A 122492-nucleotide genomic window follows, 5' to 3' on the forward strand; every position below is an offset into this window, starting at 1 on the left:
GGACCAATTTGCAATACATTAATAAAGGCGCTGTGTAATGTCATAGGCAGTAATAGAAGTAAAGTCTTTTCAACAACTATTAGAGCTCACATGGACACACCCACCCATTTGGGCCCTGTGTGTCTGTGTGCCAAATGCACGCCCTGTGTGTCTCTGTGCCAAATGCCCGCCTAGACTAGACACTCTTTGGAGGACATTCCTACTGCTGAGAGTGAAAATCAAATGTTGAACTTGACCAGAGAGAATAGGACAGGAAAAGTAGAATGTAGATGGGCACTAACTTTCATCGAACATCTTGATTCATTGATTCATTTTGCTTTTAAATGAGGTAATTCTCTGTTATTTAATATTGTATGCAAGCAAATTATACTAAATGTAACCTGCAGCCCTGTGTGTGCTGTTGAACTGGCCTACTATTTAGCCTGGCACACTGCTTAGCTTGCCGGTTGTCTCCTCTGTCCTCCAAATCCCTTCTCTCTTTTTTCCAATCCTGTACTTGCCCACCCTCATCTCGGCTCCTTTTGCCAGTCATCTCCCATCTCCTTCCTACCCATTTCCCTCCCCCTCCAAAGTCTGCATCTCCAAATCCCACTCTTCTCCCTAGGGATGCACGATGTCAAAAATGTCGTCCGATATTGCGGTTTTGGCTGATAACCGATATTAACCGATGCCGATGTTTTTCTTTTTTTTTTTAAAGAGATGACAATGATGCAAATAAATAGAACTTTTGAATGTCCTCTTATTTCCAAAAGCACTTTTTAACTCCCTGTGATAAAATTAGATAAAAAATAGAGACAAATTAGAAGACAAGCAATGAAAGTCACCGTCAAGTCCAATCTTTTAAAACCGTAACATATTAAAAAAAAAACATCAGCGTTAACATCGGCCCAGTTTTACCCATCGGACCGATGTCCGATGTGTTGAGAAATGTCAAATATCGGCCGATACCGATACATCTGGCCGATACATTGTGCATCCCTACTTCTCCCAATGCCTCACCTGCAGTCCCATCACTCTCAACAACAAACAAATCCTCCCTCTGCCTTTCAGGGCCTACACAATTATTACCAACATCAATTCAGTGATAAAGCTAGCTTGCTCTGGTGGCTTTAGTGTGATTAGCATATTTCTGCAGCAATTATTCCAGATATTCTGCAAATTCTTTCAGGTCTCCCAGTATGGCAGATGGCAATCCAGAATAAACCATCCAACTGTGTTTGGCGAGGACCGTCAGCCTGGATGGATGTGACTAAAAGATCTAAGAAGCCGTCAGGAAGCTCGCAAACAATCTGAAAGACTGTTGTACAACAGTAACTTTGGTGACACACTTTACAATAATGTTGCATGGAGGATCATGGAATCATTTTGAAAGTAATGTATTGCATATGGATAATTGACAGATTAAATATCCAACTGTTAGAGAGGACTGCAACTTGTTTTTAGTCATATTACCTTGAACTGTCATGGGATTTCGAGAGTAGTACACAAAAGCCATTATGGAAAAAGACGAGTTTTCAACCTTGGTGTGTTCTGATAATTCACGTACATACCAGCATTGAGACTTCACATCGACACGAAAACTTGCAGACGGCAGCTTAAAGTTTGATTAGTAGCGTATATTATTCAAACTAAAATGCCACCCTGAACATAACACACTCTGATGTTACGTGTGTAATGTAATTCAACCTTGCGAGTGATGATGGTGAAGAGGTTTATTTGAAGAGGGAAAAATAAGAAAATGATCAGATGACTCACTGTTTTTCCCCATGTTCATGAATTATCCAAACATAATCTGAAGTGTTTCACTCGCAGGCTTTCAGATCAAGGACTGCAATATATTGACCAAACATCCATTTGCATGCACAACATGAGAGTTTTTTTTTCTGCAGTGAGGCAAATGGGTGATCGAGTGTTGCAGCTTGAGTGAAGTTGGTGTTTTTCAGCTGTCTGTTCTAGACGAAGACAAGAAGATGGCTGGAGCTTTCAAGCAGACATGACCTTGAACCAGCGCCCAGCAGTTGGCACCTTTTCCTGTCTGGGTATTGATTACAACCTGCATGCACCAGAGGGGATGAGACATAGGGAAGGTGTGTGTGTGTGTGTGTGTGTGTGTGTGTGTGTGTGTGTGTGTGTGTGTCTGTCTGTCTGTCTGTCTGTCTGTCTGTCTGTCTGTCGGTCTGTCGGTCTGTCTGTCTGTCTGTCTGTCTGTCTGTCTGTCTGTATCTGTCTGTGTTGTGTTGTGTTGTGTTGTGCACACACACACACACACACACACACACACACACACACACACACACACACACACACACACACACACACACACACACACACACACACACACACACACACACACCTTGAGTTTAGCCAAGGCATATGGTATTATGTTGTGTTATATCTAAACATGCTGCGGGTCAAACATGAGAGGCTGCAGGTCTTGAGGGCAGCTCTCCCCGAGGCCCGAGGCTGCCACAGTGCAGTGGGGAGCGCTCTGCTTCACAGCTCCAGGGCCACGACCGCAGAGTTTGCCTCAAGTGCTGCACTTGAAAGGCCACATCTTTCTTTTTTCTCTCTCTTTATCTTTCTGTTTCTGTCTCTCTGTGTCTGTCTGTCTGTCTATCTGTCTGTCGGTCTGTATGTCTGTCTGTCTGTCTGTCTGTCTGTCTGTCTGCATTTCTCTCTCTCTCACCCTTGAGGGGGTCAAGGATGTGTGTGTGTGTGTGTGTGTGTGTGTGTGTGTGTGTGTGTGTGTGTGTGTGTGCGTGCGTGCGTGCGTGCCTGCCTGCCTGCCTGCCTGCCTGCCTGCCTGCGTGCGTGCGTGCGTGCGTGTGTGTGTGTGTGTGTAGGGGCGGGGGTGTCATCCTTGAATGCATTTTTCCTTCCTTTCCTTTCATGTGTAAAAGCATGTGCTCATGGCCTTCGGCCTCTCAAAAATTGGCTGTGTCAGGTGGAGGTCATGGAAAAGAGTCCCAGAATGCTTTATGTAGCCTGATAAACACTATAGCATACATTTGCAAAATGAAGTCATTTCTTCCTTCCACACGCACAAGCTCTTGGGCAACGCAGAAGGGGGGGGTGTAGTGTCAAGTGGAGTTGAAGGCAAAGTAAGGGGGAGAGGTGTTCTCTAACACGTTTATGTAGCCAGGTAAGCAAGCACTCACTGCTTTGGCATGAAAAGTATTTTGCCATTTTTACAGTTTTCTTCCACTCTCATTTCTAAGTAGTCATTCATCACGGCCCAGTTCCAAACAGTCTCAGTTCATCGCTGAGACAGAGTTGTACAACGGTCTACAATTTGTGGTTTTCAAAGTGGGGGCCAGGGACCCCTGTGGGTGCGATGGGGGGGGGGGGGGGGGGGAGTTGGGGGCGCAGCAAGTTGGCAGGAAAAGCGTAGCAAAACAAAATAAATGGATAAATAAAATAATAAAGTAAAGCAAAGTAAACCAAAAATAAGCTTACCGGTAACAATGTTTCTGTTAAGGACTGTATTATACTGAACAATTGAGTCTCTGATGGAGAATACTGTGACTGTGTTTATTTATTATGTTTTCTGTTGTCTTTGGATGGGTTTTAGGGATGCACCAACTCCATTGAGGGTAGTGTTGTGTCACACACACACACACACACACACACACACACACACACACACACACACACACACACACACACACACACACACACACACACACACACACACACACACACACACACACACACACACACACACACACACACACACACACACACAAATGCAGCCTGAGTGTGATGCTAAGTGGTCTCATCGAGGACGACACACACTCAAATCGGAGGGAGGGAAGGATCATATTTTAAGAAAGAGAACAGGCCACCTGCAGCTCTCTGTGAGATTGCAATTAACTAGATGCACACTCGAGGCTAAATTGAAGCATAATCATTTTATTAATAGAGGAGAAACAATCAGGCTGCATAATATGAAAAAGGCTTGTATTATGCCACACACCAAAAAACTTGTCTTGTACGGGGAAAAGAATAAATTAAACCACCACCACCAGCACACAACACCATTCCAAGCACAACTGCTGTGCAAATATATTGTTGGAGAGATGGGGTCTGAATCAGAATGTGTGTGGCGCCCAAGGATCTATGCTAATGCAGTTTGTCGTGAGGTTTAAAATGGATTAATTACTATGAGGTGGTGGAAGTGAAGAGGGTGGGCGGGTTGAATCCATTACCATCCCCTCCCCCAAGTAGTGTAGTGTTTTACCTCAACTCTTGTTTTGGCTCATCTACAGGCCGAGTTTAGTGTGTGTGTAGGTGTGTGTGTGTAGTGTGTGTGTAGTGCGTGTGCGTGCGTGTGCGTGCGAGCGTGCGCGTGTGTGTGTGTAGTGTGTGTGTAGTGCATGTGCGTGTGCTTGTGCGCGTGCGTGCGTGTGTGTGCGTCGTGCGTGCGTGCATGTGTGTGTGTGTGTGGTGTGTGTTGGAGAGTGTGTTTGCAGGGGATGCCATAAAATGTGTTGGGGCCCATCTCAGTGGTGAGGATAGCACTGGCAGCACCATCAGTACTCTGTGGCTGTTCCCCCATCAGGCTAACCTGCATGATAAGCATGCGGTTGCTATGACACTATCTAGTAGTAAGCACCATCACACTGGCCTAGCCTGGAATGCTCATATTCAGTGAGGAGACACCAGTTGGGAGGGAAAAAGTCTTTCATTCCATGATCCCCTTTTATGAAAACATGTCATTTCCGAGCTTTGATTTCCATCTTTGAATGCGGAGCCCTGTGAAAAAAAAGTGTTTTTACATTCAGAATATGTCCTTGGTCTGGGATTCAACACATTGCATACATACACACAGGGCCGCTGACAGCTTTTGCTGGGCCCAGGACAAAGTCATCTGAAAGGGCCCCCTACCAAATACATACAATGTAATGGGGACCCAATTCTAGGCCTCCTGTATCCCTGGGCCCGGGGCAACGTAACCGTTTGTCCCCCTCTATCGGCGGGCCTGCTTACACAACGAAAAGCACGGCTGGTTGTGCAATGTTGGGGCGAGTTCATCTGAAATAGCTCCAAATGGTCTGAATTCAAAATGGCAGACCTGCTAACACCATTTAGCCTACGTAACATCAGTGCCCAGCGGTGTGAGATGAATTTACAGAGTGCAATGTTGGTCTGATGTGATATTCCTTTGTCCCGTTTGTAAAAGTGTTCATTAATTGAATTTTGAATGTATCAGATATCAAGGCATTTCTCTTATAAAAATAAATAAATAAATCAGTCGTTGCGAAGTGAACAATCCTATATGAAATATATCCTAATTTGTCCAAATGTATAAATTGCAGACTTACCTCTGTAGAGCAGTGTTTTGTGAAATAAAAATACAAATAACAAAAAAGGCTGTGCTTACAGTGTGCAGTGTTTTGAACAGCATTGCAAAACGTTGTGGGTTTTTTTATTCATAAGGGGCAGATAGCTATAATAAATGTATCAATTGCACAGCAGTAAACAAATTGATGACACTAACAAGGCAGGGTTGCATTTCACAAAAGCGTAGTTGCTAACTACCGTAGCTACTTTGTTGGTTCCAATGCAATTTCCCATTGGCAACTACCAAAGTTGCTAACTGCTAACAACTATGCTTCCGAGAAATGCACCCCAGTGCTGTAGTAGTAGCAGCATGACTGAGCCTGTGTCACTGCCTACCGAGCCACTGCTACCTGCTTGCTATTTTTACCCATCCACCCTGAAAGAGGATGTTTTTCCATCACGGCCTCTGCCACGAGATTTGCTGTAATCATGGGCAATTTCCGCACAGCGGCAGAATTCAGAAAGCTCACAGGAGGGAAAAAATATATATGAGATAAATAAAATGGAATACAACGGAAAAGCCATTACTCTCCAACCTTAGCCATCTGAACTCTTCTAGAGGTCAGCAATTGAGAATCATTTGCGGTGCTCTGCTGTTACCGTGTATCGTCTGCAGTAAAGCTTCCTGTATTCTCTCTCTTGTCTTCTCCGGGTTCGGACTTTCGGCTTGCATTTGGCCACACAAGCTCCATACTTCTAATTACTCCTGGCTTGTTATCACAAACACAGCTGTAGCTGGATCTCTCTCTGTCTCTCTCTCTGTCTCTCTCTCTGTCTCTCTCTCTCTCTCTCTCTGTCTCTCTCTCTGTCTCTCTCTCTCTCTCTCTCTCTCTTCCCTTTTCCTACATCTCGCTCTTCATTCCTATTTCTCTCTCTGGTCTCTCTTGTTTGTTTGCTTTACCTTTCTCTTCTTCCTGCCTCTCCTGATCATTTGCCTCTCTCTCTCTCTCTCTCTCTCTCTCTCTCTCTCTCTCTCTCTCTCTCTCTCTCTCTCTCTCTCTCTCTCTCTCTCTCTCTCTCTCTCTCTCTCTCTCCCTCTCTCCCATTCTCATATTTATGCAAATCCATGACCGTTTGCCTGTGTGCGCCCAAGAATGCCCGCATGTGTGAGATGACGACTGAATGCTGAATGAGATGAGTAAATCTGAGGAGAAGCAATTGGCCGCATGATACAGCTCACATCTCTTATGTATTTTTTTCTCTTTGTCTACTCAGCCACAGCCAGGAGAGATGGACCAGGAATTAGGGATAGGAATAGGGATTTAACGATTAGGGTAAAGGGAGGAAGAAATGGTTTGTTTTTTCATGTGGTATGCCACTTTGGGCAGCATTGATGTAGACCTCATTTGCTGAGTACAATGGGTGAGAAGAAATGTTCAATTTTCTCTCTCGTTGCCCCTGGCGAGCAGGATGGTCTTCCTGGACATAGAGAGAAGGGGGAACACCAACCACAGATTCCAGTAGGATTGGATCACTCAGCGTTTCGCAGTCCTGTAATCAACCGCTTTGGGCATTCAAAAATGCAACAGGCTTAACGGGTATGTGTCAGTCTCTCTCTCTCTCTCTCTCTCTCTCTAATCTATTTGCTGATTATATGTATTGCTTGACCCTGGCTATCTGCCATGGGGTGATTGTAAAACAACCTTATTGTGAATAAAGAACTCAATCTCTCTCTCTCTCTCTCTCTCTCTCTCTCTCTCTCTCTCTCTCTCTCTCTCTCTCTCTCTCTCTCTCTCTCTCTCTCTCTCTCTCTCTCGCTCTCTCTCAGCACAGCAGATTGGGAAACTTCTAATTCAGGTCATAACACACCTGACCTGAGTCCCCCATACACACATACGTTTGCCATATTCTGTGTATATAGATGCAACAAGCTGCCAGGCTATGGCTCTACACTTCCCATCCGCCTTGTGCTAACTCTACCAGGTCTTTCAGATTAGCTACTTCGTGCCAGGACTCACTGCTGATGGCTGGACGATGAAGGCTGCTGGCTTCTGAATCGCCCATTAGCTTTGATGAGCAGCATGACTTGCTCCAGCCTGCTCCAGCCACATCCAACCTCCCACCTGCTCGAGTCCCCCAGTCTCCTCCAGCGTTCGTATTGCTTGAAAGCCATCAGCTAGTGGGCAGACAGGCGCTCCGTCATGCCAAGACTCTCCCAGGCTGAAGGCTGGCAGCTCCCGAGTCCCCCATTAGCTTTGATGGGTAGCATGGCCTCCAGCCTCCTCCAGCCTCCCCCAGCCAGTCTCTCATGGCTTCATTAACGCTGCCAGCACAGCACAGGGGGACTCTCATTAGCAACTTCAGGATGGAATTGTTACAGATGTCGGATGCAGCGCCATCCAAAAGAAAACTCAGTGTGACTCAACACGGCGCAGGTTGGTTTTGGTGAGTGTTTGTTGTGGTGCTGCTTAACTGATTTCACAGGGGCCTTCTCAGAGTCACGAGGAGCCTCCACAATACACGAATGACTAAACATTACACAAAGATATATCGCTTCATATAGTTTCAAAGAATAAGTTCCAGGGGTACAACTGGCTATACACTTCTGTTAAATACTGAATTAATTTCTCACCCAGGTGACACACAACTTTGTCAGTAGCCTAAATGTATGAATCGTTCAGTAGGCTATATGATTGTCAACTTTGTGGCCAGATTTGTTTTTGTTACATTTGTTTTTTGATTTTTTTTATTACAGGTGGCCAGGTTTGTAATCGTTTGTATTTTGAGAGTTCACCACGCCATAAGAAATCAATTGCCATAGTAAGATAAATGACATTGTAAGAACTATGAATGGATGTGTGTCGGCTTGTGAAAAATAAAATTAAAAAATAAAATAATTAATGAAAAGGGTTATGTAAAAGCTGCTGCAGATCAGAAACATCGTGAAGCACTCAGCTAGCAATAAATGCGTCCAGTGTCCTTAGCAAAGCTGCAGGCATCACTGAACAATGACATGAACAATGGCATGCTAATTTGGGATAATAGCAATTCATTAATCAATTATACATGCTGACTCTGTTCCAAGCTTATATTTTTGTCTTCACCCAGGCAAATCTTAATGAATTGCGATATGATGGGTGGGGAAACTAATTTATTTCCAATGAAACACGGATCACAAGGGAAACCACAAATTATGTGCAGGGGCACGACACATGACTGCTGCTTTCAGAGGCCTGTGATTTATTGTGAAACATTTTTTCATTAGCATCAATTTGCAATAAATTTTCTGAAATACCGATTTCATACACATTGGGCTGTAGCAAACAGTCAGTGGTGGACCTGATGATTGTGGAGGTAGGTAAAGGACCTGAACTGTCCCCTGAGGTTTATAAGTTTGAATCCCCACCTTCCATAAATATCACTGCATTAGCAACACACTCATCCTTGGATACTGTTTTCATGGCTTCACCCTGTACTGGTCTGCTCCATGGGGACTGTGATAGTTGAAATGCAGAGGTCATATTTCTTTGAGTGCAATTGAGAACTTGGCCAATAAATCTGATTTTCCAATTCCATTTTTTTCATCCAATTACCTGACCCACAACCTGACTCCTCCACCCTGCGCACTTTTAGACTCCTAGCCATTGACTTGAATATTAGGGGACACCGTGGTTCTCAATTCAACAGTTGTGAAGCAACCATGACTGATCTGCGAGGATTCTTCCGCCCTAGGTTAAATGTTCGCATTTGTTCCTTAGCAACACTGAGAACCAGCACTGCTAGGACGGTGGTTGAGTTTGACTGTCAATCAAGATAATTCTAAAATAATTCTAACTGACTCGTCTGACGGGACGGGAAACTACCATACCAATACCATACCAATAGAGTAGGCTCAGAAAGAATTAGCAAGGAGATGCATTGGCTCAAGTCTCCCATAGAGATAGGTATCTGCGATTTCCCTACGGTTTCCGGGTCTAGTCCCCGCTGTTGCTTCACTACAGAATAGAGCCCACAGTGTCTCCTTTATTTAGTGTCAACGCTCCTAGTTTTCTTGTCTCTCTGCGCTAATTTGTGTTAACACTTTGCTAATGGGATGGATGTGTTAAGGAATGCACTCTCCTCAGGCTTGGTCAATAGCAACAGGCCTATATTTACATCATGAGGGGGTGTAGGCTATACCAAGTCCAAGAGGACACATGGCTCACAGTACCCAGTGCTAATGGTCTTGCGTTAATGGATGGTGGTCTCGCGCCACAGCGCACAGACATGATTAACACTGAGCACTCATGCCGCTAACAAGCTATTCCAAAGCAGATCAATGAAATGGCTTTTGCCACCCTGCTCGATAATGAGGTTCGATGCTGATTTCATCACTCTCTCTCTCTCTCTCTCTTGCTGTCTGTCTCTATTGCTCTATTTCTCTCTCTCTCTCTCTCTCTCTCTCTCTCTCTCTCTCTCTCTCTCTCTCTCTCTCTCTCTCTCTCTCTCTCTCTCTCTCTCTCTCTCTCTCTCTCTCTCTCTCTTTCTCTCCGTTCATATATGTATGGTGGTATGTCTGTGCCTGCCTATGTCTGATCTTCTTTTCGTTTTTGTTTATGTGTAATAGTGGATTTATGCGTGTGCCTTTGTGCTTTTTATGCTTGTTTGCATGGTAGCAGTGTGTGTGTGTGTGTATGTGTGTGTTCGTGTGTGTGTGTGTGTGTGTGTGTGTGTGTGTGTGTGTGTGTGTGTGTGTGTGTGTGTGTGTGTGTGTGTGTGTGTGTGTGTGTGTGTGTGTGTGTGTGTGTGTGTGTGTGTGTGTGTGCGTGTTTGTTATGTGAAATGCCTGAGGTAGAGGAGGAGGGGGATTATCATAAGGCTACAGAGCCAATCCCTATACACAAACACAATGCCCCCCCCCCTCTCTCTCTCTCTCGCTCTCCACATTTCCCCTATAATGAGGGTCAGAGTGTCAAGGCCGTACTGATCATTTCCTATTGACTGTGCAGCGTGGGAAAAGCTCTCCTCAGCCCCGGCTACGCTGCTGCTACACAAACACCATTCTCCAGGCTCCTTGCATCTCCGCACCTGTGGCTGTACTGAGTACACTGTGCGGCAGCATCACATGCCATCCTCGATCTCCTATTCAATTCAATATTCACATGACTGATACAAATAGTGGTGCCAAAGCTCATAGGAATATACTGTATACGTTTTTTTTTTCAATTAAGTAGACAGCAGCCATTTGTCAACTGCTATTCCTCTGTGGTTGCATACAGTGGTGTAGTCTACGTAGAACGCGGGTATACGGAGTATACCCACTTCTAAAATTCAGGGATTTCAGTATACCCACTTAAAATTGATTGATCCATTGTTTTGATTAGCACAAATATATACAGTATACCCACTTCAAAAAAATCTCAAATATACAGTATACCCACCATAAAAAAGTAGACTACACCACTGGTTGCATACATCACATAACCTAGTGAACAGAATGGAACAAACAGACTCTGGTGAATGGCCACAATAGTCTTTACTGGAGCCTCTTTGTACCGATGGGTCCGTTCACTCTTTGCTGAAAAGACTCAACTACATCATAGCAGCATTACTATGTCATTACATGGAGCCTTAGAGGTGCAACAGAGGTAGGTACTGCAACTATAAACCTGAAACTTGGAGAGTGGTGTGCATCGAACAACCTGGCCCTGAATATCTCCAAGACGAAGGAGCTCATCCTGAACTTCCGGCGGATCAAAGATGTTCCTGCCCCCCTGTACATCAATGGTGAACATGTGGAGAAAGTGAGCTCATTTAAATTCCTAGGTACATCTCCGCTGATCTCTCCTGGTTGACTAACACCTCGGCTCTGGTATAAAGAAAAAGGCCCAGCAGCGATTGCACTTCCTGAGAGTACTAAAGGAAGAACAGTTAGACTCAAGCTTGCTGGTGACCTTTTACCGTTCCACCATAGAGAGCCTGCTGACCTACCTAGTGTCAGTGTGGCACTCAAGCTGCACTGAGGCTGACAGGAAGAGACTGCAGAGGGTGACCAAAACAGCGCAAAAAATCATAGGCTGCCACCTGCCTCCCATACCCACCATTTACAACTTCCGGTGCCTAAGTAGAGCCATGAGTATCATTTAAGATCCCTCACATCCCGGCTTTCATCTCTTCACACTGTTGCCCTCTGGCAGGCGCTACAAGGCATTACCAGCCAGAACCAAGAGGATGAAGAACAGCTTCTTCCCCAAAGCTGTTACGGCAATGAACGCACACTTACTGGACTATGTTCATCTGTAAAGGACTGTGCACCTTGTAGGGAAGTTCAAATCTCAGTATACTTTGTATAATGACAATAAAGGCTTTCTATTCTATTCTATTTCTATTCTATAATAGGCCTACTGCTCATTGACAATGTGCTGCATATTGCCAAATTTTTATAATTTCATGAAAAACAATATTTACTAGTATGACCAAAAACAGTAAGTTTTGCTGCTAAAAATGCCTATTTCTGGAAATTAAAAATGGCGGACCATGGAGAAGATCCCCCTTTTCATGTAGCCTATGTAAAATGCAATTTTCCCAGTCATAATGAATACTTGGTGGTGGTAAGTATTTGTTAAAAAGGGTAACATTTATGAATGGACAGCGTTAGGTCTGGAAATTAAGTAGCCTAAGGGTTAACGTTCGGCGAGAAGGTCGCTACCGTGGAATAGCAGCACGACAGAGAGAATCTTTAGACCCCGACGCGGAGACCGCTAGGCAACAGCTAGGTAGCCAGGACAACAGGTGTTGTCTATCACGGCAGCTGATTAGAGTCTTGTTGAAAAGTCGCTTTAGCAGTGAAAAGTCTTGTTGCCATTGACAGCGGTCTGTTATAGACCAACCCGTCCGTTATCGAAAAAATAACAGACGTGCGAACGTTGGGGAGCCCCGTTGAAATGAATGGAGCATTCGACCGATGACGTCACACCATATAATAACTAAAAATATTAAACAGTGCACCTTTAAGTAACAGATTAAATAATTTGGAGACAATTACGTTATAACAAAGGCTCCTCAGACCACCACTTATTGTATCACATAACAATCTTTCCGTTTCTCAAATGTCTGTATCTTCTTTCGAACAAAAATGAGAGCTGTTTTTGCCTAGCTTTGGGAATATATTTCCTGAACTGCCTTGGCCCTAAAAGGTTATCTAATCACATTTGGAATAATGTGCTGAATTATGCATGTGAACCCATTTATGCACTCGCTGGACAGAGAGACCTCGGTGTCAAGAGATGTCCGTCGACTGACTGAATTCATTGTGTGCCTTTGTCAAAAACCATCAATATTTAACCGGACTTAATGGTTTTATTCCCTGTTCATAAGATTTCATGGCAGACAGTACAGTATGTCATTTTAAGCCTGTTCCTTGTTTGATCTCAACCCTTGGTCAATATGCAACCTTGAGAGATTAAAACAGTAACCAAGCACAGCACTGGAATAACCTTTTAGTATCTGTTAAGGCACATCTCAGAAGGTTTCTTGAGGTTCAAAATGATCCTCGTAGCCCGTACAATGTTTTCTTTTTTCCGTTGCAGTTTCTCCTCCTCCAAACAACATTGTGGTTTGTTCATCTTTATTTATTTGTTTCATAAAAATACATTAGGCATACATTTGTTAACTATAAAAGAGCAAAAGTATAGATTATCCATGTTGGAAGTGAAGCCCTGATCCTGGAGCTCTTGTCACATTCCCACTGGCATTGTTTATTTGCAACACTGTGGAGAAATGACAAGATGAATAAAATACCTGTTAGTCGCATTAAAGGGCTACTGATCTCTATGTAAGAATAGATGTTCCTTGATACCTTAGTCAGCCCCCCCGCACCTCTCTCACGCTCTCTCTCTCTTTCTCTCTCTCTCTCTCTCTCTCTCTCTCTCTCTCTCACACACACACACACTCACACACACACACACACACACACACACACACACACACACACACACACACACACACACACACACACACACACACACACACACACACACACTTTCTCAATCGCTTCTTCTGTCTCTGTTCCACTCCCTTACCTTTTTGACTTTATCCCACCTTGACACGAATGCCAGTGCTGCAGTTAAAAGTGTGACGACGCACCCAGCAATCACGGGCCCCTCTGGGAAAGGCGTTTTCTTATCTACAGTGCAAGAGGAAAACATGTCACAATGAACCTTTTCATGTCGTAAAAGTGCACCATAGCAAATCGTAACATTTTTACTGTCATCATGGAGTCATCTTTTTTTTACTGACACTGTGTATATGATTGGATTATACACCATAAAAGTCCTACATTACATTCAGATTTCCGATTCACACATAACGTTTTGCCTGAATCACACACCATTAGACGTCAGTGAACCATGTCTCCAATTCAACACACACAGCAGGTGACATTTCCTGTGATACAATAGTGTCAGCTACACAGCCATTGCCGGAAACGGGATTCTGCAACAGCTTGTTAGCATGTGCAATAGACTGATCTGGCATATAACCTCAGACTTATGCTAACCGTTACCAATAAAAGGCACTGTTGTGGTGCTGAACACTTCGTTTTTTATTGAAAATCTGTGCCATCTACCTAAACATACAGTAGTTATACGTAATTGCTTTAAAAAGTAGTAAAGCTGTCAGTTAACAAAGCTGAGCGATGCCTAGCCCCAGCTTGTTTAATGTGCTATAATCTTAAATCATCATTATGGCATTTAAACATTATACTGCTTTCCAGATCTTTCATGTATGACATGTCAAGCAATCTTCAAACAGAGTTAAGCCAAGTAATCACCTTAAAATCTCATAATGCACTGATCCTTCAGTTGAACGCTGCACTAGTTGTTGCAAAGTCTTTACTACCGCTACATTAAGTTCAAGTTCAAGTTCAAGTTTCAATTTTATTGTCCACATGGCAATTAATAAGATATTACACCTTAGTAACACATGATGACATTGCGACCATTCTGCCAACAGCGAATTTACAACAGGGGCCATGTCTTTCACAGCTTACAGTAACTAACTATTCCCTACATTTCCACAAACACTTTGAAGTGTACTGGTGTAGTTATTCAAAGCTGTCACTATGACCTCTTTCTAAATCATTTATTTCTTTTGATGGGCAAGCTTTCGGTCAAGTGACCTTCCTCAGGGCTCAGACCTTCTCTCATTTACCTTCTATAATCAGCTGGATGGTCTTGCTCCTATTCCCAAACTCTGGGGAGTTGGCTACGCAGGTGTAGCAGGCCTGGTGCTTGTCCCTCTGGACGCGGGTGAGGGTGAGCCGTGCTTCCCAGCTGTCCTGGTAGAGGGTGAAGCCGTTGCCCACCATGGCAGGGGGCCCGTCGTCCTTGGTCCAGGTGACGGACACCTGTGGGTAGGCCCACACCGGGCATATCAGCACCGCATCATCACCCTCCTCCACCAAGAGTGTTTCCCTGCCTGAGAGGTCTGGAGGGACTGAGGAGTAGATAGAGTAGAGTAGAAGGAGGGAGTAGTTAGTTTATTTGTTTATATGAGATAGGGACCGTGTACAAGATTCTTCTATTTTCAGAATCAGAATATTTGACCAAAAGCCCATGACTTCCCGCTTCCTCCAATTCTTGTTGCGTTTGCCCATCACTTCACGTAAGGACATGCTAATCAAACTCGGCCTACTATAATTCAAGTTTCCTTTGATTCGACTACAATCACCAGAATAGACCACGACTACAAGACTAGCAAACTGGCAGACTGTCTGTCGGTCTGCTATAAGAACCAATCCTCTCCGAGAACTTTTTGACTCTCTGAAGAAGACATGATTGGCATTCTGTTTTTATTGTGACAAAATCGAGGTGATTTGGTAGAAAGCTATAAATGAACGTGTCCAGGGGTTCTTTTTCTTTCAATCAAAATTTCACCATTCAACGATCACCTCAAACAATATTTTTCTGATTTTCTTGGCACAGGAAGTGCTCCTATAGACAGGTCACTCACAGCGCACTTTGACAGTGACGTGTGTGGTGATGGTGAAGTTCCTCTTCAGGTGACAGGTGAAGGTGACCAGGTGGTCCTGCCTGGTGACGTTCTGCACACACAGCCTGCTGGGCGTGTAGCGGTTGTGGTCGTCCAGCTTGACCAGGGCCCCCTCTCGATGCCACTCCAGCTCTTCCTCCTCTGGAGACGAGCCGCCCTCCGCTGAGCAGGTCAGGGCCACCGAATCCCCCAGCAGGACTTTGGGTTCCAGGGGAGTCAGGACCACCGACACACCTGGGCACAGGTAGGCACAGTCAGTACAGTCAGTCAGAGACAGAGGTGTCAATCTTGGGGTGGTGTGGTAATTTGCCCTTTCTTTTCTTTTATTATGTATTTCTATTTCCAAAATGAAATGCGCTATTCTTTTTCTCAAAAGAAAACAATTATGTGCCAATGACATGGCCATTTTTTAGATGCATTAGGTTGTATATAGGAATCTTTAAAGAGAAATAAGTAAAGGTGTGAATGCTAAAAAAAAGTGAAAAAAAAAAGTATTTTGCTCTCTTAGCTCTTTGGCAACCACGGTCCAACTAAACATTTTTAAAGGCCTCTATTTTTCTAACCAGTCTATTCCCAATCTCACTCAATTTCACCAAGTCCTCAGAGATGAGATCTCATTTTCTAGTTAGCTTTGTCTTATGAAGACCTGCTCTGATGTGGTTCACACACACACAGGTGCACACACGTATAAACTCTGATCTGACTTGGTTCATCCGCACGTACACACTCACACACGCACGCACGCACGCACGCATGCACGCACGCACGCACGCACACACACACACACACACAGTCTATGCCAAGATGACCACGTTTGCTCTTGCCACAGAAATAGAAAATCCCCTTGTGTCTGTTCCTCAGAGGATACAACATGACTTGTTGAGGAAATTGGTGAACAGTATGAGATAGTAGACAAGCTGACTCGAGTGCCCTTTCATCGCCCTCTATACACCCCATCCTGTCCCCCAATGCTGTTTAAAAAGCAGAGCTCAGAGCGGCAGGCATGTTGAGTTCAGACTCAGGGAGGAGATTTACCTGCGTCCAGCTGACAGGCAGAGCACAGGAGGAGAAGACAGGGCAGGGTAGCCTTCATGATTTGATTTGTTTTCCTCTTCTGCAAGACCTGAAACCCACACGCAACAATACACCGAGACCATATGACAAGAATCGTCAACAGCAGGGGCAGCAACGTGCGTCTTCTCTCAGAATGCTGCTCCCAGGCTGATATAAAAATAGCGCGAGCTAGAAAATATATAAATTATTATGAAAGAAACAAAAAACACAAGTGGCAAAGCAAGACATCTGCAGCAGTGACATGTCTGTGGCAGCTGTACTTTGTGACAGCAAGGAAAGATTCTTCTCTCACCATACAAACATGGGACTTCATTGAAAAAGCATTGTATACTGAATATTGAAGTAGGCCTATGTAAGTGTTAGTATTAAATCCAGATGTCTGATTCAGTAGTAAGGTAGAATGTTTTTTTTAAATAAATAAATACATTTTACATTATATATAAATACATTTTAGTGTAATATCAGTGAATATCAGTGAACAGTAAGCACCCAAAATAATATTTATACACACTGTAAAATACATGTATAATAGATTAATTAAACATACAGAGATGTGCCAACCTTCAACTCCCAGTTACACTCTGTCCTCTCTTCACAATCCTTGCTGAATAGAAGATGGTAGTCTTTATTGATCTGCAAAAGGACCTTGATCTTTTATATGCACATGTCTTTTATTGCATTTACAATTGAATTTATGGTGCTTAAGGTCTGTCACGTACAAAAATGGGCATGATTCAGCACCGTGAAGGGAATGTGGTAGACTACTACGGTATAACACACCCAACACCATTTTCAAACAACACGCATCCAAAGATGGGGGGGGGGGGGACTCAGCATTTAACCCATTGATGCTGGATGTTGCGTTGCACAACATTGGCCCTGGCGCCTGGAGTTGCATGATACATTCAGGCTCATGAGATTTAAGACATTAAAAAAAATCTTAGTATGTTAAAGCTGAATGAACACATTATAATGCAAGATGAGGGTCTTAGCATTTAAATGCAACTTGCATGTTTTTATGTGCTTCAGAGGCTGAGATATTTCGGTTTGTATAGGCTGAACAACTTTTATGAAATAGGGCTTAGGCATTCAGCAGCATTTTTGCAAGTGCTTTAAGCATCAATGGGTTAAATCAACCTGTCAAATCCTCTACACAGAGAGGCTCTTAGTAGAGCCAAGACAACAGGTACTCTGTTTATTGGTTTTGAGTAAGATGGAGAAAAGTATTGGAGTAGAAACTGGGATTTTGATTGGAACAGAGTGAGCATTTACTTACTTAGGGACTGTTCGTTATTTATTTTCGGGGTCGTCGGAAGATGACCACCTTTGATCGTCAAATTTTGCATGACCCTCCCCTAGCGAGATTCAAAACTTTGATGACCCTCCCCGCGACGCCGTCAAAAAATGCATGACCCTCCCCTAGGGAGAATTAAGAAATAGCCTTATCCTGCCTTATTTTTGACGTTGATTGACCAACGCTGCTTAGCGAAAGGGCCGTTTCTGAGGCTATGTTACATTGAAACATACAACAAACAAGGCTACTTTGAAATGCTTTTTCTAATAAATGTGCCAAACATTTTTGGATGACCCTCCCCTAGCCAGCTTAAAAAACTTTGATGACCTTCCCCGCAGCAATGAAAAAACTGACACGACCCTCCCCTATTTTCTTCCGGTGACCCCAAAAATAAATAACGAACGGTCCCTTACCTTACGCCTTTTGCTTCTCTTGGGTGCATAGGCCATTGATGAACAACATTTCACTGTATTGGTGGCTTTCTGTTCAAGCTTTTCCCAGTTCAGAGTCAGACTACTCTCAGACATTTCTGCATTTCTGTCAGATCCACTCTAGTCAAAAATGAGACGAGAAACAGAGATACATTTCAGAAGCTTTATTTCTGATTGCATATTTGTGTTTGGCGGTATGGCTCTGTTCGGAAGAAGCTCCCCGGCTTCTCCATGAGCTCCATGGAAGCCAAGACAGGGAACAGCAGCATCCTCAGGTGGAGTGCCTTCCATTTAGCTGGAAAGGCAACATACCCCCTAGAACAGAGCAAGCAACAGTGACAACAGTATGACATTGTTTGGCAATGATGAGTCTGGTGGAGCAGGGGAGGTGGTGGGTGCAAAACAAGCAGCAAAAGCAATGACAGGAAAACAAATTCGGTAGTTTAAATAAAGCGCGCCAAAAGCCAGCATCCAATTGCGAGCAGCAGCTGATTAACTAAAGCGCAGCTGATTAGAGGACTGCTGTAGGGGTTAGGTCGGCGTCAGCCAATAGGCAAAGGGAGCGTTGACTACGTGGTCTGCCAGAACTAACGCTAACGCTCGATTTATACCAGAGCTGCCCAATTTGGCCCTCTGAGCATTTTTTTGGCCCTCCACCTTTGTTCTATTCATCTCGTTTTTATCTATTAGTTGGGTATTTCTACTATTAGTACTACCTGCTCAGACACTGCACTGCACGTACAACCTCAGACACAGCAGAGCGGACAGCTTCTACCCAGCTACAGTCAGACTAATGGTAAAGAAGAACATGACATAAAACATTTTTTATTCTTTTAATTCCTTTGATTTTGAAATCACTTTTTAAAATGTCTTTTGTCTTTTCCTTTTTCTATTTAACAGTATTTTTTACTCATAGGGCCTGCCCAAGAGTTCCTATGTCCCTGGGCTAAATGGCTAATAAAGAACTTTGAACGGTAACACTTCCAAATAAGGGGCCATAATTAACCGTATACTAGCTATAACCTAACCCTTTAGTAAGGGTTAATAATCACATTAGACACATATTAATTGTTAGTAATACTATGTTAAACATTAGTAAGCAGTTACCTAACTATTAGATAACTATTACCATCTGTCACAAGTTCATAGCATATAGTTATTTAACTAATAGATAAATAAGGGTACAGTTAATAGTTAAGTAGCTATTAGGTCATGCTTAACTAAGGATCTAAATTAACACTTATTTAATACAAAAGCAAGGCATATCTAATTAATAAATAATACCGAAATATTGTTGTCTGTAGATTGCGTACCCATCATGTACTGCACTTCTTGGAACTAATATTCTCAAACCTTAACTTAATTATCACAAAGGAATGGTTTAGTTTCGCTTCAAAACTATATCTCTTCATAATGTTCTGCATGTATTGTAGGGTTTTTACCATTTAAACTAATAAGTGGTATGTGAAAAAAATACATCTCATCACCCCACCATCATTGAGAAGTGTACGTCCAATCCTTGCTATATAATGGCTCCTGTTGCCACTATTGTCACTATCACTAGTGATTTAAACGAGTGAAAACTAGATGTCACAGTGGACTAATTACTTAACTATTAGGTAGGATCAGCCAACTCTATTATAAGGGTCCCAAACGCCAATATCTAACAATTAACCATTAGTTATCCGCAGCCAACTCCAAACACCAATATCTATCTATTAATTAACCATGAGTTATCCTCAGCCAACTCTAATATAAGGGTCCCAAACCCCAATATTTATGTATTATTTATCCATTAGTTATGCCTTACTTTTGTATTAAGTAATTGTTAATTTTGGTCCTTAGTTAAGTATGACCTGATAGCTACTTAACTATTAACTGTGCCCTTATTTATCTATGAGTTAAATAATAATACGCTATTAACTTGTAACACAAGATAATAGTTATCTAATAGTTAAGTAACTGCTTACTAATGCATTAATAACAATTATTATATGGTGTGACGTCATCGGTCGAATGCTCCATTCATTTCAACGGGGCTCCCCAACGTTCGCACGTCTGTTATTTTTCGATAACGGACGGGTTGGTCTATAACAGACCGCTGTCAATGGCAACAAGACTTTTCACTGCTAAAGCGACTTTTCAACAAGACTCTAATCAGCTGCTGTGATAGACAACACCTGTTGTCCTGGCTACCTAGCTGTTGCCTAGCGGTGTTCCACAACGGCACTGTTTTGTTTTGCGCAGCAACAATCTTTTGACATTAAAAAATAAAACAGACTTAACATTAAATAGGCCTAAAGAAATGTCCCCGCCATGTGTGAATCATTTAAGTATATCCATATAATAAGCGGGTTAACTTTCGGCGAGTCGGTCGCTTTTTGGAATAGCAGCACTTCAGAGAGAACAAGACCCCTCCGCTCCGCGTCGGGGTCTAAAGATTCTCTCTGTCGTGCTGCTATTCCACGGTAGCGACCTTCTCGCCGAACTTTAACCCTTACTTAAAATGTGTCTAATGTGGCATTAAGTAATGATTATTAACCCTTACTTAGGTATTAGGTTGTAGCTACTTTACTGTTAATTATGGCCCCTTATTTGGAAGTGTTACCCTTTGAACTTTTTTTGTATCCTTTCAAGAAATACGGCACATCTGAATATCTAATGCTTCATAAAATATGGCACATTTTCATCAGGTCTAAGCTGTGCTCCATGTTGCGTAACACGTGTGTTTTCGGCATCCACCCTTCTTACTACAGTATATTCACTTTCGTCCCACCGTGAGAAACACATTGGCCACCGCTGCTCTCTGCTTCCCCTCTAGCTGTTTCTGTCTCTGTCTTCCTTGGGGGTTCCATCTCAGGGCTTTTCAGGTGATGTCTTTGGCAGGTTTGCTGAGAGTGTGACCAATCCGACTCCCTTTTCATGTCCAGATTAGATATAATGGACTGGCCACTGGACCATTTCAGATCACCCGACTGTGCCCACCAAGTTTATGCCAGCCAGGCCCAGGGCTGTGAGCTTAGCGTTCCACTACAGCCTACAATACCCCTTGTGGGTTTGGACGGTAGACATCATAGATCATAGACATCCCCGAAGCTTGGCCACCCTCTTCTGCCAGGTGAGTGGTTTGGTTATGCTTCATCAGCGTTTCCGTAACGGGATTGTGTTCCATAAATGGGTTGAGTAGTTTGTTAATCCGACGCCCAACCCCCATCCTGGAGGGCCAGGTGTTGCTTTTCGTCTGGTCTCTAGAAACCTGTCCGGCATGGTTGGACCTACTGGGGACATGAGCCCAGCCCCACCCCACTGATACTGAGTTACAGTTACAGAGGCTCGCAAGCAACCCCACCCCCATGCATGACCAGGGTAGCAGCACAGGGAAGGATAGCAGCACACCACTGTAAACATGCCAAATATTGTCCTGTTATGATTGTTTTAGGCTGGATGACTGCTATAAAACCACAAGAGCCTTCCAACAGTCATTGGAGTATAGAGTATCATTTATTGATACCAGGGGGAGTGACAGCAAATGTCCACAATTTCCTTGTCTGAAAGATTTCAAACTAACACTTGACAATAACGTCCTATCACAGCGTTATAAACACTTTATTAACATTTAATAACAATTAACATTTAACAAAGTATTTACAAATATTTGTAAATTGGTAATAACCAAACTATGACAGCAAGGTGGAGTGGGAATTAACTTCTACTGAGTGAGTTTTATGTGGTTTCATGCCCTCTGGTCTTTGGAGGAGAAACTTCCAGGACCGCTGCGTCTGCTGTGTTAGCATAGTATTTCTTGCCCATTTATAAACATCTGTAAACATTTTGTTGATAATTAGTTCATTATTTATTAAGTGTTTATAAAGCTGTGAATAGGACGTTATTGTAAAGTGTTACCGATCAGACTTGTCACAGCAGCTTTTTCTGCAACTAAATTGTCATACCTCTTACCTTTTAATGACTTTGGCTGATTCAAATGACACCTTTTCTTTTTAACATTTAATAGTAATTCTCTACAATCATTCAACAGTATTTAGTGGACATCAGATAAAATTGCCGCAGGCAGACATGCCTCTTTTTTGGCATCTGAGTACGGCGTCCACTTGGCTGTGAAGCTCTACTGCCCTCCTCTGTTCAGGAAGGAGACGAGCAAGAGCAGCAGAGTCAATGTTCCAAACAGAAGGGTGTGACTGACCACTGACATTCTCATACACAGACTCACAGATGAGTGCACCGGTACGCCAGCACACACACACACACACACACACACACACACACACACACACACACACACACACACACACACGCACGCACGCACGCACGCACGCACGCGCGCGCGCGCACGCACGCACGCACGCACGCACGCACGCACGCACGCACGCACGCACACACACACACACACACACACACACACACACATGCATGGGGAGGAATGGGTGGAGAGAAAAATGTCATGATGTGGAGAAAGGAAGAAATTGTTTTCGTTTTGTTGAAACTGGACGCATATCATGGCAAAGTAAAAATAAAGTTGTAAAAAAAAACCCCAACTCATTGATATTCTTCCGAAATAGTTACCATACATCAGTTTTTGTGAACAATGTATGGTACAGTGCCCTGTTATGGCACTGATGCACACAAGAACAAAAGCCTTTCCTTTTGTCCTCTGACTGACAAATTCAGGGCCCTTGTGATTGTGGTTCTCCTGTGTCTGTGAGGGGGAGGGGGAAAGACATTAGTGCTTTGGAATTGGCTGTGTTTTTGTATTATTAGCGCCAGGGCCGCTGTGAGTTTTTGCCGGGCCCAGGACAAAGTCATCCGAAGGGTCCCCCAGACCATTATATACAATGTAATGATGACCGAATTCTATGCATGGGCCTGGGACAACTGTTCCCTTTGTCCACTCCCTGCCATCACCCCTGATTTGCCCAGTGGGGACAAAGTCGGTTTCCTTTGTGAGGAATGGACTCTGGCTCTTGATTAACTTTGAGCAATACTGATGCCGAAGGTAGCTTAGCAAACAGTGTGTGAGAGGGGGTAATAGTCAAATGTGTCATTTTTGATTCACAGGGCCGTAAATATAATACGGACAGAAGACATGCTTTTGTGTTCTCACAGAAGGTGAGAGAGAGAGAGAGAGAGAGAGAGAGAGAGAGAGAGAGAGAGAGAGAGAGAGACAGCGAGACAGAGACAGAGAGAGAGAGAGGGGGGGAGTGGGAGTGAGAGTGAGAGGGGGGAGTGGGAGTGAGAGTGACAGTGAGAATGAGAAAACACAAGAGTTTTTTGGAACTGCCCTTTTCAACCATGCAAAGTTAGTGGGGGTGGGGGGTGTATAAAGTACAGAGAAGGGCGGCGTGCTGTTTAATCAGTGAACTCTTTCCAGATAACAGCAACTGGTGAACCTGCAGCCCCAGACAGAGAAATATCCATTGACAGAGCAGAGCTGACCTGATCAGAGAGGGCTTCCTATAACACTTAGAGGTCAGGGGCGAGGAGAAGATAGTTGAGCATGGCTGGGTCTGATGGCAGGGCTAAAGCGGGGTCTTCACTGCCAGAGGAGCCTGCTTCTTCCCGGCTGTTTTGCTGCAGCTGTGTGAGGCGATGGATCCCTCTGGCCCTCAGGGAAGAGATTTACCACATCCTGCTAATAGCAGCACCCCTGGTAAGACATGACACCCATGGCACTTCACTCTGGTGCTGTATACTTAGTTCATTCATTAATTCTTTCATTATGTGTATGGACTGCACAAATACAAAGTATTTGATATAACAAGTACACATGTGTTCCACAAGGGTACAAGGGTATTCTATTATCTTGGCTGCTAAACCTATTTTGTTGTTGTTCTTAATTCACAATTAATTAACTGAATTACTTAATTAACTGTTTTTAATTCATCTTGTTTGTTATTGTTCTTATTTCAACTGTTTTTAATCTGTCTTCTTCTTAATCAATCTATTTTAGTGATTTTCTTGCTTTTTAATCTGTTAAAGCACTTTGAGCTATATGTTGTGTATGGATATGTGCTATACAAATAAAATTATTATCATTATTATTATTATTATTATTATTATTATTATTGCCATGGGCACATTCTTGGTCAAATTCTGCAGCCTTCATTTCAGTATAACATTTTACTTGACTTTTGCTTTTTGAAAACGTTCATGCATTAATTATTTTCATGCATGAATGATTAGATTTCAAATCTCCTGCACCCCCCCCCCCCCCCCTCCCTTGATCTGATATGTCTTGACAGCTCCTGTACCGCGTTCTGAATTTCTGCACTCCGCTTATTGTGACCGGCTTCTCTGGTAACCTGGGGAAGACCGTGCTAGCTGGCTACGCCATGTCATCCGTGGTGAGTCTCCCTCACAGATAACATGCAGCCCATTGCAAAGCAAGTTTTGCGTAACAAGTTTTGAACTGACACAGCAAATAGATACTGTACAGGCTGGCTGTAACAGCATGCTTGTGTAGTTCACAGTATAGCATAAACCAGACGTGGGCAAACTCAGGCCCGGGGGCCACATGCGGCCCGCTCGGCCATTTCATGCGGCCCTCAGAGCCTTTCCCAGAAAAAAATGCAGACTCGCATGGTCACTCATTCTTCAATGCGCTACCTAAAACAAGGGTCTTGGAAACCTAAGATTACTAAAGTCTACATCTAGATACAATTAGCAGGAATGGCATAACTGACAATGGTGTAATTATGCTGCCGTACACCAATTCTTATTATTGGCACGGGCAAGTTGCCTACGACATCCGGCCCTTTGGTCAACTTTCTAAACCCAATGTGGCCCTTGAGCCAAAATAATTGCCCACCCCTGGCATAAACACTTTACTTCTAATAGAATACCAATAGAATAAGATTTTTTAAGACAGCTGGTTGAGTGGATGGTGAGTGGGCTATTTTTGCAGTCAATCCATTTCTCAATATTCTAGCAAGCACAATTGGAGTGTGTCAGCCTAATTAGTCGTGATTGCATACTCTTTGGTGAACTCTGGAGTATCCAATCACTGGGCGTGACTAATTAGGCTGACACACCCTCAAGTGTGCTTACTAGAACATTGAGAAATGGTCAATGTGCGTGCTGTCACCTTGTCTATTTGCTTCCTTTATTATCTCTTAATTGATATCTGAGTGTACTCGTGTTTATATTCCTCTTCAGATTTTGAATGTCACTGCATTTGCAACAGGAGGGGGGCTGATCTTAGCATGCAACACGCTGGTATCTCAGGTACGCTGCACGTGTCCTCCTCTTGTCTTTCATTGACTACATTTACGACTGTGACACAACACAATTGTGTTTGTGCACCTGGCTGACCTGCACCATCAGAAGCAAGGTTCCCAGGCCTAGCCTAACACAGTTTTTTCTCCACCCCCATGTGGGGGTCGCCTGAATAGTCTAGATGTGAAAAAAATCATACATTTTCAGAAATATCAATAATTGGCTACAACATAGCTCAGTCTTTTTTTCTATGTGTGGAAAAAAAGTGTATGGGGTCCCCCGAAATTTGGGACGTCAAAATGGGATGCGACCAGGCCAACAAAAAGGTTGGGAACCACTGGCCTACCACATGTGTTCCTACTCCATCCAGCACCATGTATGCCTAGTAAAAGGTCAAATATACAGTTCATGTCATCAAACTACTTCTATAATAATGTTAATAATAATTCAAATTCCGGTATTTTTTATATCATGCAGTATTTATTTATAATACTAAAGTCTATTAGTTAAAGAGACAAAATATCTTCAAGCAATAGAAAGAAATCCAATTATCTACATCTAAAACTCTTTTGACTAAGAATCTTCACAGACGCACTCTTTTTTGTGATAACTGATTTTGAGGTATACATAGGGCATGCAACAGTATGCCATGCTCGCTCGCAGCAATACATGTCTCCAGAACCGCCTGACATAAATGTCTCCCCTGCTGCTGAGCCGTGTGTCTTTGCTCTTTCCCCCATGTCATGTGTAGACGTTTGGTGCGAGGAACCTGCTGCGTGTGGGGGTGATCCTGCAGAGAAGCATCCTCATCCTGCTCCTCTTCTGCCTGCCATGCTGGGCGCTGCTGGTCAACACAAGGGCCATCCTGCTGGTGCTGGGACAGGAGCCCGAGGTGGCCAGGTAAATTGGGATTAGGTGTGGGGGGGATGGATGGGTGTGGTGGCCCTGGGCTAATGCAGCTGTGACCTGTACCATCACTGGCAACCTGTACCATCAACTGGTTCGAATCCAGCCTGGCTTGGTGATAAACCAAATCTCTCTCCTACTAATTTCCTATCAACTCTGCACAAAAGAACCAAAAAATGTTCACCCAAATTTTAGAATGTATAAGGACTGAATAGAAAAATTAAATGAAAAATGGATGAGAAAAAAGGCAAGCCCTTGAGTATTTGGTCACTCAAATGTCTGTAAAACTTGCTACAGTTGAGGACATTTTCAGCATGAGTTAGGATTTTAGTAGTTCATAGACCCGAGAATTGACCCTCCTGTCTGAAACACAGCCGTAAGATTCATACGTTTATGAAATGTGTGAAATGCTGCGTGCAGTGCTTAACATCGGCAATAATGCACATGTAGGCTAACCAACAAAATCCTGTATGAAGGAATACTTAGGGTGAGTGTGAAAATTGCTGTAAGGAGAATGGGACTTGCAGGACATTGCCAAAGGCACCCAGAACTGCCAGCCAACAAACTGGTGCTGTGGGAACTATCACATGGGCGACGGTTAAGAGGACATCCCACACTTACATACTTTGTATGTGGACATACTCAAGAAGGACGCAGGAGCCCTGACTACCAGCGAACTGAAAAGATGTATGGAGAATCGAGATGACCGGGAGCAACGATGGAAAGCTTGTCTGAGGACGACCTAGAGAGAGAGAGAAATGTGCAGTGTTTGCTGATTTTGTGGCAGAATTGCATCCAAAAACAATCAAGCAAGTTCCAGTGTCCCCAGCTGCATCAACAGGGACTGTGTTTGAAGATGGACATCTGGCATTAGGAAAGATAAACAAAAGTCAATTTGGCGGGGACAGCACACAGAGTGGATTATCTCTTCAAATCCATTTCAAAGTTATTGAAAATTATGTATGGTATATGTGTATTAAAATTATGTATTGTGGACAATAATATTCAAATATACCGGACAGTACAAAATGTCAGCATGTACAGTAAAGGCATCCCTTTATTATTTAATATTTAGGAATCCTTGTGATGGTCATTGAATCTTAAGAAAAATGGCTATAGGCTACCAGGGGCGTAAAGTAAACCCCCGCAGCCCCCGTGAGGCAAGGGGGCCCATACGAGGTGGGGGGCCCACATGGGCCCTTTACTCGAAGAAATGGGCCCCCTCCACATGATATTAGGCCCTTTTAGGGCCCATTTTTGGTAGCTTGCAGGGGGGCCTGAAGTACTTGCATTACGCCAGTGGGCTGTACAGATTTTTCACAACAGGCTGCACTAACTGTCAACATACCCTGTTTTGTCTTTTGTAGAATAGCTCAGATGTACGTCATGGCAATGTTACCCGCTATTCCGGTAAGCATGCAATACAATTACAAATCCTATTTTTCAAATGACAACATGTGCTATTTGTTTACTGATCTTTTCCTTTTCAAACGGCAGGCGCACTTCCTCCACCTCATACTTGTGGCATATCTTCAGAATCAGGTACGTAGGCTATGCTTTATGGCAAGCACTATATTCATAAAACATTTCATTTGAAATCTGAGAAATGGAAGGTACGGTATAGAGTACAATTAATGTTTAAATATCCACCTTTTTATGTATGAAAAAACGTCATTATCCCAGTCATAATGAATACTCATGATGAAGGCATTGAATAGGCTGCATGAATTCTGGAAGCATCTTTTTGGTATCAAAATGTAGAGGTGTGTTTACCTGAATCATGTCATGCATGTTGCCTCACTGTATGATGTGACATGGATTTGTGCACATGCCCGCACATAGAGTTGTGTTGTGGGCAGCCATGGCTCAGTGGTTAGAGTGCTGGTCTTTAGATCAGAAGGTTACCAGTTCAAAAACCCACCCTTACCAGAACCTTCATCCATGGCTGAAGTGTCCTTGAGCAAGGCATCTAACCCCACATTGCTTCAGGAACTGTAACCAATACCCTGTATCTAAAAGTCGCTTTGGATACAAAAGCGTCAGCTAAGTGTAATGTAATGTAATGTAATATATAGCCTCTCTTCCTCTGAGGTCGCAAGGTGTTATCCATGAGCCATCGATAGCCTATAGTTTACATGCAGTATGTATGCAATTACACAGCACGATGTCAACAGTGAGTTTTGTGTGTGGTGGCATGCAGGGTGTGATCCTGCCCCAGGTCTACATGAGTGCCGTGACGGCAGCGACCACCTTGCTGATGAACTACACCTTTGTCACATGGCTAGACTTCGGCATCCCGCAAGTACACACCTCATTCATAATAACACAACTCATTTCTATTCTGTTCATGACACAAATGGGTCAGTAATGTTTTACGGAGTAACACACATGTCAAGGCGGCGCAGTGACAGCCAGTGCCACTATTGTATGGATTTTTTGTTTGTTTGTTTTTAGTGGACTATCTAAGAAGCATATTCATTGCAGCATATCAACCACCAATTACTAATTAATTTATGGGCATTAAATGCCGTTGCGCCACCTGACGTCTGAGCCCAAAAAATATCTTTGACCATACGTTTTATGTTGAATGTTTAGATTCCTTTGTTTTTGATGACACCCTCCCTTCTCCCTTCGCTCTCTCTCTCTCTCCTCCATCTGAAACGTTGTGTTTCCCTCTCTCATACTCTTATTTCTCCCTCTCTCCTTCTCTTATCATTCCTTTCATCCATCTGATTTCATATTTCAGAGGTTCAATTGCTGCCAACTCACTCGCTCAGTTTGTCAACTTCTTCCTGCTCTTGGGCTTCATAGTGTGGAGGAAGCTGCATATCAAGACATGGGATGGTAATTAAGAAGACGCACACTTCACCAATGCACTAAAGGCAGAACATACATGTCTGTACTTAACTCCTTTGCACAGAGTCTATGTTATAACCTTGCTGTCATCAAAATTGTAATGGCTAAAGTATGTCTTAATATGGGCTCTCAATAATTTCATAGCAATGCTGTTACGATCAAGTAGGCCTATTTTCAGCAAATAATGAATCGGCCCGTCGGCGACCCCAACTACACTAAGAGGCTATAATGCCATAAAAACTGACTCAGCACAGTTACATCATCATTTGAATCATATTATTGCAACATCGACACATTTTCTGAATCCATAACATTTCCAAAATCCTGTTAGTGGTTCATGAACTTCTAACATGGTGAAAGGTGGTGAGAGGGTCTTCTGAATTATCTATAAGATATATAGGCTATATCTTGAACAAGACACACTTCCAACATGTAGGGTGACCAAACAGGATAATAATGAATATTCATATCCCACATATTCATTTAAAGGACTATTTACAGCACCTACAAAACACTTTGCTATACAAGCTATTTATGAAATATCAATTCCACCATCTTTCAAGGCATATTAGTGAATAAGGTAGCTTTTTTAAATGTGCAGACTCCTGAGTGAAATGCAAAAGCAACAGGAGGCATCACACGCTGCGTCATTAGGCTGCCATGTCAACACCAGTTAAAATCATTTTGCTGTCTTTGACAAGATTCGCCATGTCTGGCCTCGAAAGTTAACGGGCTGCCAGGAGGTTAAAAGGAGTTTTCTGAGCTGGAGATGTCTAAACCCTCATCTTCAATCTCCACATGACAGCCCCCTCCCTCTCTTATCATCTCCAACAGACATCCTGTCAGACAGTTCCCTGACAAGGTCTGACAGGTGTTTGAAGATGAGATCACATTTATGCAAGGGAGACAAAGAATTCAAATTGTAGTTCACCAGAATAGTTAATGTAGTTCACTAGAACAGTGTTTCCCAACCTTTTTTGTCATGTGTACCCCCAAGCATTTTTGTTGTGCCATGAGTACCCCCTAAGTCAAGTTCTATATCGCTTTCTCCATCCCAAAGTAACTAAGCTCCATATATTTGTTAAAATTTCATTTTTCTAAGTACCCCCTGCAGTGTGCTTGCGTACCCCTAGTGGTACACGTACCCCTGGTTGGGAAACACTGCACTAGAACTACTAGCGTCATTGATCCACATGACCTGCTTTGTATCACCACTTCGTTGCTTGCTATGCAAACTACCGATATTACTGGGGATAGCTTTACATCTGTTGTATTACACGTCAATGCATGGTGTCTACACACTAATGTTTCCATTGTGGCCATGCGTCTATGTTTTTCCACTATTTCTAGTGGAAGGATGCTACAATAGCTCCACTATTTCTTGAAGAAGGATGTTACAATAACTTTACAGATTTGCAGGTAGCCTTGTCATCAGAGACATTGCCAAACAGATGACAATGACAGCTACAATGGGCCCCCAAGCTGCAAAACTCGGCCATAATCATGATGCCATTTTAATTTAAAGTGGTGCAGTGGGTCAAGAATTCACCATATAGGTGTACAAAGAAGAGTTTTGTAACCTCAGCTCTAGACCGTAATGAAAGCCAAGGAAACTGAGAGCACCTTTGGTTCTCGTACCGTACAAATTGTGAATCTTATCTGGTTCTCCACACTTAAGCATGGAGGGCATCCTTGGTTCTATTGCTAGTTGTGAGTCTCGTCTGGTGTCCTAGCAGGAGATTGAGAGTATCCTTGCTGTTATTGCTCATTTGAAGTCTTATCTCATGTTCCAGGCTGGAGCATGGAGAGTCTGCAGGAGTGGGGCTCCTTCATGAAGCTGGCTGTACCCAGCACCGTCATGTTCAGTTTAGAGTGGTGGGTCTATGAATTTGGAGCATTCTTTGCAGGTGAGTGATTCACTGAGGTCAAAGGTCTCTATAGCAGCAAGTATACCAAAAATATTTACTTATCTCTTCAGTTAGCAGTAGGACATCATTATGTTTTGAAGTGAAAGGTTAAAGGTGGACTGTCCTTGAGTGTAGTGTGGCACGCAATTGGATTTTCAATGTTCTTTTTTCTTCAGTTCTAGTTGCACATATCTTATTTCCTCTAAAGCAATACATGGCCATTGACCTTACTTAAACACTTGGTATTTTTTTTTATTCCACAGGTATGTTGGGTGAAGATGACTTGGCCGCACAACACATCGTCATGATGCTGGCATTTCTGAATTACATGGTAGAGCTCTACACTATAATTGTTTTTCCATAGTCTGTGGTCACTGAATTCACTCTGGCCGTACCCAGTTAATGATTGACACACTGTAGTATACGGTAGGCTACTGTGACTTCTCACCCACAGACCTTTTGTTCGCCCATTTATTCATTATGGTTTAGCTGAAAATTAAACCCAACATATGAGAAACATTACATTAGACTTTGCTAATGGTTGCAGTATGTTACATCCATCCATCAGTATACTATCTAACCTAGAAAAAAAGATCATCATCAGTTTAAGTCAGTATGCATGCAGTATGCAACATTTTTGCAAAACATTCTGAACAATACACTCAGACTCTGGCAGGATATTGCTCACCAGCAAACAAATATGCAAATGACACCCTGGAGTAACCTAACCATAACCTCCTAGGTGGAGGTAACAACAGTAATATTTAAACTTCTCAGAATTGCATGTTTCTCTCTACTGAATTCACAGAATCAAAGATTGTTTTTCTGTATTCTTTTTTACTATTTAGGTCCCTCTAAGTGTCCAAGGTGCCACCTGTGTGCGAGTGGGCAATGCGCTGGGTGCAGGAGATACGGCAGGTGCCATCAGAGCCAGCAGGGTTGGGATTGGCATTGCAGGTCTGTCCGTGCACCATCAAGACCTTTCCATGCATTCAAGTTTTATGCATATATATACAGTAGGCCTATATTGAGTGTGTGTATTTTATGCGGTGTGTACTGTAATTCACAGCTGTATGCTGTTCCACTGAGTGCTCTCTTTCTCTGGTCTTCCTCTCTAGCCGTGCTAGCTGTTTTTCAGGGTGCTATCCTGGCCTCTGCCAAGACCGTCATTGCCTATATTTTCACTTCAGAAGAGTAAGTTATCATTCCCATTGCATACTGAAATGTCTCTGCCAGTTCAAATATATAAAAATAACTCACGATCCTTGGTTTTAACTCAGGAAAATTGCCCTGCTGGTCTCTGGAGTCTTCACCATCTACTGCCTTTCACAGTTCTTTGATGGTCTTGTGGTGAGTGGCCCTTCTGAACAAAAGTTCTATTTGTACAAACGCTAAATTTCAGGAACAACTACTTTAGAAACCTGCCTTCTGCAGTATGGGCCTTACAGTTGAGCTCTGTAAACGATATGTAATGATGGACCAACATAAATGTTTACACTCTGTTTACTTATTTCCCCATGGTTGACAAATTTAGGATTAGAGTTAGAACATTTTATATGTCCATGACCTTTCATTATAGTATACTGTATAGACTAGACTTAGGCAAACTGAGGTTAAGTGGGTTAGGGTTAGCATGTTGGATTAGCTTTGGAAACAGGCATTAGGCATGGTCCACCAGGTTTAAGCACTCTGGAACATCTAAGTTAAGGGTTGGTTAGTTTTGGGGCAATGAATTGAACATGGTCTTTGATTCAAACCAGAGGCAATTCTAGGGTCAGGTGGGCCCCCAAGCGAAAATGCAAGAGAGTGAGCATTTGAACCAAAATCACCACTACTGTAGTGGGCTGTTATTCACTCCAGGGGCTTGGGGGCCCCAAGCGGCTCCCTGCCTTGCCTGGTGGCAAGATGCGCCTCTGATTCAAACCCATACCATCAGGCTTGAGCACCCCTTATATCCACCTAACGTTTTCATCTTAAAAGGTATTATGGATCTGATATTAATATTTGTTTGCCTACCTCTCCCCAGTGTGTGAGTATGGGAGTTCTGCTGGGTGCGGGCAGGCAGAGGATAGCCGCTGTGGCTAACCTGTTTGGCTATTACTGCATTGGCCTACCTTCAGGCATCGGCCTGATGTTTGCTGCAGGACTACACGTAGCTGGTATGCACCATTCCCTGAGATCTGTCATTCTAGATATTTAAAACCATTGTTGCATATTTATTTCACATGTCAACAGCAGGCAGATAAACAGAACACTAATGAAAAGTTGAAGTCCACTTTATCGTCAATTTCTTCATCTCTGCTTGACACACAGAGGCATTGAAATGTTTCTCACTATGCCATACATTACAAGTCAGGACAGGATAACATTTAAGTACACAAACAGAAAAAATAATGACGTATTCCAACCACCCACTAACTATTGTAATAAGTAAACTACCGGTAAATAGATCAATAAAATCTAACCTGTAAGAGAGTAAAAACTGCAAGACACGTCCATTATACTGTATTGTACTGTATACTGTATTATTGTATGATGATCCCTTTCTTTGTACTTGGTAGGTTTTTGGCTTGGCCTACTGATCAGTGTGTGTGTGCAAGTGACCTTTTTCTTCATCGTCATCTCCAAAATGAACTGGAAAACGATAACCAAAGAGGTAAGCCTAACTCCTGGTAGCCTGTCATGTCAGACAACAGGAAAAACAAAGTCAACAATTGACAGACTTTAGCTGTAGTTGATATGCAACCTCAAAAGCCGATATTCAGGCTGGTCCGCTTCTAAGAGACTCAGCCTGAGATGGCTAGAGTACTTGAAACACTGCTTTAAAACCTTTTTAATTGTGGTTCAAACATACAGTTTGACTCAGACAAACAGAATTAAAACGTGGAAACTTCACGTTTGTGTTACAATAAAAAAAAAACGTGTTTTCAAGCACTCCAATCATTTCTGGCCTAAGATGTATAAGTGTTTCTTTATTGTTAAGAACTGTTGCCATCTCTCACGCTTGAGTGTTTGATTCTTCAGTGCTGGACTGTGAGCATCACAAAGGCTTAGAGCACAAGCGCCATCCTCATTCCAAGTTCACTGAGGCTGTTTTGTTGACATTGCAGGCTGTTGCACGTGCAGGGAAGAACGCTTCCACGGCCCTCATGGCGGACCCAGACCACGGCACCCTGGGGGGAGACAAAGAGGTCTGTGTTTGTCTCTGATGTAACATATATTGATGTAACATCACTTCTGAACTTAATAGGGGGTGAGAACAGATTAGAGGGACAAAAATGTAAGGTCAAAGGTTAAAGTTCAAGCCTAAGTCACCCAAAAATGTGGCCACAGTACATAAACACAAACTACAGAATTCCTGTTGCTGTGTATTTTGAACTGCTGCATGATCTACATGTCTGGTACATGCAGTTCCACTGTTAATGGTGGACTGCACAATAATTATTAATTTAACTTTTATTCTAACAACAAACACAACACAAACTGCACCTCAAACTCTGAATTCCACCTATTTTACAGTACACTTTGTCTATTCCTCGCCTCTTTATAAAGTGTTTTATAAGCAGTACAAAATGTTCATTCAACACTTAGAATCTATGCATTTGGTCCAAGAGTATTCTCTAGATGTTCGAATGAACACTTATTTGGAAAAAACAAATGTGCAGCAACATGAATGTCTTGTTTTCAATTTTAAGAACCAGGCTGAGAATGGCCACGGGTCCTCCAACCTCTCCACGCAGGAAGTACTGAAGCCTCCCGTCTCAGAAATCCAGCAGCAGCAGCAGCCTGCAGCTCTGTTCTCCTCCTCCCAGCTGCTCCTGAGGAGAGGACTCACCACTCTGGCTGCCCTCCTCATCCTCGCAGTGGGAATCAGCGTTCACCTCCTCATGCCCCTTCCAGAGTCGTCATGGAGCTCAGGTGGCAACGCCACCATGGATGATGGAAACTGGACCACCACAGCCTCACCACTAGAACAGAGTACCCTTGCAATATAAAATAAATCCCTGACAAGGCTGGACAGAGGAGGTTCGGTGTATATAATATACCCGTGGCTGGGCCACAGACCTTTTAAGTCCTTTTACAGACTGTTAATGTATTTTGCTTTGTTTTCTTTTCTTTTGATTTTTCAGAAAAGTTTTAGTAGTTTTTTTATATATATAAAGAGGAGACACATGGTTAACCTGACTCATGGTTTGCCTTTGTCTTCACGATACCATCTGGGTATCCCTTACAAATGACATGTTTTCGAATGATGCTCCTTATTAAAAATCCTTGCATGTGATTGGATTAACAAACTGTCCCTATCATTTGTATTAAGTTCATTATGTCTAACTGTTTAACTTAAACACTTAGTGGTTTCTTTTGCCTTAAGACATGTAAAAGTTTTTATCTTTTCACTCATCAACATCACAGTAACCCTCTGATGAAGACGGAAGTAACACCGTCGAAACATGTCAGGTAAAAGATAAAAACTTTTACATGTCTTAAGGAAAAAGAAACCACTAAGTGTTTAAATGTCCCTATCATTTACTGATGTGCCATTTTGGCAAATCACATTGAACTCGATTACAGCTGAGAACGACAAGTGGAAGAAGAGCATAACGCTGGCCATGTGGAAAATCCAAAGAACCCGGCGATCCTGATTGGCTCATTCGTCTAGAAATTGTGATTTTCCTGGTCCTCAGATTGTTGTGTGAGGAAACCAGACCGCCGTCGCGTGTAGTTTGGCGAAACGCTACCAGATGGCGTAAGTCAGGTTAACACTTGGTAGGAATGTACAGAATTAAGTCACATTAATGCAAACTTCACCAGCAGCTACTGTGTGTGTGCGTGTGTGTGCGACTGTGTGAGTTTGTGTGTGTCTGTGTGTGCGCGCGTGTGTGTGCATGCGTATCTGTGTTTAAAGTGAAATAGAATTTTGCATATTATTATTATCATATGTACTGTATATATCGTATTTTATTCTGAGGGTAGTCTAAAAAAGAAAATGACAATTGAGTATGCTACAGTATATGTTAGGATGAAACTAAATAAAATATGCTATCATACAAATGAAGGAGGCATTGCTTTCATGTGTTTTGTTGATGACGTAGTAAAGGCAGAGCAATCACAACAATATAGAACTCAACCCAGTCATGTATCTAGAGGAAGGGGGGGTATCTTTTGCTTGGATAGCCCACAGACAAATAAATGTAGACCTCTTGTGCCTCTTTTCCACTTCTGGTTTTCTGGTAGGCCTACAGCTCGACACAGTGCGACTCGGCTGCCACGTTCTACTTTTCAATTGGGCATGGCACAGCTCAATCGAAGTGCAAATAGTGGCGGCCGAGTCACGCTGTGTCAAGCTGTAGACTTACCAGAAAACTGGCAGTGGAAAAGACTTAATGCATTTTTTATTTGATTCAGGTGGCCAACGGGGCTCTCATTGATAATTTGCTTTTCCATCAATGTTTGATTCTACGTCCAGGACTTAGAGAGACCTCTGGGACCAAACACACTCTAGGAGCTGTTAAAATCAACTCTTCTAGTGTTGAACTAACACTGCAATCTTTTTTTACAGTGTAACAATGATTTTTTTGACCTGCAGGTGAACACACAGTAATGCATGGCCTCCCTCAGTGAGAGTATCGACACTTCCTCTTCGTGTTAAACTTCTCCTTTAATCCGTGATCCTTTAGGGGCTTTGGCATTCCCTTACCCTCTGAAGGACAAGAGCAGGGCTGGACTGGCCATCTGGCATACCGGGCATTTCCAGGTGGGCCCCGCACCCCGCATTTTTTGTGTACATTTCTGAAAATAGGGGCCCACAAACGTACGGGGCGCAACGGAGAGTCATTTCCGCATTGCTAATTGGGGGGTGGGGGGGGGCTTTGATACAAAAGTGCCCGGTCCCTATGTCCTCCCCAGTCCAGCCCTGGACAAGAGTAGTCTAGCCACAGCCAGGGTGTAACTAAGTAACGCAGGGCATTGCCACTCCTCCTCCTACAGGGCCCTTGAAGGCTGCCGGATCATGAATAACGCCAGTGACAGTATAGTAGTTGCACAACCTTTTTTTGGGGCTTGGGTTCCCAATAGACAACAAAACTCTTTTCAGGGCCAGACGGTGAGCACGGCAACATGGCTGAGCCTGATCGGGGGACTGAAGGGGCCTTGTCACAGGAGAAGTCCCTCTCCAACCGGCTCTTCTGCTGTAGCTTTGCAAGGAGATGGATCCCTCTAGCTGTCAGAGAGGAGGTCTATATAATCCTGCGAATGGTCGTACCCTTGGTAAGAAAGAGATGGGGTGTCTGTAGACTACTGATGTCAAAAATAGAACATTTGTCAGTGTGGCTTTCTGTGTCATCATATTAGGTTAAGTTATTGAGGAAACATGATGTGGCAAATTCCACTTAAACTTAAGTTAAATAAGTACAGAATTGCGTGCAGTTGTAAGATAGTGTCATGATTTTTGGTATTACATGGCACATCATAGTGCATGCAACAAAATGGAATGTGCATATAATTGATAACATGTTATGCAAGTAATGACAAAGTCGATCTAGAGTTTGACATGGGACAACTTGCTATAGTAATCCTTCCTAGTTTAATTACCACCGCCAAGGAGTTTGTTTTTTGGTCGCATTGGTTTGCCTGTCTGTCTGTCTGTTTGTTTGTTTGTTTGTCAGCAGGATAACTCAAAATGTTCTGAACATATTTGGATGAAATTTTATGGAGTTGTTGGAAATGACAAAGGAACAAGTGATTGAATTTGTGATTTGTATCACAAACCAGGACTTTTTGAAAGATTCTTCACCATAGATGGATTTTTTTTGTTTCTAACTCCACAAAAAGAAGACAGATAGACTTGAAAAATAGGGTGTACTATAGTCAAATGTTCTATCAAACAGCTTCCTAGGTCTGCACTCTGTGAGAGCATTTCTAGTTGCCAGAGTGAAATGAAATTGAGCAGAGGCACTTGGTGGTCAATGCAGATCGTGGGCTCTCAGTCAGAAGCCTTTCATCATCTTTTAAACTTTGCTTTCATAATTTATAGATTTTTTAAATTAATGGCACAATCTGTGATATTTGTCTTTTTTTGAAGTCTAATACATTAGGCCACTGCTGGCTCAAGCTTCATTGCTCTGTCACTGGAAACAGCATGTTTCAGCTTTTTGTTTAGTTTTACAAATTATGTGGTGGGAAGCGTTGATTTCCACACAAGTCATCCTTTATATTACATACTGCCCCCACTGGTGAGAATTGGAATAGGAAATCATCATGGATTCTGCCTTTAACCATCTTGATAATAGGCCTACATATTTCCTTGTGCTGCGCTACTTGACTATTACAATTCCACTGGTCCAAAAATGTGAGAAAATGTATGTTAATTTTGTTCGTTGTTATCTCTAACAGCTGGGATGTCGTACCCTGACTTACCTCCTGCCTGTGGTCGTGACGATGTTCGTAGGTCGCCTCGGGACCAGCGCACTGGCAGGTTATGCCATGGCCTGTGCTGTAAGCCTAAAGTATCCACGTGTTTACCGTACATTACTGTATTACGTGCCTCATCAGTGGTGGTAGATGTTCTGTAACTCATTACGTAAGACTTTCAGGTCATTTCTATTGACCCAGACCAAATGTACTTGTTGTTCTGCAGATTTCTAATGTGACAAGTAGAGATGATATAAAACCCGGAGGATCCGGTTGGAGAGCCGGGTCAAGACCTCATCCGAACAGACCGGATGGCTGTCGTGCATTGATCCGCCAAAGGCGGGTCAGACGGCATTTCATTAATATGTCAACAACATGGCAGTTACAGCGCGAGAAATTGTGAAACCGGAATATATCCTCTTTAGTTGACTACAACAGCCATTCTCTAATCTCCCTAGTATGCTGTTCAGTCACGAACACTCACTGAGTAAAACTGAACCAACTCCCGCCTCGTCATCGAGCCTTTTAGATCCGTCCAGCCTGTTGTGGCCAATTGAGTCGCGGATCCCCGTGTGTGTGCTTCTGACTGTTAGGGTCTACATTCCTAAATGTTAACAGTGCTCTGCCAACGCTTTAACATCTCAGTCTGTAGGCTACTCTTAGGGAAATTATAGTCTACAGACGTGACTCTACTATCACTCACTGCGTTACAGCGTACAGTCTTTAAAGCCACTGCTGTCACTCCCCTCGTCCGAGTCACTCAGCAGCGGCGCCATCAGCGACTCGGTGAGACGAATCCTGACTGAGTTGTTGGTAGCAGCGAATCGCCTACGGATCGGATCAACGCTTAAGTTTCGTTTTTGCCACGAGTGTGCGAGTCGCAAGGCAACTCGGCAGCGGAAGCGAGTGCTCATCTGCTGCTCGCCTCCTGACTGTCCCTGCTTAACTAGACTTCTGCTCCCAAATATTTGACTTTTAGTCTTCTTAAATACAAACACACATATTATTTATTGCAAAATCAGTTTCACTGCTGCCAAAGGCTGTTCGAGTTGTGGATGCATGTTTAGTGAGGAGACCCAGGTGGGTCGGCTCGCAGCATGAGTTTAGGAACTGTGACATTCATAAAGTGAGTTTTGTTGATCAAACTGTCTTACTCTTTGATTTATCCACGTGAATTGATAAATGGAACAACAAAGGCGAGGCCCATAGCTACTTAACCGCAGAAACGTTTTAAAAAATACATTATTATTATTTATTTTAAATAAGTGATCCGAATTATCCGAGTGATCCGTCTAATCCGGGTACCCTCCTTGGAATGATCCAATCAATCCGGACGCCTCAAAGATTCGAGTTAAGCACCTCTAGTCACAAGTATAGCAACAGGAATTGGATTATGTCTAGCCTGTGACACACTCATATCCCAGGTAAGATTTGGTGCGATATTTTGCCGATGTGAATTTTCTTGACTGTAATAGTAGAATTGGTGTTCTTGAAAGTTTACGTGTGTGTGTGCATGATTTTGTGGTCAGTCCCTTAGCTGTGTGTGTGTGTCTGATCTACCTGCTCAGACGTTTGGTGCGAGGAACCTGCTGCGTGTGGGGGTGATCCTGCAGAGATGCATCATCATCCTGTTGATCCACACTCTGCTCTGCTGGGCGCTGCTGGTCAACACAAGGGCCATCCTGCTAGTGCTGGGACAGGAGCCCGAGGTGGCCAGGTAAATTGTAGCCTCACTGTGTGTGTGTACACCAGAAACAAGAAGCAGAGTTCGCTGAAGATATTTTGCCATAAATTAGTTATTTTCGCTCTGGACGCGACACTGACATGTTTGATTTAGTTAATCGTATAAGGGGTCTGGCTTGATAGCCTGCGACATTCAGAAATATGAGCTTTCCAATAGTTTTCGCCGAACCAAGTCATAACTCATTACCATAATATTAGCTTGACTTTAGGGGCCAGGAGGAAATCTACGGGGGCCCTGGCCCACCCTGGCCCCTGTCTAGAACCTCCTATGATCAGGTCGTCTAGAATCTTCAGTCTTCAGTTGCTTACGTCTTTCCTCCTTTGGGTGAATGGAATGCGTTTATATAATGCATTCTCATACTCTCAGACTACGAAACATGACATTATTAGGCAATCAGAACTGCACAACAGGAGCAGAGTTGGGTTTGCTCTAATTGTATGCTACTGTATACTTAAATGACTTTCTTTCCCTGACCTGAAGTGTCCCAAAATGTAACTCGGGTGGCAATTATAGTGTGCAGTGTGATCCCCCTTCTCCTTATAGGATAGCTGAAATCTATGTGATGGCCTATCTGCCAGCCATTCCGGTGAGACAGCACGAACAATAGGCCACATCAAATCGCATTTTACACTAGTTAATTGTTTTCAATACCGTATTCTAATCTCTACCTTGCAGGCTGTTTTTGTGCACCAACTGCTGGCGTCCTATCTACAAAATTAGGTGTGACGCACACCGTGCAACCTCCCATTCCATTTGTTTTTCTTTTTATTGACTGTTTTTTGTGTGCAAACATCTGTGAACATATTCTTTGCATGTCTATCATCTTGTTTGTTGACTGTGTGCAGAGAATTCTCCCTCCAATGGCCTATGCTGCTGTAATGTCCAATATTGCAAATGTGTTGACCAACTACGCCCTGGTGTCTTGGCTGGATCTTGGAATCGTGTAAGTCGTTGGTCATTACTGCTTTCAAGTGCATAGTCACTGTATTCATTGAATACACTCAACTACATCATAACAACAATATGTCATTACTGTTGTGGTCATATTTGGTATAATTGAGGTGACAATAGCTGAGGGGTTGACGTGCCTAACATAGACCAACTGCAGTGACATCTCGGAATTAACCGTTTTGTTGATGTGAAGTCACGTTTTCGTGAAAGCAACTGTTTGCTTTTAAAAGCATGACAGCAAACACACAACAAAGCAATTCAATTCAATTCACCAACAAAAAGGATCATTACCATTCCATTAGGAAAGAAACAAAAATGGAGGAAAATCTCCCAATTTCTTTGTAAAAACTTGTCCTGTTTTTACATGGCAGAGGTTCTGCGGCAGCTAACTCCCTCTCTATGATCTACCACATGCTGTTCCTGTTCCTCTACATCTGGCTGAGGAAACTGCATGTCAACACCTGGGGAGGTGAGAACAAACTGTCACGTTACTCTCCTCTCCTTCCACAATATGATATCCACTGATGTCAGTGTTCGCTGAGCAAGACTCATTTAACAAAAGACAGGACCTACACGTAGCATCACAGACTTGTGATCATAAAGAAGCACGCATTGTGGAGCATAAAGGACCATTGCACAAACATAGGGCTCCATATAAGCAGGAGCGTCCATATAAGTAGGAACTATTTCAGAACACTATGCTTTATTCATCATCTTTCATGATGTCTTGTGTGATGTTCCAGGCTGGAGCACGGACAGTCTGCAGGAGTGGGGCTCCTTCATGAAGCTGGCCATCCCCAGTCTCTTCATGTGCTGTTTTGAGTGGTGGATCTACGAGGTCGGGGGATTTCTAGCAGGTTTTACATTTCAAACATCATCTTTGTTGCTCTGCCCTTTAGTAATCTTATCTAACTGTGGCCCTCAGCGAGGATATCATGAAAAGAAAAGGCACGCAGGAAAAACACAGTACAAATAGTTATTTTTATTGAAAGTAGGTTCTTAATATCAGCTTATAAAATGTTTTGTCTTTACTTTCATAAAAAGAGAAAAAAGAATATTAAAGTGCACTTTGTTGGACACATTCAGTTCAATAGGTGAGAGAGGGCACACCACATTAGCTTACATCATGGAGCATAGAATATAAATTGGTTAGGGGGCTCTCACTCACTGGCAGGTTTACTCAAGTTCCTCAGTTCACACCAAAATGTTTCACCACTGCAAGCTGTTAGATTCTGGCCTCAGACACTCTCTGCATGTTTGTTTTGGAGGCAATAAGACGGAGAGACTGTTATAAAATATAACAGATTTGAATGGTTTATTTTTAAAGTTTGTAATGTACAATCTCAAGAGTTTTAATTAATGATAAGAAATGGAAGCATGCAGACCTCTGGAGTTCTCTCTTTGCTTTCCCTGACTTATAAAAATGTTGTCAGTTCGGGATCAGAACTGATCTGTCTTTCTCTGTGCTGCAACATTCATATCATCTGTGTATGTGAGGAGGGGGTCATACCTGTGTGTGCGCTAAGGGCCGTGTGGGTGTGCTAAGGGGCCGTGCGTGCGTGCGTGCGTGTGTGCGTGCGTGCGTGCGTGTGTGTGTGTGAATGTGTAGTAGGCCTACAGGGGCAGGGTATGTGTATGTGTGTGTCATCCCGATCCTGGTTTGCGTTGGTGACCTTGGTGTTACTGTAGGCTACCATTTTCTCCCGGTCTTGGCCAAATCCATCACGGCCTGTTGTGTGTGTTGGGGTCTGGATGTAGGCTATGTAACACTCTGAACATTTGGTGAAACGAAAAGGCCAAGGAGAACACAGAAGATACATAGTTAAAAAGGACAAGTGTATCCCTCAACGTCTTTAAAGCGTTCCCGACGAATACACTATTGTCCTTTTTAACTATGTATCTTCTGCGTTCTCCTTGGATTTTTTTTTGAGAGATGCAAAAGTTTCCGAAACACAGCTCACGTGACGGCTCACATGACAGATCAACAGCGAGTGTAGTCCTAATTCTAGATAATAGCAATATGATTATTTGCTATGAATATTTATCATGAATATATCATTACATAGAACTAGAGATGTACAGGATCCAAGATCCGGTTCGGGATCCGGCAGGATAATAGGGTTTTTCACAGGATCCGGATCCGGTTCCAGGATCCGGTAGCATACCTGTCAACCATCCCTAATTTCCCGGGAAACTCCCTAATTTTGACTCATTTCCCGATTTCTTCCCGATTTGAATTTTTTCCCGGAAATATCCCGGATTTTTCACATTATCAAAAAACACAGTCGGTCCAGTAGGCTATTTATAGGCTACCCACGGCCCTGTCCGACGAGCCACACCCCCTCTTGAAGAGAGAGACAGAGGGTCTTGCTCATCAAGCTACCTGCCAGAAGACGGTATGCCAGATACCACCAAGAATTGAAGTTCCTTGAAAATACAAGCTGTCAACCTCGAGCTCCGAAGCGCTTGTGCGCCCACTCTTTTCCTCAGAAACCATCAGTTCATGCAACGCATAAGACAGACTCGGAACAGCGAATCATGCGATTAACCTAATCACAACCTGTACCAGCACGAAGTTTTGCACGAACAGACAACTTGTGCGACAAAACAACAAGAAGAAACTCATTGCGCTCATTTCATTGTTTTGTTTTCATTGCATTGTTTCTCCACGCTGTAAAACGTGTGCTGAGGGATTTTAGACAGGATCTGTCTTTGCACGCGCGCTGTTGTGAAAAGCAGAGTAGAACGCACCGTCCGATCTGTCTGTCATCCCGTTGACTGTCAAAATTTGGCCTTTAGAAAATGTCCCGGATTTTGGCTTAAAATATGGGAATTTTCCCGGATTTTGGGAGCTCAAAGTTGACAGGTATGTCCGGTAGCCAGTGTTGCCAAAAGAAAATCAGCCTAAGTCGCTATGGGCTTGCTGAAAAGTCGCTAGAAGTCGCTAGATTACGTCATGACGTTACGTATGACGTCACAATGTCACGCACGGCGCGCTGATCTACAGAAAACGTGCCCACCTGCCTTCGTCCACAGTACAAACGGGCGGTGCTAGCTACTTTTTGGAGATCAGAGCTTATCTGCAGCCCCGCTTAACCGTGGGAAACGCTTCTGACGGCGGCGCAGAGTCAGAATTATGTGGAAAAACGATTCATTTGTCACTGAAAATGCACGTTTTAAAAAGTCGCCACATGCACCAAAAAGTCGCTAAAGGCGCTAGATGAGTTTTTTGTCGCCATGTGCCCGAGATTCACTGCGGTCGGTGCGGCCAGCCTGCTAGTGCTCATTTAAATTTGTCATATGCTTGTAGGGTAGACCGAGTAAAGTTAAGTACAGGGTACAGTTTAGGTAAATCAAATATACCTGTGTAACAACAAGACTGATCTAATTCCAAAGTGTAGGCATAACATAAATGACAGTCCCAAAACATTTGGTGACCATATCGAAGATTGTGTAATCTCGGTTTATGTTGACATTCGGTTCCTGCCATATCTTTGTCCCATATCGCTTGCCGTAGTCTCATACAAGCAGATGTACGTGCATGAGAATTACTGTGCGTATCACAAAAGCTGCCACACCGTGGTGCATCATGTGTCACGTATGTCTCTACCCGCCACTGGAAATGCATTGTGTGGTGTCTTGGGGAGTGACCAGTGTTGCCAGATGTGTCTGACCAAATCCCGCCCAAAATGCTCTCAAAAACCGCCAAAATGCGCTAAATTCCGCCCAAATTCAACAAATTACATTGACTTCTATGGGCCCAAAACGGCTTAAAAAACCGCCAAATGGCCAATTTTTCCCGTTTTTGCCCGCCGACGCTCATCCCAAGAAGCCCAATTGGGCGGGCACCCGCCCAATCTGGCAACACTGGGAGGGAGACTGATTTGCCTCTCACAAGACAAGCGAAATAGTCGCTAAGTCGCAAGATTATTTTTTTTGTCGCCAGGTGGCCAAAAGTCACTAAATATAGCGACAAAGTCGCTAAATTGGCAACACTGCCGGTAGCCCAGGCTTTTCAGTCAAAATAGTTTGAGCCAACGTGATAAAAAGGGCCCACGTGTGCGAGTAGGCTATGTGTTTCAACCCTTTCGTAGGATCCGGTATCTGGTTCCGGATCCGGCAGGATCTTAACCCTATCCAGACTGGGGCGGGGCTAAAAGTGCCCGCACCAACTTTGATGTTGTATAATTCCTTAACGACTTAAGCTATGACTACGAAACTTTGTGACTTTTCCTAACATTTAGTTGGCTACAGTTAGGTACCGAAAGATTAGGTTTATCATTTTTGTCGTTGCCATGGCAACGGTTTTCTGACAGGTATGTCTGACCGAAAATCACTTTACCATATCTATGACGCCATATATTTTCATATTTTTTTGTTATTTCCATTAGCATCAGACAACTTTGTGAGCATTTAAGTGGTTTAAAGCATAAAATCATAAAAATGTAAGTACATTATCTAAATTTGTTGGAAAATCCATTATGGCGAGATTTTGGGCATAATAAGATAATGATGTCATAATGACGTCATAATACCAGATAATTACACAAAAATTATATCATTCATAGATGTCCATATGTAGATCATCTCCCCCAAGTTTCGTAGTCATACTGTATTCCGTTCATGAGTTATGAGGGGGGGGGGGGGGGGGGGGGGCAAAAGAGCAACCCCCCCCCCAGGCCCAGGAATGCCAAAAAAGTCCAGTCTGAATAGGGTTAAGCAGTGGATCCGGTATCCGGCAGGATCCTAAGAATGAGGATCCGGTGCACCTCTACATAGAACGTTCCAACCCCGAGAGCAACTCCTTAAAATTACCAGTGTTGCCAATTTAGCGACTTTGTCGCTAGATTTCACAACTTTTTGTCGTCCCTGGTGACAAAAAAAACGTATCTAACGATTTTCGCAACTTTTTGGTGCATCTGGCGACTTTAAAACGTGCATTTTCAATGCAAAATCATTGTTTTACAGCATAATTCTAACTCTGCGCCGCCGTCAGAAGGGTTTTCCACAGATAAGCAGGGCTGCAGATTAGCTTTGATCTCCAAACAGTAGCTAGCACTGCCCATTTGTACTGTGAATGAAGGCATGTGGGAACGTTTTCTAAGGATCAGCGTGTCGTGCGTGATGTTATGACGTCATACGTAACGTCATGACGTCATCTAGCGACTTTTCAGCGCGCCAATAGCGACTTCGCCTGATTTTTTTTTGGTGACACTGATTAAGACAGCTTCCCCAAGGGCCATCAACCAACGGAATGTATGTCATCTTGTATGGATAGTGTTGTGCATTCATAAACGTTCGAACCATGACTGAGCTGAGATATATATAAAAAAGACCCACACGATTTTGTACAGCCCCTCTCTTAATAGTAGACTGTTCTGTTAAATTAAAAAAAAAACAGCAACAGCATTGGTCCTTAAAGGGACACTGTGCAGGAAATGATCAAAAAAGGTACTGCAACGATACAGCTCATTGAAACTGGGCTGCCTATTGCCAAATTTGATCTTTACATGAAAGTTTACTAAGTAATAAACAAATATTTTCTAGTCTGGTCCAAGTACAGTATTTTTTGCAGCTAAAAATGGCTATTTTTGGAAATTCAAAATGGCGGACCATGGAGAAGACCCACCTTTTCATGTATGAAAAGTGCAATTTTTCCAGTCATAATGAATACTTAGAATGTGATGCTGGTGGTAAGGATTCATGAAAAAGGTAACATTAGTGAATGGGAAGCATGAATTCTGGAAATAAACAACAAAACATCCCTTTAAAGGACTGGCACTCTGCGGGGAACTGCCTTTATGACAGATTACCATTCCGGGCCTGGTTTTAATGTTTAGTACGCTTCCCCTCGTTGAGATAATTTTACCAACTTAATATCACAAAAACGTCTGACTTGTAGATTTCAATTAAGGCCCATGTAGTCAGTTCAGCGCGACTTGTTTTCTTTCTTCACTTCAGGAATGCTGAGCGAAGTGGATCTTGGTGCCCAGCACATCGTTGTGACGCTGTCTTACATCAACTACATGGTATAACCTGCACGGATATAAAACAATAGTGATACTGTACTGACATGAACTGTGTGACACAAATACAGTTATTTGACTTGACCTTTGACCTTTGCAACAAAAAAATCAATGGTGGTCTATGGTATGGTGTATGAACTCTGCTGCACAAATACAGCTGCTTTTATTACCTCTACAACAAGAAAATAATATTGGTATAGGTAGAAGAGTACATTGTATGAACTGTCCTACAAATACACATGCAAATAACTTTACATTACATCAAAAAGTCCCAAAAGCAAAAAAAATCTTTTTTTTTTTTAAATCCCGCCTTCAGCACAGTCCCACTCCCATCTTCCCACATTACAGCACAGGATATGAATGACACCAAAATTGTATTTCTGCTCAATTGGGGGAATAGATCAGTTGATTGGTCCCCTGGAAACTAGATTGTGAAGGGGTTGCGTCACTAGGATGGTGCGGCCTGGTTAGTTAACATAGCCATAAGCAAAACCTTTGACTGAAAGCTCTACTCAAATCTAACCATGTGACCCTAACCCAGACCCAGTAGTGTTTTTAGCTCACCTCGACATATATCAACAGGATGATCATCATCTTTTCAACTTACTGTGCTTTCTGCGTGGGTATGAAGATTCCCTCAGGTGCCCACGGAGTGGCCTGTGTTCGCGTGGGGAATGCGCTGGGTGCTGGAGACACTGCAGGGGCCATCCGGACCAGCAAGGTGGTTCTGGTCACCACAGGTAGGCCTATAGTACAGACTTAATTAGCTCCCTTAAAGGTTCACTGTGTAGGATGGTGGCCAGAGTAGGTAAGCGACTATGTAATGCTGCTCATTGAAACTGTGCTGCTTCTTGCCCAATTTGATCTTTTAGTGAATATTTACTAAATAATAAACTAATATTTATCAGTATGACAAAAGTACAGTAGGTCTTGCAGCTTAAGATGTCTGTCTCTGGAAATTCAAAATGGCAGACATGGAGAGGATCTACATTTTCATGTATCCAGTCATAATGAATACTTGGAATCTGATGGTGGTGGTAAGTATTTGTGTAAAGGCACCTTTAAAGAGGTTTTACCAGTCCTGTCCAAATGGCCTACATATATGCTGATATGACACACTACTCCCGGGTGACGGGTCAGGGCTTACGTTTTCACTTCCTGACAAAAGAAATCTAATGAATTATTATTTTAATTATCACTAGCTATTATTGTGGAATTAACTATTATTTGTGAAATGTTGATGCGCTTACAACAAAAAAGCAGCAGAAAATGAAATTAAGATGCCACCTTGTCTGTGGTTTGCACTCTCACAGGGACCTATTGAAGCCTTCCTATTTGTCCTTGAATAAATCTTTTTAGTAGTTGTGACCCGAGGCCGCTGACACCTTCAGCTGGGCCCAGAACAAAGTAGTCTAAGGGCTTCCACACACCGGCTCCGACAAAGTGCTGAGCAGTGCTCAGCTAAAATTCGATTCCATTGTTTTCAATAGAACCACGCACACTGGCGCCGATGTCCGCGAATATTCGCCGATGTCGGACAGCAATTAGAGACAAGTTCTATTTTGTCTGCACCGCCCATTGACTATCAATGCAATGTTCGTGTGAAATTGGGTTTGGGGGTCCGAATTCTGTCGGAGGCAAAAGTGAATCGCAGTGTTGTCGGAGCCAGTGTGCGGCCAGCCTAAAAGAACCCCCACCTAATAAGTGACATACCAGTATGAGTACATGATTACCCAATTCTGGCCCCCCTCTCCTTGACAAGTCACCTGTTTAGCCACCTGTCGTCTTCCCTGGTTGTGACACTCTGTGTTAAACTCCACAGGTGTCTTCACAGTTATTCAGTGTGTCTTCCTGGCCGGCACGAAAAGTGTAATTGGATACCTTTTTACATCTGACGAGTAAGTTGGATTAAGCTTTCATGACAAATCTAATGTCTATATTTTTTTTAGATGTTTCTGATGTCATAACTGTTGATGTGTTTTTAAATTGCAGCACCATTGCAGCGATAGTTTCAAAACTCTTCAATGCTTTCTCTGTCATGCAGTTTTTTAGCTCACTCATGGTAAACAACACACACACACACACACACACACACACACACACACACACACACACACACACACACACACACACACACACACACACACACACACACACACACACACACACACACACACACACACACACACACACTATGTATGACTTACTGCGATTATTATAACTTTAAATTATATACACATATATGTAGTTGTTGTAACACTAACAAACCACATTTCTATTTATTTTCAGTGTGTCAGTATGGGTATTCTGCTGGGGCTGGGAAAACAGAAAATAACAGCTGGGGCCTACTTCGTTGTATACTATTTCATAGGCTTACCTGTCATCATAGCTTTGATGTTTCCTGCTGGACTAGGCAGCCTTGGTAAGACAAGCTAGTCTACAAATTAATTACATGTAGGCTTCATAAACCCATTACTTTTTTGTACTGCTCCCTTCTTGTAAAAAAACCCCCCTCCGCCCATAACTGTTTATTGAATTTAATCATGGAACAACAATGACATTGTTTTTTGGTTTCCAGTGATCTGTCTATCAGTTTTATTGATTATGTTCATTCAGACATCGTTTAGATTTTTGCAGCATTTATGTTTGTGCTGCTGTTTCTTTCACAAAGGCTTTTGGGTTGGCATGCTAATTTCAAACGTACTACTGGCAGTCTTCTTAATGGCCGTCATCTTTAAGCTGGACTGGGAGAAAATGACCAAAGAGGTAGACAAGACGAGTCATCTGTTATTTCAATACAATAAATCATATTGGGCTTTATTTCATTTCTATTTGGCCTTTTTTCCCTTAATAATGTTGTGGTTTACAGGCAGTGGAACGAGCAGGGAAAGCATCATGTGTGGAGATGACGAAATCATTGTCAGAGCCTGAACCTGGACTCCTGATTTCAGGAAGCAAACGTGTGGTAAATATCTCAAGATCCCTTGTATTTTACGAATCACCAAACCCCTTTGCCCCATGCAATGGGTATGATGTGATGTCCCTCTACAATCCTGTTCACTAACTTTGCACACTGCTTGCACACTCAGTAGGTCCTGCAAATGTACTATATAGTGCTACTCTTTCTTTGTTCTACATTGTCATTACTTCTTTACCCTGTATTCACTCCACACTCTGTACATGCTTTGCAGGTCCTCTTCATAGGTAGTTTCGGATAAAATATAATGTGTCAGTTTGTCTTCTCATCTCCACTTTCAGACAGAGGAAGGTTATGAGATTTTGTCCCACCAAATGCAGGAAGTACTGAAGCCTCCCGTCTCAGAAATCCAGCAGCATCATCAGCCGGCAGCTCTGCTCTCCTCCTCCCAGCTGCTCCTGAGGAGAGGACTCACCACTCTGGCTGCCCTCCTCATCCTCGCAGTGGGAATCAGCGTTCACCTCCTCATGCCCCTTCCAGAGTCGTCATGGAGCTCAGTTGGCAACAGCACCATGGATGATGGAAACTGGACCACCACAGCCTCACCACTGGAACAGAGTACTGTCATTTCTCTAACTGAACTACTTTAGACATGAGAAGAACACAGTTGGTTTCACCAAATAGGCAGATTAGCCAACTGCCTAGGGCCCCACCAACTCTGCCTTCTGTAGGGGCCTCCAACAGTCAATCAGCCCCATTATGGTTAACACCTGCAAAGAAATTCAAATAGGCCCTGTGTCCTTATTTCACCTAGGGCCCAATAATGTGTAGAACCACCACTGGGGGAGAAACACAATGTGCTCTGCAGTTTACTCTATTCCTACAGAATTGTGAACAACCAACTAAACTAAATCAAGACAATGGACTCTGCTGTGCCTCAAGCGGTACGGCACTGCACTGCTACACCAGCAACCCGAGTTGGATTCTGGCCTGGGTCCTTTGTTGGTCCCTCCCCGTCTTTGTCTCCCCACCTGCATCCTGTCCTTCTCACTGTACAATCACGAATAAAGGCCAAAAAAGCTCAAAAATATGTTTTAAAAATCATGGCAATGTACTACAGCTTGAAAATATCACTATACACATAACACTTTACACTTGACACCGACGCTATACATATAACATGACAGTCATGGATGTGTCGTAAAAATTATGTGAATGTCACAAACATTTTATGACTGTAATCATTAGGTGAGTTATGGTAAATACAGCCCAAACAATGTAATCTTCATGACCATGCAGGGTTTATGATGTTGACATAATGCTTATGAGTCATTATGACTGTGATGGCACTGTTTTCATAGTCATGTCATTCATACACCGTCATCAAGTAAAGTGTTGATGAAAATATTGATTTAAACTTAACAATGAAACCAGAGATTTGGGCCAGCACCCTGAAAATTGTTCATGATGAACACTGAGCAACGTCTGCTTCCTTCTACACCAGTTCATGTCAACTGAAATGTAACGGTCATTTTGAAATATTTCCTGGAGTTGGTTCTATGCTTTGCTTTTCATAGAGAGCAACGAGAGATGTCAACCACCAGGATGGTGGAGAAACAGTATGTATATATTATTTGCACAGTAATTTGCCTTTGTAAACTATTTTGTATATAATATTTGTATTTTTTTTTAAAAAACCTACTGATCATCAGCACAGATGCATTTTCCAATATTGTACATATGGCTTGATTTCAAATGAACTTTCTGAACACAGACATACAGTTCAACTGTATCTAATAAAAGATATAAAAGATACAACTCTGTATCTAATAGAATTGTCTGATCTCAATGCTTTTATTATCAAAACCTGTATAGTAAAAATTAATGTACAATAAACAATAAATATGTTCTGTTCATTCATTTATACAGATTATCCTGAGATTCATTTTTGCACTTATCATGTGCAAATACTGTGTGAAACAGTGGCACTAACTGACACTAAAGTTAAAACAAAAACATGCCATCTCAGCTCAGTCTCCAGTCCACAATCCAAAAAGTTCATTATCCTCCAATTCTGGAGTGAAGCCAAGGCCCCCAAAAACAGATCACATTCATGGATTACCTCCACAAAAGCTTTGTATTCTTCGCTTGACAGAGCTGACTCTTACATGCCAGCTCTGGGATACAGAACACGAGCAATGACTCCCAGCAAGAAGATGGAGAGGGTGACCCCTACTGCCAGTCCTCGGCGTAGCACCAGCTGCCGGTTGGTAAGGGGTGTCCCTACAGTGGTGACAGCTACGGTGTTAGCAGCGTCAAACAGGACATGAGTGCCAGCGTTGCCATTGTCATTTGTGCCCTCTGCCTCTTCTTTCGCAGAGCCAGGGACATCCTGCAGCTCCATAAGGGGCTCTGTTGAGGGGTTGCAGATGGTGAAGCAAAAAAAAGAAAAGAAAATGACAAAAAAGGTTACCTTAACTGAATTTGCTCAATACTCCTAATGCACAAGGAAACTAAAGATGTTTCACAGTTACAACAGATATACAGTTCAGTTACATTTTCACTCCTTACCTGCCAATGTGTGATTGCCCTGTACTCCAGCTCTCTCCAAAGCCTGGGAATGGAAACACCAGATTACTAACAAAATTCTTATTATTTATTACTAGCAAACTTCTTAGACATCCTATTCTAAATCACATATTCTGAATAGTGCAACAAGTTGATAAACTCAAATATCAAACATACACACTTTTTTTGTAATCCAGACAATACACTGTCAAGCACAGACAAACTGGGTTTAATGTCCCTCTGTTTGCCATGGGATTATTATCATGGACAAACTCTCGTTAAACGAAGTTCACCCCTCCCTCCACTCCTCCCTCCACTAAACATGTCTCAGTTCGGCAGCAGTTCTAGAGCCTCTGTACAAATGAAATTAGCATGACGGGATAGCATGCTTCTGAAATGCTGGGACATTCTCACCTCCTCTGTGGCTTTCTTCCAGTCCACTTTGATGAGGTATGTCATGAAGAGCAAACCCTGCACGACGACACAGACGGACATGCCTATCCAGAAACCTAAAGGGACGAGAGAAGAGGGACATCACATTACTTTACATTACACTTAGCCAACGCTTTTATCCATAGCGATGTACCGTAATTATTTTTCAGGGTATTGGTTACAGTCACTGGAGCAATGTGGAGTTAAGGTGCCTTGCTCAAGGGCCATTCAGCCATGGATGGAGGTGTAGGGGTCATGTGGGATGTGAACACACAACCCCGAGATTGAAAGACCAACTCCCTAACTGCTAGGCCACCTCACACATTTATCCCCCCGCATGAGACAGCAGGCAGCTTTAAGTTGATATGACTGGGTAGTGCATCTCCTGGGACAGATTACTGCACGGGCCTACCGGGCATAGGCCCAGGGGCCCCTTAAGCCCAAGCCTCTATATTTCCAGTCTCATAGTCCATTAAAATCACACTTTTAACAACTGAATTTAAATGTTTTAGACTGTCACATTAGCCCGAAACCCTCGTTTTGTAAACTAGCAACACACTGGGGTGGGTTTGTTGTGGGCTCTGTGGAAATGCTTGGATTCTCGAAGCTGCTTAAAGCACACACACACTGCTTTAACCTTTGAGAATCCATGCATTTCCACAGGATAAATTTTGCAGTCTGTTTCTATCTTGCCTTTTCCTATCCTAATTTGTACTCATCCATCAGCTTATCGTAACTTAATCAAAGATGGCAGCGCCTGGTGAAGTTCTCCAAGGCGCAGCCTGTAGAAATGACCCTGTATCAAACAAACTGTCCACTATCAAAGTTCTCTATGCCTGGTTTTACATGTCAACAACCCTGCGACTCTGCAGAATGAAGTATTGAGTAACTTTGAGCCTCGTAAATGGCTGGAAAAGTAGAGATTTATTAAGCTACGATGGCTAATTTGGTGCCGACCCACTCACAGCAGAAGCCCAATTTTAGCATCTGCTAACTAACACATTTTCAATCATACAGTTGAATACCAACACTAATATATTACATAATTAATTTATGGAATGGTTATTACAATGTATGAAAGCATATATTCAATTATGAAGAAAAGGAGAGTGCTGTGTAGGGTCAATTGTTTGAAGAAAAAAAACAGGTGCATATATTCAATGTTTTATGCAAACAGTCCCTTTCTGTCCAATACTCCTCTGCAGTATCTCTGCAGCCCCCCTAGGGGTCTCGACCCCCATTTTGGGAACCACTGTGTTATTGTATTTGCAAAGGGGATACATTAGCTGCCAGTGTCTCCTACCTAGTACACCAAGCTTTGCAGCAAACATAAGTGACAGTCCGATGGGGAAAGCGAGACCATAGTAGCCCAGGGCACTGATGAGCGCCCCCATCTTCTGCTTCCCCATGCCTCTCAGGATACTGCCCGCTGCCGCCTGGGAACACAGTTATCAACAAGATAAGATATCGACACCCGATGCAGATTAGTACACAGCAACATGTGCCGTGTTCAATGTAGGGTAAAGTAGGGTAGAGGTAGTATGTGTTGCTCTGCTCCACCAGGGAGCACCAAAGCTAGACAGACACCAGATCCGTTGGCTCTGACACAACGCCTGGTGTGAACCTGGCTAGGGTAGAGTAGGGCTGTAAATAATAATCGATATGTATTGATACATCAGTCCTACAGCTGATGATCGAAACGTATTGTGGGGCATTCTTAAAGCGATGGTTCGGAGTAGAATCACCCTAATGCCATTTGAACCGTGACACCCATCCACCTTTACACCCGAAGTGTTTTCTGCCGCAGGCTTACATCAACAGAGTTGCCGTGTTATTCGATGTTTATTCCGGTTAGCTTGACTCAAGCGCATATGGATACTGGGCACCGTCTCCAAACTTTCCCCACAAAAATAACATGTCATGACACCAAACTTCTGCAGTAGCACAAATATGGTCTGTACTCACGAAACGAAGCATTTGGAAGTTTGGAAATAGTCCAGGAGTTTATTATTATCAACACAAGCCGAATAGCTTCTCTGCTGCTAAAGCTGCGCCAACGTTACTTCCGTCATCTAAGACAAGCATGTAAGAGTCCTAAACGAAGCTCATAATATGCACAATGAAAAGTGAATTCAGCATCAGTATTGATAACGAAAATCCTTGTCTAATTGATAGTAGGTAAGATTTGAAATATCTTTTAAGTATTGCCTTGAAAATATAAGCCTTAATCACAATTCAATGAAAACTTTTTTAACACTCTCGTCTGGAAGTTTGTTGAAGACTTTTACGGGCTTGTCTCATATGACGGAAGTAACGTTGGCACAGCTTTAGCAGCAGAGAAGCTATTCAGCTTGTGTTGATAATACTAAACTCCTGGACTATTTCCAAACTTCCAAATGCTTCGTTTCGTGAGTACAGACCATATTTGTGCTACTGCAGAAGTTTGGTGTCATGACATGTTATTTTTGTGGGGAAAGTTTGGAGACGGTGCCCAGTATCCATATGCGCTTGAGTCAAGCTAACCGGAATAAACATCGAATAACACGGCAACTCTGTTGATGTAAGTCTGCGGCAGAAAACACTTCGGGTGTAAAGGTGGATGGGTGTCACGGTTCAAATGGCATTAGGGCGATTCTACTCCGAACCATCGCTTTAAGTATCCAAAATAATCAAATCGCTGACCCCTGCCCAATGCCATAGCTCCATAACATAATAGAAGTGGAAAAGTAATTGGAAAAAAATCTAATCGTATCGTATCATGGGGCATTCTTAAGTATAAAAAAATAATTGAATCACTGCCTTAAGAAATTGATATTGAATCCTTTCGTCATAGAGGCTGTGATTTACACCCCTAGGGCAAAGTAACTTCATTAACCCCAGAAGGAAATTAAGGCAAAGTGTCTTTAAAAGGGTTCTATTTAGGCATGCCTGAGCTGTTGAATTTGCCTGCTTTCCAGAGCTGGTCATCCTGGATTGAGACAATTAAAGAAAGTCCTGCCAAACATTTGTTCCAGTCAATTCACAGAAACAGCAGCTCACCCGAACATGGAATCAAATTCTAAAATCAGTAGAAGACACACTACCAAGGAAGCTAAAACCTGGGATGCTAGCTCGGAAGCATATCTGTATATTGAATCTCAGGAAGGAGATTTAATGAAGTTCTACACCAAAATCTGTTAACTGCTAGCATCCCTTACAAAAAATGTTTTGATCAGGCAGAGGAGACTTAGACGGCTAACACCGTACCGCACTTGCCAAGCTGTCGGTCAAAGAACAAAAGGACAAAAAGGATTTAAGTGGGCAATCAGCATCCCTTGCACACTTTTTAAATCAGGTAGATGGGAATATTACCTGTGCTGCATCCATGATGTGGAGCGGAGCATAAATGATCATCACTTGTGCAACGCTTTTCCTTAGCGTTCTGTAAAGTTAGGGTAAAGCACATGAAACCATGCATTAATGCACTGAACAAGCAGCCGATGTCAACAATAAACAGTGTCCAAGGGTGTTCAGGAGGTCTATTTTATATTATAGCATTGGTCTATGCATAGGTCACAAAAGTGTGTGTGTGTGTGTGTGTGTGTGTGTGTGTGTGTGTGTGTGTGTGTGTGTGTGTGTGTGTGTGTGTGTGTGTGTGTGTGTGTGTGTGTGTGTGTGTGTGTGTGTGTGTGTGTGTGTGTGTGTGTGTTTGCTACCAAATGGGTTTTATGGTTCTGTGTCGTCAGTTTACTGTGAAAATCATGGTACCAGTAGCAGATAGTGGCCGATATTCACTCACTCATCATCGGTGAAGATATAAGCCATTACATTTCTTGATGTCCCATAGATAGTAGCTATGCACACGCCCACTGAGGCTACACAAGGGGAAAAAAACAGATTGAGAGGGGGGTTAGAAAGATTTAAGTTAAGAGAATTAGTCACATAGACAATTTGTAATCAGTATATATTCAAAAAAGAGTCATACTTGTAACCAATTAAGTACAACTGATAGTAATTAGTCCCACTCTAGTCCACACACTCACTCAAGTATATCACCCAGTTAGTGAAGTCACTGGGCCTTTCTCAAAACCTAGGACAGTGTCCTTCCAAGTGTATCAGCCTATTTAGTCACACCCAGTGATTGGATAATCTTTGGTGAACTCTACAGAATATCCAATCACTGGGTGTGACTAATAAAGAGTATCCAATCACTGGGCTTGACTATAGGCTGAGCACACTTGGAAGTGTGCGTACTGGGTTTTGAGAAAGACCCACTGGTTACTGTTGAACAACCTTTCTGGAGACCTTTCTCACTTGTGCTCGCACAGTGTAAAATTACAGTATAGTCAAACAGCCTGATCTCCAAAAATTCCGTGCTCCTGGACACGGATGTTAAAGACATGAAATCCGTGTCCAGGAGCACAGATTTTGCCAAAATTTCGTGCTCCTGGACACGGAATTGTTTTCCGTGCCCTGACCAAAACATTCCCTAACCTTAACCTGTCATTAAAGACATATTTTTGAGAAATACCTTTTCCAGTTGGTTGCTAGGCTATCAAACTCATATAATGAATGGAAGAAAACTAGCTGTGCCCAGACCAAAACAATCCCTAACCCTAACCTGTCAGTAAGAAATGTTTTTTTTCTGAGACAAAATATTTGAAATAAGAAAAATCCTGAGAAAACATAAGACTGTGGAAATAGCCTATAGAAAGCACTTCAAACAATTCCGTGTCCAGGAGCACGGAAAACAATTCCGTGTCCAGGAGCACGGAAAACAATTCCGTGTCCAGGAGCACGGAATTTTGGCAAAATCCGTGCTCCTGGACACGGATTTTGTGTCCTTAACATCCGTGTTTTGGAGATCATGTTGAGTCAAATCTTACCTGCACAGATGATGGATATTACAGCACAACGCTTGGCTCTCTCCGTCTGCCCAGCACCTAGGGCATTCCCCACCTTCACACTGCCTGCAATACTGAACCCAAAAGGAAGCTGACAAAGCAGAGCACCCTCTTTTAGTTATTCTACATTAGCAACAGGAGAAACTATTTTCAAATTGAGAATCTCAAAAATATAGTTATAGGAGTTTATTTCCAATTTATTTATTTTCCATTACCATATAAGCAACAGTTGATAGCTCATAGATGATGGACTGGGTTCCCAACTCTGTTTCATTTATCCATCCTACATGGTACAACACAATTGTACATTAGTATTTCAAAGGGTTTTTCTCAAAAGGGAGAAATCACATTAGCACAGTGGGGTAACTTGACACTTTTTAAGATTAAGATCAATCTTGAAATGTTTGCATTTTACTACTGTTGCAATTACAATCATAAAACACTAGAGTGTGCTAGAGCTGCCTTGATCAAGGTCTCCACCCTCCAAGTGTTATTCTGTGTGTAAATAACTAAATTACATAAGAATACATTGCATTACATTACATTTTAGAACAATACATTTATCCAAAGCTACTTACAGCATAAAATAAAAGATAAGTGTGGTGATACAGCTCAAGCAAGGTTAGTGCAGATGAGCAGGGTTTTTCTTTAAAATGAAGATGTAAAACATATATTGTATTGTACTGAAATTGTAGAAGCTGACCTGCGAGAATGGCTATAGTTTCAAAGGTCCACCACTCTATACTCATCATGACCATCAAGGGGATGGCCAGGCGAATGTAGACTCCCCACTCCTGAAAGCACTCTTTGGACCAACCTGTCAGTAGAGAGACAGATGACACCACATGATATACTACATCATTCAGCAGACATTCCCATCCACACTCTGCCTTACAATAATACAGTATAATATAATGTATAATACAATAATACAACCAGTGCTCTCCCCCATCCTCCTCCTCCATGACTGGGGTACCCTGAGCATGATACCGTCCCGCCGCACTGCTCCCTTGGGGCGCCATTGAGGGCTGCCCCCTTGCACGGGGGAGGCATAAAAAATGCAATTTCGTTGTGTGCAGTGTGCAGTGTTCACATGTGTGCTGTGGAGTGCTGTGTCACAATGACAATGGGAGTTGAGTTTCCCAGTTGGGCTTTCACTTTCATTTCATTACAGTCTACGAGAACATACTCCATGTCTTTCTTTACATATTGTAGCCTCTTATTGCACATGGGCCCATCGACGGGCCTATTCACTCTTTGCTGAAAACACTTAACTACATCATAACATTATAGCTATTACATTACAGAGAGATTTAAGTGACATATTAAGACTTGGTCATTACTATTGTGTTGGCAATACGATAATAACACAGGCTCTGTGGCAAGGGGTTAAGTAGCTATAGCAAAGTAAGTTTTAAAGTCCTATAGTCCCGTTAGGACTATAAATAGCCTGTTATCAGGATGGCAAGGGCCAAGTCGTAATGCATTACTAAAGGTACCATGTAATCTCATAGTGGTATAGTACAAAGGTAGTAAAATCTTTTCATCGACTATTACAGCGTTCCACTGGTGAATTGGTGCTCAATTATGGGGCTACAACCTGGCCTGTGGTTACTAGAATTGCCTATGGTGTCATCATGACAGATTATTCATCTCATGTTATAGTCTGGCTTTCCGGACTAAGGCACCATTTACTGAATATGTTTACTATACACCCTGCTGGTGCTTACAAACACATACACTATCAAGTGAGTGCAGAATCTCATGCTTCACTACATACAGTAGTTCTTTATGGTGTACACTGGTGTGTGTATAAATGAACGTACCTGACCAGGTATCCTTATGAAGACCTTTACAAACAGTGTAACAGTACAGGAAAATAGAATTGGAATACTGTGCAATGACATTTGCCCCAGCTGATCCCCTGGGGAAAAAAGTATACGTAGTGAGGCTACTGGTTAAAGAAAAATACCTCAATTAGGCTACTGACTTGACTTGACAGACTTGTAGACACTTGGAATAGCACAACAATGCTAACACTTGCTGAAACATGAAGTAACATTTTGAGTGTATTTGACATGATAGCCTGCTAATATTCTGTCAATAATCAATAAACAATCAATAGACATCTACTGATGATGAAAGATGTCCTATTACAAATACAATGCTTGAAGATGGCAAAATAAATGTGTTAGGCCCCTCCTAAACTATCAGTTAGCCCTTTATAATAGCTACATATAACTAAATTATTCATGTGGTAACCCTTAGATATTGTATGTAGGCCTACATGATTTCCCATCAACAAATGTCAAAGCAGTAGAAACAGAAAGGTTTAGAGAAAGACCAACATAGCCTACTGTATACTTGCTAAAAACAATGCTCAGCAGTATTTGTCAAAATTGTAATTATCTGAGAACAGGGCTTGAATTGTAAAGCGCTACATTTTCCCTTTAACATTTATATCAGGGGTGCTCAACTGGCGGACCCAGGTCCGGATGCGGACCCAAACGCAATGTCATCCGGACCAAGACAAAATCCATCTGTATTTAATATGCATAAATTATAGCCTACATGAGATTTCGCTGCCGTGCGATCTATAGGTGTATTTCTGCGAAGCCAGTCTTATGACAAAAAAAGTATCATCACTATGACAACTCAGTGAGTGAGCAAGAGGCCAGTGCGGCCAGCGAGTCGGAGCCGACCATCCCCACAATGCATTTCGTGTTCGATCATGCAGTCAATAGGCTTGTTCGTGACGAAGCAGTGCTGCTTTTGCTAGGCAGTGGGCATGCGCACTTTGCCTGTTTGATGCATTCTGGTTAGAATTTTCCAACCACAATGCATCAAACTGGCAAAGTGTGCATGCTCGCTGCTCAGCAAAAGTAGCACCGCTTCGTCACGAACGAGCCTAATTAGATTAGATTAGATTAGATTACTTTATTGGTATCCAAGGGTAGATTTGATTTGCAGTAAAGTGAGCTTCGCTCATACAAAACATTCAGGACATAGGACACACATAACATACAAGCAACCCACAGTGAACATAGACAATACCAAAAGTGACCTAGTGCATCCTATCAAAGAGACATGGAATAATAGAATCAGTCACTGGAGGAGACCACTCCTAATGCTGCTTTACACAGTAGCCTATAAAGATGTGACAAGTGATACTCACGAAACACCAAGATGCAGGACAAACAAGAAGATGTAGTTAGAAAGTGCACTGACTGACGACGCCACTAGCCCACTGATCACCACAGGCCACATGATTTCCTGTTGAAAACATACACAGTAGGGCTGCGTAATTAATCGAAATGAATCAAAACACAACACATTACACTGACCAAAAAGTAACATTAACTGAGTTAATGTCAACAAGAATTATTAACACTGGTATTTTGTACTGTGTAGAGCTGATGCAAATATGTGATCAAATGTGAGTAAACTGAGGGTGTTCTCTTTCGGTCGACATCTATGGGTGGATCACTATAGGCATGAACGGCCATCCGGGTACTTCGCTCGTAAATGTGCACTACGCCCCTTTATGGGGGAAATCAAACCGAATGTCTCATCAACTTCCATGCTACATCGCCTTGCCTAAATGAATACAGGCCATGCTTCAGCCACGGCTGTTTGACTATATTATTTGAACAACCGGCAACACAACACGTTTTCAATATGTTGCGCGTGAACAACGCTAGTCTACAGGTCCGTATCTTTCGTTTATTAAACCCCAACATCACCAATTGACTTGCATGGGCTGTTTTCCCCCACAAATGGGCGTAACGCGCATGGAAAACGTCACACCGTTCATGAGTATATTGTGAGATATACAGAAGCCAGCTTTCCATCATGCTGCCAGGCCAATGAGCAGCACGTTTTCTAGTGGTGTGGATCGGCACTGCTCTCATGATCCGATTCGATCACGATTCGGGAGGTAGTAGATCCGATTCGATTCGATTCTATTAGATCCAATCCGATCCGATTCAATTTTACAATGCATTGCAATGCATTACATTTCTACTGAATGCAAAGCAAATGTTTCATCAGCCATGATGAGGCAATACAAGTAGTCAGATATTGAGCAACAATTTATTGGCTGTTTTCTGTATCAGTATCAGTCTTGCAATATTTTGAAGTGCTTTTATTTAATTTAATATTCATTTGCTCCCGAAATATCCATGGAGGTAATTGAAACTTTGAAAAATTGCTGGATCGATTCTGGAACTTGCCGGAACGATTCTGGATCGTCCATGCCCCGCATCGATTCGGATCGCCGACTCGATCATTGTTGACACCACTAACGTATTCCGGCTTGGCCGAGGTTATAAAATCAGTGACGCATGCGCAAATCTCATCTGAAATCCTCTTCCCTGTGAAATGCCAGAAGTTTTCGCGATGGCTCAACTGTCCATTAGAATATGTTGGAGGCTGTTCCCGGACGCCGTATTGCGAATTAAATTGCTTTTTAAAACTACTTAGGCCTATTTCATCTCACCGAAAGGTAAGTGTTACGTAAAAGTGTTAAGTAAGGGTTACTTTACCCTTCTGTTTCGCGCTGGCTTTTCTTGGTTAGCCGACCACCGTCATGTCAAGTGCTAGCTGAGATTAGCTATCCTTTACCAGAGGTGAATTTTCTGTTCAACTACTACCAAGTTTATTTGCCTCTAAACAACCTCACCAGAATTTTCTTCAGTTTCACTGACTGGTCGACCACCGTCGTGGCAAGCGCTAGCTCGGATTGGCTACCTAGCTTTTCCACCCAAATTGATTTGGCCAGCTATGGCGGCAGCTGAGCTTCATTTCCTGGTACGTTACCTAATTCGACCGCTCGACAAGCGGCATACGGCTCTGTTACCTCTACCGAACTCAATTTGCCTCCTAAATGTCCACTTTACTGTGGCCACTGCCACTGTGGACCTTATGCCTCTAAGAATCCTGGGCCCAACCTATGTGGACCTCATGACTCTACAATCTTTATATATGTCTTCTTGCTATTCTCTCTTGTTTCTGTCTCTCCTCTCTACTTCTCCTTTTAAATCCATCTTTAACATGGATGTTTTTTCCCATTTGTTAAGCACTTTGAGTTGCATGCCTTGTATGATACAGTGCTATACAAATACAATTATTATTATTATTATTTACTGAGGTGTTTAGCATTTTTTTCCCGGCTTCCTCGCTTAGCTAACTGAGGTGGCTACGGCTAGCCCTAATCAGTCGCTTAGCCCCGTCTGAATTATTTTAGTCTGCTAATGGGCGCCAGCTACAGCGCAGACTTATTACCTGTCCACCTACTACCACCGTAGTATTTGGGCTATAATTTGTGGCTTTTGCGGAGCATGCCTAAGATGCAGCCTCGTAAAGGCCCCCTGGGCTGACGATCCACAGTACCCCACGCAGGAGAGCCAGCCAGACATGTCTGCATCAGCGGTGGTCGACAGCGATGCTGTCTCGGTGGCGGCTTCGGACTACGGTAAAGGACCAGTAGGCCTTGAGCTATGGCCCCAAATTTTGGCCATCGGTGCCATCTGGGGGGAGGAATGCTAACAATTTTTTTTGGTAAGGTATATCCCCCCACTACTAGAAAAAGCCTGATAGCAGTCACGGGGTGGTAGCGAAACCCCTTTTTTCGGCTCTTGAAGTGACTACCCCCCTCTATTAAATTCCATTTTTGAATTCGGATGCATGTCTAGTTCAGGCTCATTTCGTGGGGTATTGCCAATACTCTATACCATGGTGCCTGGTATTACTGGAAAGGGGACCTTTCAGGCTTTCATTTAAGATCATTGGTGAATCTGTCTGACATACACAGAGGTCACAGCACTTCATTAAATCAGACATATCTAATATTTTCCAACAACTCTTGGCTAAACTGTCTGCTTTCGTTTATCTCTGTGGCGTGAAAGAACACCAAGGACACAAAATTGGACAACCTCAATACTCTTTGGAGTCTGCTGATTCAGAAAATGTATAATATGCCCATACAATTGTTTTGTATGCGTTTGTGAGAGCGTTAAATTTGAATTGTGCAACCAGCAAAAGTATTCAAAATAATAGCCAATACATGCAGGTCATCTGTTGGAAGTATTGGGCCTTTTTCCTTCCAAAGTTTCTGCTTGGCATCACTGCTTGGCATTAGGCCTTCATTTAAGATCATTACTAAATCTGTCTGACATACTCAGAGGTCACAGCACTTCATTAAACCAGAAATAATAATAACAAATGTCGCCTAAACTGTAGGCTTTGTTTAGTCCCTACGTACTGTAAACCATGGGAAAACATCAAGGACACAAACCCCAACCATTTCAATACTCAAGGCACTCTGCTAATTCAGACAATGCATGATATACCCATACAATGTATTGTGAGAGCCTTACAAAAGGCCATAATGACCATTAATATGACATAATTTAAGTCAAATTCTGTCCTATCTCTTTATAGACGTAAGGAAATGTAAGGAGACATAAGACGTAAGGAGATAAAAGAGATGAGCGGGGGCATGGGGAGGCACTGTATGTACAGTAGATGTAGAGTTAGGGGGGGGGGGGGAAGGGGGAGAAGTAGGGGTGAGGTGAGTGGGGGCAATTGAAGGGGAGCACTGTTGGGTGGGGGGCAAGGCCAGGGTAGTGGAGGAAAGTGAGTGGGGGGAGGTGACTGGGGGGGGCACTGTAGAGTGGGGGGGGGGGTAGGTGAGGGGGGGGGGGGCGCACTGTGGAGTGGGGGGTAGTGGGGGTAGGTGAGTGGGGGGGGGGGGCTTAAAGGAAAGTGAGGGGGGATGGGGAGATAAGACACTGTAGGGTGGGGAGAGGAGTGGGGGAGCAGGTGGGGGTAAGGGTGGATAAATGTTAATGATAAAATATTTGGAATAGTTTCAGAAACGTCTACCATATTGAATGTTGGAGGGAATTTGAGATGCCCTAGTTTCAGCAGTGTTGTGTATATGTTTAATTGAGCAATTTTTGACCACTTTCTTTAGGATATGTCACGGTGGCAAAATCGAAATTCACCTTCTATTGTTCAGCCATGCTCATATCGGACTGTGTGACAACTAGCCTAGAAATCTAGACGCCCCTAGGGGTTTGGCGTGGCCAGGCTATGTGACAACATCAGCATCTTCAAAATCACCCGTAAACAGTGGCTGAAAACAAACCAGACCTGCTCCTATTAATTAATAGTATGAACATTGTTTTACTCTGGATATATTTGGTGTTTGTGGTAAAATGTCATGTCTTCTGTAATGCAGTATTGTTTTTTTTTATTATGGCTACCTGCCTTAGGACTACGGATGACATTTGGCAACTATGCAAATACCAACATATTTATATTGATGTTTTTTTAACTGATGTATTGATTAGTGTGTATTGTCCTAATCAAATGAAAGAAAGAATGAATGAATGAATACATTTGTCCATTAGGCAATAGGAAATAATTGTGCTAAAAAAAGGAACCGTACTCATCAATGAATATTATAGGCTTACGTCATTGCAAGGACCATAGGCCTAGTTATTTCAGCAGTTGACTGTCTATGTGCCATTTGACCATTGTAGGAGGACTATTCTCTGCTTCAAGGAAGCGAAATCAATCTTATTTTTTGTTTGTTTAGTCAACCTTTGGTAAAATATCTGTAAGAGAATATAACAGAGAAGTGCTGAAAAAAGTAATCTACCATGTAGTAGGCCTATATTATGGCCCCACAGTATTGGTAAAAATGCATGAAAGTCATCCATTTTGGGAAATAGCAGCCATATTGAATTTTGACACAAATTTCAGATGGCATCAAGTTTGAATTTCTTCTGCTCGCGCACACGCACGCACGCACGCACGCACGCACACACACACACACACACACACACACACACACACACACACACACACACACACACACACACACACACACACCTTTTCTCTATGGCAAAAAATTAGCCTTTGAAATGATCATTTGGGGAAGGGCTACCATATTACATTTTGGGAAATATTTTTCAATTTATTTCAATAAGCTTTTGGTCAGTAATCTGTGAAATGTCTGGCAGGACAATATGTCTATTATTAAGCAGTGCTGTATGTGCAATTTGATCATTTACTGACAACAGTACCATTTCAAAGCGGATTTATACATTCTTATGCACATACATTCATACTGTATGTATACACACTATACATACATATATTCATTCATTTTTCTTTTTATCCAACATTTGTATGTATGTCTGTAAGGAGATATTACAGAATTGGTCAGAAAATAGGTTATTAGGGCCTTGAGGATCATTACGGTCTTTTAAAGGCTCCTGCAAATATTGTATGGGTACATTATACATTTTCTGAATCAACAGCATGCCTAGATTTTTAAAATCATTTGGTTTTGTGACCCTGATGGTTTCCCATGGTATAGGGACAACATAAATCATACAGTTGAGGTGGAATTTGTGAGAAATTACTGGTTTAAAGGATAAAGCCAGCCAATTTCAAAATGCATGTAATGCTCACACTACCCTGGACTTGTCAGTACCAGAGATTTTTTTTTTCTTCAGCCTTTTCCAAGATCCTGGTCATTGTAATGGGGGCAGGTGTTACCTTTTGGGAAAATATTTGGAGTAGGCCCATGTTAAGATTTTTTTTAAAATGTAAACAAAATTTGCCCCCATTACAATAGCAGCATGCAGCATCTCCGGGTACTGACAAGTCAAGGGTAATGTGAGCAATACAACAGCATATTGAAATTGGCAGGAGTGATCATTTGAGTATTTGGGGGGGGCTTTTCAAGCCTTTATTTTTTGTTTATATGAGACAGGACAGTGAAGGAGGTGACAGGAAGCGAGTTGGAAGGGAGAGATGGGGGAGGGTCAGCAAAGGGCACGGTTCAGAATCGAACCCGGGTCAGCCGCGTAGTAGACCAGTGTCCTACCATTAGGCCACGATAGGGCCGAGAAATTATTGGTTTAATGACCTCTGTGAATGTCAGGAAACATTGGCAGGAAAAAAGGCCTGATATTTCCAGCTAATGACCTGCTATATTGGCTACTATTTTGAAGACTATTGGTGGTTACACAAGTCAAATTTTAGGCCCTCACAAACATATACAAAATAATTGTATGGGCATATTATCATTTTCCGAGTCCACCGAGTATTGAGGTTGTGTAATTTTGTGTCCTTGGCGTTCTTTCATGCCACAGAGATAAACGAAATCAAACAGTTTAGCCAACATTTGTGAGAAAATGTGACCTATGTCTGGTTTAATGAAGTGCTGTGACCTCTGTGTGTGTAAGAAACATTCAGCAATGGACTGAAATGAAAGAATGAAAGGTCCCCTTTCCAGTAATACCAAGCGCTATTGTATAGAATATTGACAATATCCCAAGCTGTCCTGGACCTTCTTTCGTGCAACTGCACTACAAAATGCTCTAGCCATCATTGTGTTTGTCTGGTAAATGGCCTCAGTTGCACAGACATGTGTAAACTGAGAGAGTGCGGAAACCAGGCAACCATAGACAGTTCAGATGAAGGGGATGACATGGAAGATGAAGAGTACTGACGACGAAATAATATAAATCTACATGAAACTATTCTTTCATTAAGCATATTCCCTTTGCAACATGTTTCTTTATTGGCTTGTAACCCCTTGTATAGGGTCTCAGTCTATTTGTTTATGAAATAGCCTGTATAAAATGTTGTATATGAACATTTATCTAAATTCTGTTAATGAGATATCATATTTGAGTGGTTTAAGTAAAGTGTTACCCAATGCCCTATCATTCCAGGGCCTACCATCTAGATTGTATTTCTTCACATACACTACAACAGTGTTTCTCAAATTTTTCGTGCCATTCCCCCCTTCAGAGGAAGGGTGTCTGTCTGCGCCCCCCTCGAGCAAAATGGTTACGAAAATACAAATAAATAGGCCGTCGTGAAGTTTATTAGAGCCTGATATACACGTACAGTATGGCCTATGTTCTCTAAATATTAGTGACTTAATGGCAAAGCAGAAAAATATTTAAAAAGAAAAACCTTCTGACTTCACGCGCCCCCCGAGGGGGGCTTCCGGCCCACTTTGAGAAACACTGCACTACAATAATTGAATACTTCAACAACTTGTGAATGTTATGTACATTCACATATGAACTACAGTATAAACAAAGTTTGTTTAAGTAAAGTGATACCGGCATTGTATTAGTCCATTCTATTGGGTCCGATTTTGAAGACATTTTTGCTGGTTGCAAAAGTGACATTTAAGGGTCTCACAGACATATACTAAATGATAGCATGGGCATATTATACATTTTCTGAATCGGTAGAGTGCCCTGAGTATTGAGGTTGTTAACTTTGGTGTCCTTGGTGTTCTTTCATGCCACAGATGTAAACGAAAGTGCACAGTTTTGGCACAATTTGTGTGAAAATGGGAGCTATTTCTGGTTTAATGACGTGCTGTGGCTTCTGTGTATGTCAGACAGATTCATTAATGGGCTGAAATGAAAGCCTGAAAGGTCCCCTTTCCAGTGATAACAAGCACGATGGTATAGGATATTGGCAATACCCCCAACATAAGCCATAACTACATATACAGCCGATATCAAAAAACAGTATTTATTATAGGGGGGTAGTAACTTCAAGAGCTGAAAAAAGTGATTTCGCTACCACCCCATGACTGCTATCAAGCTTTTCCTACTAGTGGGGGGATATACCTTGCCAAAAAACATTGCTAGCATTCCTCCCCCCAGATGGCACCGGTCGACCCCTCGGCTCATAGCCTACAGATGGCTCATCCGAGGCGGGCTACCCACCCCCCTCAGGCGTTCTACGAACAAGAAGCTGGAAGTTAGGGTGACGCTACGTCTATGGCAGCTAACATCCACGCTATGTGTAAGAAGGTGGCTGACAAGTGACCTGGCCTGAACCACCTCCACCACTCAAGCGCTCATTTATGGAGGGTCCCTTCCTTCCCCAAGCAGTGCCACCGAGGCGTCAAGTGCTACCTCTGTTTCATGACGTCATGGAGGACATCCAGAAGACGTGGCGAGTGCCACAAGCTGTGTCGGTCCCCGCAAAAGGCTACACTATGCTGGACTTGGATTGAATGGAGGCAGGCTGGGACCTGATGCCCCCTGTGGACCTGCTCCTAGCCATTCACCTGGCCCCCTCCTCTGGCTCGGAGGCCCTGGCTGTCATAGACCCAAAACTGCCACATGACAGGAAAAATGGCTCAGGCCTTATCGGAGGGCAGACCGATTGATGAGACCTGGACCGACATCAGGACAGTCACGGACCTTATCCTTAGGGTCTCACGTTGCACAGCACAGGCCACAGGCAGAGCTAAGAGCCAGGTGACAGTGGGCCATAGGTGCCAAAGGCTCAACCTCTCCTCCATGAGCAACAATGACAAAGCAGCTGTAATGGATCACCCGTTCTCCTCAACAGATCTCTTCGGCTCCGCCGCTTTTGAGGCCATTCAATAACAATTTGAGACGCTCAAGAAACATGGTTCCAACGACCTCCTTTCCTCTCGGGTAAATCACCAGTAGATGGGGGCACCATCTACTTAGGTGGCCCCCAGTCTGTCGTGGGTTCCGGCATTGCGTTCCGGGAGTGATTATATACACCCATTGGAGATGTCGAAATGAGTCGACCGAAAGAGAAGTATAGGTTACTACTTGTAACCCCGGTTCTCTGAGGGAGACAAATGAGGGAGACAAATGAGACATCTCCATGTTAATATAACCTCGGCCAAGACGGAATACGCACTGCCCATTGGCCTGGCGGCAAGATTGAAAGCTGGCTTTGGTGTATCTCAAACAAGAGTGATCCACCCATAGGAGATAGGAGTCTCATTCGTCTCCCTCAGAACCGGGGTTACAAGTAGTAACCTATAGTTTTCACACCACAGTTCACTTCCAAGGGGTCTGGGTACACTTTGGAGGGTTCACATATATACAGAAAATGCTGAGTCACAGGTCTGATTTCACTTAAATGGCAGAAAGGGACCAGGTGTGAAAACACCCTTAGTTATTGTTAAGAGGTGTATTTACATGCACTGTCACAAACAGCTAAATTTCTGAATAACGTTCAGGGGTTGGGGAAATTTATTTGTAAAATGTGTTGAACTTCTCACCTGATTTTCAAGATATCTTGTCTCCACTTTGTAAGCAAACATGGCCTGTGTTTCCAAATGGCACAAAAGTAATGCATTTATGCAAGGCCAATTGCAGTGATGGTGTAAGTAGAATAATTAGTTTGAATACATACTGGTACGGCTAGCATTACTATCTTCACATACTCCTGTGACACCCTGGTAAAAATACACAAAACACAATATATTTATCACTAAAACACACAGTACAACTTAAACAAGAAAGCGAGTGTTGAATCTGACTCTGTAAGTTTGGAATTGACACTGTAAAAGCCAGCCTTACGTCACAATTTGTGGGTCCTGACGCAAGGCCAACAGTATGCTCTCAGTGTTGATGAGGAAGGTCCAGCTTATGAAAACACCCAGAGCCAAGATCAGAATGGCCCTCTGCAGAATGAACCCCACCCTCTTCACGTTGCCACTGCCAAACGTCTGTTGGAAGTATACAGTCATTAAAAATGGGTTGTCAATATTTCAGAGTAAACTCAGATATAGGCCTACAGTACCTGTAAATCGATATTGAGTATTTGCAACTCTGTGGAGGGAATTATTTTGACTGTGAGGGTAAACGTCCGTGTAAAATTCTGCAGGTGACCAGTGTAATTTCATCACTACAGGACTTGTTAGTTGTTACACTGACCGAAGAGTAAAATGAATATTATTTTTGAGTGGGACAAAATGTTATCTGAAATTACGTTGTTGATTTCAACTCTATATGAGTTGAACCATCACTGGTATATTTGTTGTGTAGATTGTCTCACTGATGAATAAAAAGTGTGTCTTCATCAACTATAGTATACAAGTGACCATTTCAGACATGCTCTGGCAATTTTGTTTTGTATGCACTCTGACAGTAACAAGCCTGGCTCTCCTGGAGTAGTAGGCCTAATCTCAGTATCAGGTCTCATCATTTAACACAAACTATGAAGATTTTCCTCCGAACATGAGAGAGAATATGCAGGTAAACCTTTGATAACTCTGCCGGAGTGGCTGAAAGACTGACCTGTGATATCAGAGTATCGCATGCTGATGCTAATCCCACACCTACAGATACTCCAGTGACATTTATCATCTGCAAAACAGGCAATACAATTGGATGACAAACAAAAATCTGTGGGGGTATCAAGGTGATCATCATCATTATCATCATTGTATTAACCTATATAATGTTTTAATTAAGTAATTACTAAGTAGGCCTAAAGTAAATTATTCGGTAAGTAAATGCTAGGCTTGACATGCAGCAATAGGCTTGACATGTGTTTTGATATATTTAGATTATCACACGAAAGTCTCATTTATAAGCAGTACCGTAGGGGGCATTATGGACAGGCTAGTACTTACAGCATTGGCGAGAGCAACACCTGCCAGCTCTGTAGGTCCTAAATGTCCACAGAACAGAGTGCTGATCAATGATATAGTGTACTGCGTTAGAAGACCCATGGACTGTTGAGAAAGTTCATCTTAATTAGGCTACATTTTGTTTAGAAAAATCCGCACACGCCGTAAGATTCAAGATTCAAGATTCAAGAATTTATTGTCATTGTCAAAAAGGCAACGAAATTGTGTTTGGGGTACAATACTTAGTAGCAGCAGGTTTTCAAGTAAAGTGCAATAAGAGGTAAAAGTGACACCAGTGCTTGACCCCCCCAGCCCCCCCATCCCACTTAAAGTGCAGCAGAGATTAAGTGCATAATACTCGACAACCCCCCCCCCTCTCTCTCTCTCAAACATGCGCACACACACACACACACACACACACACACACACACACACACACACACACACACACACACACACACACACACACACACACACACACACACACACACACACACACACACACACACACCCTATAGCCACAGCCCTATATCAAAAAGCCTAGGCGACACCGATACATTGATAGTTTCTGTTCAAAGGCAGAATAAAACAGGGAGGTGGTACTCACCGCTGGTAAAGCTATTTTCGCCATACCAAAGACTTCTTCTTTAAAGTCGATGACCGATGTGGCCCCACTGGTTGGTGGGGGAACAGTAGGGGGTCCATCATCCTCAGAGTCCGGGGTAGTTGCAACCTTTGATGTGATGGCAGTGTTCATAGCCAGTCCCTTCAGATGTCTTCAGATAGTCCCTTGTCTATGTCCACACCTAGAGTCTAGAGTCTATGTCTGTCTGCATGGGAAAGTAAGAAACGTAATTTCAATTCTTTGAATGACCAAGAAAATTGAAATTGACAATTGACAATAAAAACAATTGACAATAAAAATTGACAATAAAACCGACTTGACTTGACTTGAGATCAATAAGGTCATGGCGAACTGTGGTATACTATGCCGCAGGCTGCTTTTACAATGACCGTAGGACTAATTATTAACAGTGATTGCAATAAAGAAGGGTTGTCTCAACCAGCGGCCTAAGCCTCTTTCCAATCACAAAAGGAAATGTAAACACTCAATGGTTAAACACAGCATGTTGTGTATGTATAATAACAAGATAGCAAAGAATAGAGCATAACATGGTGGACGGGAATTAAATGAATTCTACATTATTTTTCAGTGCAGTGTTTTGCAGTGACATCATACAACATACACAAAACACTCACCAAAGCATTACAAGATACAGAAGTTGCTAATTATAATTAAAGAAATTGAGGAACATGTGTGAAAATTCCTGCAGTGAAAAATGTCTGGACTGCACATTCCACTCAGTGATTTACTGGTCATATCTCTACACACCTGAACTGACCTTTAATCTTTACCTGGCAGGCAAATAATGCCCCTATTATTTCTCTCTCTCTCTCTCTCTCATATCTACTGTATATAATTTGGGACATTTGTCACAGAAGTTCCCAATCTTTTTTGGCCTGGGACCTCATATTGACATCCCAAATTTTTCGAAAAATATTTTTCATCAGTATTCTTTTCCACCGCTAGACATTTCAGGAGACCCCATTTTAAATCCAGGTGATTCCACATGAGATCTTCACGGTTTGACCCCAAGGTCGACAAACACTTGGTTATTGGAAATGTTAGGCAGCTTTAGTGGGCCCAAGTGTCACATATTATTTCAGAGAATAGTAAGTGCATGCACATGCACATGCATTAGAGTGTTTGTCCCGTCTCAGAAATCCAGCAGCAGCATCAGCCGGCAGCTCTGCTCTCCTCCTCCCAACTGCTCCTGAGGAGAGGACTCACCACTCTGGCTGCCCTCCTCATCCTCGCAGTGGGAATCAGCGTTCACCTCCTCATGCCCCTTCCAGAGTCGTCATGGAGCTCAGTTGGCAACGCCACCATGGATGATGGAAACTGGACCACCACAGCCTCACCACTGGAACAGAGTACTGTCATTTCTCTAACTGAACTACTGTAGACATGAGAAGAACACAGTTGGTTTCACCAAATAGGCAGACTAGCCAACTGCCTAGGGCCCCACCAACGCTGCCTTCTGTAGGGGCCTCCAACAGTCAGTCAGCCCCATTAAGGTTAACACCTGCAAAGAAATTCAAATAGGCCCTGTGTCCTTATTTCACCTAGGACACAATAATGGGTAGAGCCACCACTGGGGGAGAAACACAATGTGCTCTGCACAAATTGTGAACAACTAAACAAAATCGAAGTAATGGGCCCTGCCATGGCTCAAGGGGAGCTACAGCAGCGACCCGGGTTCAATTCCGGCCTGGGTCCTTTGTCTGTCTCTCCCCGTCTCTCTCTCCCCACTTACAGTACATCCTGTCTCTCTCTTGTCTGATCACCAGTAAAGGCACACACACACAAAAATCATTGTACTGGCATTGTACTGCAGTGTGAAAATATGGTAACGTGTGACATGACCGTGTCATTACTGTGTCGTGGCGCAGTCATGGATGTGTCATTATGTCAATCTCATTTGTCAATGTCATTATGTCAACATTTTATGATATTAGTTTAAGTTTTAAGTTATGAAGAATACAGCCCCAACAATGTTAACTTTTCCCAAAACGTTTATGAAATTGACATAATGCTTATGACTCTGTGTCATGCGTATGACGCCGTCGTCAATAAAGTGTTGATGAAATCATTGATTTTAAACTTAACAATGAAACCAGAGACTTGGGCCAGCCAGCACAGCAGCACCCTGATTTTTTTATTATTTTATTTATATAATTGTTTATGATGAACACTGAGCAAAGTCTCCTGCTTCCTTCTACACCAGTTCATGTAATGGTCGTTTTGAAATTTATCCTGGAGTTGATTCTATGCTTTTCTTTTCATAGAGAGCAATGACTCCCAGCGAAAATATGGAGAGGGTGACCCCTACTGCCAATCCTCGGCCTAGCACCAGCTGCCGGTTGGTAAAGGGTGTCCTACAGTGGCATAAAGATTCCTATGACAGTGACGGCTACGGTGTTAGCAGCGTCAAACAGGGCATGAGTGCCACCATTGTCATATAATAATAATAATAATAATAATAATAATAATAATAATAATGCATTTTATTTGAAAGCGCCTTTCAAAACTCTCAAGGACGCTGTACAGACAGAAACAAAAATAAAACAAGACACATAAACAGAATTTTAAACAAAAATAAATAAATGAATACAATTTTTTTAAAATATGAAAATAAAATAAAATAAAATAAAACAGAGTTTAAGAATCATAAAGAATAGGCTATTTGAAAAAGAAAGGACAAAATATATAATAAATTAGGAAGGTTTATTTGAAAAAGATGGGTTTTTAGCCTGGATTTGAAAAGGGGGAGAGAGTCAATATTGCGGATGTCAGGGGGAAGGGCATTCCACAGCTGAGGAGCAGAGCAGCTAAAAGCTCTATTCCCCATGGAATTAAGACGGGCAGAGGGGACAGAGAGGAGAATGGAGGAAGAGGAACGGAGGGGGCGGGAGGGAACAGCAATGTGAATAAGATTAGATAGATAAGGGGGGGCAAGATTGTGGGTAGCCTTGAAGGTGTGGAGAAGTATTTTAAAATGAATTCTATATTTGACAGGGAGCCAGTGGAGATGTTGCAGTGCAGGGGTAATATGGTGACAGGAAGGGGTTTTTGTAATGATGCGGGCAGCTGAGTTCTGGACCAGTTGGAGCTTGTGGATATGTGTCATCTGTGTCATCTGCCTCTTCATCTGCAAAGCCAGGGACATCCTGCAGCTCCAGAAGGGGCTCTGTCCTTTTTAAAAAAAAATTTTTCTCTGATAGGCCTAATACATAAAAAATAATCTCACCTTCCTAATTTATTATATATTTTGTCCTTTCTTTTTCTTTTTTTTTCATCTGATAAATGAGCTCATTAGACTTCCTTTCAAATCCATGGCTATGATTTCCAAATGGAAAAAAGACAGAAAGAAAGAAAGAAAGAAAGACCGAAAGAAAGAAAGAAAGAAAGAAAGAAAGAAAGAAAGAAAGAAAGAAAGAAAGAAAGAAAGAGAGTGAGCAAGTAAACTAATAAATTGTTTATTATTATTATTATTATTATTATTATTATTATTATTATTATTATTATTATTGTTGTTGTTGTTGTTGTTGTTGTTATTGTTATTGTTATATATAATAATAACAATACTACTATTACTACTAGTAGTAGTACTATTATTATTTTTTCCCCTCATTTTTATTTTATTTTCTACTTCTTTTTCTTATTTTAAAACATTTATTTTCATTGTACTTTTATTTCTATTTTATTTTTGCATTTTAATTACTCTCCTATTGTTAATTCACTGAAGATTCACTTTGTTATACTTTCCCTACTGTTATGTATTTGTTTTGATTGTAAAGTGTCCTTGGGTATTTTGAAAGGCGCTCAAAAATAAAATGTATTATTATTATTATTATTACTACTACTACTACTACTAAGCTTACTACTACTACTACTAATAATAATAATAATAATTTTAATCTATGAAAATCATGTGAGTGGGGGATGAAAATAAAAGCAAAGTAGGAAAAAACACTATTACTCTTTCACTTCAATACAGTACATCCCAAATACAGCATGAAAGCACTACAGCAAAGGGAATGTAAACTTATTTTATTTAGCTTGTAGAGCAGTGGCTGAAATGTATAACTGAATTTTTTTTTTAATTTCCTACTTTGCTTTTATTTTCATCCCCCACACACATTATTTCATAAATTTGGCCTAAAGTATTATAAGTAGTTGACCTGGGCATTCTACTCCTCTTGGTTGCTGCCCCAGATTCAAAAGAACACATTCATCGTCGTCAAGACAACTTCACGGAATGTTTACATGCAACTCCATGCAAAGTGGAATGTTCAGTGAATTTTTCAGTCTAATTTCAGACATCAAAGAGAACAGCTGCAAAATATGAAGCTCCTGAAACTGTTGTGCTGCTTTTGCCCACCGGTTCCTGCTGAGGAGGGCGAAGTAGGTGACATGGCCATGTCAAGGGTCCAGGCAGTGGGCAAGAAGAAAAAGGTAGCCAACCCCAGCAAAAAGAAGATGAGGAAGGAGGCCAAGAGGCTGAAACACCAGATGATTGATATGAAGAAAAAAGAGGTCATTATGGATATGGAAAAGCCTATGGATATGGTTGAGGTAGCTAAGGAGGCAGCTGATGCAAGCTCAAAGGCCCAACAGCAACCAACTACCCCCAACCTGACTACTGGGGCTGAGGAGCCGGTGGAGAAAGTGACCCACGAAACCATTCTGGATCACGGTGAGATGGATGGGGGTGTAAGCTTCTCAATCAGCCCACGTGATCCATTAGCCACCCTGAACTCTGTGGCCAGTGCTGATGGTGACATAGTGGCTTTGCTGGATCACCTGAAAGCAGCCAATATGACACACATGGCTGTTGAGAGCAGACCTCAACTGCGGCAGCCCGCTGCTCGAATCAACATGGACAGACCTGGACTGCGGCAGCCTGCTGCTCGCATCAACATGGACAGACCTGGACTGCGGCAGCCCGCTGCTCGAGTCAATGTGGGCAGAGAGAGCCCCATGGAGGGAAAGCCTGCCCTCCGCCAGCCCAAACCTTGCCTCAGACTGGACACTGGACCTGAGAGGATCATCCCGAAAGAGACCTTCTTGGACAATCCTCAGGCCGATGGGTCCATGGTAAATGGTGGCCAGTGCTCTACTCCAGCAGTGGACGCTCCCCATTCAGCAGTGATAGAGGCCGTGATTGATCATCCCAGTTTGTCAAGTAAGTAGCCCATCATGTCAATCTCTCTCTCTCTCTCTCTCTCTCTCTCTCTCTCTCTCTCTCTCTCTCTCTCTCTCTCTCTCTCTCTCAGACTTCACATATCTCCATTGTCTCTCTCTCTCTCTCAGACGTCACATATCTCCATTGTCTCTGTTCCCTTAGATGTATTTTTAGCTATTGCACATGGTCTGCATGCAGATTCATATTGACTAATCATATATATTTTTTCTTCTCTTTCTAAAACTCTCTTCTTGCACAGCTGACACAGCAGATGATTCAGGATCTGGTGATTCAGTGTGCTTGCTCAGGAAGATGAGCAAAGAGGACTGTGGTAAGTTGAACATGTTCAGTTCAGAGAAGGCCTTCAGCCTAGCACAAAAAAAATGCTGTGAGACTTGTTCGCTTACGTTAAAATTAATTTCTTTCATCACGCCCCTACCCCCCACCACAGACCAAAGCCAGTCAGACCTTAACAAAGACAGAGTGCAGCTGGCCGAGGGCGGCAGTGAGCGGTGCCCATCTCCAGAACTCTGTGAACATCAGGGCCTGCAGCAGCCAGAGATGGGATTGACTGCCGCTGTTACTGGAGAGATGTCAGCTGGAGGAGGAGAGGAGGATGAAGCTGAGAACCAGGCTTAATGGACATCTGAATACACACATACATGCACACATGCACACTATAAACCATACTACAAACACACCTAGCGAAAATATATACCTATAACACATACGACATACACACACATAATGAGAAAGTATTGTATCTAAGAGGAGGAGGATGAAGCACACACACACACACATACGCACACACACACACACACACACACACACACACACACACACACACACACACACACACACACACACACACACACACACACACACACACACACACACACACACACACACACACACACACACACACACACACACACACACACACACACACACACACACACACACACACACACACACATTATATTTTAAACACACAAACACATGCACACACATATTACAAAACTTTCTCATCTAAAAGTTAGGGCTGTAACAATACACCCAACTCACGATTCGGTCCAAGCACTATTACCTCATGTCATTAAATTGTTTTCTGGACCGAAGAGTAACAGAACGAGTCATGATTCTGCCTTCTTGCACCGCAAGACAGGTTCGTGGCTCTGCACATCACAATTTCTTAGTTCGAAACAATATTGTTACAGCCCTACTTGAAGTTTTATTCTAATAAATAAATCATATTTCAATCACTATCAAAGATTGTTGCTGTATTCATTTGTCTCATGTCAGCACCAAGATAGGAATAATCATCATGCAATCATATCCAGGTTTTTATTGTCCTCCATCAACCACCATTTAAGCAGAGGTTATTAAAATTGCATTTACAGTTAATATTGTGACAACAACATACATCTTCAATAGAGACATTACTCAACACAGCAAGACAGAAGAGCCAGGGCTCTAAATTTCAGTTTGGCTGGTACAAAAGACCAATTTTCTAGCCACTCTGACCCATTACTGTGTGTGTGTGGGTGTGGCTAGTAGGATTTACAAATACTAGCCATCAGCGGTGGAAGAAGCACTGAAGTTGTGTACTTAAGTAAAAGTAGAAGTACCCTGCGAAAAAATTACTTAAGTGAAAGTAAAAGTTGTATACCAAAAATGGACTTAACCAAAAGTCCTAAGTACTGAATTTTAAATGTACTTTTTGAGAACAAAAGTACAAGTAGGCCTACTCGCGCAATGGCTGTCTCTCTCCATGTCTGCCTACTTGATCCAATAGGATGGAGTCCTGTTAATGTTTTTTTTTTTTAAGTATCTGTCTGGGTGTCCGTTTGGAAGAGGGGCTTGGTCCCGCCTCCCTGCCAGGCCAGCAGCTGAGGCTACTCAAATATCCACGAAACACAACAGGAAAACCTAGTATAAATGTAACTAGTAACAAAGTCTTCTTCTAGAAATGTAAGGAGTAGAAAGTACAAGTATTTGTCAAAAAATGTAACTGAGTAAAAGTAAAGGTCTACATTTTTATTTTTACTCAAGTACAAATTCCAGAAAAAAATACTTAAGTACAGTAACGAAGTAAAAATACTTAGTTATGTTCCACCTCTGCAAGCCATTTCGACTGGTGATGAAAAAAGTTAATTCAGAGCACTGAAAAGCGTCTCTCTACACTCTCATGTTAACCACGCAGGCCTATAAAACAGTGTGTAGATGTTTGGAAAGAATCGGTTTCAGAGGAAAAATCTCCATTTGTATGTAAGTGAAAGGTACAAGGGAATGAAGGGAAGTCTTTGTTTTCTGATGTACCAGTGCCCTCCATTATTATTGGCACCCCTGGTTGAGATGTGTTTTTTAGCTTCCAATTATTATTATTTTTCTCTAAATAATATGGGACCTTAATGGAAAAAAAGAGAAAAATCCAACCTTCAATACAAGTGCATTTATTCAGTGGGGAAAAAATCCCACATAAAGAAATAATTATTTGACATCAAATAATGTGTGTCACAATTATTAGCACCCCTGTTGTTAATATTTTGTACAACCCCCTTTTGCCAACAAAACAGCACCTAATCTTCTCCTATAATGTTTCACAAAATGGGAAAAGACAGAAAGAGGGATCTTCAGCCATTCCTCTTTGCAGAATCTCTCTAAATCATCCAGAGACCTGGGTCCTCTCCTCTGTACTCTCCTCTTCAGCTCACCCCACAGGTTCTCAATGGGGTTGAGGTCTGGGGACTGAGATGGCCATGGGAGGAGCTTGATTTTGTGTCTGGTTAACCATTTCTGTGTAGATTTGGCCATATGTTTAGGGTCATTGTCTTGCTGAAAGACCCAGTGACGACCCATCTTCAGCTTTCGGGCAGAGGGCAACAGATTTTGATTTAAAATGTCCTGGTATTTCAAAGCATTCATGATGCCATGCACCCTAACAAGCTTCCCAGGGCCTTTGGAAGCGAAACAGCCCCACAGCATCACTGACCCACCCCCATACTTCACAGTGGGTATGAGGTGCTTTTCAGCATGCGCATCTTTCGTGGCACGCCAGACCCACTTAGAGTGTTTGTTGCCAAAAAGCTCAATCTTGGTCTCATCTGACCAAAGCACACGGTCCCAGTTGAAGCCCCAATACCGCTTGGCGAACTCCAGACGTTTGCGTTTATGATTGTGGGTGAGGAAAGGTTTTCTCCGTGCATGCCTCCCAAACAGCTTGTTGGCGTGTAGACAGCGCCTGATGGTTGATTTGGAGACTTTGTGACCCCAGGATGCTACCATTTGTTGTAATTCTGTAACAGTGAGCTTTGGAGATATTTTGATTTCTCTTACCATCCTCCTCACTGTGCGTGGTGGCAAAATAAACTTGGGTCCTCGTCCAGGCTTGTTTACCACTGTTCCAGTTGTTTTGAACTTCTTAATTATTCCTCTCACAGTAGATATGGGCAGCTGCAGTTGAGTGGCAATCTTCTTGTAGCCTCTGCCTGACCTGTGAAGGTCGACGCACATCTGCCTCACTTGTATGCTGTGTTCCTTTTTCTTTCCCATGTTTAAGAGTGGATAAGAGAAATGGCCTCGGTGTCACGTCATATTTATACCCCAGGGAAACAGGAAGTGATGAATTACTAATTAAATGTTCCTACATACTCTGGTAAACTTTGTAAACTACTGTAGAAATGACAGAAATGCTTCAATTATATTTATTTCCTGGGAATTGTTAAGGGTGCCAATAATTGTGGAACAGGTGATTTAATGAAAAATAATTATTTTTTAGTCAGGGATTTTTTTATTTTCCTACAATTAATTTGAGTTGAAGGCTACATTTTCCTAAAATTTTCAGTGTGACAGTATTCTTCTGCAATAAACACTGAATTTATTTTAAGGCTTTTAACACATCTCAACCAGGGGTGCCAATAATTATGGAGGGCACTGTAAGCCCTTCCTTATTATCACACAGGTGAGGAAGGATGCTGTTTGGAATAGTGAATAGCACACCAAAATAAGTGTATTAAAACTATACTGGCTGTTTATCATATGGAGTAAGTCAGCAAAATCAAAGAAACAAACACAACATATGGGGAAAAAAACATTTATTAATGGTGACGCTTTCCCAAAGCATACTGTGTATCCTGATACAGTGATGCATATCGAAATATTTTAGGCCTATTTTTTTTGTTTTATGCTTTTTTCACACTTTTAAGAAAGTAGACATGAAGGACCAAATACTTTTTTTTCTGTAGTGCATGTAAAAGACTGCCTGGCTCTCGCGAGACCCTTAGTGCTTCGTGCATCTTCGTTACACTTCGTGAGCTCGCACAGGGGTCTGGTTCAGCCTTGTCGAGCCCGAAGTCCTCGAGTAGAAAATAAACGTGCCCCGACCATTGGACAATGTCAATGTCAATCATCGTGGAGTGAGGCGTTGACGGGTATGACGTAGCATCTTGCGCGACATCACGGTAGTGCTGCTAGCACACCCCTCAGTCAGTGTGGCTAGCACAACAACGGCGGCCTGCATACTGTATGAACTCCGCGATTTCAAGTGTTATCAAAACTGCCAAACATTCATTCTTTGAGAGAGGAACACAAAACAAGGAATTAGTTGGTGGCAAGAACGTTCTCGCTCTTCTTCCAATGATCCACTGAAGGAGAATGAGCAGAGCGCAGCGATGTTCAGTCTTCAACTGTTTACAAGACCAACTTTAAGTGGGGATTTTAGTCGAGAGGTCCATGCCACATATAAATGGTGAGTGAAAACCTCTTGGTTGTTTCTAACGTGTTTTTGATGTGTGTGAAACAATGACTGACATGGTAGGCTACAACTGTGAATGCCCCCATAGTGCCGGTAATTCAATATTGTACAAGCCTCATTTCCAGACCTCGCATGCTATGGTGACTGAGTGCTGTTGATCATAATAGTATGCCAAGATGTCGCATTCAGACAAATTTGTTTATGCTATAAAGTTCGTGTTAAATTAAATGTACTATCCCCGTGATCGCTGCCAATGCAGCATGTCCCAAAACGTCAGCATGTGAGAGGGAATGTTTATTTCACGACGACATTCTGACTTCAAACTCACCAGGATGGCTTCCCCACAGACCTATACATATTGGTATAGGTCTGTGGGCTTCCCCTTTTCACTTTTTTCCTAGTTGTTAACCTGTTTCGATGGTAAAGACTAAAGTAATCACAGATTTTGCATGGTTAAGAGACCTACTTCGTGTGGAAACAGAATTTACACAAGAGGGTACTGGAATAAAAACAGGGTGAGGCCTGTCACTCACCAGCTACTGGCAACCCCAAGTCTCCATTTCGGTCAACAGTAAATTTAAAACTAAGTAATAGTAGCCTACTGCTGTTCAGGTCTTAGCCTTAAATAGGTATGAATTAAAATGCAGATACTAGGCCTATAGAGTATTTAGAATTACAGTTGCCTTGTTTGCCGATTCTATTTTAACATTGTGTGTTGTTTTCAGGTAGGCAAGTCATGGAGTTGGCAGCGTCTGCTGGGATTGTCATCACAGACCGGGTCATCCAGCTGCTACACATGTACAGTGGAAATTGAATTAGGCTCTTCCCTCACTTGTACTGTTGTAAACCATCAAATGAACACTCTAGGTAGACAAGACAGTGAGTTCAGTAATGGCTGGCACAGAGCATGCGCACCACAAGTTTGGAGCCAGCCAGGTCATACGTGTTGCACCTACCACAATTCCATTTCTTTGGTCTTCTGTGTTGAGCTCTGTTTCAAAATGCCGCCCTGTACAACCACATGTGTATAGAATCTACACTACACTACTCCACCAAGATCTAGACATTACTGAAGAGTTGGAAATGTTATCATGGTCTGCTGACAGCTGTACAGAACATGTGTACTTAAATACCAGATGTGCCACTTTCATTAACGAGACTGTCTGCTCTGGGTTTGGGACAAAGCCTAATGAGGCAGCAGTCAACAACAGTCCTTACATTTGACATCAGTTACAAAACAACCTATGGTTTTAAGGTACTTCATGCTACTGGTTGTGAGCGAGGCTTTTTGTGACTGACTCTCCCTAATGACAGATTCATAGACATAATGGAACATGTAACACAGCATTAGTTCAGAATCTAAACCATCATCCATTAGGAACAAAGAAGTGGAATCTTGTCACAATATCGAACCGAATATTGAACAAATGGTGTAAATAATGGTGTAACAAGTAATTGGAACATATGTAAATACAATTTTATTGTGAAAAGAAAACACTGTCTAATTGTTTTCAATGTACAGTAATGAAAGTGTAAATAATGACATAAGATATCAATTTATATATACACATTTTTTTCTTTTAAAATATTGGTTACTGGCAATGCAAGAAACATAGCTTACAAAATGTAGCGTTCTTGGTGTTAGGTGATGTATTGTACAAAATGAAAACCCAAATGGTGACGCACTCCTGAAAATGTTGCAAGTTCTTTAAGGAAAATGCCTTGAAATCTTGTTCTAATATTTTGAAAGGCATGGAATCTGTGAGGGGATGTGCTGGGTCCTCTATGCTGTCGTTTCTTCATACACCTCCTGGCGTCAGACACAGACAAAGGAAGTATAGAAGTATATTAGACAAACATTTCAGAAGGTTATGTGTGACAATTGTGGCTACATACAAGGTTTTGAACAAAAAAAACACGGGAATTGATTGCAACACATATTAAAATATTTCTAGGTGACTTAAAGTTCATTAACAACAGGGTATGCTACTTACTCTGTGTACAGAGTATTTTCCACTCACATGTTGCATTACTGCCCTTGTACATCACTTTGATCAAAAGCGTCTGTCAACTGTAATGTTATGAGGAGTACAGTCTCTTGAGAAATTAATGTAGGTTTAGGTGGATAGTGGTGCAGGACAGCACATATACTTTTCAGTTACTCTTACTAAGAATTCAAACCTGTAACATTGGATACCTTCCGAGGCCACAGGTACAGGTGAGGTCAGCAAGGGTCCTATTTACCTTGATAATAGGTTCTCAGTCATTTCACATCCCCACCCTGATGAAACCCTGATGACACAAATGGGTTGTACACCCCTTAACAATACGGCTTTGCTTGCTTCAGTAATGTATTGCCTTTGACCTAGCAATGGATGTAATAAATCAGACATACCTTATATAACCGTGGGTCTTGGGTCACCTAATAATGGAGAGAGCGAGAGAGAGAAAAAACATCACCATTGATCAATTAACAATGGCACTGTGTGTGTGTGTGTGTGTGTGTGTGTGTGTGTGTGTGTGTGTGTGTGTGTGTCCCAGCTTATGACGTTGAGCACGATTAACTTTGGGTCGTCCGATCAACTAGGGATGGTCACCTACAACTTATCGAAGTGCTTAGCACACTCACGAATCGACTATTTGAATTGACCACAGCTGAAGTGTTTGAGAATACAATCGCGCACAATAACAACGGCAAAAGTGCGACGGCATGGTCCTCTCGTCGAACCGTAATGCAGTTTCCAAAGTGTATAATAGAACTTAAGACGCCCCATCCTGTCTCGTCTGACGTGAACAGCTCTTTATGCCATCCAAGTTAATCAGACCCGAAGTTAATCGTGCACACCGGGAGTAGTTAATGCAATCCTGGTGTATATTTCTCTCATGGTAGGATATACAAAACGTATGGGACTGTAAACGATTTACTGTATTATCATAGGTAAATTGGCATGCCTAACGGTGACCAGAACACAACCAATAATGCTAGTAGCAACTGCATGCTGTTGAGGCTGCATTTGTTTTCATATGGCTGGCAATTTTGTCTGAATAACATTTTATCGCTGGTCAATCATTTTCAGCGAAATACACATACTTGATTAAGTTTTATTCATCAATATATGTCACATTGGTTGTGCAGGCAAGCAGACGTCCATTTTGTCTGCAATATTTATCACCCCGTCAGAAACGGACAAACCCATGCCCATGATGTGTTCACTAAAAGAAAATATAGCCATTTCAAGACATCTAACTTACCATATCTTTGTTGTGATTTATCTGATGCAAACGATGCTGGCACCAAATGAGTAGCCGGTCCTCCTTGGTGCTAGGGGCTGGTAGCATGTAACCTGGCTCTCACGTAGGTGGATTGTCCAGGTAGCATGCGCTGTTTGGACCCTGCAGAGTACTCGTGCACTATGTCGGATTGCCAACCAAAATCCACCGATGCCTTGTGTGTTTTGTAACCGTCAGTGGTCCGATGTCGGACACAGGTGGCATACCACAGGCGGCTTGCCGTTCAAACGCCAACAATGATCCACTATACACATGCTAGCTGGGCTGGGACTACTGTCAACATGCTAACTGCTCTGTTGTGGCTTCTATCTCGCGTCGCTGAAAACTACGTCACGGCCCGTTTCGATGTGATTGGTTGAAGTAGTACGTCACTCTTACCTAATTTCTCCAATCACGTTCGAGCTAGAACAGCAAGGTTACCACCAAAATTCCAGATGGATGACAATCCATCTGCGCGAGAGTCAGGTTAGTAAAAGACTGCCTTCACAAAACTGTAGGTCTGGCAGTTGCTGTGTAGCATTCAAAATTCTATTTATGCTATTAAATGAAGTATCCATACTGACACCTCTGATACGAGCCTGGGACATTTGTCACAAGTTAGTTAGTAGAAGAGTCACTGGGACGTTTCCTGGATAAATAAAGGTCAAATAAAATAAAAAATAAATAGTTCAACAGTTCCGAACCTTTTTTTTTTTTTGCCTGGGACCTCATTTTGACATCCAAATGTCTGACAACAACCCCACACACATTTTACTCCGCAAAATTGTATGCAATGTTTTCACAATATGCATTGTTTAGAAAATATTTTTCTTCAATTTTCTTTTTCCACCACTAGAAATTTCAGGCAACCCCATTTTAGATCCAGACGATTCCACATGAGGTCTTGACCCCAAGGTCAAAAAACAGTAGTGTGCCTACAAGTGTTATTTCACAATATTATTTCACAGTGTAGTAAGTGATGCTTTAGTGTGCATGTTGAAAAGTCATTGTTTGTGTGCTTCTGCGGCATCCTTTTTACATGAAAAATGTGCATATGGGATTAGAATTGTAGGCCTGCAGCGTATAGGTTCTATTAAAAGATGAGCAGCGTAAAATACAGTTTGTAAATACACTCAGGTTGTAGTGTATGCCCATGGCCAGCAGGTGTCAGCAGGTGTGAGTTCTCATGTGAGAAACTCTTTTTAGGGGCTTCTATATGCCTTTACTCGATAGGACAGTATGAGATGGTGACAGGACGTAAGGGGGAGAGAGAGATGGGGGAGGATCTGGAAATGACCTCGGGCCGGGGTGGAACCTGGATCCCCAACGCAACAGCATGGTGCCTTAGCCACTTGAGTAACAACCAAGGCCGAAACTGTTGAACCAGATTGTCCTCCGTAAACTTCTGCTCGATTCATATCCGTATGAGGACATTGTAAGATGAGGCTCGTCTTTTAAGCCCTTAGAGTTTTCATGTTTGACGCTTTACAGTTTCAAGTGAAAACAAGTGCACTTGCCACTTGTCATCACAGTATACCAGGCCTGTTTCCAAGAGTAAATGCAGTGTACAGTAGGGTTTGCCCAGCCTTCAATTTAAACACATAAAGCCTTTGATTGAAGTTGATTAAAGCCACTAACACTTCTAATCTATTCACTTATCACTGTAGTTAGACAAGCCACAACATGGCATTATGGTATATACTGTTGAGCCTGAAAATGACTCCAAACATGCATGCAACACAACTCTGTGGCCAAACCACAATCCTGACTTTAACTTGGTCTGAAGAATGTAACATGAAGGGAACAATGAAGATCTTTAGATGCTTTTCCTCTTGCACAAGCCTCAGCTACACAGGCAACACACAATGCAAAATGCAGTGTTAATTCAACTCTTGGAGAGTACTCTGGGACCAATTACAATGAAGATGACTCTTTAAGTGTTGAATTGACAGCGAAATTGACTGCAGACATAAAATGTCTCTTCATGGAAGTAGTTATCATATGCTGATGTATAAGCAGAGGTGTCAAAAGTAAAAGTAAAAGTACTTGTGTGGTGTAATTACAACACTAGCACATGCCTTTACATAGCTATTACTGTACATCACTTACTCAATTGTACCTAATGAGAGAGATAGACTGTGTTATTACTGAAAAACACTGAAAACCTAACATGGACCCTCCACAAACCTGATCCAACCACTGCAGAGTTAGCTAATCGTAAGAAGACAAGTGCACAGGTCTACTTACTCAGATAGATAAGTTACTTGTGTTGGATGGAAACTGTGTTTCTTTTTTTACTTAGTTTTGACACCTCTGTGTATAGGGTTGCTCAATAAACACCCAGAGGCTATATTCATATGTTTGTTGAAGACAATTCTTTTTTAAATAATTTAATTCATCCATTTCTTGTTGCGTATTGAGTTTGCAGAACACATTGCCCTACAGCTATGATTGTAATCGACATCTTTGCTCTCATCAGGCGGCCTCAAGCAGTTTTTGAGGGTTTGTTGCATGTAAACACCTCACCTACAGTAACACAAATGATTAAAGGTGGAACTACAAGCTTCGCAGCCCTTACATAGTATTTCATTTCTTATCGATCTGTGGGTTTTTTTTAGCGAGGAGAAGTCGTTGTTCTGTGTTTTCAAAAGGACACCATTATTGACATAATGCCGAGTAGATAGAATATTGCATGTGGTTGAGTGTGAATTTATGGCAGTATAGTGTCAGGACTGTGTTTGTCCTCTAGAGGGCACCACCCTCCTCACTGGTCGTGTGAGCGGCACCTTGGAGCAGTGAAAAGGTCTTTCTGCTGCAGGCAGCCAAAACGTCCAGACGAGACGCTCTTTAGTAATTAAAGATTTCATGTCATTCCCCACGAGCGAACAGCAACCCTGGTGTCTGGGACTGACTCTCACTTGAACCCTCCAAACCCGTGTTCCCATTCTACACTCTTTAAAAAAAGGAAAAAAAAGAACATATAACCACCCCATCGTGCAGGCGAGTGCGCACACACACACACACACACACACACACACATACACACACACACACATACACACACACGGCACAGATGCGCAGACGCGCGCGCACACACACACACACACACACACACACACACACACACACACACACACACACACACACACACACACACACACACACACACACACACACACACACACACACACACACACACACACACACGGCACAGACGTGCGCAATTGGAATAGATAGTATAGTACGCATGACTGACATTAGGTCTCATCATGATGCCTGTGCCTGTGGGTGGGTTTCTATGTGGCGTTGGAGGACTGAGTTGCGACTCTCTCCTGTAGGTGTTTTAAGAGCAGGGTGGAGGATGGATGGAGGGCATGCATGGTGCTCATCCCTTACCACTGTGTTTACCACTCACAGACACACAGGGCTGGACTGGGACCGCAAAAAGGCAAAAGGGCATTTTTGTGTGCCCCCCTGTAAACTGTGGGCTAGTCTCTAAGATAATACATCGGCCTCTGAGGATTGTCGGCCCACCAGGAAAGGTCCTTTATGCCAGATTACCGGTCCAGGCTTGTGCAGAGACACACAGGGCTTGACCCTGCGGGGAAAGCACTGTTGTTATGTTCATGTCTGTCTTGAACTACATTCTGCTTCTAAAAATATGTATTTTAATGCTTTCCCCCTTATTCTGTGCTTTTTTCTCTCTCTGTGCAGCAGACTTTAATAACGGTGTCTCAGATTGTCATTCAAAGACCTTAGATCAAGTCACATCTTCATTCAGGTGGTTCACAGGATGGACAGAGGTCGCTCATGTAAATATGGAACTGTTATATGCCAGACGTGTATTATTTCACTTCTGTCCATGATTCAATTTTCCTAACTAACAATGAAGATCATTCTCTTCGTTATGATGAAGATTAACTCATTTTAAGTTCATTTAAATTAAGATCAAATTTAAAACTATGCACCATGCAAAAGTAAAAAAAAAACCATTCATCACATATCGTTGCATCTCGCTTGTTTGGTCTGGCATCAAAGAGGCGAGACTGAATCCATTGCTCTCCTCCATTGCTGCTGGCTGCCCATAACTGCACTCAGTGGGAAAGCCTCAGTATGAGACTGCTTCCTCCTTTTCACTTTAATTATGCTATAAGAAGTTACTTACGATAGGGACGTGGTGATCTCTCGCGCTCTCTCTCTATATATATATACTGTACATCTTTAACATTTGGAGCCTATATGCGACGACGAGATACAATATTTAATAGCAGGGTTAGCATGCCATGATAGGCAGAGGGTTAAGCACCCTAACTCCGTGAAAAGAGGGGACCTTGAACTATAGTCACTGTGACATTTTTATGCAACCCCAGCAAAAACAAAAAAGAAAAAAAAGAACAGAATTTCATGCTTCCATTTTTTTTTCACTTCGAATGCGCTTAAATGTATATTTAGGCACCAATAATGAAGGCTGTGATATACACACGCTTGTTGCAATTGTATAATGAGTGGGTGTTTGAAGAGTAGCTCGGGCTGTGCAAAGCCACTGTAATTATATCTCCTTTTTCCCCTTCCTAAAACACCAGATCATAGTGATCACTGCAGGGGAGCACGTCGAACCGCTTGTTAACTGCACACTCTTTATGTGTTGAACTTTTTAATGGCCCCAATACAAAAACGAGACTTTGCTGTGGCCTGGCCGGGGAGGCATGCGACTGTTGTGCTACATGACTTTTTTTGTTTCACCCTGCCAGCTCATTCTTCAGAGTGTAGGCCTACATTTTGCAGTGCTAATTCAAGACCTATAGAGTCAGTTCAACATCTACAGTGCATTTGGAACTAGAATACTCTCTACATGTTGAATCAACAGTGCATTTTTTCTGTGTTGAACTGAATTGCATAATATTGTACTCATGGCATATAGAGGCATGCACACGGCCACTCTACATTTGGCCCGCCGCACTGTAAAGGCACGCATGTCCTTGGCCACATGAAGAACACATGTTTCTCTCAGCAAGGTGAAACAAATCTCACCCAGACTCAACCTGTGTCAGCTGCAGGTGATGAGTGTTATTGTTATTGTGCGTGTGTTGTGCGGTGGCATTTTGGGATATTACATGTAGCACGTAGCACGTAGCACGTAGCACACACAACACTTAATGTACAGTGCAAGTCTACAGCTGGAGTTCATAAATGTGTGGTTGTGATGTCAGGTCTGCTCTCTCTCTCTCTCTCTCTCTCTCTCTCTCTCTCTCTCTCTCTCTCTCTCTCTCTCTCTCTCTCTCTCTCTCTCTCTCTCTCTCTCTCTCTTTTTTTCCCTCTCCCTCTCTATCTATCTGTTGCCTCTCGTGTCTTGCAACCACTACAGGGTCATTAATCCAGGATCTCCATGACCACACATGCTCACATGAAATGAAGTCATCCTTAACAAAGCACGCACACACACACGTCACACGCACAGACGCATGCACCCACACATGCACGCACGCACATAGTACATGTACACACACACACACACACACACACACACACACACACACACACACACACACACACACACACACACACACACACACACACACACACACACACACACACACACACACACACACACACACACACACACACACACACTTTATCTCTCATTCTCCCTACACACACACACACACACACACACACACACACACACACACACACACACACACACACACACACACACACACACACACACACTTTATCTCTCATTCTCCCTACACACACACACACACACACACACACACACACACACACACACACACACACACACACACACACACACACACACACACACACACACACACACACACACACTGGTCCTCTAGCTGAGGGGCAAAGACAATGAGCAGAGCAGGCCGTCCGCAGAATGGTGCAACATACTGCATGATGTCTGTTGTTGTACGACTGAGACATAGTTATGTAGATTAGAGGGATTATGGGAAAGCAAAGCCATATTTACCTTGTTGTTTTTGTTGTTGTTTACATACAGGCAGCTCGGTATGTTGAACTGGTCATAGTAATTCCGTAAATCCGTCTCTGACCTGACATGCGTATTTTTAAGTCAAAAATGGTCATGGTAATACAAGTCATTATGGACACCACTATGTCATCATCATCATAGGAGCTCTAGTCTTTCAGTGCCACGTTACAGTAATGAACTGCAGTTCAATTCTGGCTGCCAAAGGAGGGCATCATTTTGCCAAAATGCACCATCTTAATCACCATTCTAACATTTTCAGTGTAGGCAGGTTTGTATAATTGTGTTTGAGCTCCCATTATTGTTAAGCACAAAATTGAACGTATTATGCTAACTATTCTGTGCCCACAAATGGCTTTCATGATTTTCATGTTTGGCTCCATGTCAGGGGGTTGTTGCAGGTGGGGATTGCCTCACTGTTCACTGACTCACTGTTTGCTTAAAAAGCTGAACTACATCATAACAACATTGCTGTGACATTTCAGAGAGTCTTAAGAAACCGATTACTTTAACCCCTTAGCGCAGAACTATGGCTCTCTGTAATGTCATAGCAATGTTGTTATGATGCAGTTAAGCATTTTCAGCACGTGAATAGGGTCGCCGGCGACCCCTGCTGCAGAGGCTACGATGTGATCCTTACCATTTTGTTTAAGACAATCTTATGCTGCGAAAGAAGCACTATGGAAGGGCTTACTTGACATTTCTTTATTGCAACTGGCAAATAATCAGGGGGGGAGGGGGGATCCAGACAAAAAACACAGAACCATTTTGTTTCTGAAATCAACTGGTCACTTGAATATTTTACCAGTATTTGCTGGTGGCTGGTGCAACTTTCAATCCCCTGCATGAGCAGTTGAACACACACACACACACACACACACACACACACACACACACACACACACACACACACACACACACACACACACACACACACACACACACACACACGCACAAACACACGCACAAACACACACACACACGCACGTACGCACGCACGCACGCACACGCACACACACACACACACACACACACACACACACACACACTAGTGCTGACATTAACCAAACACTAGCACTTCAGATGGTCCTCAGCCCCATCCCAACTCTTCTTGTTGGACTGCCTGCCACTACAGACAAATGACCCCCTTTTGACTGTTACCTTGGGGACTGGGCCCCAGACGAGGCATTCTTGAGAACGGTGCCAAAGGGAGTGCTGCCCATTCATTCTGGGTCGCTTTATATGGGCGAGTAAGTTCATGTTCTGCTGGGAGTAAAGGATAGGGGAGAGCAGACTATAAAGGCTGTGGTGGCCAGGCCAGCATCGCCATGTTTTCCTGGAAAAGTGTCCAGCAACTCTAAACTCGCATGTCGTTGGCACCATGTGATATTCTTTTGTCTTTGCATGAAAGCCTTGAAAGTTATTTTGGGGCAAAGGCTTGCATTTCTGTGCCTGGTATAAGAACAGGTTTTTTTGTGTGCGCGTGTCTGTATTTACGGGACATAAACTGCTGCCTAAATCATTGATTTTCTTTGGAATGACTCGGCTGTGCCAACCAGAGGATAATGGTAGGCTACATTATGCAACCCTTATTGCAGTTCTTGTAGTCCTTAATTCCACAGTTATAGGTTGACACCAGCATCTCTCTGAAGTTACACTTACTCATTTTACAATTACTCTTTATGAAGTTCTTTTTTCCCCTCTCTTTGAGCGTGTTGTTTTTGCTGGACAAAAGTGACTCTTTATTGGAATGTGCTTGGTTTTTTGCTGTATGCTGAAATGTTCTTGCAGGGGAAAGCGTGCCAACCCATGGTGCTGCGATTATGTAACGTTGCAACTGTTGCACACTATGGTATGGGGCCAATTGAGGTTGACATGATGAACTTGGTACTCTCTATGCACACACAGCATATTTTGCAGTGCTACCGGTAATTCAACACTTAGAGAGCGGAACCAACAACTCAAGTGTTCGTTTTTTCTTGATGGCTTTGACACAGCTCTCACTCCAAAAAGAGCATGTCCATAACAGTCAACACACCAGTATGAACAGTGAATCAAATTGTCCAAATTTAACATCTTGTGTGCAAAAGGCTCTAAAGGTACCAAAACATGTAACGTATGTAACAAAAGCAATGTCAAATAGGTGCTCTGTTGCTTTCATATAACTGACAGTAGTTTCTAAAAGTCAGGACTAGATATTTTTACAGTATGTTTTTTAGAGCTAAAACAATGAAACTTCCATTTCTTGAATGGCACATGACTGTTATATGTATGGGAAATGTTAATTCGAGAATGCGTTTATGCATGCAATGCACAATGTGGCTTTTGCTTTTGCTTTGCTGATAGTGATGATGGGGACGTTGTGTGACTCAACCTTTGTTATGTGTTTAAAAAAAGTGTTGAAGACACATCAAGAAAAACCCGCCAAGTGTTGAATTAACACTGCAGATTTTACTGTGCATCAGATGGACACATTTAAGAAGAGGAGCCTTATTATAATCTACAATATGACAAAACAAGCATAAGCACAAGCCATAAGCACTGCACATGTTGAACAAAGAGTACAGTGTTACAGTTTTTCTCAATTGGTTTTGTACATTTCTCACAACAGAATAATGATTCTCAAAAGTCTTTGTTCAATTGTGACTTCCTGGTGTTACCTGTGCACATGGTCAAATCAGTTTCTCATTGTTTTCGGCATATAGCAAATGCTCTCGTCCACCATGACATGGCTGTGTACAATTCTCAGTGATTTCGTACATTATCAATTGCTTTTGTCATATCACTCAAAAAACTTTGTCACTGAATGCATGAAACTATCTCAGTCTTATCTCATCAATGTAATATAAAGCCAAATTTACAACATTTCCCATCCAATCTAAACAACATTTCACTTCAAAGATCCTCAAGAGTGTACTATTCAACTGACAACATGAGAAATTGATTTGACTGGCTTGTCCATACACTATGACACAATGACTAACCATTCTGCTGGCACTGATACGTTCATTGACACAAAAAACTTGATTTTGAAAGACAAATAAGGGTTTTGAGCAAGAGACTCGGTTGTGCAGGTTATCCACGGTGTTTTGCCATTTGTTAAAGCTGTTTTGAGAATGAATATTATGTTTTGCAAATTGCGAGAAATGTACAAAACCAATTAAGAAATACTGTAACATAAACCAAAAGAACAATCCTCCCATTTTTTCACATTTTAGCCATTGCTCAAGATGTGGAAGATGGAAATAGGGAGGTTTGGGAGTATGGCAATTGGTAGATAGATAGATAGATAGATAGATAGATAGATAGATAGATAGATAGATAGATAGATAGATAGATAGATAGATAGATAGATTTTTTTATGGCACCTGATTTTAAAAACCAGCTAGGTACGAATCAGAAACAATATCCCAAATACTTGTTAGCCAAACTTTAAAGATTAAAAAAAAATCAGGTGTGTAAGAACCCAAAACGTAATAACTGCCCATAACGTAATAACTGCCCATAACGTAATAATTTTAGCGTAATAAAACCCATAACGTAATAACTTGCCCATAACGTAATAAAAATTCCTTACCCATAACGTAATAACGTTCTGCCCATAACGTAATAAGTTATTACGTTATGGGCAGGTTATTACATTATGGGCCTTACTCTAAAAAAAAACTTTGATAATGTAATAACGATGCCCATAACGTAATAACTGCCAGTAATGTAATCATTTGGGCCCATTTGAAACATAAAAAAGCCAATAGCGTCAAATAGCAACAATGTGTAAATGTGTAGCCAAGTGTTTTAAGTTAACATTAGCTAAGGTTGGTTGACAGGTATTGCTAACCATGCTAATAATACTAAATTGTTAACTATCTAAATTTTATTCAGTAAATAAAATGTAACTAGAAGCACTCAGAGAGCGCAGACTTCCGCCAAGGATGCTGCTTGATACATTTGACCATGTTACACCCTAAATCTTTCTGCCTTGTTTTAGTGCTGTTCTCGCAATTCAATTTCTGGTCACTAGGGGGCGTCTAGATAGTGAAGAATCTTTTGAAAAGTCCTGGTTCCGGTTCGTGATCCGGATCACCACCAGAATTTAATCACTTGTTCCTTGGGTCATTACTAATAGCTCCACAAAGTTTCGTCCAAATCACTTGATTCGTTTTTGAGCTATCCTCCTGACAGTATCTTTAAAAAAGTCCTGGTTCCGGTTTGTGATCCGGATCACCCCCAGAATTTAATCACTTCTTCCTTGGGTCATTATCAACAAACCCACAAAGTTTTGTCCAAACATGTTTAGTTTTTGAGTTATGCTGCTGACAAACAGACAGAAAAACAGACAGACAAACCGAAACGCGGAGCGTCGGGGATGTAATGGTTTTGCGTGCGCCGCGGGCGCGTCCGCCGCCGCGTCCGCCGCCGCGTCCGCCGCCGCGTAAGGTCTTTCGTGTTAACGCGATAACTTTTGAACGGATGTTTGGATTTGTTCCAGATTTTTTGGGTGAATGCTCTAGCGCAGGTTCATGAACTGATTCCAGTTTGGAGGTCAACACTTTCAAGATGGCTGAATTCAAGATGGACGAATTTTTGTTTGGCCCATAACTTCTGACTGGGTGGATGGATTTCTCCCAGATTTGGTGTGTTAATGCTCTAGGGTAGGTTCATGAACTTATTTGAGTTTGGAGGCCAACACTTTCAAGATGGCTGAATTCAAGATGGCCGAATTTTTGTTTGGATCATAACTTCTGACCAGTCGGATGGATTTGTCCCAGATTTGGTGTGTTAATGCTCTAGGGTAGGTTCATGAACTGATTGGAGTTTGGAGGTCAACAGTTTCAAAATGGCGGAATTTTTATTTGGCCCATAACTTCTGACTGGGTGGATTGATTTGCCCGGTACTACCTTATTTTAACAGTTCACCATTCCAGTGAATCTACCATATTATTTAGGTACAGTGTAACAATATTTAATACCATGTAATACTAGTGTAATACCAGTGTAACAATATGCAATACCAGGTACAGTGTAATAACCAATGTACAATATTTAATACCATGTAATACTAGTGTAATACCAGTGTAACAATATACAATACCATGTAATACCACTTACACAAAAATACATGATGTAGTACAAAATTGGTACATGGTGTTACACTGGTATTACATGGTATTAAATATTGTTACAATGGTTATTACACTGTACCTAATGTGGTATATTCACTGTAATAGTGAACCATTAAAACAGTGTTACCATTTGCCCCATTTTTTGCTTCATTTTCAAAATATTCATTTGGTTTTAAGCCTATGCACGTCATTGATCTATGTATAGATATTAAATATATTTCTTTAATATTTTGTATTTATCATATACGTTTATGAAAAGGTGGACGGGAGTGGTAGGAATGATGGGGGACTGGAAGCGTTGTGTTTCGGGGACATACCTTAAGCAGTCGAAGGCGACTGCACAGGCAGTCTAGTTTACATTTGAGATTGAAGTGGATTAAGAGAATAGATTCATTAGAATAGAGGGGGATGTTTTCCAGCAGGGACCATTTTACTATTTTGCTTGAAAATAAAAATAGAACACACTGAAAAGAGTCCTCACAGGAAGCACAAGAGTCCTCATAGGAAGCACAAGTCCCTTTTCAGTTTTTGTGGGTATATCAAACAGTTCGGTCCGGTTCGACGTATTCAGACCTAAAGGTCTTGGCCTTAGCTGAAGCTGCCTCCTTGTCTGATGGTGACTCTGCCTATGTCTCTGATGTTGATCCTGCCCCTGTCCCTGATGGTGACCCTGCCTCTGTCCCTGATGGTAACCCTGCCTCTGCCCCTGATGGTGACCCTGCCTCTGTTCCTGATGGTGACCCTGCCTCTACTCCGGATGTTGATCCTGCCTCTGTTCCTGATGGTGACCCTGCCTCTGTCCCTGATGGTGACCCTGTCTCTGTCTCTGATGTTGATGATGCCTCTGCCCCTGGTGCTGAAAAACCCATGTGTCATGGAGCTCCCTATTAACCTTCAGAGGTTTTACAGAAAAGTATTGGTTTTGTCCTTGAACAAGATATGGCCATGCTTGGGGCATTTAAAGTGATGGTTCGGAGTAGTTTTCTGCCATGGTGCTGAAGCTGCCTACCTGTCTGATGGTGACTCAGTCTATGTCCCTGATGTTGATCCTGCCTCTGCCCCTGATGGCAAAGCTTTAGCAGGACAGAATCTATTCAGCTTGAGTTGATAATAATAAACTCCAGCACTATTTCCAAACTTCCAAATGCTTAGTTTGGTGAATAGAGACCATATTTGTACTACTGTAGAAGTTTGGAGTCATGACATGTTATTTTTCTGAGGTAGGTTTGGAGATGTATGTGAATGCCCAATAGCACTTAAGCCAAGCTATTCGGAATAGCCATACAATAACTCGGTAACTCTGCTAATGTTCGCCCAAGCCAGAAAACACTTTGGGTGGACTACTGGATGGATGTCACGGTTCAAATGGCATTAGGGTGAATCTACTCTGAACCATCGCTTTAGTGTCACACCTGATCCATCAGCTGTGCACCATGTTTAATCAAAAAAAAAATATGAGATGCTCTTGTGGAGAGCCTACTTGAAGGCGACTGTGGAGGTGACATATCAATAAGCATCATGAAGCTGTACAAGGCTGCTGGACGCAGCAGCCTTCTCAGCACACGACTGAAAGGCTTATTATGCGAGAACAGCCAATGGATGAAAGCCATGTAGGCTACGGAATTTACAAGATCAAGGACATTTACTGGAAAAAGTAACGTCAGTATTACAGTATGTGGATGTTATTCTACCTTATGTTTATGTTGAGTATGCATATTTTGTTTGTTTAATTTTTTTACATTTAAAAGTTTGAGTCAGAACAAAGCAAGATCACAGCACACTCCAACACTTCAGCCATGATATTTATGGAAAGTAATGCCAATTTTATGTTGAACTCATTTTACCTAATGTTTATGTTGAGGATGCTACAGTATGTGTGTGTGTTTTACATTTCAATATGATGAAAAGTATTCTGGTAAAATAGAATTTTATACAGAATAGCAGTCTGTCATTTTAATTAACATTATTTTTTGTATAACAAACAAAAGACATTTCATTTCACTATTTGTGTAGTTCATGTATGAAATTTGCAGTTCAAATGTTTGCATTAAAGGAATTGAAATTTTGAATACTGTAGGCTATGTATTTGTCATTATTATAATAGCTAAAAGCTTGGTAACACTTTATTTTAGGGACACATCTATTAGCACTAATACATACAATATTAATGCCTGTGTAAGTAACTTGTAAGGCATGTACTAAGCAAAATAAGACAGTTGTTAAGCATGTATTCACAAATGTCTTGTTCATGCCCAATTAGGGATTTATTACTAATATAACCTTAGTAAGGACCAGTAAGCCTATATTTCTATTTATTAGTAAGTAGTAAGTGGCAGAATACAATGTGTATAAGCTCCCGACACACTGTGTGAACAAACCCTGAACAGTGTGAAAACAGATGCAGAATAAGGGTCCCTATTCTAAAGTGATGCATTGGTCAGCCCAGATGGCTCAGGGCCTCTGCACTACCAAAGTCCTAGGGCCCCCACACCACCCAGGCCTGCACTACCTAGCCCCCCCGATCTACAAAGTGTAAGGGTATATCAAATAATTAATATTTACCCAGTTGAGTCATCCAATTTTCTCTTGTTCATATTATTATGGTAAAGGTAACAAGAGCCTAAATATAGCAACGATTGAACGTACACTTGTCAATGGCGGTGGGTTGGTGAGATGTAATTTTTTTTCATGTACCACTGAGTTTTAATTGTAAAAAAAACCCAAAATAAATGCAGAACATTAGAATAATAGTTTTGAAGCAAAACTAAACTACTCTTTTGTGATAATTAAGTGAATGTTTGAGAACATTAGCTTCAAGAAGTGCAGTGCATGATGGGTACGCAATCTAGGCCAACAGACAACCTACCCAGCTCTGAGCCTACGTCCTTAGCTCCTCCCCTCACTTGTGAAATTTAGTTGCTATCCAAACAATTTGCCATGTACGTAACAACAGAAATATTATCATTGCTGCATTGGCCATGCATTGCATTTCTGACTAAGGGCGTAGCCTACCCACTTCTTGTAGCTAAGTTTTCTCAAACATTAACTTATTTATCAGAAAGGAATAGCTTAGTTTCGCTTCCAAACTATTACTCATCGTTATATTCTGCATTTATTGTAGGGTTTTTACAATTAAAACTAATTGGTGTATGAAAAAAATGACATCTCACCACCCACCATCATTGATAACTTTACGTCCAATCCTTGCTATATAATGCTTCCAATTACTCATTGACATAATGAGTAGAATAAGTGAGATCTTCATACCTACTGAGACTAATGTAGACTCTGAAATGTTCTTACACTTTGCTTCCCGGGGGGGGCGTAGAGTGGGGGCCCTATAGTGCGGGGGCCCTAAGCCATCTGGGCTGAGCAATGCATCACTTTAGAATAGGGACCCTTATTCCACATCTGTTTTAACACTGTTCAGGGTTTGTTCACACAGTGTACCAGGAGCTTATACACATTGTATTCTGGCCCTTACTGCTTACACATAAATAGAAATCTAGGTCTACTAGGTCCTTACTAAGGTTATATTGGTAAGAAATCCCTTATTGTGCATGAACAAGACATTTGTGAATACATGCTTAACAACTGTCTTATTTTGCTTAGTACATGCCTTACAAGTTACTTACACATGCATTAATATTTTATGTATTAGTGCTAATAGATGTGTCCCTAAAATAAAGTGTTACCAAAAACTCCATAGTTAGACAAATGGATTGAACACATAGGAAATGCAGAGGATAAGGATAGATTGCATTCTCACAGAAAATGCTGGAAGCGGGCTTGCCTTTTGGGGCAGAGATGAAACAAAGTACTATTGAGAAAACAAAGTTAAAAGAAATGTTCCTTCCAAAATCCATCGACCCAGTCAGAAGTTATGGGCCAAACAATTCAGCCATCTTGGATTCAGCCATCTTGAAAGTGTTGTAGCTCTGCGTTTTGGGGATATACTAAATGACATACATGGTATTTTAAGTTGGCTAAGGAACACTGCATATGATATAATTTTGAAAATCAACATGGGTCCGAGTGGGATTCGAACTCACAACCTCCATATCTGTAATCCAGGACCTTTGCCATTGATACTAAATGACATACATGGTATTTGAAGTTGGCTAAGGCAGTGGTTCCCAACCTATGGGCCGGAACCCCCCTTATGGGTCGCCAAAGATCCACAGGGGGTCGCGGAGCCCTCTTGATTTTAAGGGGTTTCGTTTTAAATATATATAGCCCATGTTGAATAAAAGACAAAGCATTTAACTAATAAATGCATAGACGCAACAAATTGTAAGTGCTACATTAAACATTTATTCTATATTTGACCAAAGACGAATTGAGGAATAAAATAACTAAAATAAGTTTTCGCAGGAAACGGAGGGCATCTTGTGACTCCCTCTCGTGCGGGCGCTCGCATGGTTGGGTCACCAAAGCTTACAATAGTAAAAACATGGGTCCCTTAAGAAAAAGGTTGGGAACCACTGGCCTAAGGAACACTGCATATATAATTTTGAAAATCAACATGGGTTCGAGTGGGATTCGAACTACCAACATCCATATCTCTAATCCAGCACCTTTGTCATTGATACTAAATGACATACATGGTATTTTTTTAAATTGGATAAGGAACACTGCATATGATATAATTTTGAAAATCAACATGAGTCCGAGTGGGATTCAAGCTCCCAACCTCCATATTGCAGGACTATTACCATTGGGCCAAGCAGCTGCCTATGAAAAGCATTACAGCAAGACAATATTACATTGCATTGAAGAGCTGAACAATAGACTTCTAGAACTACAGAGCAGTTGCTCGTTAAGAATAGAATGTTGAGAGAAAGTGACAGTTGAGATGGAACCCTATATTGGCTGCACCTGTTCTGATTGACTGAATGGCAGTTAGTATGGTGCTCTAAGGCAGAGGGCAGAATCAGAAACAGTTTTTTTGTCTTTAGCTTGATGTTGCTAAAAAAACTAAAAGGAATTGGCACGTGTCCTGCTTACAGATCGGAGTCATACGTGTGATCTCTCTAACAGTCTCTGAATGAAGTTTATAGGTTAAACGGTTCAGTCACAAATAGACCTCTTGTGGGACATGCGCTGACCTCTTGAAAAAGGCACTTCAAGCCTCAATGGGAAAACCAATCTAAAAGCCCTGTCGTTTTTACACACCTGCCATTTAAAAAGTAATGGGAGTTGGGAGATAAAACTTTGACAATTTGGAGACATCCCATAGAGCTCGCTAACAATGCGTCAACTAAACTTCTAGGTGAAAGTGTTGATGTTTTATGAACGAAAAAGCCTCCTACACTCTGATCTTTAGAGTGGCGGAGCCTTGGTTCATGAAGGTTCTACCATTGTTTTCAATGGGGACCCAAACTTGCACAAAATCGCCAAAAAGCGGAAAAACGACAAGAGACACGGACACGCTATAGCAGAACAAATGATCTCCAAGCCGAGCCGGTCGTTTCTGGAAAGGCCTAGGAGGAGATCCATTTTCTATTTTTACCGCCCTGCACAAGAGAATAAAGCAAGCAAGCAAGCATAAACTTTACTTAGAGATTACTAGAATCTGGCCTTGCTCTGCAAGCCTGCTTAAATATCCAGTCACTGTTATTTGCTGCAACAATAGAGGTCAGACGAAATATGAACAGTACAATAGTAAAGTGCATTGCAAATACTGAAGTCATCTGTGCGTTATTGGCAGTTATTACGTTATGGGCATCGTTATTACATTATCAAAGCTTTTTTTTAGTGTAAGGCCCATAACGTAATAACATGCCCATAACGTAATAACTTATTACGTTATGGGCAGAACGTTATTACGTTATGGGTAAGGAATTTTTATTACGTTATGGGCAAGTTATTACGTTATGGGTTTTATTACGCCCAAATTATTACGTTATGGGCAGTTATTACGTTATGGGCAGTTATTACGTTTTGGGTTCTTACATGGTGTTAAAAGGTGATGCGCGTGGCCCCGTTTCCATCTAGACTTATTATGCTTGGCTTCTCCATAAGCACTATCTACTGTATGTTTCAACTTATATTAAGGTAGCAGTAGATCATGTTGAGAGTGACCAGCTCAATGTACATATTATCTAACCTCATACTATTTACAATACACAAAACCATGTGAAACAACTGGGCAACATGCAGCCGGTTTTGAGTTTTTATCTTTTATGCAATCCTCGCAATAAATGATGTAACCAACTTCTGCTCACTTGCTATGGGGGTTGGAAGGGTCCCAGCGTGACAGCTGATGCTTTTTGTGCGTGTGTGTGTAAAATTCCTCTGGCCGTCCGTCACAGTCTCCAGCCATCTCTGCCCTCCTAATACACCCAGCACTACGTAGATACTAATGTGTAGATATTTTTCAATTAACTGTGAAGTATAGAACTATAGTTTCTGCTTTGAACTGATCATGTGGAGAGCTCAATGTAGGTTTTCTCTTAACCTTATACAATTCGCAACAGCCAAGTGTGTGTGAAACAACCTGAAAAATGCAGCCCTTTGGTGCACTTGAAATCAATTGCAATCAGACTCAGAACGGGAAAAATGTGATAACATTGCTATGACTCTAAAGGTAGTCTTAGGTAACAGATTAGGACTTGGCTGGCCATTACTACTATGGCAACAACAAGCTTATAACAGACTTTGTGTGAAAAGCCAGTGCTTGGTTATGTGGTGTACGGTATGTGTTGCGTCTTATGTGCTAATGTGCACACTTTTTTCAAGTTTTCAATTTCTTGTGATTCTTTTTTTCTGATTTTATGTCACTTTCTGACTTTTTCTCTTTTGAGCTAGCCACCTGGCACAACTTTAAATGAACCTTTTGTTTTGCTCTGATAGGCCCTACAACACGTCTTTTTTTGTGTGTGCCAGGTATGTGGAAAATTCCTCTGTTCTGCAGTTCTTAAGCCATCCCTGGTCCACGGTCATGGTCATGGATTCGCATTCTTGTCCACCAGAATTACAAGCTGCACGCAAAACCAACATGCAAGCCTCTGTGCGTGCTGTCTTTGGTGAGTCATGGCAGCTGCCAGGGTCACAGAGACACCAGCAATTAAACGGTGTCTCGTTTGTAATTGCCATTGGACATAAGACAAACAAATCCATGGCAGTCTATCGTTTAATTAGAATTTACATGATACTGGGGTATGACTCTGTGAAACCTAGAATCATGAACTGCTCAGGCGGCAAACGTGTACCTATTCACATGGCATAAATACATATCCTGCTCACCGCTCTCTTATAAGGAATGGCCTCTTGACACAGGTAGGAGAGGACATGTGCTCTCCAGAGCTAGCAGCCCACAGACTGTTACACAATATTGTATATTTGCACAACTAGAGGCACAACCTTTACACATGTGTACATATACTCCATGGTCATGTTGTAAGTTTATTCATTTGTTTGTAGTTTGTTTTGCGTTATTGTGTGCAAGCCATAGCACACATATCTCACACATGCTCTTTCAACCCCTTAGCGCAGAGACTATGTTATAACCTTACTGTCACCAGAATTGTGCTGGCTATGTCTTAATTTGTTACTCAAGGTTATCGGTACTGTGATAGCAAAGTTGTTATGATGTAGTTGAGTATTTTCAAGCAAATAGTGAATAGACCCCCGGCGACCCCATCTGCAGTAAGAGGCTACGGTTGACTCAGTGTAAATGCTGAACCCTTATATAGGGGTGTCAAACTCATTTCAGTTCAGGGACCACATGCAGCCAATCTTACCTGGACCGGCCCAGTAACGCAATTGTGAAATGTCCCAAATTTCAGCTTCATATCTTAATCACATTGCTAGTCCGTCATTTTGAGGTGGATGGCAGCTGGTAGGCTATCAGGAGCATTGACAGTAAATGGAGAGCAATTTTGTTCTCCAGACACCTGCAGCACATTTTCTAACAGGAACAGATTTTTATTTTGGGGTCTGTTGCAACTTTATTTGACAGGACAGTTTGAGAGGTGGGCAGGAAGTGAATGGGGAGAGAGATGGGGAGGGGTCGGCTAATGACCCGGGCCGGGAATCGAACCCGGGCCGGCCGCATGGCAGACGAGTGCCCTACCGGTTCAACAGGAACAGATTTAGTTTTGTTGGTCATACTTAGTTACATTTTCTCTAGAAGCCTGGGGCCGGACTGAACCATCTGGTGGTCTGCCTCCGGCCCCTGGGCCTTATGTTTGACACCCCGACCTTAGTAGTAAACGATGATGTGTAATAACTGCAGACACAGTGAAAAATACAATACTATCCTACAAAACAGTCAAACATAACAACTGGTGATGTACAATTTTAATGTAATTGCATGTATCTTTTGTAATTGCGTGTTTTCTTTTCCCAATGGTTGTCTTTGAAAATGGCATCATCTCATGAAATGACATTGCATATAGTATATATAACAATAAATATACATAACACAACATACCGGTACAGTATTCACAGCATGGTCATTGTGCAGTTTTCATCTCATTGCGTGAAACTGGAATACTGCCCAGTTCCACTGTCATACAGCATCTGGTGGTCATACAGTACATCATACAGGAACTCTGAGTGCATTTAAACTTCACAAAGAGATGTGTGTGAAAAGTGTTTGCGAAAGGCAAATCAAGAAAATTGATTCAGAAAAATGTCAGAAAAATGACATGAAATACTCATCTCATCTGAAAGACGGATGTGAATGACATACAATTCAGATAAAACAGGCTGTATAATAGACGTAAAAATGGAATGTAGAGATTTTGTGCAGTTTTTTGCACATCATTACATCTTAAGGCACAGGATTTGTGGAATACAATGTGGGAAATGTACTTTTTTATGTGTGTCTGTGTGTCTCCAGTGTGTGCATATGTGAGTGTGATTGTAGGTGTTTGTGCGTAATACACATGTATACATTTGCAATATTGGCATTGGCAATGGCTACAGGTGAGGCACTTTGCACCAAGTACAAATAGTTAATGTAAAAAAAGAAAACTTTAAAAAGGACTTTCTTAACAGTTACTGCAATAAAAGAGCATAGGCTGGCAATTGCTTGCTTAAGTGAAAGCATTTCCATACTTTTTATAGAACTCTCCAGTTATTTTTTAGTACAAAACTGAATATAGCAAAACAAAAACCTTTCATGTGGTCTCATTCGAATGCTCCATGTGTAATTGTCTGTCACAGCAGAAAAAAGGCGAAACTGCTGGTTGAAGCTCGGACAGAAAAAAAGCTCAAACAAACAAACAAACCTCTCACCCTTTGGCAATACTTTCACAGGCACTCCCTCCCTACAGACATCTTTAGGGACGCTAAAAAACATAGCGCATTTATGAATACATCAATTAATAATGATAATAACAACAAAAACATAATCCTACAGGATTGACTACACAAGCTAGTACGGATGCCTGAGCGAGACTACAGCAGATCAAACATACTCTGGTGCTGCAGAGGTGTCAAAAATCTGGTTCACAAATATATAAAAACCCTTCCACAGCTTCCCTTTAACACAAGAGACTTCAGCAGGTGGTCAGGTGACTTCAGCAACTGGTCTTATGTATCTTGAGCGTTCATTGCGGTCACCTTATTCAGAGCTGATTGGATCATATTTGTGGCAGGATTTTTAACTTTCTGAACCCAGGGGTGCGTTTCTGGAAAGCGCAGTTGTTAGCCACTTAGCAACTTGGGTAGTTGCCAATGGGAAATTGCATTGCAAACAACAAAGTAGCTAATGTTGTTAGCAAACTATGGTTTCGAGAAATGCACCCCAGGATTGACACCTCTGCCCTGGGTGCTTCTCTCCTCCCCCAATGACAGAGGAAGGAGCTGAAGCTCCTTTTAGTGCCGACACTCGTTTTAGTGACCCCATGCGGGTCCTCTGGTGATGGAGAGGCGGGAGGCAGCACACCCTGCCTGTGCTCTGCACTCTCCTATAGGTCTCGGCCACCTGTCGTTCACCCTCATACCGCCGTCTCATTGGCCCAGGCGGGGAAGGTGTCCAGGTGGAACATGGCCCGCCCCCAGGTGTTGATGGACAGGGTGATGCAAACGATGCCGATGATGTTCATCATGAAGCCTGTCTTGGCCTGTGGAGGCATCAATGCGGCGATTGATTATTCATGTCTGTCAAGATTCTTATTCATCCAGGTCTGCGCTATCCGAAGAGTGTAGCTCAAGGCACCTTCTTTTAGCTTGAAAATGTGACAGTGACATTAACACAAATACATAAGAGAAAAAGTCTTTCTCTCTCTCTCTCTCTCACACACACACACACACACACACGCACGCACGCACGCACGCACGCACGCACACGCACACGCACACACACACACACACAGTGTTAATTTTGTCGACTAGACTAAGACTAAATATATTAGTCGACTAACCTTTTGAGAGTTTAATCGACTAAATTCTAAAAACAAAAATGATCTGTGAAAGACTAAAACGAGACTAAAATGTTGAGGACTTTAAGTCGACTAAATAATGACTAAACAAAAATGATTTGTGAAAGACTAAAAGTGACTAAGACTAAGAACTAACTTTTAGTCGACTAAATTCTGACTAACAAAAATGATTTGTGAAAGACTAAAAACGACCAAGACGTAGACTTTTTGGGGGGGCTCAGACATAAATTGGTACAACCACAACTAAAACCTATAAATTAATTGTTAATTGGTAATTAACCTTTAAAGGGACACTATGGGATTTAAAAAATGATTAATTACAGCTGAATCCATCCACCGATTTTACTTTTAGCAGACTGACCCTAACGAATATTGGGGGAGAAGCTTCTCTAACAAATCAAAAATCCCTTTTACGAATACGTAGCACCAGCGACATATTCACATTTGTATGCACTATTGACTGCTTTACCAGAATGGCAATAACCAAGTCTCAGTGCATTACTAAAGGCCTTGTGTTTTATTGTATTGTGACTTAAACTAAAGACTAAAATGTTTAGACTAAAACTAGACAAAAATGTTGAGGACTTTTAGTCGACTAAATAATGACTAAACAAAAATTATTTGTGAAAGACTAAAACTAGACAAAAATGTTGAGGAATTTTAGTCGACTAAATAATAACTAAACAAAACTGATTTTTGAAAGACTAAAAGCGACGAAGACTAAGAATGGACTTTGACACAAGACTAAGACTAAGACTAAATAAAAAAATGGATGACAAAATTAACACTGACACACACACACACACACACACACACACACACACACACACACACACACACACACACGCACACGCACACGCACACACACACACATACACACACACACACACACATTCACAACCACATGCATACTTTTTCTCTTTCCCTTTCAAACACACAGAGGATGTCCAGTTGCCTAAAGCTAAATGATTTGATTGGTTATTGTGATGAAGTGCAATGCAATCAGAGGACATTCTAGACTGCATTTCTGCCCGGGGCCCCACAAACATTCACCACCTACACAGCATCAAAAACCACTAATATAGTGAAGTAGAGTGACGTAGAGTTGAGTGTAGTCTTTTACTATTAGCCTCACGCACAAGCCTGCGTACTTCCGCCAAGAGACTTGGCTCCGCACTACGTCTGGTAACTGTATTCTGCGGAGCGATGTTGAGCTATAGGATTTGGCCGGTGTTTTGACAAACGGTCCTACATTGTAATTTTATCCTATGGTAGGATGTTCTGTCAGACGTGTCTGTTAAACGGTCCTACAAGATAGACGTCACATGTTTGTTCAACAACTTAACCTGATTTTTCTGAAAATGTCCTTCCCGCTTCCAATCGCGTCCGATCAAACAACCTCCAGACCATGAATACAAAATGAAATGGTAGTATTATGGGATGGTCAGGACCAGGCTAGTCTTTTATTAAGCCCAAAACAAATTAAGGCTGAGTACCATATATTGTACATATACAGAATTGGGGCCCTAGACAAAGAGGGACTTGCGGCCCACTTCTACTCAAAACTATTGGGAGAGAGATTTTGATAGCAGTTATTGTTGCACTGTTCAGTCATTACATTCAGGGAGGTGTTGCCACACTCACAAACTTGTCAACGCTGTTCTTTGAATACAAGTGCATTACAAGGGCCCCCCCTTTCAGGTGGGGGCCGTAGGAAATGACTTGCTTGCCTGGTTGTGACAGGCCTGGAAGACATGTATCAATTGTCAAAAAAAGAGGAAAAACACGCACATCCGTCTCAAATAGTTTGGGTGCAGGTCTAGCAAAAATACAGTGAAAACTGAAAGAAAAGTCAGCGACACCAAGCTCCTGTTTCTTTTATTTTAATGTCACACATTAAAATAAGCGAAAAGGGAGCTTGGTGTCGCAGACTTTGCTTTCAGTTTTCCTAGAAGAGATGTATGACATCCATGTACGGACATAGTAGATAAATATTTTAAAAGTTTTCAGCCTTCCGTTCCGAGGCCCTTGCTGGTGCCTAAGACGCCCCCACAAGGACTTGCCTCTGTTGCCTGTTGGCTACTTCCAAGCTACACTTCTGAATGTCATGCATGGCTTGCTTTGTTTGTAGGGAAGAGAGAGAAATTAAAAACCTGCCCTCTGCAATGAAATGTCACGACGACCGTGACCGCGCAGGCCGAGCGAGGGCGGGGTCATAAAAACGGGATGAACAGACCACAAGAACAAAAGCAAAACATCGTGGGAACTAAGCTCGCAGGAATGCTCCATTCATTCATTCATGATTATACAATTGTCAGACAGTAACATAAAGACTAAGGACAGCTTTACAAATGAATTGTGGTTTCCTTGCGCTGTGCGAGTCGGCCGGATGACTCCAACCTCGTAACTACGTGGTGTCTGTCTCTGCGCCGCATCCCTCAGCACTTAAGCCGCTTTCTGCTGTGTGTGTGTGTGTGTATGTGTGTGTGTGTGTGTGTGTGTGTGTGTGTGTGTGTGTGTGTGTGTGTGTGTGTGTGTGTGTGTGTGCACATTTGAGGGTGTGTGTACGTGTGTCTGTACTGTATGTGCATCCACCAAAGTACAAAGTGTGCGTGCGTGTGTGCGTGCGTGCGTGCGTGCGTGCGTGCGTTGTGCGCGACGCCAAACTCACCATGTCAGAGACTTTGAGGTAGCCATGGGAGAAGACGATGGCGTTGGGAGGGGTTGCCACGGGCAACATAAAGGCGAAGGAGGCGCTGAGGGTACATGGCACCATGACATACAGCGGGTTCATGCCTATGGACTGGGACTGTAATTAAGAAACATATGTTAGCCTGACACACATGCAATCCAGCAAAAGAAGCCCTCTCTCAAAGGGGCCTTATATCCCTTTTTTTCCCTCTTTCTTTTTCGCTTCATTTTTTTTGGTCGTCTTTCGCTTTTTAGGGGGCACTTTTTTCTTTTTTTCTCTCTCTCTACTGCGAGTACCATAATCACATACCCATAACTCAGATCCAAGTGCCGGGTTTTCGCTGCGCCGTGCTGCACCGCACTGTGCTTCGCCGCACTGTGCTTCGCCGCACTGTGCGCCGCACTGTGCTGTGCCGCAAGGGGACTTTAATTAAAAGCGCTTGTTTGAGCCCGCTCAAGACTTTCATTAAGTGGGTGTAATGAAGCACCCAGCGTGGTCGTATGGTGGGGTGATGTGGCCAAAACTGACTCACGTCTGCAGAAAACTAAACAAAAAAAAAGAACGAAAGACAGAAAGAAAGAAAGAAAGAGGGGAAAAATGAGCACTAGACATGATCCTAGCTTGGCTGGCAGAGAGCCAGACTGTAAAAAAAAAAGCTGACGCATTACATGTCAAGATCTGTAGGGGACTGCTGCTTGTGCTGGTGCTTGTTTCACCAGATTGCTTGTTTCGCCGGATTCAAACTCATTAAACTGCATGACAGCAGTAAAGTAGCATGGTGCCCCATGCTCAGAGCCTGGGAAAGACTCTCAAACAGGTTGATTAGAAGAACACAATAACTGCCAATACATATACAGTAGAATTCTGTATAACCAAAAACCAAAAGCAGTACTATGTTGGAATGAAGACAGTCCTGTCTCACTAAAGTAGCGTGGTGAACTATGCCCAGAGCCTGGGAAAGACCCTCCAACAGGTTGATTCAAAGAACACAATAACTGCCATTACATAGAATCATGTACAGCCACAACCTGCTTTCGATTCAGCAATACATAGTAGGGCAGGGATGTAAAACTCAGGCCCGGGGGACAAATCTGACCTTTGGAGTCATTTTATTCTGCCCGTTAGATAATTTAAAATGTTATTACAGGTGACCCATATACAAGCCTTCAACATGAAATTTGGTGTGCCACAGGAGTAGGAGCGGGCCCAGGCCAATGATACAGCTCTCACACACACACACAACACAATATGTGCAGGCAAATCTGAACTACCGTATGATGGGAAAGAGTGTGTGTGAAATTCAGTAACGAGTATTAAGTGTATGCACAGACAATTTTAATCTTTTTTTTTTCAATATTGCATTTGGCCCACGACTTGAAAGCAATCCTCTCAAAGTTGATAGTTACTAGCCTGGAGATTCCCATACTGCCTTGTGTGCTCGTTCCAATCCGAAATCTTTGCCTGAGTTTGGAAACCCAAACACAGAATGGGGAGACGGTGAAAGACATATTATTAGGCGATCAAACGCTTGTAGTTTGTTTACAGATCCGCCATGTCGACACCAGATGTCAAAACCAGCTTTCCATCAAGTTTTAGATTGTACTGCATGTGAATTGGTTTTAGATCAACCTCCCCTATAAGAAAGGGTCTCCCAGACCATGTCTCACTTGTCAAATAGCCTGGCAATAGCCACGTTGGTTAACTAAAGATCTAGAGATATCCAGATATCCCTGATACCCAAACCACTTCAATAGTGAGGAATTTTCAAATCGGCTTTAATTTATGCTGGTTGCAGTGGAGAAGAGGCACTTTAGTCATCCCAAAGGCAATTAAGGATGCCCACTGTAATTAGCGGTGAATCACACAATAAATGAATTATTTCTCAGCATCACCTTTCAACCCAGTATGTTGGTTCTGGGCGGCTGAGTGACTCATATCGGCACCCTGCATGTTCACTCTTTGGCAGTTTTGGCTGAAGTTGTTAGTTACGGGTCCAGAGATTCAGGTAACCCAGGTCCCCCGACCAATTCAATAACGAACGAGTTCTTCAATTGGCTTTTAATTTATTCTGGCTGCAGTAGAGTGGCCTACGGATACTTTATTCATCTCAAAGGAGATGAAGGAATCCAAAGTTAATTGCGAATGACATAACAAATGAATGATCTCAGCGTCTCCAACGCAACGCCAGTACCTACGCATGTTGGTTCTACGGGCTGAATGAGTCATTGACACCCTCCTTGTTCGAGGAAGAAATCGGTGGTCAATTTGCTTTTCGCCTTTTTTCAGAGGCGAATCTCTCTTGAGACTGGAGACCACGCCACTGCCACTGCCACTCTGGCCCAGGCAATCAAGTGCTGCTTTTTTGGCGCAGCGCTCTTTTACATGCCCAGACTTCCTTTCTGTCCTTTGTGAGGGACTCCTACGAGACTTTGTACAGGCCTCCGCTCCAGTCCCGCTCCGCTCTTTGCCAGGTTTGGAGCTCAGAATAAATCTCATTCTCTCAATACCCTCACTACTTGACACATTCCACACTCGCCGCTGCCTGCTGAATACACAAACGGGCGTTCGGAGTGTCAGTCACGACCGAGTGGGGTGACTTGCACACAGATTCAGGCACACATGCACACCTTCACACACGCATGCACGCACGCACATGCACACACACACACACACAAACACAAGCACACACACACACACACACACACACACACACACACACACACACACACACACACACACACACATCCCTCATTCCCCCCACACACACACACACACACACACACACACACACACACACACACGGACACACACACACACGGACACACACACACACACACACACACACACACACACACACACACACACACACACACACACACACACACACGCTAAAGGGGCCCAGAGGAAGGGGCGGTGAGTAATTCCGCCCCAACTAGCTGACAGTAATGGGCAATCAAGCATGCAAACCCAGGCCAGCGAGCGCTCTCCGTGCTGGGCGGTGCTGCATTGCTCTGCGCTCATTGGCAAGTGCCTCAGTGCTCAGTCGTGGAGCCGACAGCAGGGCAAAGGGGTCAGTTGTCCCGGGGCCGAGAAAGAGGGGGGGCCCCAGAATTGTGTTCTCATTGCATTGTATGCATTGGGTGTATGTGTGTGGGTGGGGTGGTGGGGGAGCTTGCAGATGACTTTGTCCCCAAGATGTCAGCGGCCCTGGCGCTCAGTGCACGCAACCGCTTGGCCCAATACATCAATGGCTCCCTATTATCCATTACTGGAGCGAAATGAATGATTTCCCCGCCGGCTTGCCTCGCACAGTAGCGGAGCTGTTAAGTGGCAGACTGGAGTGAGTGGCAGCCACGAGGGACTCTACATGGGTTACTAACAAAAGTCCATTGTGTGTCGCTGATTGGATGATTGATTGGGTGATGGCGCGTCCTCATTGGCCCTCCCAATGGAAGTTGAAAAGTGTAGCTGTTAGCAGCCTCTCTGCACTGTGATGATGTTCATCCAAAGCATTTTCAAGAGTGCTGCCCTGAATTCATATGTAAACTCAGTTGATATGAACACTGAAGAAGGCAAATGCTAAAATCTTTCTGCGAAATAAAAAAAATGAAAAAAATAATGAGTGTGGAGCACAGTCACACCGGAGAAGATATAGGACATGGTATGACAAAATGGCTTAGGGTATAGTCGAGACAAAAAAGGTTGGGAATCACTGACTTAGAAGGTACATTGACTTAAAAAGTACTGTATATTTCAATAACTCCTCTGCCAACATGTACTGCCAGTGCACAACACTTAGGTACAGAATAATAGGCTACTTCCATTTCTGTGTGTGTTTATGTGTGTGTTTCTGTGTGTGTGTATGTACGTTTGTGCGCGTGTGTGCGTGTGTGTGCGCGCGCACGTGTGTGTGTGTGTGCGTGCGCACGTGTGTGTGTGTGTGTGTGTGTGTGTGTGTGTGTGTGTGTGTGTGTGTGTGTGTGTGTGTGTGTGTGTGCGTGCGTGCGTGCGTGCGTGCGGCCCTTACCATGGACGCCAGGACGGGCAGGAAGAGTGTGGCGGTGGCCACGTTGCTGGTGCACTCGGTGAACACAGCGATGAGCAGGCACAGGATAATGACTATGGCCCAGGGAGGGATGGTGTGGAGCGGGGTCAAGGTGTGGCCCATCAGCTTGGACAAGCCAGATAGCTGGAAATAATTACATTACATTGCACTTAGTTGACGCTTTCATTTATTCAAAGCAACTCACAATTATTATTTTTCAGGGTATTGGTTACAGTCCCTGGAGCAATGTGGGGGATAGCTGCCTTGCTTAATGGCACTTCAGCCATGGATGGAGATGTAGGGAGAGGTCAGGGGGATTTGAACCCCTAGATTGAAAGACCAACTCTCTAACCACTAGGCCACGGCTGCCCACCATAGCAAATAATAGCAAATAACACTCACATAGTATATCTGTCATGAGTCACAGAAGATGAAGTTAACAGACTGTGAAGTGTGTAACAAAAGGTAACATTATACGCTTCCCCACATGCTTCAGCATAGGATTAGGAAGGAATGGTGTGGAGCGGGGTCAAGGTGGGCCCCATCAGCTTGGACAAGCTGGGTTGCTGGAAATAATAGCAAACTAGGAATGCACTCAGAGAGTGCAGACCTCCGCCAAGAAAGCTGTTTGATAGAACATGTGAATGTTAAAACTTTCACGTCTTTCTGCCTTGTTTCACCAGGGTATAACATCCCAATGTTTATCTAGAGCTGAAACCTATGGACTAATAAAGTCCTTCATGAACCAATTACATACACGTATCCATATGTTATGGGGAAATCTTAAAGGATAGTTCCGGCGTAAAATGAAAGTTTCACCATCGCTTTCTCATGCCACATAATGTATCTCATGATGAGCCATTCTGGGCAATGCCGCGCCGTTATGGAGTTAGCTAATTTTAAGCTTTTTGGCGAAAAACGCAGCCAATGCATCACGGCGGGGCCAATTATAGGCCTATAATTTTCTGATGTTTCCCCGCTATAAACAACTTCAAAAACGCTACACACTTCATCAAAGGTCTCGTCAATCAAACCGAGGCACAGAGACGATCATCGGACCACACAGTCTTTCACTGGCCAGTGTTTTCAGAGGCATCTCACTGTTGCAACTCTCTGACCCGGATGCAGGCTAGTTCTACTCAATCAGGTGGCTAGGTAGGCTAAACATGGTCCGCGGTTCTTACACCGGCTGCGACCGTAAAATGAAAAGCTGGAACCACGACCGTTTTCACCGACTGCCACTGTCTAAACCAGCCATATTACGGGAATGGCTAATAGCATTAGAAGTGGACGAAACTGACATAAAAACCCTGAGGGATCGCTACTACCGTGTATGGAGGGAGCATTTCGAGGATGATGACTACAAGAAGAGTAGGGAGATGTAACACCTAAACGAAACCGTCTAAAGATGAATGCTGTACCAAAAAGGCGCATGGCTATGGAGGTATGTTTGAAGAGAGAGAAACATGTGTAAATGTGTCTGGCTCGTGAATATTGAGTGTCTGTGAATCTGTGAAACTGGTTGCAACACCGCGCGTCTTTGCCAGCAAGCACTCTGTTTTGGGAAGGCATACAGGTGCAGTAAATGTAGCCCACTACAGGAGATAAATAAACTGTCAAAACAAACTAGCGCGGGATGGCAAGTGAAATTGTGAAATTGAGGCATTCGATGTGATTGATGTCAAGCATGCTAGAGTAGTTGTTTCAGTGAAGTAGACACTAATTGACCAGGGCGCGCGAGGTCAGATGGACCATTACGCAACGGAGGAGGGCTGGAGGAATTTTATGAAGTCGTACTAGAAGTGCTCTTACAGATGTAAGTACACCACCAGTGGTTTGTTATTACAAAGTTGAATCCATGTTATATTATACCGTGTTGCAATTACTTTGTAAGAGTAGTCTCAGTCTGCCTACCTGTACTCTCCATACAACTCTTCAAATCTGCTGCCTGCACACACGGTAGTCGCGATCCCTCCGGGTTTTTATGTCAGTTTTGTCCACTTCTGATGCTATTAGCCATTCCCGTAATATGGCTGGTTTAGACAGTGGCAGTCGGTGAAAACGGTCGGGGTTCCAGCTTTTCATTTTACGGTCGCAGCCGGTGTAAGAACCGCGGACCATGTTTAGCCTACCTAGCCACCTGATTGAGTAGAACTAGCCTGCATCCGGGTCAGAGAGTTGCAACAGTGAGACACCTCTGAAAACACTGGCCAGTCCGATGATCGTCTCTGTGCCTCGGTTTGAGATTAGATACATTATGTGGCATGGGAAAGCGATGGTGAAACTTTCATTTTACGCCGGAACTATCCTTTAAGGGGGCATCTTTCTCCTTCCTAGAAGAGACAGCAGCCACCCATACTCAACAAACAGCTGACGAACAGAACATGCTGTACACAAAGTTTCTTTTATGGGTTTTAAACAGCACGTTCTGTATGTGTGGTTTCTGGTTAAGATTCTGAACGGTTCATGCTTTGTGTGTAGTTTCTGTTCAAGATTCTGAATGGCAAAAGCTGTGTGCCTACAGTTTCTGGTAAAGAATCAAAACGGAACATGCTGTGTGCATATGGTTTCTGGTGAGGTTTCTAAATGGCACACACTGTAGTGTGTCCACAGATTCCGATAAAGACAAAGTCGGTTAAAACACCAAGCGCATCGTTGGTAAATGCTGTACAGCATAGGCTGTACGTATGCACGTTTTCTACTAAAGGTTCAGAACGGCACATGGTGTGTTAGTTGGTAACGGCTCCAAAAGGGAAGCCCGACCCCAGCACACGGGTAAGCAGACAGGGGGGGACACTTGTCCCGGTCCCAGGGAGACAGGGGGCCCAGAATTGGGTCCTCACTAGATTGTTTGTACTGGATTTGGGGCCCTTTCAGGTGACTTTGTCCTGGGCCCAGCCAGAGCTGTCTGCGCCTCCCTGGGCAGGAGCACTCACCTCACTCCCCTTGGCCAGGGCGAAGCCTCCCCCGAGCAGGAGCACAATGTTCCAGGGCAGCTTCTTCTGGGCCACCTTCCAGCTGAGCAGAGCCGCGCCGGGGCCCGACGCAGACGCAGACGCAGGTGTGACCTGGGAGTCTGTGGAGGTCGGACCAAATGCAAAGAAAGAAAAGAAAACAAACAGACACGTGGACACACACGCGCGCACACAGACACAGACACAGACACACGCACACACACACACACACGCACACACACACACACGCACACACACACACACACGCACACACGCACACACGCACACACACACACACACACACAGTTGGTCAGTCAGTCAGACGGCCAGAAAACCAAACAAAGAAAACCAAAGAAAAACAAACACACACACACACACACACGCACGCAAGCACGCGCGCACACACACACACACGCACACAGGCACGCACACGCGCACGCACACGCGCACGCACGCACGCACGCACGCACGCACACACACACACACACACACACACAGGGTCTGTCTGTCAGACGGCCAGGAAAGCCTCTCAAGGGAAATGGAGACTGTCAAAGAAAACAGCTCCGATTTCTGAGCCAGCCACAGGAGGGTGGTGATGGAGTTGGATGACAAGACACACACACACACGCACGCACGCACGCACGCACGCACGCACGCACGCACACACACACACACACACACACACACACACACACACACACACACACACACACACACACACACACACACACACACACACACACACACACACACACGCAGGAGGGTGGTGATGGAGTTGGATGACAAGAGAGTGTGGACTGGACAGGTTGAAGGAAACGTGACTTTTGTGTAAGGAGCGGCTTTGTGTGAAGAGTCAATATATAGGAACTAGCAACATACTGTATAACAGTTTATGTTTTGTGGGTCGCTGGGGTTGTGTCTGGTAGTTTTCAGTGTGCCGGACAGTGTGTTCAGATTCAGACGGAAATGTGGCTTTAGTGTCAGGAGAAGAGTTCAGTGTGAAGAGTCAGTGTAGGAAATGGCAACATAGAAACAAATCTGTCTTTTGTGTCTGGGGTGGTGTGAAGTAGTTTTCAGAGTGTCAATGTAGGCGATGGCGATATATAAGAAAGGTCCAAATGCTGTCATTTGGAATAAGTTTGAGAGCCCCTACCAGGGCTCTAAATTAACTTTTTCCACCACCAGCCAATTTGGCTAGTGGACATTTTTTCTTACCAGCCAAACAGAAGTTCAACTAGCCATTTTTTTTTTATCTCGCCAAAATAAACTATGCATTAGGCTAGTTTTTTTTTCTAATTAAATGGTCATTTTGTCCAACTGTTTCTACAACACAGATACACTATAGGCCTGCATAGGCTATATGCCTACAAAATAAGCATATTATAGGCTATATATTTTTTCATTATTTTTTACCTTCTACTTTATTTTTTACTTTCGTTACTTAGGCCTAATTAATTTGATTAGTTTTTGTTCAATTCCTCTGAAAGCAGCTGAATCACATCACACAAGCCACTCACATAACAGACCTTTAACATAGGCCTACAGTAACCAAGCACACAGCGAGAGAGGAGGAGCTCTTCTCTACCATGCGCAACAAAATGACAAGAAGCCTAGTTTAATTAAAAGTAAATAATATCTCGGGAATCTTCGCTTCCTTTGTTACTTCCACAGCTTCGTCGTTGGTTGCTTTTTTTCTTTTCGATGGCGTGGGCTTTCCAACTTAGTTGCGCCAGGACTCTGAACATTTCAGAAGACAACTGAACTGACAGCTACGGTCACACTACTCTGACAGTCGGCTCTCCTCCTCTGCCCTGGTCGCTATTTCGTTCCACAACCACTCATTTTTAACGTCACTATTTACAATTACTACTAGCATCCACCAACACACAGAACCTTGCTCTAACCCCCGCCACATTCTCATCACTCGCACAAAACGTCTACACAACAGAAGTAGCGCTATGCATAATCTGCGTAAGTCCTGTTATTGAAACGGTCAGGGTCTCGCTGCTTAAAAAATGCAGCCTGTTACAGCAAGGTTCATATAGTAATAATAGCAGTAGTGACGTTAAAAAGGTTGTAGCGAAAGCGACGAGAGCATAGGAGGAGAGCTGCCTGTGAGAATAGTGTGAGCGCAGCTTAGCTGACAGAAGGCTGGTCGTCTGAAATGTTTTCAATCCTGGCGCGCGCAACAGCATTGAGTTTGACGCTCGATGCACTGGAAAGCCCACGGTGGGAGGCTACCTCGTGACGCTAGTGTCCATGGGTAATGTAGGAAATCTCGCCGTATAACGTTCATCAGAGCAGCGGTTTACCATTCATAAGTTACTGTACTCGGGCGCTACTAGCCAAATTGGCGGGTAGGTATTTTTTTCTACTAGCCAAAATGAATTTTCACCCGTGTTTGGCGTGTTGGCGTGTGTTAATTTAGAGCCCTGGCCCCTACACTGAAGAGCACCAAGGAAAAAGGTGAAGACCCAGAAGCACTCCAATTACCTGTTTGTGTTTGACATATAAGAAAGATTTATTTTATGTTAGAGGCTGGGGTCACTGGCGCCGCTAGCGGGGGAAAGGTGTTACAGATTCTAAGGGCTGAAGCACTGACAGCACTGACAGGGGCCCTTAATTGGGTCACAAATTTCATGGGGCTCAAAATTTCTGGCGGCGCCATTGGCTGAGGTATCAGTTGAAGTCAAAGTTGATCAAGCATAAAGAAGTACATTCTGGATGTAATTATTAGTTAACGATATTACATAGTTGCTAACACCAGTTATTCAAATGTTTTAAGTGTGCAGTGCATCATAAATTGTGCGTCAGAGTGACATATGAATGAATGATGGGTGAGAAGAGTAGTGTCACCTGTGTTGAAGCATGACAGCCACTGCTTTATCTGTGGAGGTTTGGAGGGGAGGACGAAGAGCAGGATGGCGATGAATACGGCCACGGTCGCATCTGTCACATACCTGAGAAATCAAAAAGACTGATGAAAAATTGCAAAAAATGGCAAAACGTTATGGGGATAAATTATTTGACAATCACAAAAAGAATTTCAAATGATATACTGCATCTATGAAAATGTTATATTTCCACAAGAGTCCTTGATCAACCCAATTTTGGATAGCACACAGAGTTGAAAATTCCTCATAGGTTTCTACATTTTCAGCTGACATAATCAGCTTTTGATGAATGTGTTTATGTAGTGTGAATTATGAATATAAGCTACTGTATTCTAAAATCCATTTTACGCTGACTCCAAAATCTACTTTGTTTGCTGTGTGTGCTGCAGGTCTGTACCAAGTACCTTAAGACATGCTATGTCACATCTGCCATATTTCTACAATAACTGCATTAAATCATTCTGATTACTGCAGCAACTATTCTATGTGAATAAACTACTAGTCAGTTATGTAGGCTAGCTGCAGTGTAGGTTAACATGCCCCAACCTTCTTTATGTGTGCATGTGTATGTGTTATACTGTATCTCAGTACTGTGTCGGTACTATTTATTCCGGTTCATACTGTATGTCTTAGTTCTCATGTTGATGTGTTATATGTTTGTATCTTACAAGTAGGGACACCCATCTCTCTCTGGAACTACAAAACGGGCACCAATAAACTAACTTGAACCTATGCCTCATGTTTGTTGATAACAACTGACAGCTGTTGATAACAACTCTGTTAACAATGGCCACGATTTCATGAGACATATTTAATTCAGAATTAACTCACTTCAATTCCGAATAAAGCTTAATTCCGCTTTGAAAACATCATGTCAACACTTCACAATTCGGAATTAAATGAAAGTTCGGTAACACTTTATTTTAGGCATACATCTATTAGCACTAATACATACAATGTGCCCGTATAAGTAACTTGTAAGACATGTACAAAGCAAAATCAAACATTTTTTAGGCATGTATTCGCAAATGTCTTGTTCATGCACAATAAGGGATTTATTACCAATTTAACCTTAGTAAGGACCTAGTAGGCCTTAGTGTTTGCTTAGTACATGCCTTACAAGTAACTTATGCAGGCATTAACATTGTATGTATTAGTGCTAATAGATGTATCCCTAAAATAAAGTGTTACCGAAAGTTCAGTGCAAACTCGACAAAACAATTTAATTCTGAACAATTAAATTCTGAACTATTAATTCGGAATAAAAAAGTCATGTAAACCTAGCTAATATGAAATTAAAGAGTGAAGTACGCACTCTGCGTCTGCATTGAAGATGTGCGTGGCCCACCCGGCCACGAAGCCTGGGTCTCGGGTGAACCAGAGCACCACCAGCAGAGTGAAGAGCCCCAGCACGCTCAGCTCCCCAAAGGACATGGGTCCCAGCTGCCGGTGCTCCTCGCGGATAACGTTGTAGGCCGCAATCTCCTTCTCGCCCTTCTCTGCGCCACAGCCCCACGTCTTCTTGATGCTGAGACAGACAGACAGACGTGTGACAGGAGACTATGAGAAAGGGTGATGCGTGATGGTGGCACAAAACAAGACAAGCAATCTCAATATGAGATGGCAACCTAGTCCAAAGTCATGCCCTGATGAAGGCCAATATGGCTGCAACGCGTAGGCCCCTGTGTTTTTAAACAGAATTGTCATGTTAAATTAAAGGCTTTTTAATATTTTTCCTCACATCTCAGAGTGCCTCTGCTTTTTCCTTCCTTTTTTGGACTTACACTTCACCCGGTACAGATGAGCACCTGAGTAATATTGTTTGCACAGTCTCCTGAGCGCTTCAAGCCTTTAGTGTCTAGTCCAAAGTCATGTCAATGAAAGTTTTTGTCTATTCCCCATCTACATCGTCGTCACAAACCAAATTTACCAACTATTGAGCGATTATTAATGACAGAGAGATTGTCAAAAGCAGAGACATATGGGATTTGCAGTTGCAGTACCTGGCCCACCTCTCGCCGGGGGGACAGGGGGCCAAATAGAGCAGGAATGTGACCCAAGCTCACTCTGCGCAATCCAAACCCATTCTCGAACTGGCAACCTCTCATGTGGAAGGCAGACCACGCCACCAACTGAGCTAAACTCCGGGCTGCTACCTGACTCAGTAGTGCACTGCAGTGGATCTGTAAGAGGCATTGGGAGGGAGGTCTATTAATGTTCTATGCTCAGCTCTGGCAGTTGGCATGTGTTGCATCCTGTAACAACGACAATGACAACATCATTACATCTATTTCCTATAATTGATGTTTACAGCCCCATGTCTCGTTCATGCTGTACAGACGATTAGGAAGACACAGCATTATTCCATTACATTACACTTAACAAAGCCACTTACAACTATAATTTTTCAGGGTATTGTTTACAGTCCCTGTGGTGGTGTGGGGTTAGGTGCCTTGCTCAAGGGCACCTCAGACGTGGATGGAGATGGAGGGAGAGGTCAGGGGGGATTCGAACTGGCAACCCCTAGATTGAAAGACGCTAACCACTAGGCCACGGCTGCTGTAGCTAAGTGCACGTATATTTACAGGGACAGTGTATTTTCTCTGATGGGAAAAGATGTCATCTGGTCATATGATCCTAATGTAATGTTCACGAGACTGTTACAAATGTGATATGGATGTAGAGTAGACTTGTCCCTACAGTAGGACACGAACAACACGGATCCAATGAGAGAGCTTGGGCTTCACCACGCCTTTCAATCTGAACTTCAACAACAACACCAGAAAGAAAAACACTAGAGAAAAGTGATACATCTTCTGGAGAGGTGTGAGGAGACCGTGAGAAGCTGTGATGGGAGTTAAGGCGTGATGTGTCAGGCCCAGTCCAGGGTTATTCAAGGGGACAGGGCATCGCAGGGGCCCATTAAAGACATGCTTGGCGTAGGGGCCCTGACATATTTTTCTTTCGGGAAAAAACAGCAACATCCGAGTAAGATAATACGCCTGTTTTGAAGGACAACGATCTATTTACCAAAGGTAGTCTGGTCCCAGTGGGGCGGTGATGAAAGCGATGGGTAAAAGATACACACAGGAGTAGAAACAACAAGAAAAAAAAGAAAACGTGAGCAAACGGCAGATGTATCTGTATCAT

The 122492-nt window shown here is 42.7% G+C and overlaps 5 protein-coding genes, 1 long non-coding RNA gene and 1 pseudogene across 6 annotated transcripts in view; 3 read left to right on the forward strand and 4 right to left on the reverse strand.

Moving 5' to 3' along the window:
• Positions 1 to 12881: 12881 nt before the first annotated feature.
• On the reverse strand, positions 12882 to 16429 carry LOC134454206 (transmembrane and immunoglobulin domain-containing protein 1-like). The gene is made up of 5 exons (XM_063205049.1): positions 16348 to 16429; positions 15274 to 15546; positions 14473 to 14757; positions 13344 to 13447; positions 12882 to 13031 (listed from the first exon to the last, which is right to left on the reverse strand). The coding sequence occupies exons 1-5, from the start codon at positions 16403 to 16405 to the stop codon at positions 13020 to 13022; spliced, it is 732 nt and encodes a 243-aa protein (XP_063061119.1). The 5' UTR covers positions 16406 to 16429; the 3' UTR covers positions 12882 to 13019.
• Positions 16430 to 23496: 7067 nt separating this feature from the next.
• On the forward strand, positions 23497 to 36027 carry LOC134454204 (multidrug and toxin extrusion protein 1-like). Its single transcript, XM_063205047.1, has 17 exons — positions 23497 to 23776; positions 24369 to 24470; positions 25282 to 25350; positions 26093 to 26241; positions 27615 to 27657; positions 27745 to 27789; positions 28448 to 28545; positions 28994 to 29091; positions 30897 to 31010; positions 31274 to 31341; positions 31859 to 31967; positions 32129 to 32204; positions 32291 to 32360; positions 33037 to 33169; positions 33572 to 33666; positions 34121 to 34201; positions 34706 to 36027. The coding sequence occupies exons 1-17, from the start codon at positions 23624 to 23626 to the stop codon at positions 35003 to 35005; spliced, it is 1803 nt and encodes a 600-aa protein (XP_063061117.1). The 5' UTR covers positions 23497 to 23623; the 3' UTR covers positions 35006 to 36027.
• Positions 36028 to 37208: 1181 nt separating this feature from the next.
• On the forward strand, positions 37209 to 51857 carry LOC134454205 (multidrug and toxin extrusion protein 1-like; annotated as a pseudogene).
• A 115-nt stretch (positions 51858 to 51972) lies between these two features.
• Positions 51973 to 72154, reverse strand: LOC134454818 (multidrug and toxin extrusion protein 1-like). Its single transcript, XM_063205976.1, has 17 exons — positions 72005 to 72154; positions 71401 to 71502; positions 71063 to 71131; positions 70343 to 70491; positions 70176 to 70218; positions 70042 to 70086; positions 61117 to 61214; positions 59768 to 59865; positions 58645 to 58758; positions 58157 to 58224; positions 57924 to 58032; positions 56837 to 56912; positions 56410 to 56479; positions 54362 to 54494; positions 53041 to 53135; positions 52630 to 52672; positions 51973 to 52470 (listed from the first exon to the last, which is right to left on the reverse strand). Exons 1-17 carry the CDS (start codon positions 72152 to 72154, stop codon positions 52223 to 52225), a joined length of 1710 nt encoding a protein of 569 aa, XP_063062046.1. The 3' UTR covers positions 51973 to 52222.
• Positions 72155 to 76211: 4057 nt separating this feature from the next.
• Positions 76212 to 78016, forward strand: LOC134453549 (uncharacterized). Its single transcript, XM_063204336.1, has 3 exons — positions 76212 to 77207; positions 77467 to 77538; positions 77659 to 78016. Exons 1-3 carry the CDS (start codon positions 76367 to 76369, stop codon positions 77844 to 77846), a joined length of 1101 nt encoding a protein of 366 aa, XP_063060406.1. The 5' UTR covers positions 76212 to 76366; the 3' UTR covers positions 77847 to 78016.
• A 5415-nt stretch (positions 78017 to 83431) lies between these two features.
• On the reverse strand, positions 83432 to 85318 carry LOC134453550 (uncharacterized). Its single transcript, XR_010035648.1, has 3 exons — positions 85213 to 85318; positions 84356 to 84382; positions 83432 to 83770 (listed from the first exon to the last, which is right to left on the reverse strand). It is a non-coding gene; the product is annotated as an uncharacterized LOC134453550 (long non-coding RNA).
• Positions 85319 to 104647: 19329 nt separating this feature from the next.
• The window catches only part of slc13a5b (solute carrier family 13 member 5b), a 30164-nt gene continuing 12319 nt past the window's right edge, over positions 104648 to 122492 (reverse strand). The window contains exons 7-12 of the mRNA XM_063205050.1: positions 120658 to 120870; positions 119305 to 119408; positions 116431 to 116570; positions 113477 to 113638; positions 109429 to 109566; positions 104648 to 106439 (exon numbers count right to left, since the gene is read on the reverse strand). Of these exons, the coding sequence (XP_063061120.1) occupies positions 106314 to 106439; positions 109429 to 109566; positions 113477 to 113638; positions 116431 to 116570; positions 119305 to 119408; positions 120658 to 120870 (883 nt within the window). The 3' untranslated portion in view covers positions 104648 to 106313. The remainder of the gene's footprint in view (positions 106440 to 109428; positions 109567 to 113476; positions 113639 to 116430; positions 116571 to 119304; positions 119409 to 120657; positions 120871 to 122492) is intronic.

This window comes from Engraulis encrasicolus, chromosome 8 (assembly GCF_034702125.1).
Source record: "Engraulis encrasicolus isolate BLACKSEA-1 chromosome 8, IST_EnEncr_1.0, whole genome shotgun sequence".
Lineage (NCBI taxonomy): Eukaryota > Metazoa > Chordata > Actinopteri > Clupeiformes > Engraulidae > Engraulis > Engraulis encrasicolus.

Bases quoted from the DNA above. Each gene is read 5' to 3' on its own strand.
- LOC134454206 (XM_063205049.1), bottom strand. From the start codon at position 16,405: ATGAAGGCTACCCTGCCCTGTCTTCTCCTCCTGTGCTCTGCCTGTCAG. The intron at 15,547-16,347 runs GTAAATCTCCTC...ACCTGTGCCCAG, and splicing joins TGCCTGTCAGCTGGACGCAG to GTGTGTCGGTGGTCCTGACT. The intron at 13,448-14,472 runs GTAAATGAGAGA...CTTGCACTGTAG, and splicing joins CATCCAGCTGATTATAGAAG to ATAAGAAAACGCCTTTCCCA.
- LOC134454204 (XM_063205047.1), top strand. From the start codon at position 23,624: ATGGCTGGGTCTGATGGCAGGGCTAAAGCGGGGTCTTCACTGCCAGAG. The intron at 28,546-28,993 runs GCAAGTACACAC...TTCATATTTCAG, and splicing joins TGGCTAGACTTCGGCATCCC to AGGTTCAATTGCTGCCAACT. The intron at 32,361-33,036 runs GTGAGTGGCCCT...ACCTCTCCCCAG, and splicing joins AGTTCTTTGATGGTCTTGTG to TGTGTGAGTATGGGAGTTCT.
- LOC134453549 (XM_063204336.1), top strand. From the start codon at position 76,367: ATGAAGCTCCTGAAACTGTTGTGCTGCTTTTGCCCACCGGTTCCTGCT. The intron at 77,208-77,466 runs GTAAGTAGCCCA...CTTCTTGCACAG, and splicing joins TGATCATCCCAGTTTGTCAA to CTGACACAGCAGATGATTCA. The intron at 77,539-77,658 runs GTAAGTTGAACA...CCCCCACCACAG, and splicing joins GATGAGCAAAGAGGACTGTG to ACCAAAGCCAGTCAGACCTT.
- LOC134454818 (XM_063205976.1), bottom strand. From the start codon at position 72,154: ATGAACACTGCCATCACATCAAAGGTTGCAACTACCCCGGACTCTGAG. The intron at 58,225-58,644 runs GTCAGCTTCTAC...TGTACCATGTAG, and splicing joins AACTATAGCCATTCTCGCAG to GATGGATAAATGAAACAGAG. The intron at 54,495-56,409 runs GTAATATTCCCA...CTGTGTTCCCAG, and splicing joins ACATCATGGATGCAGCACAG to GCGGCAGCGGGCAGTATCCT.